Below are 125,335 nucleotides of genomic sequence, written 5' to 3'. Positions count from 1 at the left end.
TTTGTGTAGAGTTTGGTCCAGATCCATCATTGTTTGAGTCCACAGTGCTCTCTGGGTGTGGGTGAACTACAATTCCCAAACTCAAGGTCAATGTCCACCAAACCCTTCCAGTTTTTTCTGTTGGTCATGGGAGCCCTGTGTGCTAAGTTTGGCCCAATTCCATCATTGGTGGATTTCAGAATGCTCTTTGATTGTAGGTAAACTATAAATCTCAGCAACAACAATTCCCAAATGACAAAATCGGTTTTTTTTTAGTGGAGGACATACATTGGACTGTTAGGTGTCTTGTGTCCAAATTTGGTGTCAATTCGTCCAGTGGTTTTTGAGTTCTGATGGTAGCACAAACTAACATTACATTTTTATTTATATAGATAGATAGCTGTACCCGCCATGTGTTGCTGTGGCCAACCTTCCTTCACTCTTTCTCTCCTTCTTTCTTTCTTTCTTTCTTTCTTTCTTTCTTTCTTTCTCTCCTTCCTTCCTTCCTTCCTTCCCTCTCTCTTTCCTTCCTCCCTCTTTTTATTTCCCTTCTTCTTTCATCCTCCTCTACCTATTTCTTTTCTCGCTTCCTTTGCTCTTTGGTTTCATCCTTCCTTGTCTCTTTCCTTCCTTCCTTCCCTCCCTCTTTCTCTCTTTCGTTCCTTCTCTCCTTCCTTCCCTCTTTCACTTTTTTATTTCCTTCTCTCCAACATACATTTTTATTTATATAGATGGATTATTTTTAAAACTGTTGTTTGTCCTCAATCCAACCAGAACTGTAGTTTCAGCCCCTTCTTTTGAGCCCCTGGTGGTGCAATGGGTCAGTAGGACTACTGACCAACAGGTCAGCGGTTCGAATCTGGGGAGAGTAGGTTGACCCCCTTCTATCAGCTCCAGCACCCCATGTGGGGACATGAGAGAAGCCTCCCACTAGGATGGTAAAACATCAAACGTCTGAGCATCCCCCGGGCAACGTCCTTGCAGACAGCACATTCTCTCACACCAGAAGCGACTTGCAGTTTTCAAGTTGCACCTGACACGGGGAAAAAAGCCTCTTCTTTATGTGTGTTTGGATATATTGACACCTCCATTCTACCTATTCTCTTGTAGTGGGTCTGGGAACCTATTTCCTTCTACTTCAATCCCAGGTATACGAAGTAGCAAAGATGCACATACACACATATGGTACACTGACACTGTAGAATGAATGCAATTTGATACTGCTTTAACTACTATTGCTCAATACTATATAATTGTGAGAGTTGTGGTTTTACAAGATCATTAACGTTCTCTGCCAAAGAGTTCTGATGCCTCTCCAATATACAGCTCCCAGGATTTCATAGCACTGAGCCATAGCAGTTCAAACAGTGTCAAACTGCATTCATTCTACAGTGTCGCTGTACCATATGTGTGTATGTGCATCTTTGCTACTTCGTATATCTGGGATTGAAGTAGAAGGAAATAGGTTCCCAGACCCACTACAAGAGAATAGGTAGAATGGAGGTGCCTTATAAGAGATGTATGTTCCAAAACACATGAGGTTTTCATTTACGCAGCTTTTCTGTGCCAGGGAGATGACCCTCTTTGCAATTATTAAAGACACTTACCTGTTCCCAAACATTAGTCATAGAATCATAGAATCCTAGAGTTGGAAGAGACCTGGTGGACCATCTAGTCCAACCCCCTGCCAAGAAGCAGGAAAATTGCATTCAAAGCACCCCTGACAGATGACCATCCAGTCTGTTTAAAAGCCTCCAAAGAAGGAGCCTCCACCGCTCTCCGGGGCAGAGAGTTCCACTGCTGAACGGCTCTCACAGTCAGGAAGTTCTTCCTAATGTTCAGATGGAATCTTCTTTTTTGGAGTGTGAAGTCATTTTTCCATTGCGTCCTAGTCTCCAGGGCTTGCTCCCTCCTCTCTATGACTTCCTCTCACATATTTATACATGGCTATCATCATGTCTCCTCCCAGCCTTCTCTTCTGCAGGCTAAATATGCCCAACTCTTTAAGCAACTCCTCATAGGGCTTGTTCTCCAGACCCTTGATCATTTTAGTCGTCCTCCTCTGGACACATGCTTTGAATTTCACTTCCCAGGAGCCACAAACAACTTGGTTAAGTGTCAGGAATTTCAGGAGCTGAAGATCAAAACATTTTTGGGAACCACCATGTTAGAGTAATACGTACCATTAAAAAGGTGCCATGCAAGGATTTTGAGATTTAGCTTGAGTCAACACTTTGAATCTCCACTCAGCTATGGCAATCTACTGGGTGATGTGGGGCAAGTCACACTCAGAGGAAGGCAAAGGGCACTTTCTCCTGAGCAAAACTTGCCTGGAAAACCTCCTGAACCGTTTGCCTTTGAGCTGCCATAACTTGGGAAAGACTTGGAGGCACAGAACAACAACATTCATTATCTTGTTGATGCTGATCAATGCTTTAATGCACTTTTAAGTGGACAATAACTGTTTTTGCGATTAGGCTGTTATCTTTCCACAGCAGTTAATGATGCCTGTATTTAAAACCAACTTGGCATCCCGGGAAGCTGCTTTGCAGTGTCAATTCACTTCCAAGAGACACGCCAACTGCCCTTCATTCTTAAGTACTGGGGAAAAGGAAATAGGGGAGTAAGGAAGAGACGTGTCTACATCAGCATGGTTGTTGTGAGGTCTCACAACCTCTGAGGATGCCTGCCATAGATACAGGCGAAATGTCAGAAGAGAATGCTTCTGGGACATGGCCATACAGCCTGGAAAACTCACAACAACCCAGTGATTCTGGCCATGAAAACTTTCGACAATGCATCTACACAACCATTTCTCAACCTAGAGGTCAGGGCCTGGGGAGGGGGTCACTTGGGGTTTTTTCAGAGGGGTCATAAAATCATAGAGTTGGAAGAGACCTCTTGGGCCATCCAGTCCAACCCCCTGCCAAGAAGCAGGAAAATCGCATTCAAAGCATCCCCGAAAGATGGCCATCTACATATTTCTGATGGTCTTAGGAACCCTTTTGGCAGAGAAGGCTGAAGATCTTTCCTCTTATTCTTCTCTTCCTTTTTGGTGTTGGTGAACTATGACTCACAAAATTCAAAAACAGCCCCCCCCCACCCCCCACCCCACAACCTCACCAGCATTCAATGTTGGTCATTGGTAGTGTGCCAAATTTGGTTCAATTCCATCATTAGGGGAGTTCAGAATGCTCTTTGATTGTAAGTAAACAATAAATCCCAGCAACTACAACTCCCAACATCAAGGCCTATTTCTCCCAAAGTCCACCAGTGTTCCACATTTGGGCATATTGAATATTCATGCCAAGTTTGGTCCAGATCCATCATAGTTTGAGTCTACAGTGTTCTCTGGATGTAGGTGAACTACAACTCCAAAACTCAAGGTCAATGTCCACCAGACCCTTCCAGTATTTTCTGTTGGTCATGGGAGTTCTGTGTGCCAAGTTTGGTTCAATTCCATTGTTGGTGGAGTTATTTATTTATTTATTTATTTCGGGTGTTTCTACCCCGTCTCTTCTCTACCGCCGAAGGGGGACTTACATTAGGCAACAATTCAATGCCACTTCATATAAACAATTACAATAATTACAACACAATTAAAATACATAAAACATTAATTAAAACAGTACATAAACATTAATCAAAATAATATGCAATATCATCAGCTCAGAATGCTCTTTGATTGTAGGTGAACTATAAATCCCAGCAACTACAAAATTAACCCCCCTCCAACCTCACCACTATCCAAATTTAGGTGTATCGGGTATTTGTGCCAAATGTTGTCCAGTGAATGAAAATACATCCTGCATGTCAGATATTGACATGACGATTGATAACAGTTGCAAAATTACAGTTATGAAGTAGCAATGAAAATAATGTGATGGTTGGGGGTCACCACAACATGAGGAACCGTATTAAGGGGTCGCGGCATTTAAGAAGGTTGAGAAACACTGATCAACATTGAGGAATTAATGCGGTTTGACATTGCCATGGTTCAATACTATGGAGTCCTGGGAGTTTTAGTTTTACAAGGTTTTTAGCTTTCTCTGCTGAAGAATGCTGGTGCCTCACTACATCTCCAATGATAGCGTAGAGCTATGGTACTTAAAGTGGTACTTATTTATCATGTCATCCGCAACCAGAACATTGTATTACATTTCTAACAGAACAAAACAAACAAACAGATAAAAAAAACACACAATTTTTGCAAACTTGGTAGCTGATTAAATGTCCTTTGACCAGTATCTGGCCACTTGGAGTGCCTCTGGTGTTGCCGCAAGAAGGTCCTCCATCGTGCATGTGGCTGGGCTTAGGTTGCATTGCTGCAGTTGGTCAGTGGTTTGCTCTTCTCCACACTCACATGCCATGGATTCCACTTTGTGTCCCCATTTCTGAAGGTTGGCTCTGCATCTCATGGTGCCAGAGCTCAGTCTGTTCAGCGCCTTACAAGTCACCCAGTCCTCTGTGTGCCGGGGAGGGAGTCTCTCATCTGGTATCACCCACGGATTGAGGTGCTGGGTTTGAGCCTGCCATTTTTGGACTCTCACTTGCTGAGGTGTTCCAGTGAGTATCTTTGTAGATCTAAGAAAACTATTTCTTGATTTAAGTCATTGACGTGCTGGCTGATACCCAAACAAGGGATGAGCTGGAGATGTCTTTGCCTTGGCCTTTCACTATTGGCTGCTACTTCCCGGCGGATGTCAGGTGGTGCAATACCGGCTAAGCAGTGTAATTTCTCCAGTGGTGTAGGGCGCAGACACCCCGTGATAATGTGGCATGTCTCATTAAGAGCCACATTCACTGTTTTAGCTTGGTGCGATGTGTTCCACACCAGGCATGCGTACTCAGCAGCAGAGTAGCATAGCGCAAGGGCAGATGTCTTCACTTAAAGTGGTGTCAAACTGCATTAGTTTTACAGTGTCAATCAGCCATGGGCAAACTTGGGCCCTCCAGGTGTGTTGGACTTCAACTCCCACCATTCCTAACAGCCTCAGGCCCTTAAGCTTCAGTATGAGTAGGCCTCAGTGTTAGTTTGCCTCAGTGTGAGAGAAGCATCAGTCTGAGAGAACCCTCAGTGTGAGAAGGCCTCAGTGTGAGTAAGCGTGGTGTGAGAAGCTTAAGTAGCTGAGGGGGAAAAGGAAGGGGCCTGAGGCGATTAGGAATGGTGGGAGTTGAAGTCCAACAAACTTGGAGGGCCCAAGTTTGCCCATGCCTGGTGTAAATGCATCACAAAATGTGTACACACAGTGGTGCGTTGTCTTCTTTCTTTGTGCATTTCTGCATCTTTCCAGATGGAAATGTCTCCAGAATTCAGGCCTTCTTCAGAAAGTCAGAGGAACCTACTCAAGAGTTGCCCCCTTCTGCTTGCGTTTTGATTGACCTATCAATAGCCTTCTTCTAAGCCTTGCAAGTCCCTTTTAATCGTGCCAACCTATTTTAATCAGTTTAATCAAGAGATCCGGTGTAAGCCAGACTAATCTATACATCTGCGTGCTTTCATCTCCTCTAATCTTCTTGCAGATTGGACTTAATGCTCGTGATCCCTTTTAGGCACCTACCAGCCCGGCTTAATCTCATTTGCACATATGCATATTTTAATCTGCCTTTTGTTCATCAGCCGGCAACGCATCACTATCTCCCATTTCCGTTTGCATCAGCGAATTCCTCGGGGAACGATTCTGCTTGGTGTGAAACAGGATGGAGACTAATTCCCAGGCGGCAAAACCGTCTCTTGGATCTCCAGCTTCCAAAGGTGATGTTCCGGCTTCGATGCCAGTTTGCGTGCCAGTCCAAAGAAAGACTGGAACGAGATCCATGCATTCAATGAAGTCGAGCTTATGCTGCCAACTTCTTTCTCTTCGTCCTCAAAGTGCTTGGTGTTGTGAATTGCCTTCAAGTCAACTTTGACTTATGGCAGTCCCATGAATGGGAGCCCTGCAAGTCATCCTGTCCTCAGATGACCTATTCAGGTTTTGCAAACTCAGGGCAGACATAGCTTCCTCGGTTGAGTTGATATAACTGTATTGTTGTCTTGCTCTTTTCCTGCTGCCTTCTACCTTCCCAAGAATTAAGGACTCCTCTGCAGGTACAGCTGTACCAGGAGCTCCAATTTTGTTTGCTTTGCATTTAATGTTTGTTATAGTCCTAAGTTTCAGGGACTCTGCAGATAGGTGGCTTCTTTTGGTTGCAATCATAGGGCAAGCCACCTGTCAATTATAGTTAGGTTCCCTGGTCCCGCCCCCTTTGGGTTTTTGGAGGGAATAGGAGCCTTTTTGAGTTCAGTCCACACAGAGAAGCTTTCCATGCAGGACATAATACCAAGAGTTCCTGTAGAAAGTTTCATCTTCTACGGCTTGGCCAGGGAGATATACAACCTACAGCCTGACCGGGGTTGTACAGCCTTACAGCTCCTTTGCTGAAGGACTTCATTCAGCCATCACGGAAACCTGAGTTCTTTTCCCCTGGAAGTCTACAAAGCTCTGCTTGGTAAGGGTCTCTCGCGGAAGCCAGAAGCAGTTGGTACCGGGTGTAGGGGCTCCACGCCAACAGAGGCAAAGACAGACTGCCCAGATTAGAAGTTAAGGATTTCCCCATTAGTTACAGTTAAGAAGATAGTGCCTGTTCCCTGTGGACAAGATTGAAAGAGCCAATAGACTGTTAAGAAAGCCTTAAAGTACCTGTTTGTTTTCATTAATAAAGAACTTTGTTGAACCTTTAAGCAATCTAAAGACTCTGTTTTAAGGAAATCCAAGGGCCTTTAATCTGAGGCAGCCCCGGCGCCCTGTTGGGCACACGGAATTTATGTCCTGTCTACAGCCTTATGCACAGGCCCAGCATGCGACAGCACAAGTCCTGTCTTCTCATGACATATCCAAAGTCTGACAGACTCATTTTAGTCCTCTTGGCATCATATAGCGCAGTGTTTCTCAACTTGGGGATCAGGACCCCTGGGAGGATTGTTCTGTCTTGTACTTGTTAGTGAATTATCTGGAAGTGTCATTATATTTTATTTTTCTGATGCTGTGAGTTGCTTTGAGCATCATTTACCACGGAGAAAATGGCCTTATATGCAACGAGGAAGGTATTTAAGCAATGACTAGGGACAAAATAGATCTTTTGTTTCAACAATGGCTTTATGCATTTGTTGCGTTGTTGGAATATGAACGTGGATTGATAGGGAATTTTGAAAACATGTTGTTGTTGTTCATTCATTCAGTCGTCTCCGACTCGTCGTGACCTCATGGACCAGCCCATGCCAGAGCTCCCTGTCGGCCGTCACCACCCCCAGATCCTTCAAGGTCAGTCCAGTCCCTTCAAGGATGCCATCCATCCATCTTGCCCCTGGTCGGCCCCTCTTCCTTTTGCCTTCCACTTTCCCCAGCATCATTGTCTTCTCTAGGCTTTGCTGTCTCCTCATGATGTGGCCAAAGTACTTCAACTTTGTCTCTAGTCTCCTTCCCTCCAGTGAGCAGCTGGGCTTTATTTCCTGGAGGATGGACTGGTTGGATCTTCTCGCAGTCCAAGGCACTCTCAGAACTTTCCTCCAACACCACAGCTCAAAAGCATCGATCTTCCTTTGCTCAGCCTTCCCTAAGATCCAGCTCTCACATCCGTAGGTGACTACAGGGAAGACCATGGCTTTGACTAGGCGGATCTTTGTTGCCAGTCTGATGTCTCTACTCTTTACTATTTTATCGAGACTGGACATTGCTCTCCTCCCAAGAAGTAAGCGTCTTCTGATTTCCTGGCTACAGTCTGCATCTGCAGTCATCTTTGCACCTAGAAATACAAAGTCTGTCACGGCCTCCACATTTTCTCCCTTTATTTTCCAGTTGTCAATCATTCTTGTTGCCATAATCTTGGTTTTTTTGACGTTTAGCTGCAATCCGGCTTTTGCACTTTCTTCTTTCACCTTGATTAAAAGGCTCCTCAGCTCCTCCTCGCTTTCGGCCATCAGGGTGGTGTCATCTGCATATCTGAGGTTGTTAATGTTTCTTCCAGCAATTTGAAAACATATGTATACTTTTTGCCAAAAAAATATATACTTGAAAACCCATATACTTTTTGCCAAAAAATTGAATGTAGAGAAAATATAGAGCAGCGTTTCTCAACCTGGCGGTCGGGACCCCTGAAGGTGTTGTAAGGGGGTGTCAAAGGGGTCACCAAGGACAATCAGAAAACCCAATATTTTCTGTTAGTCAAGGGAAGTCTGTGTGGGAGATTTGGCCCAATTCTATCATTGGTAGAGTTCAGAATGCTGTTTGATTGTAGGTGAACTATAAATTCCAAGAACTACAACTCCCAAATATCAAGGTTTATTTTCCCCAAACTCCACCAGCATTCACATTTTGGCATATTGAGTATCTGTGCCAAGTTTGGTCCAGATCCATCATTGTTTGAGTCACCTACATTCAGAGAACACTGTAGACTCAAACAATGATGGATCTGGACCACATTTGGTAGAGAAGGCTAACGATCTCTCCACCTTTCCTTCCCTTTCTTTTTTGTGTTGGTGAACTATAACTCCCAGAATTCAAAAACAAACACCAGTATTCGGTGTTGGTGAACTACAACTCCCAGAATTCAAAAACAGCCCCCCCAACCCCACCAACATTCAATGTTGACCATGTAGGTAGTGTGCCAAGTTTGGTTCAACTCCATTGTTGGTAAGGTTCAGAATGCTCTTTGAATGTAAGTGAACTATAAATCCCAGCAACTACAACTGCCAAATATCAAGCTCTATTTTCCCCAAACTTCTCCAGTTTTCCACATTTGGGCATATTGAGTATTTGTGCCAAGTTTGGTCCAGATCCATCATTGTTTGAGTCAACAGTACTCTTTGGACATAGGTGAACTACAACTCCAAAACTCAAGGTCAATGCCCACCAAATCCTGCCAGTTATTTTCTGGGAGTTCTGTGTGCTAAGTTTGGTTCAATTCCATCTTTGGTGGAGTTCAGAATGCTCTTTGATTTTAGGTGAACTATAAATCCCAGCAACTACCATTCCCAAATGAGAAAATAAATCTCCCAATAACCCCACCAATATTCAAATTTGAGCATATTGAGTATTAGTGACAAATTTGGTCCAGTGAAGGAAAATACATCCTGCATATCAGATATTTACATTACGATTCATAACAGTAGCAAAGTAACTATTGTGAAGTAGCAACGAAAATAAATTTATGGATGGGAGTCACCACAACCTGAGGAAGTGTATTAAGGGTTTGAGGCATTAGGAAGACTGAGATGACTGATATAGGGAGACTTCAAGTGTCATTTATTCTAAGAGGTATTTATTTGTCTTTTTCATAGTCCATAATATACACAGAACTCTCCTCCAGAACCACATCTCTAAAGAGTTAATTATCTCCATTATCAGCTTTTTTATTAACTATACATAGAAATTGGAAATACAATGGCAATCCTAACTTCAGTATTACATTATTAATCTCTATGCTTCGGGATCTTGTCTAGTCCTCTTACAGATGTCCTTCCCAGTCCTAGTTTTCTTCTGTTTCTTGACTGGGTTTCTCCACTGTGATGAAATTATAAAGTCAAGGTATAGGAAACCTTGAGCAATATCAGTATCTGTTGTATGTCAGTCTGTTCAGCTTGTGATTGTGTCTGATGTTCATGCTGATTCTCATGATAGGAATGATGTTCATGTTGATGTTCATGATGGGAATGTTCCTGATGGGATTGGGGATGAGAGGTTGCTTGGGCCTGAGCTAAGATCAGAAGAGACGCCTGAATTGTTTCAGGAAGATTCACAAGGCCACATTCCTGAGAGAGGCCTCTCCCCGCTTTTCTCAGAGCAACTGTCTGAAAATGATGCTGAGGTTGAGGTTTGCCAGGTGCAGGAGTTAATGGGTGAAACCTTGGACAGAAAGAAAAGTTTTAGTAAACAGACAGAGTTTTCAAAGACTGAAGCGATCAGTCCAGCTACAACAAAAGAGAGATAACAAACCATTGTCTGGTGGGAAGGTCAAGAAAAATGCTTTCCTTTCAGTTTTGGATTCTGGAAAAGGTTTATAATGATTCATGGGAGACAGTTGCCTCAGTCGAATCAACGTTATTTTATCATGGTCTTGTTTTCAAGTGCTCTGAGTTCCATGTACCAAGTTTTTGTCAAGCTCAAGTTTTGCCTGTGGGATTTTCCTGCTGTTTTGTTTCATGGTTTCAAGTGCATTGTTTCATGGATTTCTGAGTACTTACAGATCTTGCTTTCCTTTGAAGCTTATTTTATTTATTTATTTATTTACAGCTTTTATGTTCCGCCCTTCTCACCCCGCAGGGGACTCAGGGCGGATTACAGTGTACACATATATGGCAAACATTCAATGCCAATTTTGGAATATGACATAGACAGAGGCTATTTAACTTTTTCTGGCTGCCAGGGGAGCTGTCGCTTTCATCGTCCATCTGCGACACTGATGAAGTACTTCTGCATTCCCTGCATGCTTTTGTTGGAGTCTTTTTTTATGGCCTCATAAATTAGTTAATTTAGCCTCCCCATACTTTAAGGTCATACCTTATTTTCCTACTTGACAGATGCAACTGTCTCGGGTTGCAAAGGTCGACAACAAGCTCAACAATTGGTTGGAAGCCCACTCCAACCCGGGCTGGTTTCGAACTCATGGCCTTTTGGTCAGAGTGATCTTAATGCAGCTGACACTCAGCCAGCTGCACCACAATCCCGGTGCTATGGACTGTCTTGGATTTTGGACCTTTACTGTTTTGCTATTTTTTACTGCTTTGCCTAAATGTATTCTACAATAAACTGCTTGCTGATTTTAACAAGCTGGGGTGGTGTTTACGGTCAGAAGTGTTCCTGCTCTGGTGTATGACAGTGTCCATTGACAACTTTAAAGTTTTGTACATCGTCTGTGGGTGGATTATGGTATTTCCACTTCAAATAATCAGATAGCAAGTATTGTTTTGGCTTCTACCTGAAACCCCAAATAGTCGATATGAAACAAGGATTTGGCTCCTTGTGAGACCTCACAACCTCTGAGGATGCCTGCCATAGATGTTGCCGAAATGTCAGGAGGGAATGCTCCTGGAACATGGCCATACAGCCCGGAAAACTCACAGCAACCCAAATCCCAGGATGCTGTTGTATGCAGTGTTATGATTGTGTACTATAAAAATGAGCCATTACCATTCTGGTGTTCCTAACTTTAGGGGTGCTTCTTTTTTGCACACAAAGAGAGATTTATCTTCTGAAAGACACAAGGTGGCAGCATTCATTCACTAAGGAACTGTATTTCCAGCAGAAGTAAGACCCCTAAATGCCAACTCTGCAACTTTTAGGACAAAATGAACACCTTTTTTTTGGTCTTAATTTAATGCTCAGATGAGGGTGGAAATGTTCTTTCATAGAGCCAGGAAGCAAGTTGTTAATGGAATGTATTGTCGAAGGCTTTCATGGCCGGAATCACTCAGTTCTTGTGGGTTTTTTCGGGCTATATGGCCATGTTCTAGAGGCATTTCTCCTGACGTTTCGCCTGCATCTATGGCAAGCTTCCTCAGAGGTGAGGTCTGTTGGAACTGGGAAAAAAGGGGTTTATATATCTGTGGAATGACCAGGGTGAGACAAAGGACTTTTGTAAGTTGGGCTAGGTGTGAATCTTTCAACTGACCACCTTGATTAGCATACAATGGGCTGACTGTGCCTGGAGCAAACTCTTCTTGAAGGGTGATTAGATGTCCCTGCCTGTTTTTCTCCCTGCTGTTTTTGCTGTTGCAATTTTAGAATTTTTTAATACTGGTAGCCAGATTTTGTTCATTTTCATGGTTTCTTCCTTTCTGTTGGTTCCTGGGACCCTTTCCTTTCTTCCCTTCAAGAGAACCTGGGTTTCAGCAATGGGATTAAGGAAGCAGACACAGCTTGTGTAAGACACGTCACGGCATTCTTCTACTCCAATTAGCCCAACAGGCAGGGTTCACAGGGAAACCTCATGCGAGGAGGAGCATGCGGTAGCCTCTCCGTGAATCGTGTGCTCCCGAAATGCTGTGATCGGCTGCCATGTTGTCCTGTTACGTATGGGAAACTGTGATGGCTGTGCCCTTGACGTTATGGCCATCCAACCAAGCCAAAAAAAGCCTGATTGGCTGAAGGGAAATGGCTAAAACTGATCCACGTACAAGCTTACCTTGTACCAATAAAGAAGAAGGCCAAGGTCAAATGTTAGTATGGTCAAACTATGGAAACACTAACTTTGAGGCTATAGATCAAGCATGGGTAAACTTAGTCCCTCCAGGTGTTTTGGACTTCAACTCCCACAATTCCTAACAGCCAGTAGGCTGTTAAGAATTATAGGAGTTGAAGTCTATAACACCTGGAGGACCCAAGTTTTCCCATGCCTGCTATAGATGACCATATTGGTTGGGAGATTCTGGAAACTGTAGTCCAAAAATGAGCCTTTTTGTTGTAGCTCAGCCAGCCGAGGATGAGAATGAGCCCGTAGCCAGGATTTTGTTTCCGGGGGGGGGGGGGGGAGCTAAAAAATTTTCAGGGGGGTTTTTGGGAGGGGGCTGAGTTTCAGGGGGGCTGAGTCTGAGTGAAAGAGGGTCTAGCCTAGCAAACCTTTTGTATCATTACCCCAATACCCCCATGCATATGGGATATATTGAGTATGGTGATCAGATCATGATATGAATAAACATAACAGTTTAAATAATGCACCAGTAAGGCCTTTTCGCGAACCACCATGAGAATTTCGGGGGGGGGGGGGGCTGAAGCCCCCAAGCCCCCCCCCCCCCCCCGGCTACATGCCTGTGTTGAGGGGTTTGGAAGTGCAGGGCCTGCAAGGCCTGATGCTTCTGGAGATTCTCAGAGGAGATGTTAAAACAGGATGGTGATTCCCCGGTTGGGATAACGAAGGGGGATGTGGGCAATTCTCTGTGTGAAAACCAAATTGTTTTGCAAGCTGATAGGCAGAGAAGGGAGGAAGGGAGGCTAGATAGAGAATCAAGGCTGCTTCTACAGGGGAAGGATTCCAGGTGCAAGCCTGGCTCTGGGAAAGTGAGACCAAGAGAGACTACAGAAGGAATGTTTTCATGCGTTGTTGTCCTTAATTAGGGAAAGTATAGCTTCCGGTTTTTAGATCAAGCAACATAGCCGAAGGAGCAAGAAACTCCGGACAAGGTTCTCTCTTTAAGTCATGACCTGGTCAAGTTTTGCTTTAAGTCTTTGGGATTTTACCATGAAAAGGAGCCTTTTTCTTGTAGCTCAGCCAGCTGAGGATGAGGATGAGGGGTTTGGGGGTTCAGGGTCTACAAGGCCTGATGCTTCTGGAAATGCACAGACAGAGGAGATGTTAGAACAGGATGGTGATTCCCCTGTTGGGAGAACGGAGGGGGATGTGGGCGATTCTCTGTGTGAAAACAAAACTGTTTTGCAAGCTGACAGGCAGAGAAGGGAGGAAGGGAGGCTAGATAGAGAATCAAGGCTGCTTCTGCAGGGGAAGGATTCCAGGTGCAAGCCTGGCTCTGTGTTGTGGCTGAGATGTTCCCTGATGATGAGGATGATGGGATTCAGATTCCTGGCTCTTTTTCTGTGCCTCAGATCTCTGGACCTGCTTCTAGGTCTTTTTCTGAGGCTCCCACAGACAGTGGAGAGTCAACAACACAGCGGTTCTCAGAAGAAAAGAATTTTAACGAAGGAGATAGTGAACAGGTGGGGAGGCTTTTGCCTCCTTCCCACGCTGATACTGAAACTGCAGAAAGCCTTGATAGTGACCTGACCCAGCAGTCTCGTCTTGATTTGTGGGTCAGGCGAAGTTCTCGCCTGGCCGGCAAACAAGAAGCCAGCTCGGGCCAAGGTCATCGCAATGCTTTCATGTTGGTGAGAGCATAATGTTTTCATGTTAGAAAGGTATTTAGGCTTCTTGCAAACCAAGGGAAAGCGTCAGTTCAACGTCGCTTATTAGCCTGAAAGCTTCATGGATTACCTTAGCTGGAAAGCAGCACGCTTGGGATTTCTTGCATTGTGATTCTTGGGGCAATTGTCTTTGCTTGTACCTTGGACTCTGTTTTGAACTTTGCCTATAGGATTGTGCCTCTTGTTTTTACCTGAAGATCTTTGGAACTGTATTCTGCATTTTACCTGAATCTTTGGAACTTTGTGGTGCTTGTTCTTTATTTTGACTTGTATTTTTTCCTCAATAAACGATAAAACTACAGCTCTTGTGTGGTGGTGTTTGGAAGCAAGGTGAAGCTTACTCTGAGTTGCAACACTCTGGGAAAGTGAGACCGAGAGAGACTACCGAAGGAATGCTTTCATGCATTGTTGTCCTTAATTAGGGAAAGGATAGCTTTCTGTTTTTAGATCAAGCAACATAGCCGAAGGAGCAAGAAACTCCGGCCTAGGTTCTCTCTTCAAGTCATGTCCTGGTCAAGTTTTGCTTTAAGTCTTTGGGATTTTACCATGAACTCAAGCTCATGTATTGTTCTATGATTCTTGGATTACTCAAGTTGGTGTTTTATTCTTTGTCTTTTTGATTAATGAAGCTCATGATTATACCTTGCTCCTTGGATTTATGTTCATGTTTTAACCTTTGCATTGGAGATTTATCTCTGGCTTTTGGGACTCCTTTTATCTTACCTATTTGGATTTTTTACTCTTTTACTCTGTGTGCTTTTTCAATGAACTATTTATTACTACGTTTGGCTTCCTGGTGAGTGCTTGACCAAGGTGAACCCTAGCTGAGGTGCAACACTTTTCTAAGCTCTAATCTCGTGTCATGGCTTGAATCGGAAAGAAACCAACACTTTCTCTCTAGGTTTCAATTCATCTGCAGAGACGCAAACACACACTGATTAGATAGCTATCTTTATTCTGCTTTTCAGGTGCGGTGCTGATATACAGAGCGTGGGAAGTGGGAAAAGGTTTCTCCAATGCCTTTTAGGTATGGAGCTGGGGAGGTATCTAAGTCAGGGACAGGTGTTGGATCTTCAAAGAAGTTACTCCTCATTCAGACCTTTCTGTAAGGGAATAGAAAGAGAAAAAGCAAGGAATCAGTGGAGAAACGCATAGACAGCAGAAGAAATTTAAATCACAGGAAGTGTGTGTGCTAAAAGTGTAGATTCTCACCTTTGCTCCAATATCGCGGCTTTTGACCCTCAGTTTGTTGACTTGGGACTCAGCAATGTCCGCTCTTTCTTCCGCTTCGTCCAACTCATGCTGGACTTTGCGGAATTTGGCCAGGTTGCTGTTGGCTTGTTCCTCCTGAAAAAAGGAAAGGAAGGATGGAAGTGTGAAAGCTGCAAGAGAGTGGCTTTGGGCTTGGAGTACAGGCTTTGGAGATGTACAGCTGTGATACGTCACAAACAAACCCAAGCTATGAATAGAAGAAGCAGTGCCAGTTTGGGCTTCCGCTTCAGTGCCTCTCCTGCTTGAGCATAAAAGTATTGGAAATGTTGGATGGAAGGCCAACATTACATAAAATGGTTATACTGCAACTGTATTGTGTCAGTCGCACAATTTTATGGCATGCTGTATAACTGTTGGGTCATTTGGAAATTGATCCCCATCCTTCAGGAAACAGTTCAGTAATGGATCTCCTTTCCTGCTATAATTTCAAGCCCACTTTGGGAGCCTCCGGTGGCGCAGTGGGTTAAACCACTGAGCTGCTGAACTTGCTGACTGAAAGGTTGGCAGTTCAAATCCATGAAGCAAGGTGAGCTCCCACTGTTAGCTCCAGCTTCTGCCAACTTCACTGTTCGAAAACATGCAAATGTGAGTAGCTGTTCGAAAACATGCAAATGTAAGTACTACTCCAGTTGGAAGGTAACAGCGCTCCATGCAGTCATGCTGGCCACATGACCTTGGAGGTGTCTACGGACAACGCCGGCTCATCAACTTAGAAATGGAGATGAGCACCACCCCTCAGACATGACTAGACTTAACGCCAAAGGGAAACCTTTACCTTGGGTGCAAATATATCATTCCCCTTTATGGCAATATTATGAGCCAAGGAGTTGTGATTTGGGTATGGTTTCATTGCATCTCTCATAGGAATTCCCTTGTGGAATATTAGGTAAGGACCTGAGTAAATCTAAGGGCATTCATCAGCTAGTAATTAGGAACATACGAATTGTAGGTAAGCATTGAACAAGCAAAAAATGATAGTTTAACAGGATGTGCTTATGGGTTTTGCCTACTATCCTGGACATTCTTGCTAGCATCTCAGTGTTTGAAGTATTGTCATCTCTCACATTCACTACAGTTGGGGCATAGAACACATACAGAAGTGGGGAAAATGCATATAAAAACCACTATTCCAATACAGTCATTCCAAAGAACCTATGAATGCCTAGAAAGGTGTTCTTTCTAAGAATCTATAGCTTCTCAAGCTGGGAAGCTCTGGCCCTTGAACATTCTAACTGGAGGTCAGTTGTGACCAGCAGTGCTGCAGAATTTGGAGAGGCATGAATGGAGGGCGAAAGGGAGAAATGTGCCAAGAGGAAGGCACATCAAGCCAACCCTGACTAGGTCCACCTTCCACTTGGAAACCATGCCCTCACCGTGGAAGAACATGCGAGTCAAGAATAGGGCTCCACAGTCACATACGGACCTACCGCCAAGACACTACACTTGGAAGGCCAACATACGTGGACAATGAGGGATCACCTAAGTAAGTAAGCTTCTCAACTCTATAGTTTATATGTGTTGAAAGTTGATTGGAGGGCCTAGGGATAATATATCAAACAAATCCCCAAATAATCAAATCCACAAAAATAAAATCTGCAAATATGGCATGTGGGAATAATGATAGAATGCTGACAGATATAGAGCAAATGACTACTGATTGAATACTTCTGTAGGTTTCCTATCTAAGGACCAAGCCAGGGGAATTCCTCAAAGGTGACAAAGAAGAGGATGTAATAACGACTCACCGCTTCCTCAGCTTGTCTCTTGTACGCCTTCACCTTCAGCTGGAGTTTATCCACCAAATCTTGGAGGCGGACAAGGTTCTTCCGATCTTCTTCGGTCTGTATCATAAAAGAAGGGGAAAGAGAGAACTCAACATCTAGTTGGTAGAACAGGCATGGGCAAAATTTGCCCCTCCAGTGTTTTGGACTTCAACTCCCACAATTCCTAACAGTCCAAAACACCTGGAGGAACAAAGTTTGCCCATTCCTATGGTAGAGCCTAGCATCCAGGACCTCCAATGGAAGTGGACCAAATAAATGTTCTGGAGAACACTTCTATAGGTATTGCTAGGATCTCCAGAGTCATTCTATGCTATTCATACCTCTTGTTTATTTGTTCAGTCGCTTCCGACTCTTTGTGACCTCCTGGACCATCCCACGCCAGAGCTCCCTGTCAGCCATGGCCACCCCCAGCTCCTTCATGGTCAAGCCAATCACTTCAAGGATAACATCCATCCATCTTGCCCTTGGTCAACCCCTCTTCCTTTCCCTTCCATTTTCCCCAGCATCATTATCTTCTCCAAACTTTCCTGTCTTCTCATTATGTGGCCAAAGTAAAGCTCTTAGAGTTTCAATGAAAATGCATTCAACAAGCTTGCGTAATTAGTGGGCCTCCTATAACAGCACCAGACAAGATGCCAGAATGTCAGTTGAAATGAGCGTTGGACCTAAAGGCCTGAGCCCAGAACCATCAATCATTCCCAACAGAATCAGGTTCTTTGGGCCACCTCACCTGATAGGTGAGCTCCTTGATGCGCCTCTCGCACTTGCGCATCCCTTTGACGTTCTCTGCGTTGCGCTTCTGCTCCGACTCCAGTTCGTTCTCCAGTTCCCGCACTCGGGCCTCCAGTTTCTGGAGCTGCTTCTTGCCTCCCTTCAGGGCCAGCTGCTCAGCCTCGTCTAAACGCATCTGGAGGTCCTTGATGGTCTGCTCCATGTTCTTCTTCATCCTCTCCAGATGTGCGCTGGTGTCCTGCTCTTTCTTCAGCTCCTCCGCCATCATGGCCGCCTGACCCATTCAGGAGACAACACAGAAATGAAGATCTTATTTCAGACAGAAGGCAGAGTCTTTTTCAAGCACAACATGCCTTTGACCAGTGGAGGAAAGATGGTTACAGAACGAACCCTGTATCAACAGGAGACACATTCCTGAACTTACTGTGGATACAGAAAACTCTGGATAATAGCAAATAGGAGTCTAGTGTCCAGATCCAGGGAAGTCGTGCTCCCCATGCTCTACTCCGCCTTGGTCAGACCACACCTGGAATCACACGGTGTCCCATTCTGGGCACCACAATTGAAGGGAAATGTTGACTCTAAGCTGGAATGTGTCCAGAGGAGGGCAACTAAAAAAGATCAAGATCTGGAGAACAAACCCTATGAGGTGCGGCTTAATGAGCTGGGAACGTTTACCCTCAGAAGAGAAGGCTGAGAGGAGACATGATGGTCATGCATAAATATGTGAGGGGAAATCATATGGAGCAGGCTTGTTTTCTGCTGCCCTGGAGACTAGGATGCAATGGAACAATGGCTTCAAACCACAAGAAAGAGAGTCCACAAAGAAAGGAGACTCCACCATGCTCCAGGGCAGAGAGTTCCACTGCTGAACGGCTCTCACAGTCAGGAGAGATTCCATCTGAACATGAGGAAGTACTCCTGAGAGCCGTTCAGCAGTGGAACTCTCTGCCCCGGAGTGTGGTGGAGGCTCCTTCTTTGGAAGCTTTTAAACAGAGGCTGGATGGCCATCTGTCAGGGGTGATTTCAATGCAATATTCCTGCTTCTTGGCAGAGGGTTGGACTGGATGGCCCATGAGATCTCTTCCAACTCTTTGATTCTATGATTCTATGATTCTAACTTCCTAACTGTGAGAGCTGTTCAGCAGGGGAACTCTCTGCCCCAGAGTGTGGTGGAATCTCCTTCTTTGGAGACTTTTAAACAGAGGCTGGATGGCCATCTGTCAGGGGTGCTTTGAATGCAATTTTCCTGTTTCTTGGCAGGATAGGGTTGGACTGGATGGCCCACAAAGTCTCTTCTAACTCAGTTCTATGATTTCTTCTGGAAGTTGCCATATAGAAGCCCTGGAAAACCTTGAAAATTCCTTGAGAGGAATTTGCTAGAGGTCCCAATAAAACCCTATAGTAAGTTCTGACTAAAACAACCATAAAATTACCTGGAGAATGTTGCTAATTCCTATAGAGGACATAGATTTCTGGATATGGATAGGTACCAGTCCTGTAGGTATTGTATTTCCTGTCCATTCACCAAAAGATATTGCAATCCTCTTGGTAAAGGGAAATTATATTATAGTGGCCAGTTAAGGCATCTGTTCTGAAGTAAATCAAACATATATCCTTTGTGCTGCTAGTCTTCCTCTATCTGAATACTGCCAGAGCTCAAAACCAACCTTAAAAACTCTGGTATAGACACTGAGAACTGGGAAGCCCTGGTCCTTGAGCACTCCAGCTGGAGGTCAGCTGTGACCAGCAATGCTGTAGAATTTGAAGAGGCATAAATGGAGGGCAAAAGAGAGAAATGTGCCAAGAGGAAGGCACATCAAGCCAACCTCGACCGGGACCGCCTTCCACCTGGAAACCTATGCCCTCACTGTGGGAGAAGATACGGATCAAGAATAGGGCTCCACAGTCACCTATGGACCCACCACCAGGACACTATACTTGGAGGACCATCATCCTTGGACTGCTCAAGCAGGGAGCTTTGAGATGGTAGAACAGAAGCTCTCCGAAGCTCTAGGTGCCCTTACTGCCTATTACAGGGAAAACCAGCTGATCCCTAACCCATCTAAAACACAGACATGTGCTTTTCATCTCAAGAACAGACAAGCGTCCTGAGCTCTGAGGATCACCTGGGAAGGAATCCCACTGGAGCATTGCAGCGCACCCAAATACCTGGGAGTCACTCTGGACCATGCTCTGACCTACAAGAAGCACTGCCTGAACATCAAACAAAAAGTGGTGCTAGAAACAATATCATACGAAAGCTGACTGGCATAACCTGGGGATCACAACCAAACGCAGTGAAGACATCTGCCCTTGCGCTGTGCTACTCTGCTGCTGAGTACGCATGCCCAGTGTGGAACACATCTCACCACGCTAAAACAGTAGATGTGGCTTTTAATGAGACATGCTGTATTATCATGGGGTGTCTGCGCCCTACACCACTGCAGAAACTACACTGTCTAGCCGGTATTGCACCACCTGACATCCGCCAGGAAGTAGCAGCCAATAAGGAAAGGACCAAGGCAGTGATGTCTCCTGCCCATCCCCTGTTTGGGTATCAGCCAGCACGTCAACGACTTAAATCAAGATATAGTTTTCTTAGATCTACAGAGACACTCGCTGGAACACCTCAGCAAGCGAGAGTCCAAAAGTGGCAGGCTCAAACCCAGAACCTCAACCAATGGCTGATACCAAATGAGAGACTCCCCGCTGGGCACACAGAAGACTGGGCAACTTGGAAGGCGCTGAACAGACTGCGCTCTGGCACCACGAGATGCAGAGCCAACCTCAAGAAATGGGGCTACAAAGTGGAATCCACGACATGCTAGTGTGAAGAAGAACAAAGTACAGACCACCTGCTGCAATGCACCCTGAGCCCTGCCACATGCACAATGGAGGACCTTCTTACAGCAACCCCAGAAGCACTCCAAGTGGCCAGATACTGGTCAAAGGACATTTAATCAACTACCAAACTTGCAAATTTTGTGTTTTGTCTGTCTGTTTGTTTTGTTCTGTTAGAAATGTAATACAATTGACTGGTTGCCCTGACACGACAAATAAATAAATCCTCGGACTACAAGGGATCGCCTAAGGAAGTAAGTGCTGCCAGAGCTGAACCTTTCAATGTTGGGATGGCTACTTCCTTAGGAAAGACTGTATTTCCGATTTTACTCACGTCCGTGATGGCTTTCTTGGCCTTCTCCTCCGCATTCCTGCATTCTTGCACGGCTTCCTCCACCTCCGTCTGTAGCTGGGACAGGTCGGACTCCATCTTCTTTTTCTGGTTGATGAGGCTGGTGTTCTGTAGAGCGGGGAATGGAAAATATATATGCCATGGGTTCTTATTTTAGATTTAGATTTCTCAAGATCAAGGGATGTTGTTTTATTGTCAAATTCTGGTTCAATTAACTGAAAATTGTTTGAGGATCTAGCATTGCACCCATTGACCTCAGAAAACAGCAAAGTGGGAGCCATTCCTTCTGTTTTCCTCATCCTTTCAGCTTGATATAATCCTTCTCTTCCTTGACCAGTCATCCTACTGACTTAAAAACCATATCTCAAGTTGTCTAACTGTCCTAACAAATCATGTAATTCCATGGTCTGGGACCTTTCAGAATCTTCTAGTAACTGGAAGTCTATCTTCTCCATTAGATGAAATGTTTTGTTTACAAGAAGTCCTTTGCAAGTTTCTGAGTTCCTTATACCTGGCTTCTCCATATTCCAAATGTTCCTTTGTCAGCTCCTGATAATGTTAGAGTTAGGTAAGTAAAAAAAAGAATACTCTAACTCCAATATGTGGTTGATAATCCTCATCTCCACGAGTGTTTCTGTATTAATTAATCAATATAAGTAAAAATGTAATGTTCATTTGTGGGATTAACATAACTCAAAAACCACTGGATGAACTGACATGAAATTTGGATGCAATATCAGGCCAATAAGTGACCATTACTCATAAAAACACTGAAAAACACAGTGGAAGAGTCTTAAAAAGCCAAAAAATAAAAATTACATTACAACGCATGCGCAAAACCACATATATATGCGCAAACACACATATATACTCATATACACAAATATATACACACACATATACACACAGAAAACACATATACAGACTGGGCCACAGCAACGCATGGCAGGGGACGGCTAGTTTATAATATAGATCTGTTGTCGAAGGCTTTCATGGCTGGAATCACTGGGTTGTTGAGTATTTTCCGGGCTGTATGGCCATGTTCCAGAAGCATTCTCTCCTGACATTTCGCCTACATCTATGGCAGGCATCCTTAAAAGTTGTAAGGTCTGTTGGAAACTAGGAAAATGGGGTTTGTATATCTGTGGAATGTCCATGATGGGAGAAAGAACTCTTGTCTGTTGGAGGTAGGTGTGAATGTTTCAATTGGCCACCTTGATTAGCATTTAATGGCCTAGCAGTTTCAAGATGTGGCTTCTTACTGACTGGGGGAATCCTTTGTTGAGAGGTGATTAGCTGTCCCTGATTGCTTCTTCTCTGGAGTTCCCCTGTTTTGCATGTTGTTTTTTATTTACTATTATGATTTTAGAGATTTTTAATACTGGTGGCCAGATTTTGTTCATTTTCATGGTTTCCTCCTTTCTGTTGAAATTGTCCACGTGCTTGTGGATCATTTGTAGGTAGGAAGACATGTGTGGGATGTATCTATACTTTCCAGAATAATCCTACATACTATGTTCTCATCCTGCCTCAATGCAGCATGGGAGCATCCCTGAAGACCTATTGATCTCTAGACGGACAGACAAATGGAGAGGTTATTGGGACTGGTGCCACTGTTTCATTGGACAAAGGAAGCTCCTTGGTTGGTGGCATCGCTTATTTTAAGGTCACATCCATGTCAACAGTAACGTCATTAGCAAGGTTATTAAAAGGAGCCACTTTTGGCCAGCAATACAGAGGTTGGGTCTGTTGGATATGTGGACACTCAATGGGCCAATATCGACACCTCAAAAACACCGGGATCATTGCATCCCTGGTGGCACAATGAGTTAAAACCTTGTACCAGCTGGACTGCTGACCGAAAGGTCGGCGGTTTGAATCCAGGGAGTGGGGTGAGCTTCCATCTGTCACCTCCAGCTTCCCATGTGGGAACATGAGAGAAGCCTCCAACAGGATGGTAAAACATCCGGGCATTTATTTATTTACATCATTTTTATCCTGCCCATATCAGCCCTAAGGCGACTCAGGGCAGCATCCTCTGGGCAATATCCTTGCAGACAGTCATTTCTCTCACACCAGAAGCTACTTGCAGTTTCTCATAGCTGGGGGCCAAAATTAACTGGGGAAATGTCTAATCAAAAGCACAGTGAAACATCCATGTTTTAAGATCCTTATGGAAGGTGGACAGGGTAGGTGCTAGCATAATCTCCCTGGGGAGAGAGTTCCAGAGCTGGGAGGCCACCACCGAGAAGGCCCTCTCTCTCATCCCTAACAACCACGCTTGTGACAGGAGTGGGAGCGAGACGAGAGCCTCCTCAGGAGATCTTACAGATCACGCAGATTTGTAGGGGAAGATGCGGTCACAAAGATAGGCAGGTCCCAAACCATTTAGGGCTTTATAGGTGATAACCTGCACCTTGAATTGAGAATTGAGTTGAGCTTTATCTGGATTTTGCTTCTCGGGAAATTCGCGAGATAAACATTGAAGTGTTTTTAGAATGTTCTAGGAAGTTGTTACAAGAGAATTGCAAAACGATAGAGAAACTTGCACCAAAGAATTTCTGAAGGCAACAAGTTCAGTTTCCAGGTTCCACGAAACCTACAACTCTTAAGAATGTAAGTTGTTTCTGAGGATCCTCTTACTTGTGTATGGAGAAGCTGGACTCGCTCACTGGCTTCTATCAGTTCCTGTTCAGCCAGTTTGCGGGCCCGTTCAGTCTGCTCCACCACGGCACGCAATTCCTCCAGCTCAGCCTGCAACAAATTGTTCCTCCGTTCTACTATGGCAATGTTTTCTTTGAGGTCTTCATTGGCTCGGACAGCATCATCCAGTTGTATCTGAGTGTCCTGGAGATAAAAGAAAAAGTTAGGATGAGGTCAATGGAAGGTGAGCTTTCAATCTTGTGCCCAAACCAAACTTTCTGGACTTACCTTGAGATATCCCTGGAGTGTTTTGACTTGCTTCTGAGCCTCAGCTGCTATGCGGTTGGCATGGCTAAGCTGGATTTCCATCTCGTTGAGGTCACCTTCCATCTTCTTCTTCACCCGCATTGCCTCATTGCGACTGCGAGTCTCTGCATCAAGGGATGCCTGAAGTGAATCCACCATCCTCAAGTGGTTTCTCTTGGCCTGCTCCATCTCCTCGTCCTTCTCGGCTAACTTGCGCTCAATGTCAGCCTTGATTTGGTTGAACTCCAGCTGAGCCCGCAGGATCTTGCCTTCTTCATGTTCCAGAGAGGCCTGGAAGAAAGCAAAAATGGTGGAGGAAATGGAGTTGACTGGAGACTATGTTCATCAAATCTGCTAAGGTTAAAACCACAAATATTGAGTGCATAATGTAAATGAAAGGGAGCCTTAAGGAGATTTTGTTCTGTGGGAACATGGCTCATAACCCTCCCTACCTCTGCCTCCTCAAGAGCTGCCTGCAACTCCATCTTCTCTGCTTCCAGTTGCTTCCGCACTTTCTCAAGTTCGTGGATGCTCTTGTTGCTGGCTCCGAGCTGCTCTGTCAGATCAGAAATCTCCTCTGACAGAAGGAAGAAAGGAAAGAGAGTCAGCCTGGGTTTGCAGCTTGGGAGTGATCCTGGACTCATCGCTGAGCTTGGAACACCAGGTCTCGGCGGTGACCAGGGGAGCATTTGCACAGTTAAAACTTGTGTGCCAGCTGCGCCTGTACCTTGGGAAGTCTGACTTGGCCACAGTAGTCCATGCTCTGGTTGCATCCCATATAGACTACTACAATGCACTCTACGTAGGGTTGCCTTTGAAGACTGCCCAGAAGCTTCAAATGGGTCAACAGACGGCAGCCAGGTTACTAACAGGAGCGGTGCTCAGGGAGCATACAACTCCTCAGTTGCACCAGCTCCACTGGCTGCCAGTTTGCTACTGGGCACAATTCAAAGTGCTGGCTTTAGCCTATAAAGCCCTAAATGGTTCTGGCCCAACTTACCTGACCGAATGCATCTCCCCTTATGAACCAGCTAGGACTTTAAGATCGTCTGGGGAGGTCCTGCTCTTGTTCCCGCCGGCGTCACAAATACGTTTGGCAGGGACGAGAGACAGGGCCTTCTCAGTGGTGGCCCCTCGGCTATGAAACGCCCTTTCTAGGGGCATTAGATTGCGCCCCCTGCCCTTTAACATTCCAGAGAAAAGTTAAGACTTGGCTGTTTGAGTAAGTGTTGGACAATGCAGTGTAACAGACATAGGAATGTGGAACGACTGGATGATGAGTTTGGACAACATTTTAAATTAAGAGATGCATACGATTTATATTCTATTGATTTTGTTATGGTTTTTTTTATTATATGTCAATTTTTAAAATGTTTTATGCTGTTGTTGGGCACTGAATTATTGTGTCTGAGTCGCCTGTGGGCTGAGAGGAGTGGTATATAACTGTAGTAAGCAAAGAGATAGATAGATAGATAGATAGATAGATAGATAGATAGATAGATAGATAAATCTCCCTCAGTAACAAGAAGGTCTGTTTAGGATCTGGTAGCTCATTAAGGGAGAAGGGCTGAGGAAGGCTCTGTGGTTGACGAGGAAAGGCTTACCTTGCAAGTTCTTGTTCTCTCTCTTGAAGGTCTCCAGATGTTCCAATGACTCCTCATAAGCATTTTTCAGCTTAAAGAGCTCTGTGCTGAGTGAACGGGCCTCTTTCTGAGATGACTCCAGCTCAGTTTGAGACTCTTCAAACTTCTGCTTCCACTCGGATAGGAGCTGGGATCGTCAAAGAACAGGCAGAGAGAATAAGAGTTGGTTGTGAGAATACTTATTTATTTATTTATTATTATTAACTTTATTTATACCCTACAAAATCTCTCGGAGGACTCGATGTGGCTTACAAAGGCCAAGGCCACCGACAATCAACAACATACAATACACAATAAACTCATAAGCAAATAATAAACATCAAGCAAAACAATAGGACAACAGGACAATAACACCATGACGTAATTAAAACCTAAAGGCCGGGCCAATGTAATGGACAAAATTTAAAAATGCTGAACTTGACAGGTAATATGTAGAGGTAAATGGAGGTAGGTGCAATGTGCAGATAATCCTGAATCTCTAGCAAAGTGCATTTGGGACTAAAGCCAGGAGTTTCCTATTCTGGAAAGGCACACTGGAACAGCCAGGTCTTCAGGCAAAGACAGCCAATGTTGGGGCTTGTCTGATGTCCTTGGGGAGAGAGTTCCAGAGTTGGGGGGCCACCACAGAGAAGGCCCTGTCCCTCGTCCCCACCAAACGTGCCTGCGACGGAGGTGGGATCATGAGCAGGGCCTCTCCAGATGATCGAAGGGAGCGTGCGGGTTCGTAAACGGAAATGCGATCACGCAGGTAGGCAGGTCCCTGCCACATGTTGCAGTGGCCAACCTTTTCTCTCTCTTTCTCTCCTCCTTTCTTTCTCTCCTTCCTTCCTTCCTTTTTTTCTTTCATTCACTCCTTCCTTCCTTCTCTTCCTCTTCCCTTGTGCAAAAGCTCCCCTGGCTACCACCAAAACCTGGGGTTCCAGGCTCAATGATGAATCCAGATGGCCACATCATGAGGAGACCGCAAAGCCTTGAGAAGACAATTATGCTGGGGAAAGTGGAAGGCAAAAGGAAGAGGGGCCGACCAAGGACAAGATGGATGGATGGCATCCTTGAAGTGACTGGACTGACCTTGAAGGAGCTGGGGGTGGTGACGGCTGACAGGGAGCTCTGGCGTGGACTGGTCCATGAGGTCACGAAGAGTCGGAGACGACTGAATGAATGAACAACAACAATGTTTTCAAAGTAAACCTGAAGAAGATGGAATCCTTTCTAGGATTCCAACATCTTTCTAGGAGAGAAGACCAGGAGATGGGACCAACCACCTATTTCCATAGTGGAGTTGGAATGGGGACAGTGTGATGTTACTATACCTAATACAACTTGCATAAGATATGCAAGTCCTATTAGGTATAGAACCACCATACCTTCATGATTTAATCTGATTTTGGAAACTAAGCAGATTTGCAGCTGATTAATTCTTAGATGAAAGACCACCAGGGAATGCCAAGAATCTCCATGTAGGGATAGGGATAAATCCTACCTAAAACCCTGAAAAGCTGGTGTCAGTTAGAGTGGATAATAACAGGATTTAGAGGAACCAACAGCCTCACTCATTATAAGACAGGTTTCTGTAGCCCTATGGAGTAGACCAAATCTCATTAGGATCTTAATGAGTTCTTCACGTATTTGCCATGTGGTCCTTCAGCTGAAAAGGGGGGTTTAAGTTAACACCTGCCATTGAACATGTGTGTCTACTTTCTTCTCTCCTACTAGGCTGTTCTGCCTATGTTTCTCCAGGGATGTCCAATTCTCTTGTGTTGACTTAAACAAGCCCACTCTGCCCATGTTTCAGAAAGCGTGTGTGTGCCATAATATTTCAACTAGGTAGAGATGCCCATCATTCCCTCTGTCTCCCCTCTGCACATACTTTGTCAAAATTCCTTTGCTTCTTGTCTAGAGCGGCCGCAGCTGCATTCGAGCGCTCCACGTCCACCATGAGGTCTTCGATCTCATTCTGCAGGCGGTGTTTGGTCTTCTCCAATGAGGAGCACTTGGCATTCACAGCCTCCACTGCCTCCTCAGCATCTTGTAGCCGCTGTGCCAACTTCTTCCTAACACACAAGACGCGGTGAGAGTCAGACAGGCAAACAAGAGCTGAGGAAATGCCACTTTCAACATGGGGTGGGTGGGTCTAGCCCTACCATTAGATGAGAGGAGTCAACGAGGTAGAAATGGATGGAGGAAAGAAAGATACAGTGTTCCCTCACTTATTGCGGTTCGCTTTTCATGGACTTGCTGTCTCGTGGGTTTCCAGGGCCACCCACGAAAAGTAAAAATCCGCAAAGTAGGGACGCGATATATGTATATTGCATTTTGTATATTGCATTTGTATATTGCAACCATTCATAAACTGGGAGACAAAAATCCATGAAACAGCAAGTCTGCGAAAAGCGAACTGCAAAGTAGCGAGGGAACACTGTACAAGCTTCACTCATCTTTTCACCTTGTTTTCCAATGATTTGGTCTTTTGACAGATCTAAATTATAGCCACGTAATGCATTTTCAACCCTTGGTGGAGCTCCTAGTGATGCAGTGGGTTAAACCTTGTGCTGGCAGGACTGCTGACCGATAGGTCAGCAGTTAGAATTCAGGGAGAGCTGGCTGAGCTCCCTCTGTCAGCTTCAGCTCCCCATCCAGGGATATGAGGAAAGCCTCCCACAAGGATGGTAAAACATCTGGGTGTCCCCTAGGCAACGTTCTTGCAGATGGCCAATTCTCTCACACCAGAAGTGACTTGCAGTTTCTCAAGTTGCTTTTGACACACAAAAAAACCTTGTTGGGTGCTTCCAACAACATGCTTCTTCTTCTTTTCTCCAAATCAGCCTTTGGCATTTGGTTTTTGGGATTTCAACTCCCAGAAACTCCAGCCAGCTTGGTCAAGTGTCAAAAATTTTGGGAGCTGAAGTTCAAAAACTTAGAGAATCCAAGGTTGGGAACCATTGCTCTATGTCAGTGTTTCTCAGCCTGGGGGTCAGGACCCCTGTGGGGGTTGTGAGGGGGTGTCAGAGGGGTCGCCAAAGACCATCAGAAAACATAGTATTTTATGTTGGTCATGGGGGTTCTGTGTGGGAAGTTTGGTCCAATTCTATCGTTGGTGAGGTTCAGAATGCTATTTCATTGTGGGTGAACTATAAATCCCAGCAAATACAATTCCCAAATGCTGAGGTCTATTTTCCCCAAACTCCACCAGTGTTCACATTTGGGGATATTGAGTATTTGTGCCAAGTTTAGTCTAGATCCATCATTGTTTGAATCCACAGTGCTCTCTGGATGTAGGTGAACTACAACTCCAAAAATTCAAGGTCAATGTCCACCAGACCCTTCCAGTATTTCCTGTTGGTTGTGGGCGTTCTGTGTGCCAATTCCATTGTTGGTGAACTTCAGAATACTCTTTGATTGTAGGTGAACTATAAATCCCAGCAACTACAACTCCCAAATGACAAAATCAAGACCCCTCCCAACCCCACCAGTATTCAAATTTGAGTGTATCGGGTATTTGGGCCAAATTTGGTCCAGTGAATGAAAATCCATCCTGCATATCAGATATTTACATTACGATTCATAAAAGTAGCAAAATTACAGTTATGAAGTAGCAACGAAAGTAATGTTATGGTTGGGGGTCACCACAACAGGAGGAACTGTACTAAGGGGTCGTGGCATTAGGAAGGTTGAGAACCACTACTCTATGTCTACTCAGTATGCTGATTTTCCCTCTCTTCTCTCAGTCAACATGGAGAAATGGATAGAGAAAGAAAGGTGTTTGGTTTTAGTGTGAAGTACGATGTAGACGCTCCATGCAGTCATGCCGGCCACATGACCTTGGAGGTGTCTACGGACAACGCTGGCTCTTCGGCTTAGAAATGGAGATGAGCACCACACCCCAGAGTCAGACATGACTGGACTTAATGTCAAGGGACTACCTTTACCTTTACCTTATGATGTAGACAGCTTGGGGACACTTACTTGGCCTCCTCCAATTCCTCTGTCCTCTGGATGGCATCAGTCTCATACTTGGTTCTCCACTGAGCCACCTCGGAGTTGGCCTTGGAGAGCAAGCGCTGAAGCTCGGCTTTGGCCTCGGTCTCCTCCTCATACTGTTCCCTCAGCAAGTCACAGTCATGGCGGGCCGACTGGAGCGCATGTGCCAGAGCATTCTTGGCCTGAGGGGAGAGGGACAGGCATAACATGCTCAGAGGCCATCAGTCCCTACCCAGGCATTTTCCTAATCTTCTCTCTGAACTCGGTTTCTCTCTTACCTTAGCTTCTTCCTCCAGTTGCCTCTTCAGATCTTCCAGCTGTTGGGTGTAAGTCAATTTCCCCCTTGTGAGTTGGGTTATCAAAGCTTCCTTCTCATCCAACTGGCGAGACAGCTCACCTAGGAAGAGGAAGAGGCAGTCATGTCAAGGTAAGAGAATGGGAAGGAAGAGTTTTGATCTGACTTAGCAGCCGGATGAACAAGTCAAAAAGGCATCCAAGTGGAACTGAATATGCCTTTCTTCTGTTGTTTCGAATGTCCCCTCTCCCTCACCATTCTCCGTCTGGAGTTTGGCTCTCTGCGTGGTGAGGTCGTGGGCCATCCGCTGGGTTTCTTCAGACTTAGTTCGGTGCTCATTCATTTGGTCTTCCAAGGTTCGGCACATTTTTTCCAGGTTGGCCTGCAGGGAAAAAAATGGTGGGAGGAAAATGAAGAGGAATTAGTTTTATTTGAAAGAAGAAATTATCAATGAAAAGTTTGGCCTCAGAAAAAGACAAAGGGAAAGAAGCTGAATGATAAAAATGAGGAAGTAAATGAAGGAGACAGAATTATTGAGAACTAACTGTACCTGCCATGCATTGCTGTGGCCAACCTTCCCTCCCCCCTCCCTCCCTCTTTCTTTCTTTCTTTCTTTCTTTCTTTCTTTCTTTCTTTCTTTCTTTCTTTCCTTCTCTCTCTCTCTCTCTCCCCCCCCCCTCTCTCTCTCTCTTTCCCTCCCTCTTTCCTTCCTTCCCCCATTTCTTTCCCTCCCTCTTTCTCTCCTTTCTTCCTTCTCTACCTCTGTCTTTCCTTCCTTCCTTTGCTCTTTGGTCCCATTCTTCCTTCTCTCTTTCCTTCCTTCCCTCCCTTTCTTCTTCCTTCCCCTTTTTTCTCCCCCCCCCCCCTTCTCTCCTTTCTTCCTTCTCTACCTCTGTCTTTCCTTCCTTCCTTTGCTCTTTGGTTCCATCCTTCCTTCTCTCTTTCCTTCTTTCTGTCCTTCCTTCCTTCCTTCCTTCTTTCCTTCCTTCTCTTTCTCTCCTTCTTTCCTTCTCTCCTTCTTTCCCTCCTTTTTTTCCCTTGCTTCTCTCTCTACCTTTCTTTCCTTCCTTCCTTCACTCCTTCCTTCCTTCCCTCCTTTCTTCGCTCCTTCCCCCTTTCCCTCCTTCATTCCTTCCCTCTACACATAAGCCAGAAAAGAGTTGGGCTCGATGGCACCACTTGAGTGAAAACATGGCTCTTTGAGCAAGTGTTTGAAATTTCAACATGACCAGATAAACTCAAATTGAATATGAACAAGGAATGGCTAAGATGATGTAAATGGATGAGGAATGGAACAGGAAGATGTAGTTTTATAATAGTTTTATAATTTTTATTGTTGTTATTGCTTTTATGGTTTTTACATGTACTATGATGTGATTTATTTGCTTTTAACCGATGTATGAATTCATATATGGCATCTAATTGTTGCCGATTTGTATGCCGCCTTGAATCACCTTTGGGCTGAAATGGGCGGAATAAAAGTAAAGTAAATACATATTTGTGGTTTTAGGTTTTGTGGATTTCTCTAGGAATCTCTAGGCTTCCAGTACAAGAAAATGGCCATAATGTCATGCGGTAGGACCTAGGTCCCCTGGTGATGCAGCGGGTTAAATCGCTGAGCCGCTAACTTGCTGACTGAAAGGTTGGTGTTTCAAATCCAGGGAGCAGGGTGAGCTCCCACTGTTAGTCCCAGCTTCTGCCAACCTAGCAGTTTGAAAACATGCGAATGTGAGTAGTTCAATAGGTATCGCCTTAGTGGGAAGGTAATAACGCTCCATGAAGCCATGTTGGCTACATGACCTTGGAGGTGTCTATGGACAACACCAGCTCTTTGGCTTAGAAATGGAGATGAGACCCACCCCCCAGAGTTGGACACAACTAGACTTAATGTCCGAGGAAATTTTTACCTTTACTAGGACCTAGAGATTCCAAGGAAATTTGTGCTAGAGGACCTAGAGATCTCTAGAAAAGTGTTTCTCTCCAGTTAAGAAAATAGTTGTTTTGAATTCACAGTTTTTCCACTTTAATGGAGGTCATGTGTCCCTAATCCCAGTGAATGTGGAGAACCTCTACCCAATTCTGTCCCCTGTTCCAAAATAACTCCCGCTCTCTTCTCCAAATTTTGTTCCAAACCAACTTCAGCTCCAACCTCCAATTAGGACTTCATCACTTTCCTAGCTTTGCCCCCAATGTATGTAGCCCTGCCTCCCCTTCCTTGACACAGAACCTTGGCTTTCATCAGCTGCTCCATGTTGGAGGTGACGTCATCCAGTTCTAGCTTCAGCTCACTCTTCTCCTTCTCCAGCTTCTGCTTCACACGTTGAAGATTATCGATTTGCTCGCCCAACTCCGCCACTGAGTCGGCGTGCTTCTTGCGCAGAGCTGCGGCCGTGGCCTCGTGTTGCAAGGTGGCCTCCTCCAGGTCCCGGCGCATCTTCTGGAATTCGGTCTCCCGCTTCTTGTTCAGCTCGATCTGGACGGAGGTGGCTCCACCAGCTTCCTCCAGACGTTCACTGATCTCCTCCAGCTCTCGCGAAAGATCGGAGCGCTGCTTCTCTACCTTGGCCCGGGCGGTGCGTTCAGCTTCCAGCTCTTCTTCTAGCTCTTCTATTCGTGCCTACACCAGAAGCAAGGAAACCCATTATGGAGTAGGCCAAGTGTGACCTTCAGAAAACCCTCTGAATTTTCTAATAACTCCTCCAACTGATGGGAAGAACCAGTGTGATATAGTCATTTTTAATACTGGACTATGATGCGGGATGTCAGGTTTCAAATCTCTATCCGACTTGGATGGCCTTGGGCAAGTCATGTTCTCTCAGTCTGAGAGGAAGACATTGGCAAACCACTTCTGAACAAACCTTGCCAAGAAAGTGTCATGATAGCATCGCTGTTAGGTGCACCATTAGATAGAAATGTGTTGAAGGAACTCAACACAATAACAATTTTTGCACTTAGAAAGATCTCCTATACTTTCTGAAGGGCTCAAGGCACCATTTTGTCACGTTTTATCCCCCCCCCCCCCCAAGTGTTTTTTAAAGCTTTTCCAAAACCAAAAATGACTAAACAGTTCACAGGTGAACAAATGACGAAACATAGCAGAGTTTTCCCCAGTATCCCTTGAAGGGTGCCATAGGCTATAGCACATCTGAGTTGGGCTGTAGCACAGTTTGTTAATCACCAGCTGCAATTGATCACTGCTGACCAGTTCGAATCCGGGGAGAGGCGGATGAGCTCCCTCTATCAGCTCCAGCTCCTCATGCGGGGACATGAGAGAAGCCTCCCACAAGGATGATAAAAACATCAAAAAATCATTCAGGCGTCCCCTGGGCAACGTCCTTGCAGACGGCCAATTCTCTCACTCCAGAAGCGACTTGCAGTTTCTCAAGTCGCTCCTGACACGACAAAAAAAAACGGAAGGTGACAGGTTTGAAGCCCGAGTGGGATTGAGCACCCGACTATTAAGCCTAGCTTACTGTCCACATAAGCAGTTCGAAAACAGCTGAGCTATGAGTGGAGAAATTAGGGACCGCTTAAAGCGGGGAGGCATTTTCCGATACCATAAAAATGTCAAAGAGCAAGGAGGAAATACAATCAAAATGACTTGGAGTCTTAGTGAATGAAGCAACAGCTCCCCACTGTGGCCGGAATCGAGCATAACCTCCAAGCACCAAAGTGGAAATGTCAAAAATACCTCTATCTGTCTGTCTAGAAAACGGCATTGAATGTTTGCGGTGTATGTGTGCATTGTGATCCGCCTTGAGTCCCCTTTGGGGTGAGAAGAGTGGAATATAAATACTGTAAATAAATAAATAAAACACTGAGTTGTATTAGAGTGGGACAAGAATTAAATACAGTGTTCCCTCGCTACTTCGCTGCTCGCTTTTCGCGGACTCACTGTTTCGAGGTTTTCCGAGTGAGCAAATGAGGGAGGGCGGGTGAGTGAGCGGGCGAGGGTGGCAAGGGCAGCATCGGCAGCAGAATCAGGAGCCCGGTCACCTCTTCCAGGCTCCTGCTTCTGCTGCTGCTTCCGCCTTCTGCGGTCCTCCCGTGCTCACTCATCCGCCCTTCCTCACTCACGCACTACTTACTGGGCCGAGTCCTGGGCAAACGATGGAGGGAAGGCTGCAAAGGTGCAAGCAGCAGCAGAAGAAGGAGCTTCTGCCGCTGCCGCTGTCCTTGACGTCCTTGCTCGCTTGCTCGCTCACTCAGTCATCCTCCCTCACTTGGTCACTCACCGGGCCGGGTCCCAGCAGCTGAACCAGGACTCGGCCTGGCGAGTAGCGAGTGAGGGAGGGAGGATGGGTGACTGAGTGAGTGAAGGTGGCAAGGGCAGCATGAGGGCGGCAAGGGAACATAACACACGCGATAAGTGAAGGAACGCTGTACAATGCTGAGGAGTAGTGTGTGTGGAGTTACTCATTCCTGCTTTACTAACATTTAGAAATTGGAAATTAAGCTGAGATCTTAATGTCAAAGGACCAGATCTAGACCCAGATGTTAAAAAGCTTCCATGAATATATGCAGGACCCACTCCTCTGGTGGCGCAGTGGGTTAAACCGCTGAGTTGCTAAACTTGCTGACCAAAGGGTCGCAGGTACAAATCTGGGGAGCAGGGTGAGCTTCTGCTGTCAGCTCCAGCTTCTGCCAACCTAGCAGTTCGAAAACATGCAAATGTGAGTAGATCAATAGGTACCGCTCCGGCGGGAATGGCGCTCCATGCAGTCATGCTGGCCATATGACCTTGGAGATGTCTATGGACAATGCCGGCTCTTTAGCTTAGAAATGGAGATGAGCACCATACCCCAGTCCGACACGACTGGATTTCATGTCAGGGGAAAACTTTTACCTTTACCTTTACCTACTCCTAGAGACTGACATTTTAGATACAGTAGGAAAAAGGCAATGTTCATTCCAAAAGAGCAGTACATATTAAAACCAGATTAGGTTCTGTCCAGAAATACTGCATTCTAGACTTCCCTTTGAAACAAGAGCATTTTGTCCACCTTTTACCTGTAGCTCTTTGAGCTTCTTCTGCAGCTGGATGCCTATGGATTGTTCATCTTCTATTCTAGCAGTCAAGGCATTGAGCTCAAAATCTTTCCTGGAGAAGACAAGACTCAGTTTGGGTACAGTAATAGCATGGCTAAGAACAGCACGCAAACAATAAGGCATTGAAGGGATATTCATACAGTAATCATCCTTACTTTTTCAGCTTTTCATCCAGCTGCTGCTTGTCATTCTCCAAATCCATAATGCTCTCTTGGGTCAACTTCAAGTCTCCTTCCAGCTTCCTCTTAGCTCTCTCCAAGTCCATGCGGATCTTCTTCTCTTGCTCCAGAGAACCCTCTAACTGTGAAGCAAAGGCAGGACATGTCGCCAAGAAGCTCAACAAGATGGTCCTATTCCCAAGACTTAACAAGATGGCCCTATTCCCAAGAAGCTCAACATGATGGTCCTATTCCCAAGACTTAACAGGATGGCCCTATTCCCAAGAAGCTCCACAAGATGGTCCTATTCCCAAGAAACTCAACAAGATGGCCCTATTCCCAAGACTTAACAAGATGGCCCTATTCCCAAGAAGCTCCACAAGATGGTCCTATTCCCAAGAAGCTCAACAAGATGGTCCTATTCCCAAGAAGCTCAACAAGATGGCCCTATTCCCAAGAAGCTCAACAAGATGGCCCTATTCCCAAGAAGCTCCACAAGATGGTCCTATTCCCAAGAAGCTCAACAAGATGGCCCTATTCCCAAGACTTAACAAGATGGCCCTATTCCCAAGAAGCTCCACAAGATGGCCCTATTCCCAAGAAGCTCCACAAGATGGTCCTATTCCCAAGAAGCTCAACAAGATGGTCCTGTTCCTACTGCCAATAACCTTCCACTTCTTTAATGAAACCACAGTTGGCCTTCAACAGTGGATTTAACAGTTGTAGATTGATTATTCATGGATTTGTTCAATATGATCTTTCTAGGCATCTCTAGGTCTTTCAGCACAACTATGTGGGCAACCTCCAGTGAAAGTTGACCATAGTCATACTGGAGGATCTAGAGGTTCCTAGAGAGGTGTTCACCTAGGTTAAAAAGTAGTATTTTTACTTGCTGTTTTTACACTTTTGGGCAGATAGGGCCTTGCACCACTAACTTCAGTGAATAAGGATGGCCAACTGTATACATATACAATCAGTTTGGCATTTGACCTCCAAGCTCCGTTTACTTACATCATCCACTTGTTGCTCCAGCTTCACCTTGGCCTTGGTAAGGGTGTTGACCTTGTCTTCCTCGGCCTGGAGGTCATCCAGGGCTTGCTGGTGTGCTTCCTGGAGAGCCTTCTTTTCCTTGGTTAGCTTGACAATGATTTCATCCAGGCCAGCCATCTCTTCTGTGAGGTTCTTAACCTATGGCCATTTTGCAATATTTTAGAACATTATCTCACTGGTGTAAACATGATTTAGGAAGTGAGTATTCAGTCATCCTAGTGAGAAACAACACTCAAGGATTCCACATCTTTGGTTAGTTCTGTTGGAGCATGTAAGAAATCAGTTAGTGTGTGTGTGTCAACTGTAAAATAAGATGTATGAAGCTGATTGGTCGGGCTACACCCAGGGAGATAGCTGAGCCTGGGGCTTTTGAATACTGTTACATTTTTCAGGCTTGAGCTGTGCAGGTACTTGCAAAAAAGCAGAGAGAGACACAGAATTCAAAGTGTGCTCTTGCTTCATGAGCTGCTGAAGGAGTTTATCCACATGGACAAAGAAAGACCATTTTAAATCACTCATAACATTATGTGAGTTAATGTGACTGACCACATGATTGTAAATATATCGTTCTGAATTTCGAAGAGTAAACTACTTGTTCTTTATTGTTTATCTGTGTGGCATATTTTTTTCTCTGGCAAGGCAGTGTGTGGGCTGATCGAACATGAACTACGCATGATTTTCATTTCATCACAAGTTCTTCTTTCTGTCAAGGTTGATGGCTCAATGCTACAGCAATACATGTTACATGTTAAGTTACGGGTTACATCTCTGAAATAGTGGATTACGTGAGTTCAAAACCTAGGAATACATCTACATAGAGATTGGTTTAGAAGATCAGCCACTCTAGTTGATTTCCTCATTCTAGATCAATATTCTCCATTCTTTGATCCTCCAAGTGTTTTGGACTTCAGTTCCCAGAATTCATGACAGTTGGCCAAACTGGCTAGGGCAGTGGTTCTCAACCTGGGGTCCCCAGATGTTTCTGGCCTACAACTCCCAGAAATCCCAGCCAGTTTACCAGCTGTTAGGATTTCTGGGAGTTGGCCAAAAACATCTGGGGACCCCAGGTTGAGAACCACTGGGCTAGGGCTTTTTGGAGGTCCCAAACACCTGGAGAACCAAATGTTGAGATCCATCTCTTCTCAAGACAGCAAGACCAATTCTGACCCAGTGACTCTAGAACAGTTATTCTCAACCTATAGGTTCCCAGATATTTTGGCCTTCAACTCCCAGAAATCTTAATAGCTGATAAACTGGTTAGGATTTCTGGGAGTTGTAGGCCAAAACACCTGAGGATCCACAGGTTGAGAACCATTGCTCTAGAAAAAGCTCATTTGTGAAGTCATTCTCAATCTACCCAAATCCAATGAACAAAAAGGTCAAGGTGTCCAATTCCATATTTGCATGTCCTTCAAGTGGAGTATCCTTGAAAAAATGATGAAGGTAACTGAGAACTGAGAAGTTCTTGCCTGTACTGTGCAATTAGGCTGAGACTCTGAACAGACCAGCAAAATACCTATAAGAGGCTAGGTCAGCCTAACTGACCTTGAATATTTAACTCATTGGCCATGAAGGCTCTCAAGTTCAAATGGAGACATTTTAGGTGTGTGTCCATATGCTTCTTGCTGGTCTTTGAGGATGCTATTTATAACTGGAGCTAAAACCTTTTAACTAAAAGCAATGAAGAACAGAGGTTTCCAAAATATACTTTGGGTCTTCTCTGTTCTATTTCAAGAACAATTGACCCAACTAGTCTTCCTCTATTCCAGGTGAAGCCGAGAAAGCTCTTGGACTCCTTCTTCAAGACACCACACCTTCCTTCCTGTGTTCCTACCTTATTCTCTGTTGCATGCTTTTCTTTCTCCACTTTGGCCAGAGTCAGCTCCAGGTCATCGATATCTTTCTTCAGCTCAGAGCATTCATCCTCCAGCTTCCGCTTCTTGGCTGTGAGCTCAGCATTCATCTCCTCTTCATCTTCCAGGCGCTCTGTCTGTTCCTTAACTTTGGCTTCAAGCTGGATCTTGTTCTTGATCAACTGGTCGCAACGTTCTTCTGCATCTGCAAGATTATCTTGCTCCTGAGAAGGAAATAAGAAAAGAGAAAGAGTAAGTCACCCAAGAATCTAAATGCTCAACTAAGTTCCAATTTGGAGATGTGTCATATCATCCTGTGAACCAGACAGACATCTCAATTTTTGGACATCCAAGCACTTACTGCCTGAACTTGCAGCTGGAGGTCATTCTTCTCTTGGAGTAGGGAGACCATCTTCTCCTCCAGCTCTTTCCGACGAGCTTCAGATTTCTCCAACGCCTCCTTCAGCTTGCCAAATTCCTCCTTCATGGCTAACATCTCTTTCTCGGTTTCTGCACTCTTTAAAAGCGGCTTGATCTTGAAGAAGAGCCTCATCCAAGGCCAGTTCTTCACCCCCATGAAAGCCCGGATGTTGTACTGGATCACAAGCAACGATTCCCTGCATGAACACATTTGAAACGTAAACATCTCTTCCGATGTGCCTTTGGAGAGTGACCGTTCTCCCCATTTCTATTTGTTCCACCTACAGTGTTGCACTTTCTCCCGTCCTAAACTGAAAGCCTAACCCAACTGTTCATCCTTTTGGGCTCCTCTCAAATGTACTTTTTCTACTCCTACCTTATCCAGGGTTTTATCATTTTACCTTGTCCATGTGGCCTGCCCATTGTGTCTGATTTTATATTTTGCTTTGTTTATTCTGCTACTGTATGTGTTTATTGTGATGTAATCTTTGTTGTTTTTTTGTTGTTGCATTTTGTATTTTATTTTGCTGTATTGTATCTTTGGGCCTGGCCTCATTTTATTTATTGTTTATTTATTAATTCAGAACTTTTATATCCCGTCTTCTTAACCTCCGCAGAGGGACTCAGGCCGGCTAACAACAAAAAATGCATACACAAGTAAACTAATAACATCATAACATCATAATACATTAAAATACAAACAGAATAAATACATAAAGTCAAATCGTCAAGATAAAATCACATTCATCACAGTCCGCCAGTGTGGTCAGTAGTTATTAGGTTGTTGTTGACTCGCCAATCATTCTGAGAATGCTTCGTCCCAGAGCCAGGATTTCATTAGCTTTCTGAAAGTCAGGAGGGAAGGAGCAGACCTAATCTCCATCGGGAGAGAGTTCCACAGCCGAGGGGCCACCACCGAGAAGGCCCTGTCTCTCGTCCCCACCAGACGCGATTGCGAAGGTGGTGGGACCGAGAGCAGGGCCCCTATAGAAGATCTTAACAACCTTGATGGTTCATAGGGGAGAATCCGTTTGGCCAGGTAAACTGGGCCGGAGCTGTTTAGAGATTTATAGGTCAACACCAGCACTTTGAATTGTGCTCGGAAGCTAATTGGCAGCCAGTGGAGCTGACACAACAGAGGAGTAGTGTGCTCCCTGTACCCCACTCCTGTTAGTAATCTGGCTGCCCCTAGTTGGACTAGTTGCAGCTTCCGGGCAGTCTTCAGAGGCAACCCCATGTAGAGAGCATTGCAGTAGTCTATACGGGATGTAACCAGAGCGTGGACCACCGTGGCCAAGTCAGACTTCCCAAGGTAGGGGTACGGGCGCAGCTGGCGCACAAGTTTTAATGTTAGCTGCCCCAACCTCCACTCAGGGAGATGGTGGCAGGGTATAAATAAAGATGATGATGATGATGATGATGATTATTATTATTATTATTATTTGAAACACAACAAGATGAGTCCACAGCAGACAAGATCACTCTACTGGCTGTTGTATTGGATCCCAGTCAGACACTTCCCAAGTGTCTAGGACTGTGTGATGTATCGGCAAATAATGCATGTAGATTCCAGTAAGGTGGCCTTCTGCAGCTGGCAGATGGTAATTTTGTCAGTGCCGATTGTGTTTAAGTGCAGGCCAAGGTCTTTAGGCACTGCACCCAGTGTGCCGATCACCACTGGGACCACCTTGAGTGGCTTGTGCCAGAGTCTTTGCAGTTCAATCTTTAAATCCTCATATCATGTCTATTATTATTATTATTATTAGTAGTAGTAGTAGTAGTATGTAGGCAGAAAATGTAATTCAACACCACTGTACCTGCCATGGCACAATAATATGGGTTCCTGGGATTTATGGTCTGGTGAGGCACCAATACTCTTTGACAGAGAAGGCTAAAGACCTTGTAAAGTCACAGCTGCCATGACTCTATAGCAGGCCCAGGCCAACTTGGACCCTCCAGGTGTTTTGGACTTCAACTCCCACAATTCCTAACAGCCGGTAGGCTGTTAGGAATTGTGGGAGTTGAAGTCCAAAACACCTGGAGGGTCCAAGTTGGCCCTTGCTGCTCTATAGGATTGGCCCACATCTGCCTGGCTGCTTATTTCTGCATATGCTGTACCACCAATTGAATTGTTTGTCTTTTTAAGTAGTTTTTTTTCTCTGTTAGGCCTTAGTAAGAATTATTTGTGGTGTTTTTTTTAATCTTGGTGTGCATTTATTTATTAATACAAGAGGTTTTGACTAGCAGACTAATATTTGTACAAGTATTTAAATTTTGTTCTGTCTTGTAGTTGTTAGCGAATTATCTGGAAATGTCATTATGTTTTATTTTTCTGATGCTGTGAGCTGCTTTGAGCATAATTTACCACGGGGGAAAATGGCATTATATGCAACGAGGAAGGTATTTAAACAAGGACAAGGGACAAAATAGATCTTTTGTTTCAACAACGGCTTTATGCATTTTCTAATATTTGTTGCGTTGTTGGAATACGAACCTGGATTGATAGGGAATTTTGAAAACATATGTTTATGAATTCAGATCTGGATTTACCCACCTACATACTTTTTGCCAAAAAATGGAACATAGAGAAAAATATAAAGCAGCGTTTCTCAACATGGGGGTCGGGACCCTTGGAGGGGGTGTCAAAGGGGTTGCCGAAGACCATCAGAAAACAGTATTTTCTGTTGGTCATGGGGGTTCTGTGTCGGAAGTTTGACCCAATTCTATCGTTGCTGGGTTTCAGAATGCAGATGTAGATAAACTATAAATCCCGCAACTACAACTCCCAAATGTCAAGGTCTATTTTCCCCAAACTCCACCAGTGTTCACATTTGGGCTTATTGAGTATTCATACCAAATTTGGTCCAGATCCACCATTGTTTGAGTCCACAGTGCTCTCTGGATGTAGGTGAACTACAACACCAAAACTCAAGGTCAATGCCCATCAAACCCTTCCAGTATTTTCTGTTGGACTTTGGAGTTCTTTGTGCCAAGTTTGGTTCAATTCCATCATTATTGGAGTTCATAATGCTCTTTGATTGTAGGTGAACTATAAATCCCAGCAATTACAACTCCCAAATGTCAAGGTCTATTTTCCCCAAACTCCATCTGTGTTCACATTTGGGCATATTGAATATTTGTGCTAGGTTTGGTCCAGATCCATTATTGTTTGAGTAGGTGAACTACAACTCCAAAACAGAAGGTCAATGCCACCAAATCCTTCCAGTATTTTCTGTTGGTCCTTGGAGTTTTCTGTGCCAAGTTTGGTTCAATTCCATTGTTGGTGGAGTTCCGAATGCTCTTTGTTTGTAGGTGAACTATAAATCCCAGCAACTAAAACTTCCAAATGACAAAATTTGGAACCCCACCCCTAACTCCACCAGTATTCCAATTTAGCACAAATTTGGTCCAGTGAATGAAAATACATCCTGCATATCAGATATTTACCTTACAATTCATAACAGTAGCAAAATTACCGTTATGGAAGTAGAGACAAAAATAATGTTATGGTTGGGGGTCACCACAACATGAGGAACTGTATTAAGGGGTCGTGGCATTAGGAAAGTTGAGAAACACTGATATAGAATATTTTTCAGGTGTCTCTGTGTTCCCAAAATTATGGTGGGGATGTGTTATGGCCCCAAAGTCTCCCCTCCCCATTTTATTTATTATTTCATTAATATTTCAGAATACTGAATATTGTGGATCTCCAATATCTAAAACCAATTAAATCTAATTTATGGTGCTATAGCAGTGTTCTGAAATACGTTCACCAAGATGTTGGAGACCACAGATCTTTTCCAACAAAGGCACAACAGAATGACATTATGATGTCTTTTTGGAAGGATGAACACCACTCACAACAGCTTTCTAGAACCACCACACAAAAGACCTTGCTTTTTTGAGGGACATCAATATGGCGCATTGAGTAAGGACCTACTTCCGTTCCATGATCTTCCTGAATTCTATTCTGGCAAGAACACCACGGGACTGAGCCTGGATTCGAGTGATGATGCGAGAGAGGCGTTCATCCCTCATCTCCTCCAACAACCCCAGAAGACCTGCCTTGAAGAAGACCTGAGTGGAGAAAGATACTTGGTTGGAAAAAGTACTGCACTCCAGCCCACCCCATTATTGTGCAATCTGAGAAGTTCTAGCTAAGGCAGTGGTTCTCAACCTGTGGGTCCCCAAGTGTTTTGACCTACAACTCCCAGAAATCTCAGCCAGTTTACCAGTTGTTAGGATTTCTGGGAGTTGAAGGCCAAAACATCTGGGGACCCACAGGTTGAGAACCTCTGAGCTAAGGAAACACTACCATTTTCCTTGGGAGAGCAGCTCACTGTGGCTCCAACCACCGCTCACCTTTGTGTGGCCAAATTTGTATTGGTTGTGGTCAATGTCCAAAGAGCCCAAGAGCTTTTCTGCTCCCTTCCTGCTGTCTATGAACTGGCCCTCAGGGATGGCAGATGGGTTCAGGATGCGGTACCTGGGAAGAAGAAGGAAAATATTAAATACTTCTGTATCTTCCTTGTAACATAGACAAGTAGCCACATCCAAACCCACAGCAGATATTATAATTCATTACTGCACTTTTGGCATAGGGTAGTGAGATTTTGGGTATTCTCTTCTGCTCTTTCTCTGCCTTTTCTGAAAAATCAAGTTTGTAATCTTTGTGACAGTGAAGATAAGATATCAAAGATTTAGTCCATCATGAGCCACATTCCGTAAGATGGGTAGGAATGTCCAGTTTAGTTATTTGTTTACATCATTTTTTATTCTGCCCATTTCAGCCTGAAGGTGACTCAGGGTGGCGTACAAAACCGGCACAATTAGATGTCATATATATATATATATATATATATATATATATATATATATACATACATATACACACTAGCCATCCCCTGCCACGCGTTGCTGTGGCCCACATGGGGGTTCTGTTTGGCCCAATTATATCGTTGGTGGAATTCAGAATGCTCTGTGATTGTAGGTGAACTATAAATCCCAGCAACTACAATTCCCAAATGTCAAGGTCTATTTCCCCCAAACTCCATCTGGATTCATATTTGGGCGTATTGAGTGCTTGTGCCAAGTTTGGTCCAGATTCATCATTGCTTGAGTCCACAGTGTTCTCTGGATGTAGGTGAACTACAACTCCCAAATTCAAGGTCAATGCCCACCAAACCCTTCCAGTATTTTCTCTCGGTCAAGGGAGTTGTGTGCCAAGTTTGGTTTAATTCCATCGTTGATGGAGTTCAGAATGTTCTTTGATTGTAGGTGAACTATAAATCCCAGCAACTACAACTCCCAAATGACAAAATCATAATTTTTTGAGTGATGGTCACTCCTTGTGTTGTGAGACGTTTCGTTGCCAAATTTGGTGTGATTTCATTCATTGGTTCTTTTGTTTTTAAGGTACTCATTATGCACAGAGCATATATATATATATATATATATATATACACACACACACACACACACACACACACACACATATACATACACACACACACACACACATACATACACACACACACACATACATATCTCATTTAAAAACAATTAAATTAACCATAGAAGCAATAAAAACTATATAAATCTCTAAAACCAATGTCTTCTGGTTCAATTCCTCATCCTTTTACATCGTCTTAGCCGTTCCATGTTCATACCTATTTGAGTTTATCTGGTCACACAAAGGTTCCAAACACTTGCTCAAAAAGCCAGGTCTACAATCTTTTCTGAAAAGTCGGGAGGGAGGGGGGCCGATCTACTATCCTTGGGCAGGGAGTTCCATAGCCGAGGGGCCACCACTGAGAAGGCCCTGTCTCTCGTTCCCACCAAATGTGCCATGTCCAGATGACCTGAGTCCTATTGTTAGTCCCAACTAGAGTAAACCCACTGCATCAGTGACATTTACCTATGTGTTAACTCACCATACAACAATTCTCATTGGGACCAACCAATAGGATACATGACTTCTTGTTCCTTGGCCTGCACACTGAAAGAATACTCAATTGTTCCTCATAATAAAAGGCAATTACCTGCACGTAAGGCAGGATTTAATTTATTTTTGAGCAGAGGAAATCCAATTGGCAACTAACTGCCAAGTTTATGACTTCTCTGAATGACTGTCCCATTACTTGGGAAGAGCTCTCCCCATAACTGTTTCCCTTCCCTCATAGTATACTGTGCTTTTCCAAGGTATCCTTCCCATCCCAGTCAATTGAGGGACAAACCCACCTTTGCCTGAAGTCTCCGTACAAGATCCGGTTGGGGAACCCCTTCCGGCAAATTCGGATTCCTTCCAGTACTCCATTACAGCGTAGCTGGTGCATAACCAAGGGGTTGTCCATCACACCTGAGGGAGAAGTGAAGAACAGAACAAGAAAATATGCAGATAAGAGATAAAAAAGGAAGCAATTGGTCATGTCCATATGGATAGCCAGGGACTTCTCTGTTCATTCTTTTTACCAGAGATATTACAGATGACATGGGAATTTCCGGCTACATCCTCCCATGGTGAAATGGAGCAATGGGTGCCGCCATGACACACGAGAAGGAAGAAGAGGACCTAAGATCTCACCTGGAGACTTTGTCTCATTGGGAATGATGCAACGCACAAAATGTGGGTGAGTAGAGCGCAGGTTGGTCATCAATTTGTTGAGGTTCTCCTAGAGATAAAAGAAGAATGGAGGCATTGAGATGGATGGGAATGGGGAGTGATAGGATGGCTGAGTTAGCCAGGATACTAAGATCCCTGCAGCTTAGGGAGTGGGACATATTTCAAATGGGGAGTGGGGGCTTGAAAGGTGACATGATAGCCATGTTTAAATGTTTGAAGAGATGTCGTTGAAGATGGAGCCAGCTTGTTTGCTGCTGCTCTAGAGGACATGAATCAATGGATTCAAAATACAAGGGGGTGGGGAATCTAAGTGTTAAGAAGAATGTCTTTGCATGAAACACAACAACAATGGGACAGAGCCTGATGGACTCTTTTCGTTTGGGTGTCTTTAAACACAAGTCTTTCAGAAGTGTTTTAGCTGTATACTTCTACATGGTAGGCTCTTATGATCCCTTCCAATGCTATGATTCTGGCTACAAATTAGATTTAGAACTTGGATTTAGATTGTATGTGTGTGCATATTCCTTTCTGTAAAAGGGCTTAAGTTCTAATTTGGGGCAATGGTAGGATACAAATTACTTTGCTAATAATGACCGCCATGACAATGATGACCATAGTGTGGGTGCTGTTGTTTCCCATTTTCAAATAACCTAGGGATTCTCCTTACCCTGTGCAAAGCAGATACAGTTTGGAAGGAAGACCCTTTCTTCTTATGAGCGGTCTTTCCCTTACTGGTCTCAGCAGCTAATAGGAAGAGAAAGGTTAAGGAAGGACAAAGAGAGAGGAAACACATTAGGGTCCACTGGGTTAGAGCGGCTCTCCTCAATGTAGTCTCCCTGGGGTGTGCTGGACTACAATTCCCATGATGCCCAACCAGCTTTACTATTGGACATGCTAACCCGGGCATTGCAACTGTTGTCCATCATACTTGGATAGCATCATGTTAGAGAGGACAGTATTAAAATATATACATAAACATTTTGACCAGAGAGACATAGGAATTGTCTTATAATGGATCAGAGAAATTGTCCCCTTGATCTAGTTTCATCTGCTTGGACTGGCATCAATCCTCAAGGGTCTCGGGTAGAAGTCGTTCCCATCTGCTATCTATCCTTCTAACTCAGTGGTTCTCAACCTGTGGGTCCCCAGGTGTTTTGGCCTACAACTCCCAGAAATCCGAGCCAGTTTACCAGCTGTTAGGACTTCTGGGAGTTGAAGGCCAAAAACATCTGGGGACCTCAGGTTGAGAACCACTGTTCTAACTGGAAATGAGAGGATTAAGCTTGTGACCTTCTATATGCAATGAAGATGCCGTATCACTGTGCTATGGCCTCTCCTCATTCATTCTTAAGTCACACCAGGTACACTACACTATAACATTTTGGTTGAGGACCCACAATTGGTGGTTTTCTGTTCTGGTTCCCATATTCATGACCTAGACTGGAATCGATAGGATTAGTATGGGAACACTAAGACTCCAGTCGGCTTCCACATTTCATGTTTTCTCTTACGTGCATCAGCTCCAGCGTAATTGGCAAAAAGATTTGCCAGGAGCTTGAGGGCCGATTTCTGGTAGAGCCCCACCACCGTCTCGTTGAGGGGGTCTTTGTTCTTCTGCAGCCAGCCGATGATGTTGTAGTCAACGGTGCCAGCATAATGGACGAGGGCAAAGTGAGCCTCTGGTTTGCCCTTGATGTTTCGGGGCTTCCCAAAGTTGGCTGACTTGCCCAGATGGTTGTCGAAGAGCTTGGCCTTGAAGGTCATATCGCTGGCCTTGGGAAACATGCATTCCTCTTCCAGGATTGACATGATTCCCATTGGCTGTAGAAGATGACAAAATATCAGTAGGTAGCTCCACCACTCTAAGAGTCACAATGGCAGGTCTAGGAAGAGGTTTTGTGATGATACCTGCTCAACATGGAGGTATTAATTCATAAATGGACACCTCCATATGATTCCAGGTGGGCCACAAGCTATTGACCACACCAAAACCATCAAAGAATAGACATTGCACTTTTTTTAACAAAGGAAGGGATCTCAAAGAGACTGTACCTTCTCAATGAGGTCAATGCAGGCCTGCAGGTCCATGCCAAAGTCAATGAAGACCCATTCGATGCCTTCCTTCTTGTACTCTTCTTGCTCCAGGACAAACATGTGGTGGTTGAAGAACTGCTGCAGCTTCTCGTTGGTGAAGTTAATGCAGAGCTGTTCAAAGCTGTTGAACTGGATTTGGTGGAGGAGAATGAAATCAAAAATCAGGAAACTGTGAGCACTTTGGTGGAAAACGTCTCCACAAGATGGAAGGAACAGAGATTGTTAGTCTTCACAGTGGACACTCCTGGTTTGCTTTGGACAGGTATATGTAAAACTGGAGGAGTCAGGTAGAGCAGTGGTGTCCAACCTTTGGTCCACCACGTGTTTGGGAATTCAACTCCCAGAAGCCCTGGCCAACTTATCCAATAGTCAGGAATTCTGGGATCTGAAATCCAAAACACCTAGAAGACCAAAGGTTGGACACCACTGTGTCAGTGCATGGACTACAGTCCCCATAATCCTCAAGCTGCAGGATTCTGGAAAATGTAGCCCAACAAAATAACTTCCAAGTTGTGGCTGGAATGCACAAATCCATGGACAAATTGGACATGATGGTGTTTGGAGCCCAAAATTCTGTATTATTCCTGATGCTAAAAGACCAACCCATTGCTACGCTATATAAATAAAAATGTAATGTTCGTTTGTGGGATTAACATAACTCAAAAACCACTGGACAAATCGACACCAAATTTGGACACTACACCTCTAATAGACCAACAAGTGACCATCACTCATGAACCCCTCCCAAAAAACAGCAGAAAGGACTTTAAAAACCCAAAAAACTAAATGGTGATACAGTGCATGCATGGAAGTGACAGCTCCCAGCATCCCCTTTAGGGGAGGAGGAATGCTCCAAATGCACTGCTTCCAAGCTGCAAGCTTGCTTCTCCTTGGATTTCTTTGAGAGCATCCCAATCCATACATATTTCCTATCCCTGGACTGCAACTCCCAGCAATCCTCCAGATAGATAAGATATAAAGATCAGATAGAGACAGATAGTAGGGAGATAGATCAATCAATCAGGAGGACTGCTAGGAGTTACAGTCCAAGAACAGATAGAGAAGGAAGAAAGGAGAGAAAGAAATGGGGAGGGGAAGGAAGGAAAGAAGCAGAGAAGGAAGGAAGGAAGGGATGAAGGAAGGAGAAAAGGAAAGAAAAAAGGGAAGGAAGGAAAGAGGTAGAGAAGGAAGGAAGGAAAGAAGGAGAGAAGGAAAGAAAAAAGGGAAGGAAGGAAGGAAGGAAGGAAGGAAGGAAGGAAGGAAGGAGGGAGGGAGGGAGGAAGGAAGGAAGGAAGGAAGGAAGGAAGGAAGGAAGGAAGGAAGGAAGGGAAGGACAAAAGGAAAGAAAAAAGGGAAGGAAGGAAAGAGGTAGAGAAGGAAGGAGGGAGAGAAGGAGAGAAGGGAAGAAAAAAGGGAAGGAAGGAAGGAAGGAAGGAAGGAAGGAAGGAAGGAGGGAGGGAGGGAGGGAGGGAGGGAGGGAGGGAGGGAGGGAGGGAGGGAGGGAGGGAGGGAAGGAAGGAAGGAAGGAAGGAAGGAAGGAAGGAAGGAAGGAAGGAAGGAAGGAAGGAAGGAAGGGGAGGGAGCGAAGGGATGAAGGAAGGAGAAAAGGAAAGAAAAAAGGGAAGGAAGGAAAGAGGGAGGGAGGGAAGGATGGTGAGAAAGAAAGAAGGAGAGAAAGAGGGAGGGAAAGTTGGCCACAGCAACCCGTGGTGGGTACAGCTAGTAATCACTACAAAACAAAATCTCTGAGAAGGAGACACTCACATCAAAAATCTCGAAACCAGCAATATCTAGCACACCAATGAAATATTGTCGAGGTAGCTTAGTTTCTAGTGTGGCATTGATTCTCGTGACCATCCAGCTGAACATCTTCTCATAGACCGACTTGGCCAGGGCCCCAGTAGAATAGCACACCTGTGTGGAAAGAAAACAAAGGTCAAGGTTAGTCGATAAAGACACACCTATTTCCCTAACAGAGTTGATTGGTGACTATGAGGCAAGTGAGAAAGTGGAAACCTTGATAGGACTCCAGATCGCCTTGCCCACAATTTCACATTCCATTATTAAAATGGTACTGAATTTCGAAACCAGCTCTGATCTCCAGAACTTGGGGAAAATGAGATCTGTTGTCTGAACGACAATAGACTTCTCACCTGCTGGACCGTTTGTCCTTTGGTGACGTACTCATTTCCTACTTTGACCCTCGGGTGGCACAGGCCCTTGAGCAAGTCGGCGGAGTTCAGCCCCATTAGGTAGGCTGACTTGTCCGCTTCTGTAAAGGCAGAAAACAACATTGGCTTGGTTTGGGAACGAGAGTGGACAACTGAGATGTATTTGGAGTATAGTTACAATACTGAAGGCAAGTGTTATGGGAAGAAGGTGGAGAAATTGATATTTAACATTTATATGCAACAACTTGCTCAGCTGGTTCGAGGTTTTGGGCTTGAGTGTTACCAGTATGGTGATGACACTCAGCTGGTGCTGAAGATGGAAGGCCGACCGGACTCTGTACCCGATTATTTTCATCAGTGCCTCGAGGCCGTTACTGGATGGCTGTGTGCCAGCAGGTTGAGGGTGAATCCAGCAAAGATGGAGATCCTATGGCTGGGTCAACCGGGCAGTGGGGATATCCAGCTGCCTACCCTGGATGGCGAGGCGTTACACCTGTCATCATTGGTAAAGAGTCTGGGAGTCCTTTTGGACCCTCTGCTGATGATGGAGGCCCAGGTCTCCGCCGTGAGCAGAACCGCCTTCTTTCATCTGCGGCAGGCTAGACGGCTGGCCCCCTCCCTGTCCAGGGACAACCTAGCTACGGTGATCCAGGCCACGGTCATCTCAAGACTGGACTACTGTAACGCCCTCTACATTGGCCTTCCTCTGTCGGTGATCCGGAAGCTCAAGTTGGTACAAAATGCAGCTGCTCGGCTTCTTGCGTTCATTCAATGAGATGCCACATAACCCCAATCTTACTACAGCTGCATTGGTTACCAATTGAGCACCGGATCACTTTCAAAGTGATGGTACTCACCTTTAAGGCCTTGCATGGTCTGGGGCCGATATACCTGAGGGACCGCCTCACCCCCTACCAACCCCAGAGATCCCTCCGTTCTGAGGACCAAGATTTATTGGAAATTCCCAGTCTCAAGACCTTGCGTCTAACAGCAACCAGACGCAGAGCCTTTACAGCAGTGGCACCATCGCTCTGGAATACTCTGCCACCTGAAGTCCGTGCCTTGCGGGACTTATCAGCTTTCTGCAGGGCATGTAAGACATATCTGTTTTGACAGGCCTTTGATCTTTGATATTGTTGTTTTTAAATTGTGTTAGATTTTAGCCTGTTCTTGGAAGCCGCTCCGAGACCCAGGGGAGTGGTGGCATATAAGTTTGAATAATAAATAAATAAATAAATAAATAAATGTCTCTTTCTATCTAGGTATCTTTCTTGATGTATTGTGGATGGCATCATCTTCACCAACATCTTGACTGTCATGTAATATTATGTTTCTAGTCCTTAAGACTATAAGATATCAGACCAGATGCGGTAAGTAATGCATGTTAAACTCCTGGAGGTGGAAGAGTTTCACATGAGCACTCTTTGGCAGAGAAGACAACTCCTCTTATGATTCCATAGCAATGAGCCATGGAAGTTAAAGTTGTTGGAGCAGGCAAGGAATCGGTGAGTGTGTGTGTGTCTGTGTGTCTGTGTGTCAACTGTAAAATAAGATGCATGAAGCTGATTGGCTGTAGAGCAGACTGAGCCTGGGACTTTCAGATGCTGTTACGTTTTTGTTCAGGCTTGAGCTATTCAAGTGCAGAGAGAGAGAGTTTGAAGAGAGAAGCAGAGAGAGAGAGACAGAGTTTGGAGTGTACTCTCGCTTCATAAACTGCTGAAGGAGCATATCCACAGGGACTGAAGAAAGACTATTTTAAATCTCTCATAAAAGGACATCATATGAGTTGATGCAACTGATCACATTGTACATATGTTGTTCCAAACTAAGAAGAGTAAGCTACTTGTTCTTTACTGTTCACCTGCATAGCATATTTTCTTCTCTGGCAAAGCAGTGTGTGGGCTGATCAAACGTGAACTACACGTGGTTTACTTTACATTATGCTACAAAAGTGGTGTCAAAATGCATTGGGTTGTTGTAGGTTTTTTCGGGCTATCTGGCCATGGTCTAGAGGCATTCTCTCCTGACGTTTCGCCTGCATCTATGGCAGGCATCCTCAGAGGTAGAGAGGTTTGTTGGAACTAGGAAAAAGGGTTTATATATCTGTGGAATGACCAGGGTGGGACAAAGGACTCTTGTCTGCTGGAGCTAGGTGTGAATATTTCAACTGACCACCTTAATTAGCATATAATGGCCTGACAGTGCCTAGAGCAAACTTTTGTTGAGAGGTGATTAGATGTCCTTGTTTGTTTCCTCTCTGTTGATGTGATGTTGCAATTTTGCATTAATTCAACAGTGTTGATGCACCCTTCCATCATACTTAGTGGACCAAGTGAAATCAATGAAATGTTACTTCATCATAACAGCTTAATAGCCACTAGTTTCAATTATTGTGGCTGGATCAAACTCATCACATCAATTGACCAGTTTCCGAATTTAATTCCCTTTGAATCCAACCCTGTGTGCTGTCTGCATATATGGGGGCTGAAATGCTCCATTGGAAACCTTTCTAATGTCTAGGTTCTTGTAGGTTTTTTCGGGCTATCGGGCCATGTTCTAGAGGCATTTCTCCTGACGTTTCGCCTGCATCTATGGCAAGCATCCTCAGAGGCAGTGAGGTGATGTCTAATGTCTTTCTAATGTCTGCCTCAAATTATTGATGATAACAATAACATCGGGGGGGGGGGGGATAAACTTTCCCACCTTCAGTGCCATCTGGCTCTGCTTGCTCTTCACGTTGCTTCTGCTTGAATTTCATGTTTCCGTAGTGCATGATCGCACCCGTCAACTTGTAGATGGAGTTTTTCTCTTCTTGGGTGAAACCTAAGATGTCAAAGGCACTCTGTATATGGGGAAAGAAAAAAGGAGAAGCTTTGTACAGCTCAAACAGCAACAAACAGCGGCTCATGAGTCATTTAGCTTAAAATAATCATTCTGTCACTCTGTTGCTGGTACTCACGTCAGTTGCTAACAGTTCCTCTGCATCGTCGATAGATGGGACCGTCGTCTCTCCTTGGGAGATGAAGGAATAGTCGTACGGGTTGTTGGTGACCAGCATCATGTCTAGAAAAGAAGTTGGACTCATTTAGCAAGGCAGGAACAAAGGCAAAAGAAGAGTGAGCCCCCCTCCAAATATTTCTTCAATTGCCTAAGAACAACAATTGTGGTATCAGGTTTGACTAACTCCATCAAAAGGAATTTAGGAAGACCCCATAAAGCAGCATTTCTCAACATGGGGGTCGGGACCCCGGGGGGGGGGTCGTGAGGGGTGTCAGAGGGGTCGCCAAAGACCATCAGAAAACACAGTATTGTTTGTTGGTCATGGGGGTTCTGTGTGGGAAGTTTGGCCCAATTCTATTGTTGGTTTTTTGGTCGTGTCAGGAGCGACTTGAAAAACTGCAAGTTGCTTCTGGTGTGAGAGAATTGGCCGTCTGCAAGGACGTTGCCCAGGGGACGCCCGGATGATTTGATGTTTTTATCATCCTTGTGGGAGGCTTCTCTCATGTCCTCTAATGAGGAGCTGGAGCTGATAGAGGGAGCTCATCCGCCTCTCCCCGGATTCGAACCTGTGACCTGTCGGTCTTCAGACCTGCCAGCACAGGGGTTTAACCCACTGCGCCACCGGGGGCTCCTTTTTGTTGGTGGGACACAGACTATTCTTTGATTGTAGGTGAACTATAAATCCCAGCAACTACAACTCCCAAATGTCAAGGACTATTTCCCCCACATTCCACCAGTGTTCATATTTGGGAGTATTGAGTGCTTGTGCCAAGTTTGGTCCAGATCCATCGTTGTTTGAGTCCACAGTGTTCTCTGGGTGTAGGTGAACTACAACTCCCAAACCCTTCCAGTATTTTCTGTTGATCATGGGAAAATATATCCTGCATATCAGATCTTTACATTACAATCCATAACAGTAGCAAAATTACAGTTATGAAGTAGCAATGAAAATAATGTTATGGTTGGGGGTCACCACAACATGAGGAACTGTATTAAGGGGTCGCGGCATTAGGAGGGTTGAGAAACACTGCCATTAAGGCAAGTCATAATCCACCTAATTATTGTTTTTTTGTTGAATTCCAGGGCCAGAGAAGCAGATAGCGAAAGCAGAAGAACTGCCTGCCTCAGGGGAGCGTGCTTGCTCCATCAATGTTTAACATCAACACAAATGATCAGCTACTGTCAGAAGGAGCAGAGAGTTTCATCTATGCTGATGATCATGCCATCACAGCTCAAGCAAAGAGCTTTGAAATGGTTGAACAGAAGTTCTCCAAAACTTTAGATGCTCTTACTATCTGTTACAGGGAAAACCAGTTGACTCTTAATCCATCTAAAACACAGATGTGTGCTTTCCATCTTAAGAACAGACAAATATCTCAAGCTCTGAGGATTACCTGGGAAGGAATCCTACTGGAGCATTGCAGCACACCAAAATACCTGGAAGTTACCCTGGACCGTGCTCTGACCTACAAGAAGCACTGCTTGAATACCAAACAAAAAGTGGGTGATAGAAACAATATTATATGAAAGCTGACTGGCACAACCTGGTGATCACAACCAGATTCAGTGAAGACATATCCCCTTGCACTTTGCTACTCTGCTACTGAGTATGCATGCCCAGTATGGAATACATCTCACCCCGTTAAAACAGTGGATGTGGCTCTTAATGAGACATGCCACATTATCACAGGATATCTATGCCCTATGCTAATGGAGAAATTAACCAGTATTGCACTGTTTAACCAGTATTGCACCATCTGACATCCACTGGGAAGCAGCAGCCAGTAATGGAAGTACCAACGCAGTGACACCTCTGGCCCATCCTCTGTTCAGATATCAGCCAGCAAGCTAATGCCTTAAATCAAGAAATAGTTTTCTAAGATCTACACAGATACTTGCAGGAATACCTCAGCAAGCGAGAGTCCAAAAGTGGCAACAAGCTTAGCAGCTCAGTGGTTTAACCCACCGCGCCACTGGGACCTCCCAGTTTTATATTAATTTATTTATGCAATGGCTGATACTGAATGAGAGACTCCTCCCTGGGCACACAGAAGACTAGGTGACTTGGAAGGTGCTGAACAGACATCACAAGATGCAGAGCCAACCTTAAGAAATGGGGCCACCAAGTAGAGTCCACGACATGTGAGTGCGGAGAAGAGCAAACCACAGACCACCTATTGCAATGCAACCGGAGCCCTGCCTCATGCACAATCGAGGACTTTCTTGTAGCAACACCAGAGGCACTCCAAGTCAAAAAACATGTAATACAATGCCAAGTTTTAAAACTTTGTGTTTTTTAAATACAGTACAACTGTACCCTCAGTTCACTTCTGATATGACAAAAAAATCCATCTCTTTTTTGTTCATCCCTAACAGACCTGGAAACAACCAATGATAGCAAAATATTGAAATGAGACTCAGTTATAATTATACCAAATTTAGAAGACCCCTAGGGGTCTTCTAAATGCAGATTAATCTGTCCTGTGTAGAAGCACCCACATCTATGTGTGTATTAGACTACATTAGAGCAGTGTTTCTCAACCTGGAGGTCGGGACCCCTGGGGGGGGGTCACGAGGGGGTGTCAGAGGGGTCGCCAAAGACCATCAGAAAACACAATATTTTCTGTTGGTCATGGGATTTATGAGTGGGAAGTTTGGCCCAATTTTATCGTTAGTGGGGTTTAGAGTGCTCTTTTATTGTAGGTGAACTATAAATCTCAGTGTCTACAACTCCCAAATGGCAAGGTCTGTTTTCCCCAAATGCCACCAGTATTCAGGTTTGGGCATATTGAGTATTTGTGCCAAGATTGGTCCAGAGCTATCATTCTTCAGATCCACAGTGCTCTCTGGATGTAGGTGAACTACAACTCCAAAACTCAAGGTCAATGCCCACCAAACCCATGGAGTTCTGTGTGCCAAGTTTGGTTCAAGTCCATCGTTGGTGGAGTTCAGAATGCTCTTTGATTGTAGGTGGACTATAAATCCCAGCAACTACAACTCCAAAATGACAAAATCAATCCCCCCAACCCCATCAGTATTCAAATTTGGGCGTATTGGATATTTTGGCCAAATTTGGTCCAGTGACTGAAAATCCATCCTGCATGTCAGATATTTACATGACGATTCATAACAGTAGCAAAATTATAGTTATGAAGTAGCAATGAAAATAATGTTATGGTTGGGGGTCACCACAACATGAGGAACTGTATTAAGGGGTCGCGGCATTAGGAAGGTTGAGAAACACTGACACTAGGGCTTCAAAAATTGAAGGAACTCCAGGGAGAGACGGATTGACACCTGTAATTGCTATAATTAAATCCAACTTGAGTCTTCATTCAGAGGAGCAAACCCTTTCATCTGATGTCCTCTTGCTCTGGATGATACTTTGCCAATTAGACCTAATAAGGAGACTCTTATACCGAATCCAGTGTGTCAAGGTGGGACATTTTCAGTTAAATGAGGACAAGCTCATGTTTATTCAAAGGCTCGTTTGTTAAAAGCCAGCTCAGCAAAACCATTGCCCAGATGAGAGGGATTCATCAAGACATACCCAAGAGCTCTGGCTTCTTGTTGGACAAGATCTGGTAGAAGATGTGGTAGTTCCTCTCAGCTTTTAGCTGGAAGATGACCCGAGACTTTTCCAGGAGATCTAAGAAGTGGAAGAAGATTTGGAGTAGTTAAAGGAGACGAATGTGGGAGTATATGCGTGCAAAAGAAACGTTTCCTTTGAGGAAAATGAGAAAGTTAAATAGGAAAATGGGCACTCACAGGTCTCTATGTCCGCTGACGCCAGTTTCCCTGTTGCCCCAAAATGGATGCGGATGAACTTACCCTGAAAGGTAAGCAAAGAAAAATGGTAAACAAAAGGTAGTAAACCAGAGATCCCACTGATGTGTTCAAATCTGTGTCCCTTCCTCCTCTTGTCTCAAATCCTCCAATGTGTGATAACTCACAAATCGGGACGAGTTGTCGTTCCGCAGGGTCTTGGCGTTCCCAAAGGCTTCCAAGGCAGGGTTGGCTTGGATGATTTGATCTTCCAGCGTCCCCTGTGCGATCGCATAAAAAGTGAGAAACGTTTTCCGTCACAGTTCAGAAATCAATGGGGGAAATCAGGATAAAGTGAGTTTATTTATTTATTTCGTGTCAAAACCATTGCATACATTTATTTTTTGTATCAGAAGCGAACCAAGGGTACAGTTGTAATCTATATAAATAAAAATGTAATGTTTGTTTTTGGGATTAACAAAACTCCCATATATACTGAGCTGTTGAACTTGATAACTGAAAGGCCGCAGGTTCAAATCTGTGTGCGCGGTGAGCTCCTCCTGTTAGCCCCAGCTTCTGCCAGCCTAGCAGTTCGAAAACATGCAAATGTGAGTAGATCAATAGGTAACACTCTGGTGTGAAGATCCACCAACCACCACCATGTTGGTGGACAGGAAAAGATATTTAAAGATGGTCTCAAAGCCAACCTTAAAAACTCTGGCATAGACACTGTGAACTGGGAAGCCCTGGCCCTTGAGCGCTCCAGCTGGAGGTCAGCTGTGACCAGCAGTGCTGCAGAATTTGAGAAGGCATGAGTGGAGGGTGAAAGAGAGAAACGTGCCAGGAGGAAGGCGCATCAAGCCAACCCCGACCGGGACTGCCTTCCACCTGGAAACCAATGCCTTCACTGTGGGAGAAGATGCGGGTCAAGAATAGGGCTCCACAGCCACCTACAAACCCACAAAAATAGTCATCAAGGAAGACCATCTTACTCGTCCAACGGATCGTCTAAGTGAAGTGGTGTGAAGATAGTGGCGTTCCATGCAGTCACCTCCACATGGCCTTGGAGGTGTCTACGGACAATGCCAGTTCCTCGGCTTAGAAATGGAGATGAGCATCAACCCCCAAAGTTGGACACAACTGGACTTCATATCAGGGGGGAAAATTTACCTTTACTAAGATATTTAGGATGGGAACAGTGCTCAAGCTCTTGGCCTTCTCAGGTAACTTTCTATTTCCTGTTGGCCTCTTGTTCACGTAGGTGGAAAGCACACATTTTTTTCTTGACAGAGTTAGGCTTTGCGTGGTTATCTTTCTAATAGCTGGAGAGATCTTTCAGGGTGTTAATACGTTGGTAAGGTGGGTGGAAGGAGAAAAGTTAAAGGATTCCATAATGCGTAATAATTCTGATATGCAGAAGCATGGGCATAGGCATCATATAGTAGAATCATAGAATCAAAGAGTTGGAAGAGACCTCATGGGCCATCCAGTCCAACCCCATTCTGCCAAGAAGCAGGGATATTGCATTCAAATCACCCCTGACAGATGGCCATCCAGCCTCTGTTTAAAAGCTTCCAAAGGAGCCTCCACCACGCTCCGGGGTAGAGAGTTCCACCGCTCTCACAGTCAGGAAGTTCTTCCTCATGTTCAGATGGAATCTCCTTTCTTGTAGTTTGAAGCCATTGTTTCGCGTCCTAGTCTCCAGGGAAGCAGAAAACAAGCTTGCCCCCTCTTCCCTGTGGCTTCCTCTCACATATTTATACATGGCTATCATATCTCCTCTCAGCCTTCTCTTCTTTAGGCTAAACATGCCCAGCTCCTTAAGCCACTCCTCATAGGGCTTGTTCTCCAGACCCAAGATTTTTGAAAATAATTGACCCCGAATTATTTTTGCCACATTTTTGGGGTCCTCTGGGTCATTTTAGGTTACGTAATGCCCTTTTTCCAAAAGGAAGTGATAGAGAAGTTGATAAACAATGGAGGGAGAAAGAGGGATAGTGATAACTCATCTTCCATTGTCTTTTATGCTGTAAAACTTTCCAGGCTGGTTGCCCATCAATGGAAAACCTTCAAATGCTTGACCAGAAGGAAAAAGGCTTTCCCCCACACAGGCCCACCTAATGGATGGTCTCATAGTAAATGGATATGCTCACCTTCCCGGTGCCTGCTGCCTGGTCTTTTTTGCCGCGATCGCCGATGGCAGCAATCACAGCAAAGTACTGGATAACCCGCTTGGTGTTCACAGTCTTTCCTGCCCCGGATTCTCCGCTGTGGATACAAAGGTAAGGTTTTCCTATCAAACTTATTGAGAGTAGAAGGAAGGTAGGTTTCATTCTTTTGAATCAGGTGATTGCAACCATTCCGCCTTACTGTGGACAGTGGATTATACATGGTCAGTGGACAGTCCATGAATAATCCAAAACAATTATGAATATAGAAAGCATTCATATTCTGTTTTTCTCCTGTACCATAACCATTATTCCAGTGTTTCTCAACCTTCCTAATGCCGCAACCCCTTAATACAGTTCCTTATGCTGTGGTGACCCCCAACCATAAAATTATTTTTGTTTCTACTTCATAACTGTCATTTTGCTACTGTTATGAATCGCAATGTAAATATCTGATATGTAGGATGGATTTTCATTCACTGGACCAAATTTGGTACAAATACCTGATATGCCCAAATTTGGATACTGGTGGGGCTGGGACGGGGGTTGATTTTGTCATTTAGGAGTTGTAATTGCTGGGGTTTGTAGTTCACCTACAATCAAAGAGCATTCTGAACTCCACCAATAATGGAATTGAACCAAACTTGGCACACAGAACTCCCATGGCTATCAGAAAACACTGGAAGGGTTTGGTGGGCATTGACCTTGAGTTTGGGAGTTGTAGTTCACCTACATCCAGAGAGCACTGTGGACTCAAACAATGATGGATCTGGACTAAACTTGGCACAAATACTCAATATACCCAAATGTTAACACTGGTGGAGTTTGGGGAAAATAAACCTTGACATTTGAGAGTTGTAGTTGCGGGGATTTACAGTTCACCTATAATCAAAGAGCATTCTGAACCCCACCAACAATAGTATTGGGCCAAACTTCCCACACAGAACTCTTACGACCACCAGAAAATACCGTGTTTTCTGGTGGTGTTTGGCGACCCCCAGGTTGAGAAACACTGCATTATACTAAGTGCAGGGTACACTTGTTGCCACAGCAGCAATGACAACCCTCTCTGTTCCAAATCACTTATGTTTATTTATTGTATCTTTGCAAAAAAATGAAAAAGTCGGTATCGTGCCATCCTTTTTATTATGATATTACTTGTTTGTGGCCTAAGAAAAACCAACTATAAAATAAAAGGCCTTCATCCAATTGCTTCCACCAGTTACACTGAATCGACTGTTGAATGGGAAATCAACATTCAATACAAGTCCTATTGATTCAGTGGACCATTTTTGGTTGGATGGAGGCTAAGGCTTCCCTGCCAATTGAATTATCTGAAAGCAATTTTGTATTTTGCCAATGGACCTCAATGTTACCACCAATCTAAAAAAGGCCTGGGCAAACTTGGGCCCTCCAGGTGTTTTGGACTTCAACTCCCACAATTCCTAACAGCCGCCCAGGCCTGATCTACACTGTAGAATGAATACATTTTGACACTAATTTAACTGTCATGGCTCAAGGTTATGGAATCCTGGGAATTGTAGTTTGGTGATGCACCATCACTCTTTAGCAGAGAAGATTAAAAATCTTGCAAAACTACAACTCCCAGGATCCAGAGCACCAAGCCATGGCAGTGAACATTGTGTTAAACTGCATTAATATCTACAGTGTGTATTCTCTGATTCCATCGGTCAGTAGGTAAGCTTAGTTCATACAACGGATATTCATAGGGTTTGAAGAAGAAGAAGAAGAAGAAGAAGAAGAAGAAGAAGAGGAGGAGGAAGAGGAAGAGGAGGAGGAAGAGAAGGAGAAGAGGAAGGAGAAGAAGAGGAGGAGGAGAAAGAAGAAGAGGAGGAAGGAGAAGAGGAGGAAGGAGAAGAAGAAGAAGACGAGGAGGAGGAGGAAGAAGAGGACGAAGAAGAAGAGGAAGGAGGAGGAGGAGAAGAGGAAGGAGAAGAAGAAGAGGAGGAGGAGGAGGAGGAGGAGGAAGAAGAAGAGGAAGGAGAAGAAGAAGATGAGGAGGAGGAAGAGGAAGAAGAGGAGGAAGAAGAGGAAGAAGAAGAGGAGGAGGAGGAGGAGGAAGAGGAAGGAGAAGAAGAAGATGAGGAGGAAGAAGAGGAAGAAGAGGAGGAAGAAGAAGAGGAAGAAGAAGAGGAGGAGGAGGAAGAAGAGGAAGGAGACGGAGGAGAAGAAGAGGGAGGAGAAGGAGAAGAAGAGGGAGGAGAAGGAGAAGAGGAGGAGGAGGAGGAGGAAGAAGACGAGGAAGGAGAAGAAGAAGAAGAGGAAGGAGGAGGAGCAACTTACGTGATCAGAATCGACTGGTTCTCCCGATCTACATGGTTTGAAGAAGGATTCAAAGAGGAAAATGAAGAACGTGTAAGCAAGTAAGGAAATAAAGAGAGAACACAAGCCACGAAACAACAGGTGAAACCATAAGTACAGGAGGAGAAAACATAGGAGAACTAGCAAGTGCACAAAGGAAGAAGTGGTGAACATTGTACAATATTTTGTTTGTTCTCAAGCTCTCCTCATCCTTTCTCCCTTCCCACTATATCTGCTGGTAGCTTCTATGTTAGTGATATGAATCCGCTTTGTAATGTAGTCTGAACTTTAAAGAGCTCTCTGAGTTTCTAAACTTTCAAATTTTCATTATTTCATTTGCCCTCTAGTTTTGTAAGTACTTTAAAACCATTTAGAACCATGGATTGCCCATGCCTATAGTTAGTTACCCCATGGCTTGGAGGCAACAAGCCATCTGATAGACCCATTGCCCCAGATCACACTTTACCTGTCAGCATGTTCTGGTAGGCATTGTCTGAGATGGAGAAGATGTGCGGAGGGGCTTCACTTCGTTTCTTGCCCCGATAGGCAGCCACTACTTCTGCGTTGTAGACCGGTAACCACTTGTAGGGGTTTACAGTCACGCAGAAGAGCCCAGAATAGGTCTAGAAAGGAAAAAGGAGTGACAAGAATAGGTAGGAACAATACCTATGGAGGATGTTCCAAACTGTATGTCCCAGGAAAGTTTCCGGGCCAAGACTTGAGATTTAGGAATAGGCTGAGCTGGACCCTGTTTAATATTTTGTGGCCCATGAGATTAATAACCCTAAGGACTAAATCAGGCATGGGCAAACTTTGGTCCTCCAGGTGTTTTGGACTTCAACTCTGACAATTCCTAACAGCCAGTAGGATGTTAGGAATTGTGGGAGTTGAAGTCCAAAACATCTGGAGGGCCAAGTTTGCCCATGCCTGGACTAAATGATGGTTGTGGATGCTATCCCCAGACTTACGTAGATCATCCAGGCTGCATAGCGTTCCTTCAGGTTGTAGAGGACCGCAGGTTCATGCAGGAAGGTGAGCATGGCCATGTCCTCGATCTTGTCGAACTTGGGCGGGTTCTGCTGCATGATCTGGTCTTCTTTCACCGTCACGGTCTGCCAAGAACCAAGAATAACGTTTCCAAGTGGGACAAGCTCCATTGGCAAGTTGAGTGTCCTCTACTCGTGACCCATTTAACCTTGCTCTAGGAATTGATGAATGAAGGCCATGACAGAGAGTGGAGAAGTCAACTCATTTGAAGAATGTCCTACTGAAAGGTAATGAAGTCATCATAGTTTATCCTCATTCATGCCAGGTTGGGAGGTAGGCGAATTAAGGAAGACTATCATTTGAACTTGATGTGAGGCTGAAGCTGGGAGATGCTTCAAAATACTGAATGTGTGAATTGGTTTTGAGGGAAGAACCCAAGAATGTGTTAGCAGCTAGAAGGTTGCCTTGGATTGATAGAGAGAGGTTCTCTCACTTGGTTTATATATATATATATATATATATATATATATATATATATATATATATATATATAGGTTATTAAGATCTTCTGGAGGAGCCCTGCTCTCGGACCCACCTCCTTTGCAATCGCGATAGGTGGGAACGAGGGACAGGGCCTTCTTGGTGGTGGCCCCTCGGCTCTGGAACTCCCTCCCAATGGAGATTAGATCTGCCCTTTCCCTCCTGACTTTTAGAAAGCTGGGAAAGACATGGCTTTGGAATACTGCATTCGCAGAATGATGACTGAGTCAATAACTGCTGACCACACGGGCGGATGGTGATGAACTTATGATTTATTCTGACGAACTGACCTTTTGTAAGTTGTATAATTGTATTTTAATGTATTTTTGTACTATTGTATTATGATGTTTACTGTGGTTTATCTTATTGCATTTTAACCCTCTGTTGTTAGCCGGCCTGAGTCCCTCTTCGGAGGTCGAGAAGACCGGGTTACAAAAGCTCGAAATAAATAAATAAAATAATAAATATATATATATGGGACTTCAAGTTGACTTATGAAGACCCCCAACTAGGGTTTTCTTGGCAAGAGGAGAGTTTTTATTCCCTTTTGGGATGAGAAAGTGTGACTTGTCCATGGTGGACTTTCCATGGCTAACACTGGAAAGTCCACCATGGACTTTCCAAACCCTGGTCTCCTATGATCCTAATTCAACATCCAAACTAGTATTTACCATGGAAGTTCTCCATGTGATCATATCACTACTTAAATATATAGGCAAAGGAAGATGTTGGGAAATACTCAACTATGTTGTGGACGGCCAGCCTAGTAAAGAACAATTACTGTGCTGGTACGTCTGTACCAGGAGCACCAAATTTATTTTCTTTCTGTTATCTGTTTGCAGTCATAGGGCAGGCCTCCTGCCCATCATAATTAAGCTTTGGTTACGCCCCTTGTTCAGGGCACTGGGAGGGAAAGGAGCCATTTTTTGGGCAGTCTCACATAAGGAAGCTAAACTATAGGATGTAGAACAGCTCGTCCCGTAGAAAAGCTTCTTTTCTCAAGAACATCCGGGGAAACAGAAACAGAAATTCCAGGGAAAAGGTCCCAAGGCTCTGGCTGAGAGCTCACAGCCTCTCAGCCTCACAGCAATCAGAGGGAAAACAAACCTGAGGTTTTCAAAGAATTCTCTGAGGGAGGACAGCACTACAGATCCACGGAACTCCATCTGAAATATCTACAAGCCTCGGCTGGTAGGTCTACTCGATACCCAGACGCATTTGGAATCGGTAGTGGGACCCACACCGATGAGGCATAGATAGTAAACAGCCTGGGAGAGGTTAAATAGGGGTTTTTTCCTACAGAGAAAGTACAGTTAATTAAAGTCAGGCACCAGTCCATTGAGGACTAGACTAAGAAAGCCTTGAAGTGTTGTTTGAACCATTGAAGATTTGTTGTCTGTTCCATAATAAAGACTTTGTTGTATCATTAAAGACTCTAAAGACTACCACTTCAGAAAAATCCCTGAGAACCTCTCTTTGAGGCGCCCTGGCTTCCCGCTGGGCTTAAAGTATACGTCCTATAGAAAAGACATCTGTTACAGGCTCAGCGCGCGACAGAACAATTACCTTGCCCCTTTCTGTTTCTGCGGTGACTTTGCCACCTTCTTTGGAAACAATCTTAGCCTTGACGAACTCTTCCTTGTCGTCCGGCACAAATACGTCCTTCTTCATGTCAAAAGGCCGGTTTTGCGATTCAATCCGGGCCTTTTCGGGCATGCGCAGGTAAGGGGCAGCAGGGCCAAACTCGGCCATATCAGCACTGGAAGTCATGCCTGGAGCTGGAATGAAATATTTCCAAAAACAAAATTCATACAATGACTTTCTTGCATCCACCCAAGAACCCCAAGTTGAGAATTTGAATTGGTGGTTAGGACAAAGCTTGCTGTTCATCAACCAGCCACCAAGGGCAGCATCACCCAAGTATCTCCATAGAGTAGGACCCATTAGAAATAGGCCTTCACCAGCAGGAGGTGCTCAACTCTTTGCACCAAAAAAGGAAATGGTGACACTGCTTCCCCCAAGTGGCCAACAGGAAGACTGCAAGTTTAACACTATTGCTTCCTATGTACATTAATCTGCCCCCTAGTGGTCATTAGAGAAATTGCAACCAGTAGATATCATTTCTGCACTTTACTGGTAAAGTAATATAGGTAAAGGTAAAGGTTGTCCCCTGACATTAAGTCCAGTCATGTCTGACTCTGGGGTGTGGTGCTCATCTCCATTTCTAAGCTGAAGAGCCAGCATTGTCCGTAGACACCTCCAAGGTCATGTGGCCGGCATGACTGCATGGAGCGCCGTTAAGTAATATAGGTAAAGTAATATAGGTAAAGGTAAAGGTTGTCCCCTGACATTAAGTCCAGTCGTGGAGCCCCCGGTGGCGCAGTGGGTTAAACCCCTGTGCCAGCAGGACTGAAGATTGATAGGTCGCGGGTTCAAATTCGGGGAGAGGCGGATGAGCTCCCTCTATCAGCTCCAGCTCCTCATGCAGGGACATGAGAGAAGCCTCCCACAAGGATGATAAAAACATCAAATCATCCGGGCGTCCCCTGGGCAACGTCCTTGCAGACGGCCAATTCTCTCATACCAGGAGCGACTTGCAGTCGCTCCTGACACGACAAAAAAAAAAAAGTCCAGTTGTGTCTGACTGTGGGGTGTGGTCCTCATCTCCATTTCTAAGCCAAAGAGCCAGTGTTGTCCATAGACACCTCCAAGGTCATGTGGCCGGCATGACTGCATGGAGTGCCGTTACCTTCCCGCCAGAGCGGTACCTATCGATCTACTCACATTTTCATGTTTTCGAACTGCTAGGCTGGCAGAAGCTGGAGCTGACAGCAGAAGCTAACGCCGCTCCCTGGATTCGAACCTGTGAACTTTCGGTCAACAAGCTTAGCAGCTCAGTGGTTTAACCCTCTGTGCCACTGGTCATTTTATACCCTGGTGGTGCAATGGGTTAAACCCTTGTGCCGGCAGGACTAAAGACCAACAGGTTGTAGGTTCAGATCTGGGGAGAGCATGGATCTGGGTGTTCCCTGGGCAACGTCCTTGCAGACAGCCAATTCTCTCACACCAGAAGCGACTTGCAATTTCTCTCCGGATTCAAACCTGCAACCTTTCAGTCAACAAGCTTAGAAGCTCAGTGGTTTAACCCACTGCGCCACCGGTCATTTTATATAACCCGGTGGTGCAATGGGTTAAAACCTTGTGCCGGCAGGACTAAAGACCAACAGGTTGTTGGTTCAAATCTGGGGAGAGCACAGATCCGGGTGTTCCCTGGGCAACGTCCTTGCAGACAGCCAATTCTCTCACACCAGAAGCGACTTGCAATTTCTCAAGACGCTCCTGACATTAAAAAAATCCTATATACCATATACCATCACAAATATTCCCCACCATTAATTACCTTCTTTTTTCCCCTAGGATATGGCACGGGATCTGCAGCTGGATGATATTTTGAGCTAGACTCCTGTTGTAGAAGGGCACAGAATCAGTACAAGATCTCTCAAATGCAAATCCTATTAGTTCTTTCTGATACATTCTAATGAGAGAAGACATAGGATGGGTAAGGAAAACATACAATGCTATGGAGATGCTGCTTTTAATATACATCATGCTGTCAACCTGGGTCCAGGTGTCTTGTCTTGAAGAGCTTCTAATAGGCATAGGAAGGCTGAATTCCATCATCAAAAAGGGACTTATGTCAAAGCCATTATAAAAGATAAGTAATATCAAGCAGGTGTTTGGGGGAGTCAGCTCGTGCATAGTTATGAACCGAGCTGGGAAAAGTTACATTTTTAAATGACCTAGGATTGTGAATGTTGTAGTCCAAACTATTTGCTCTTTCCCAAGTTCTGCTTGTGAATGTTGTAAGATGTCATTTACCAAAGCAGTCCTTTTGTCCATCTTATTTGGAGTAGGGAATCATTCAGCTCTCCAGAGCTGATGGACTGCAACTCTCAGCACTGTGTACTATTGGGTATGCTGCTTAAAGCTCATGGGATTTGCAGTGCAATGTGATCTGCCAGGTCACATGATTCCCATCCCAGACCAAACTCAAAGCTTTTGGTCTTCAGACAAAGATCAGGTAGACGATGCAACCATTTATAATTTCTGGTAACAAAAAGACCAACCACCACATTTCATAAATATTAGATAACTAGCTTGGGGACCCGGCGATGCCCAGGTTACTTGAGAAAGATCTCACAGACTCTGAGGATGCTTGCCATAGATTCAGGTGAAACGTCAGGAGAGAATGCCTCTAGAACAGTGGTTCTCAACCTTCCTAATGCCACAACCCCTTAGTACAGGTTCCCACGTTGTGGTGACCCCCAACCATAACGTTATTTTCATTGCTACTTCTTTAATTTTGCTACTGTTGTGAATCGTAATATAAATATCTGATATGCAGACCAAATTTGGCACAAATACCCGAAACGCCCAAATTTGAATTCTGGTGGGGTTGGAGGGGATTGATTTTGTCATTTGGGAATGTTGGAATTGCTGGGATTTATAGTTCACCTAAAATCAAAGAGCCTTTGGAACTCCATCAATGATGGAGTTGAATCAAATTTGGCACACAGAATTCCCATGGCCAAGAGAAATACTGGGGGAGTCTGGTGGACACTGACCTTGAGTTTTTGGAGTTGTAGTTCACCTATATCCATAGACTCAAACAGTGATGGATCTGGATCAAACTTGGCACAGATAATCAATATGCCCAAATGTGAAGACTGGTAGAGTTTGGAGAAAATAGACCTTGCCATTTGAGAGTTGGAGTTGCTGGGATTCATAGTTCACCCACAATGAAATAGCATTCTGAACCCCACCAATGATAGAATTGGACCAAACTTCCCATGCAGAACACCCATGACAAAGAGAAAATACTATGTTTTCTGATGGTCTTTGGTGACCCCTCTGACACCCCGTCGCGACCCCCACAGGGGTCCCGACCCCCAGGTTGAGAACCACTTCTCTAGAACATGGCCATACAGCCTGAAAAAAACCTACAACAACCCAGTGATTCCAGACATGAAAGCCTTTGACAATACATTGAGAAAGGCATTGTTTGTTTTGGGAAGTCTGGTAATATCTCTGGATGCAGGGTGAACAGCAATTCCCACACGGGTGGGTCATTGCCTCCCAAACCCCTCCAGTATGTTATGTTGGCACAGGTTATTTGAAAAAGGCACTGTTTGTTTTGGGGTGTTAGGTAATATCAGTTTTAGGTCCCAAACACCTGAAGAGCTCAAGTCTGCCCATCCCTGATCTATACTGTAGAATTAATCCAGTTTGATACCACTTTAACTGTCATGGTGCAATGCTATGGAAGCTTTGGAATTGTAGTTTTACAAGGCCTTTAGCCTTCTCTGTCAGAGTACTGGAGTTCTCATGGTGGTACTGAGGAAGGAATAGTACTGGAGCCTCACTGAACTCCAAGAATTGCCTTGCATTCCAGCCATGGCAACTAAAGTGCTATGTCCTCCTATTCCTATGAGAACTCATGGGAAACAGCCATCTCGTAAGGTGGTTAATGTTGACGATTACATTGTTTTTAAAAAGTCAGTTTGCCACCATGAAAAAGTTTATGGAAATGTTTCAGAATGGTCCTTCGCTTTGGTTCAACTGTTACCATACTTTTGAACTGGAAAAATAAATCAACCATGAGTAACAAATAAAAAGCCAAAGTTAATACTGTTGCCACTGTAGAATCCAAAACAATGAATTCCCAACTTGTGGATAAGTTTACCATCTCACAGGCAACAAATACATTTCCAGCAGTGATTCGTTCCTATGTATTTTTGCATGCAAGAAAGAATTGCAGTGGCATATTGTCAAAACCCCATCATATCCAATGTGGCTAGAATAAACCATATTTGAAAGATTATGGCATAATATCACCATGCAGAGCTCTCGGTGGGGCAATGGGTTAAACCCTTGTGCCGGCAGGACTGCTGACCGACAGGCCGTCGGTTCGAATCTGGGGAGCGGGGTGAGCTCCTATCTGTCAGCTCTAGCTTCTCTTGCGGGGACATGAGAGAAGCTTCCCACAGGATGGTAAAACATCCAGGCGTTATCTGGGCAACGTCCTTGCAGACACCCAATTCTCTCATGCCAGAAGCGACTTGCAGTTTCTCAAGTTGCTTCTGGCATGATGATGATGATGATGATGATGATGATGATGATGATGATTATAATAATAATATTGCAATTATTTCATCTGCATACCTTTTAAACTCCAGTGGTATCCAACTGCATGACTTTGATCATGTAGATCAGGCATGGGCAAACTTCAGCCCTCCAGGTGTTTTGGACTTCAACTCTCACTGGCTGTTAGGAATTGTGGGAGCTGAAGTCCAAAACACTGTTGACTTGCTCTCCAAACCTTCTGCCTTGTGTGCCACATAATGCACCAGCCTTTCTACCATTTAAGACGCTCTTGAACCTCATTCCAGGTTTAAATACAGCCAGATGTTTATATTTGGAGATCATAGAATCACAGAGTTGAAAGAGACCCCAAGGGCCATACTGTCTAACCCCATTCAAGCCCTCCTGACAGATGGCCATCCAGTCTCTGTTTAAAACTCCTGAGGAGACTCCACTATTCTCCTATTCCGCTGTTGAACAGTTCTTATCACTAAGACATTCTTCACAATGTTTAGGTGGACTCCCATTTCCTGCAATTTGAACTCATTGCTCTAAGGGTCCTTCCACACAGCCCTATATCCCAGAACATCAAGGCAGAAAATCCCACAATATCTGCTTTGAACTGAGTCCACATAGCCATATATTCCACTTCAAAGCAGATAATGTGGAATTTTATTCAGCTGTGTGGAAGGGGCCCTAGTCTCCAGAGCAGCAGAAAGCAAATTTGCTTCATTCTCATTGTGACATCCCTTCAAATATGTAAACATGGGTCTTATGCCCCTTCTCATCCTTTTCTTCTCCAAGCTAAACATACCCAGCTCCCTAAGCTGCTTCTCTTAGAGCTTCATGGTTTCCATCAGACCTTTGACTCGTTTGGGCACGTTCTAGCTTGTCCATAACCTTCTTGAATTGTGCCCAGAACGGGACATAGTATTCCATGAAATATGGATTACAGGATGAACATCCCTACCACCCACTACCCACACCATCTTGCAATCTCAGCATTTGGAGACACTTGTGACACAGCCATCCATACCCAGCTCACTAAGCCACTTCTCATACAGCTTCGTGGTTTCCACCAGACCTTTGACTGCTTTGGGCACTTTCTGGCTTGTCCATAACCTTCTTGAATTGTGCCCAGAACTGGACATAGTATTCCATGAAATATGAATTGCATGATGAACATCCCTACCACCCCTACCCACACCAGATCTTGCAATTTCAGCAACTGGAGACACCTGCGACACAGCCATCCATACCCAGCTCCCTAAGCTGCTTCTCATAGAGCTTTGTGGTTTCCACCAGACCTTTGACTGGTCTAGGTATGTTCCATAACTTTGAATTGTGCCCAGAACTGGACATAGCATTCCATGAAATATGGATTATAGGATGAACATCCCTACCACCCACTACCCACACCAGATATTGCATTTTCAGCAATTGGAGACATTTGTGACACAGCCATCCATACCCAGCCCCCTAAGCCACTTCTCATAGAGCTTCATGGTTTCCACCAGACCTTTGATTGGTTTGGGCATGTTCTAACTTGTACATAACTTTGAATTGTGCCCAGAATTGTACCTAGCATTCCATGAAATATGGATTACAGGATGAACATCCCTACCACCCACTACTCACACTAGATCTTGCATTTTCGGCAACTGGAGACACCCAAGACACCATCATCCACATCCAACTAGTTAAGTCACTTATCATAGAGCTTTGTGGTTTCCACCAGACCTTTGACTGGTTTGGGCATGTTCTAGCTTGTCCATAACTTTGAATTGTGCCCAGAACTGGATGTTGCATTCCATGAAATATGGATTACAGGATGAACATCCCCACCACCCACTACCCACACCAGATCTTGCATTTTCAGCAACTGGAGACACCTGCGACACTGCCATCCAAAACCGCATCCCTTTCCCCAGTCCCTTCCTTCGTACATCATTGTGCCAAGGTGCAAGCGGATTCAGAGAGCTGGCACTGAGTCTTACCTGAGCACAGACGGGAGGGGGGTTTCTAAGCCCAGCGCTTGGCCCAAACCCTGGTTATAAACCCCCCTTGCCCCCTGCCCCCTCCCACTGGGCAGCCTCATATGGACACATAAAACCATTCCTCCCCCCTTCCATGCACAGGCTTCGTGCTTGCCCCCTGGAACAATTGGAACCCGGCGTCATTGTTGTGGCATGAAGACTAAGAACAGGTTCAGGGAGAGGCGGGTGGAGAAGGGGGACATCAAAATATCTTGGAACAACAGGGTAGGGATTCCAGTGGAGGGGGGATTGGAGAGGGTCCCGAGGGAGGTAAGGGAGATACGCACATTTTATGCAACCCAAGAATCGCCAAGTGCGCCATTCCCTCGTCTAGTTCCTCTGATGTTCCTTCTCCTGGTTTCTTCCTCTTCTACCCAATTCAGTGGGGAAAAATACAGAATGTTCTATAAACTTGTGGATTTCACTAGGATTTGCCTTCTGACATTTATCTGCATGCTTAAAAGGTGCTTAAAGTATAATTGGGATGTGCCAAGAACCTCACATTGCACAGGGACTTAGGTGGATCTGCACTGTAGAACAAGCATGGGCAAACCCGGGCCTTCCAGGTGTTTTGGACTTCAACTCCCACAATTCCTAACAGCCTCAGGCCCCTTCCTTTTTCCCCTCAGCTTTCTCTAACCACTAGACATGGATGTGATCTCATCTCCTGAAGAAAGCAGCATTTATACCAGGTATGGGCAAACCTGGGCCCTCCAGGTGTTTTGGACTTCAGCTCCCACAATTCCTAACAGCCTCCACCGCGGCGGAGGGGAAAAAGGAAGGGGCCTGAAGCTGTTAGGAATGGTGGAAGCTGAAGTCCAAAACACCTGGAGGGCCCAGGTTTGCCCATGCCTGCTGTATAATGAATGCAGTATGATCCCACTTTAACTGCTATGGCTCATTGCTATGGAATCTTGGGAGTTGTAGTTCGCAAGGTCTTCAGCCTTCTCCAGTGCAGAATTCCATACCATTGAGCCAAGGTGTGGTCAAATAGCATTCATCCACCAGTATAGATGGACCCTCATAGAATCCTAGAGTTGGAAGAGACCTCGTGGGCCATCCAGTCCAACCCCATTCTGCCAAGAAACAGGAAAATCGCATTCCAAATACCCCTGATAGATGTTTCAAAGCCTCCAAAGAAGGAGCCTCCACCACACTCCAGGGAACACAATTCCACTTCTGAATAGCTTTCTCTCACAGGAAGTTGTTCAGGTGGTATCTCCTTTCTTTCCTGTAGTTTGAAACCATTGCTCCACATCCTAGTCTCCAGGATAGCAGAATCATAGAATCATAGAATCAAAGAGTTGGAAGAGACCTCATGGGCCATCCAGTCCAACCCCATTCTGCCAAGAAGCAGGAATATTGCATTCAAATCACCCCTGACAGATGGCCATCCAGCCTCTGTTTAAAAGCTTCCAAAGAAGGAGCCTCCACCACACTCCGGGGCAGAGAGTTCCACTGCTGAACGGCTCTCACAGTCACGAAGTTCTTCATGTTCAGATGGAATCTCCTCTCTTGTAGTTTGAAGCCATTGTTCCGCGTCCTAGTCTCCAGGGAAGCAGAAAACAAAAAACAAGCTTGCTCCCCCTTTCCCTGTGACTGTTACTCACATCTTCATCCATGGCCCTCATCTTACCTTCTCGCAACCTTCTCTTCTGCAGGCTAAATATGCCCGGCTCTTTCAGCCACTCCTCATAGGGCTTGTTCTCCACACTCTTGGTCCTTTTAGTCGCCCTCCTCTGGACACATTCCAGCTTGTCAACATCTGCCTTCAATTGCGTTGCACAGAACTGGTCACAGTGTGATTCCAAGTGTGGTCTGACCAAGGCAGAACAGAGGAGAAGCATGACATCCCTGGATCTAGGCACTAGACTCCTATTGATGCAGGCCAAAATCCCATTGGCTTTTTTAGCTGTCGCATCACATTATTGGCTCATGTTTAACTTGTTCAGTTTCACTTTAGTTGTAAATTGCCTTGATTCTTCTCCAAATGAAGATGTGTCCAAGTTTACATTTATAACAATTTGATGCCACTGTAACCACAGAATGGTGGGATTTGTAGTATGGTATGGGCCTTGACATCCTCTGCTACAGAGATAATAGGCTGCATTTAAGACTTTATCTCTGTAGTAAATAATTCCAAGTTCCAAACCTAGGATCCCATAGAATGGAACAGAGGTGGATACAGTGGTATCGGACCGTTAGACTTGTGCCTTATGAATAGATAACCAACCAGGAAAATCAGAAAATGGGATGTAAATAAGGGACAGTGATATCATTAAAGTAACTATATAAAATTGGCATTCTTCCTGCAGCTTAGTTTCTGAGACACACACAAACAAAGGCAAAGATTGGAAAGTGTTGGAATCTATGGTAGTTCAGACGTTTCTGATTGGAGTTTGGGAAGGACACGCTTTTGGAGGTTTCCGGGGACACTTTTACTCAATACAATCATGTACCACTTTCATGCCCATTGCTGCATCCTGTGAAATCCTGGATTTTATTGTCTAGTGTGGCATTTGAGTCCGCTGGCTAAATAATCCTTGTTGAGTGCCTTCCAGTTATTTCTGATTTATGGTGACCTTAAGGCAAACTTACTACAGGATTTTCTTGGCAGGGTTCGTTCCAAGGAAAAATGTGTCTTCGTGACTCATCCAAGGCCACCCAATAGGTTTTCGTGGCCGAGCACGGATTTGAACCCTGGTCTCCAGAACTGTAATCCAACACTCTAAGCACTACACCAGTGGTGTCAAACTTATAGTCCTCCCAGTTTTTCAACTTCAGCTCCCAGAATTCCTGGCTATTGGACAAGCTAACTAGGGATTCTGTAAGCTGGAGGCCCAAACATCTGGAGGGCCACAAGTTTGACACCTCTGCACTATACCACACTGACAATTTATCTGTTGGGAATGCTTTAATAGTGTCTTCCTGCAGAACAAAAGGGGTTTGGCCTGAATGATCCTTAGGGTGAACTAATGGAGTGAACTAAGATTCTATGGTTCAGTGCTACACATTTGGAAAATGTCGTGGAAAGAGGCAGATTTGTGACATCTTCCATTGGTTCCTAAGCTGCAGTCTGTGGACCACCAGTGGTCCACAAAAACTAAAATCTGCAGCCTCACCATTACTACACTGTTGTAACAAGAGTGACTAGTCTCATGAAACCCTCTTATAGTGTGAGGCTTATTAAATATGCTTTTCTGTGGGCAAGCAGATGGCAACTACAGGATGGCATATGCTCTGTATCAGAGCTGATGTGGTCTATCCAATGCAATTGTCCGAATCAGCACCCCAAATCAAATCTAAAGTTTACTAAAAACTGATTCATAACCCTTTTGGTACCAATGTTGGATAGTGGTCCCTGGTCAAAGTGGTCCCTGGTCAAAGTGGTCCTTGGTCAAAGTGGTCCCTGGCCAAGTCATCCCTGGTTAAAGTGGTCCCAGCTCAAAGTGGTCCCTAGTCAAGTGGTCTTTGGTCAAAGTGGTCCCTGGTCACGTAGTCCCTGGTTGATCAAAGTAGTCCCTGGTCAAATGGTCCTTGGTCAAAGTAGTCCCAGGTCAAAGTGGTCTCTGGTCAAAGTGTTCCATGGTCAAGTGGTCCCTGGTCAAGTGGTCCCTGGTTAAAGTGGTCCCTGGTCAAAGTGGTCTTTGTTCAAAGTGGTCCTTAATCAAAGTGGTCCTTGGTGAAGTAGTTCCAGGTCAAAGTGTTCCTTGATCAAGTGATCCCTGGTTAAAGTGGTCCCTGGTCAAAGCGGTCCCCGGTCAAAATGGTCCCTGGTCAAATGGTCCCTGGTCATGTGGTCCCTATTCAAAATAATCCCAGGTCATGTGGTCCCAGCTCAAAGTGGTCCCTGGTCAAATGGTCCCTGGTCAAAGTGATCCCTGGTCAAGTGGTCCCTGGTCATGTGGTCCCTGTTCAAAATGATCCCAGGTCATGTGGTCCCAGCTCAAAGTGATCCCTGGTCAAATTAGTCTCTGGCCAAAGTGATCCCTGTTCAAAGTGGTCCCAGATCATGTGATCCCAGCTCAAAAAAGTCCCTGGTCAAAGTAATCCCAGGTCAAAGTTGTCCCTGGTCAAAAAAAGGTTGGGAACTACTGCATTGGCACCTCTTGCAGCTAACACCTGTGATGTCCATCCAACCTCTGCTTGAAAAACCTCTAGAGAAGACTTCACCATACTTCAAGACGACATTGGCCATTGCAGAACGGTTCTTGCCATCAGAGTTCTTCCTAATGTTAAGGTATTTGTGACACCTTCCAATGTTGGAAGGTATCATGAAGGCAAGCTTCACCAATCTTTGCAACACCTTCGCGAGCTCACCTTTCGCTCCAAATCTCAGTTTTTTGCAGAACCTGGGCATTGTGTTTCAGCTTGTAAATGGGGACACCATGAACCCAGAGTACCCTGGTTCTTTTCTGCCAGGGCATGCTGGGTTAAGAGCAAAGCATGCCGGGCAGCAGGACTCCTGGCTTCTATTCCCGTCTCTTAGGGAGGACTCAACCGTCTGCGTGGCTATAATAAGGCGTCTTTGTGGAGCATCGCAGTTGCTATATAAGGCCCGGAGTCGGCCGTGAAGGTCAGGCCGGCCACCGCCGCAATGCCATTCTTTGCCTTTTGTTCTGAGCCAAGGGCTATTGTTTACGTCACTGCAAGATCGAGTGACAGAGTGATATGGGGGGGAGGCTAAGAGCTGACATTTGGGGTTGGGAATGCCATGGGGGGAACAAATTGTGTCATGGGAGGAAGAAGAAAAGGAAGGGGGGATTGCCGAAAGGAGGGAGGGAGACAAAGAAAGAACACGCCGTGTGCCGAGCGAGAGACAAAGGGCATCGCTGGCCTGGATGGAGTTAAGGGCCAGGAAGGTGGCAGACCCTGGCGTGGTGCCCGGCTTGTCTTGGCACTCTGCCCTGCCCTGGATTACGGTTTGGCTCTGGCCTCCCCTTGCACCTGCTTCTTGATGCCGCTTTGTCTCTTGCCTGGGGAGACGTCCCCCACTCCTTTGGTTGCCCTTTGCTCCCGAGGGGCCATTGTCTGTCCAAAATGCATGGGGCAAATAGAGCTGTTTGTGCCCCAATCAAAGTGCCCCCCGCTTTCTCCACTCCATGCTCATCTGGCTTGACTCCCTCACCCATTCTCAACCAGTCTACTTCTTAGTGAGCTTGGAAAAAAGAAGGCTGAGAGGGAACAATACTCATATTAAAACAGTTGAAAGGAGGTCACACTGCAGAGGGGACACATGTATATTGTCGAAGGCTTTCATGACGAATCACTGGGTTGCTTTGAGTTTTCCGGGCTGTAAGGCCAAGATCCAGAAGCATTCTCTCCTGATGTTTTGCCCGCATCTATGGCAGGCATCCTCAGAGGTTGTGAGGTCTGTTGGAAACTAGGCAATTGAGGTTTATATATCTGTGAAATGCCCTGGGTGGGAGAAAGAACTCTTGTCTGTTTGAGGCAAGTGTGGATGTTGCAATTGGCCACTTGATTAGCATTTAGTGGTCTTGCCGCTTCAAAGCCTGGCTGCTTCCTGCCTGGGGGAATGCTTTGTTAGGAGATGTTAGCTGGCCCTAATTGTTTCCTAATTGTCCAGAAAATAAATGAATGTTGTCAAAAGCTTTCATGCATGAATCATTGGGTTGTTGTGAGTTTTCTGGGCTGTCTGGCCATGTTCCAGAAACATTCTCTCCTGATGTTTCATCCACATCTATGGCAGGCACCCTCATAGGTTGAGAGGTCTGTTGGAAACTAGGCAAGTGAGGTTTATATATCTGTGGAATGATGTCCAGGGTGGGAGAAAGAATTCTTGTCTATTTGAGGCAGGTGTGAATGTTGCAATTGGCCACCTTGATTAGCATTGAATAGTCTTGCAGCTTCAAAGCCTGGCTGCTTCCTGCCAGGGGGAATCCTTTGTTAGGATGTAGGTGAAACATCAGGAGAGAACACTTCTGGAATATGGCCATAGAGCCATATTCTAGAAGTGAAAACACAGAGAAAACACAGCAACTTGTGAACAAGTTTGTTTTCTGCTGCTCCAGAGACTAGGACATGATGGATTCAAATGGCAAGAAAAAAGAGTCAAAACTTTATGTTGGGAAGAGCTGTTTAACAGTGGAATATGCCACCTTGGAGCATTGCACAGTTTCCTTCTTTGGAGGTTTGAGAGCTGGTTGGTCATCTGTCAGGAAGGCTTTCATTGTGTCTTCCTGCATGGCAGAATGAGGCTGAAATGGATGATCCTTTGAGCCCCTTCATAGAATCATAGTGTTGGAAGAGACCTTGTGGGCCATCCAGTCCAACCCCATTCTGCCAAGAAGAAGAAAATCTTATTCAAAGTATCCGCAACAGATGGGCATCCAGCCTCTGTTTAAAAGCCTCCAAAGAAGGAGCCTCCATCACAATCTGGGGCAGAAAGTTCCACTGTTGAACAGCTCTCACAGTCAGGAAGTTCTTCCTCATGTTCAGGTGGAATCTCCTTTCCTGTGGTTTCAAGCCATTGTTCCAACATTTCGCAGAGGAGAACTGGGAGATATTCTGTCCAGCAACATCCAAGTGTGGAGAAGTCAGAATCGTAGACTTGGAAAAGACCCCAACGGCCATCCGGTTCAACTCCCTGCCATGTAGGAACTCACAAGCAAAGAGTGTGGGAACCTCATCAAACTGCATCTTCCATGAGTCTGAGCCATAACATCAAACTGTATTGATTATATGGTGTTAACCAGGTATTGGCAAACTTGGAACATCCAGGTGTTTTGGACTCCAACTCCCACCATTCCTAACAGCCTCAGGCCCTTTCCTCCTCCCCCCCTCCCAAGCTGCTTAAGTGGCAGAGGGGGGAAAGGAAGAGGCCTGAGGCTGTTAGGAATGGTGGGAGTTGGAGTCCAAAACACTTGGAGGGCCAAAATTAGCCCATACTTGCTATAGAGCCTGAAATACTGTCACTTCCTTGGATTGATTCTAGTTTGCCTCAGTGTGAGAGAGGCATCGGTCTGAGAGAACCCTCAGTGTGAGAAGGCCTCAGCAGGTAAAAGGCTGTTAGTAAGCCTCAGTGTAAGTAAGCCTGGTGTGAGAAGCTTAAGTGGCTGAGGGGGAAAAGTAAAGGGCTGAGGCTGTTAGGAATGGTGGGAGTTGGAGTCCAAAACACTCGGAGGGCCAAAATTGCCCCATACTTGCTATAGAGCCTGAAATACTGTCACTTCATTGGACTGATTCTAGTTCGCCTCAGTGTGAGAGAGGCATCAGTCTGAGAGAACCCTCAGTGCGAGAAGGCCTCAGTGGGTAAAAGGCCTCAGTGTTAGTAGGCCTCAGTGTGAATAAGTCTGGTGTGAGAAGCTTAAGCAATTGAGGGGGGAAAGTAAAGGGCCTGAGGCTGTTAGGAATGGTGGGAGTTGAAGTCCAAAACACCTGAAGGGTCCAAGTTTGCCCATACCTGGTGTAAACACACTCCAGATTTAGCTTGGCCAAAAGATGCTTGGTTCTTGACCCACTCCTAGAATCCTTCCCCTTCTCTTTACTCCAACCCCTTTGGTCTGTTGTGCCACATCCTTAACCCGCTTTACCCCACCAACCACTAGTGATCGCTTTCTCTTTAAGTCCCAGACATCTGTCATCCTCCCTTTCCCCAACATACCAATTATCTGGCGCTCCCAAACCAGCCCTTTCCTCCCAGCCTGGTGGGCACTTGATGGCTTTTCGGTGCCAAAATTCCAGCTGTGAGGATAATAGGATGGTAGTTCAGGAAGCCCAGCTGGGAATGTGATTGGCACCGAATCTATAAGAGAGAGAGAGAGAGAGAGAGAGAGAGAGCTTAGGGGAGTCCCCTGTTTAAGGGAGGGGAAGGGGAGCCTTGGCTTTCTGCCCCCATTCCTTCAAAACAATAGCCAGGTGAAGCCTCGGTCCCAGAAACGGAAACTGGAAGCTGGGCGTGAATGAGACAATGGGATTCCAGGCAGTCCTTGGCTTGACCCATAACTATGTGCCTGGCTATTGTTTTAGAGTCAAGGCAGCACACGCAGAAAGGGATGGCGTGCAATCACAGTGCTGTCTCACCCATTACGTGTCTGTGAATGCCCATGGGCACCATTCAAGAAAAAGCCCTGGCCAAATTGAGCCACCCCTAATTGTAACTTTAGTTCCGCCCTGTGCCCTGTAGCTCTGGCATTTGATGCCAAATGACACAACCCTTCCAGCCCTAACTTTGATCAGATTTTGCACTCTCCCTTAGCCCTTGTTGTTGTTCATTCGTTCAGTCGTCTCCGACTCTTCGTGACTTCATGGACTAGCCCACGCCAGAGCTCCCTGTCGGCCGTCACCACCCCCAGCTCCTTCAAGGCCAGTCCAGTCACTTCAAGGATGCCATCCATCCATCTTGCCCTTGGTCGGCCCCTCTTCCTTTTGCCTTCCACTTTCCCCAGCATCATTGTCTTCTCTAGGCTTTGCTGTCTCCTCATGATGTGGCCAAAGGACTTAAACGTTGTCTCTAGTATCCTTCCCTCCAGTGAGCAGTCGGGCTTTATTTCCTGGAGGATGGACTGGTTGGATCTTCTTGCAGTCCACTCTCAGCACTTTCCTCCAACACCACAGTTCAAAAGCATCTCTCTTCCTTCGCTCAGCCTTCCTTAAGGTCCAGCTCTCACATCCGTAGGTTACTACAGGGAATACCATGGTATTCCCTTAGCCCTATCCAGATACTATTGCACAAACTCTTAGCCCTCTTATTTATTTATTTGTCGGGTCAGGGGCAACCAGTCAATTGTATTACATTTCTAACAGAACAAAACAAACAAACAAACAGACAAAACACAAAATTTGCAAGTTTGGTAGTTGATTAAATATCCTTTGACCAGTACCTGACCACTTGGAGTGCCTCTGGTGTTGCTGCAAGAAGGTCCTCCATTGTGCATGTGGCGGGGCTAAGGTTGCATTGCAGCAGGTGGTCTGTAGTTTGCTCTTCTCCGCACTCGCATGTCGTGGATTCCACTTTGTGGCCCCATTTCTTGAGGTTGGCTCTGCATCTCGTGGTGCCAGAGTGCAGTCTGTTCAGCGCCTTCCAAGTCACCCAGTTTTCTGTGTGCCCAGGGGGGAGTCTCTCATTTGGTATCAGCCATTAATTGAGGTTCTGGGTTTGAGCCTGCCACTTTTGGACTCTTGCTTGCTGAGGTGTTCCAACGGGTGTCCATATAGATCTTAGAAAACTATTTCTAGATTTAAGTCGTTGACGTGCTGGCTGATACCCAAACAGGGGATGAGCTGGAGATGTCTCTGCCTTGGTCTTTTCACTATTGGCTGCTACTTCCCGGTGGATGTCAGGTGGTGCAATACTGGCTATGCTGTCGCACGCTGGGCCTGTGCATAAGACAGTAGAAAGGACATAAATTCTGTGTACCCAACAGGACGCCGGGGCTGCCTTGGATTTCCTTAAACAGAGTCTTTAGATTGCTTAAAGGTTCAACAAAGTTCTTTATTAATGAAAACAAACAGGTACTTTAAGGCTTCCTTAACAGTCTATTGGCTTTCAATCTTGTCCACAGGGAACAGGCACTATCTTCTTAACTGTAACTAATGGGGAAATCCTTAACTTCTAATCTGGGCAATCTGTACTTGCCTCTATTGTTGTGGAGCCCCTGCACCCGGTACCAACTGCTTCTGGCTTCCGCGAGTGACCCTTACCAAGCAGAGCTTTGTAGACTTCCAGGGGAAAAGGGAGTTCAGGTTTCGGTGATGGCTGGCTGAAGTCCCTCAGCAAAGGAACTGTAAGGCTGTATAATCCTCGGCCAAGCTGTGGGACCTTTCTCCCCGGCCAAGCTGTGGGGCTGTATCTGGCCAAGCCATAGAAGACGAAGCTTTCTACAGGAACTCTTGGTATTATGTCCTGCATGGAAAGCTTCTCTGTGTGGACTGAACTCAAAAAGGCTCCTATTCCCTCCAAAAACCCAAAAGGGGGCGGGACCAGGGAACCTAACTATACTTGACAGGTGGCTTGCCCTATGATTGCAGCCAAAAGAAGCCACCTAACTGCAGAGTCCTTGAAACTTGGGACTACAACAAACATTCAATGCAAAGCAAACAAAATTGGAACTCCTGGTACAGCTGTACCTGCACACTGGCTAAGCAGTGTGATTTCTCCAGTGGTGTAGGGCGCAGACACCCCGTGATAATGCGGCATGTCTCATTAAGAGCCACATCTACTGTTTTAGTGTGCTGAGATGTGCTCCACACTGGGCATGCGTACTCAGCAGCAGAGTAGCATAGCGCAAGGGCAGATGTCTTCACTGTATCTGGTTGTGATCCTCAGGTTGTGCTAGTCAGCTTTCGTATGATATTGTTTCTAGCACCCACTTTTTTCTTGATGTTCAGGCAGTGCTTCCTTTAGGAAAGAGCACGGTCCAGAGTGACTCCCAGGTATGTGGGTGTGCTGCAATGCTCCAGTGGGATTCCTTCCCAGGTGATCCTCAGAGCTTGGGATGCTTGTCTGTTCTTGAGATGAAAAGCACATGTCTGTGTTTTAGATGGATTAGGGATCAGCTGGTTTTCCCTGTAATAGGCAGTAAGGGCACTTAGAGCTTTGGAGAGCTTCTGTTCAACTATTTCAAAGCTCCCTGCTTGAGCAGTGATGGCACGATCATCAGCATAGATGAAACACTCTGTCCCTTCTGGCAGTGGCTAAGCCCTCTGAGATTAGTATTTTTACTCTTTGGCCTAGGGATTGCTTTTATGATGCTGTGATGTGCTTTGTTTTATTTCTGATATTTTGATACTGTTTTTGATTTTAACTTACTGCATTGTGTTTCAATTTGTGTTTGTTCGGACTTGCGATGCCTCACAAAATATACAGCCCTCAGGATTCCAAAGCATGGAGCTATGGCAATTAAAGTGGTGTCAAACTGGATTAATTCTACAGTGTAGATGCACCCTTGTAATTTAACCTATGATTTTGAATGTCAATGTGCAGATTTAGGGACTGCACGGAGATGCCATATGGAGAGGCTTTTCCAACTTAGTGCCTGCTCATGTAGTGTACTACAACTCCCATCATCCTCAGCACATTCCCATGCTGACACAAGGCAACTGGGGTTATAATCCAGTATATAGGATGGTGAGGAATAGTGTTAGGGCAGTGTTTCTCAACCTTCCTAATTCTGCGACCCCTCATGTTGTGGTGACCCCCAACCATAACATTATTTTCATTGCTACTTCATAACTGTCATTTTGCTACTGTTATGAATCGTAATATAAATATCTGCTATTCAGGATGTATTTTCCTTCACTGGACGAAATTTGGTACAAATACCCAATACACCCAGATTTCAATACTGGTGGGGCTGAGGAGGGATTGATTTTGTCATTTTGGGAATTGTAGTTGCTGGGATTTATAGTTCACCTACAATCAAAGAGCATTCTGAACTCAACCAGCGATGGAATTGAGCCAAACTTGGCACACAGAACTCCCATGACCAACAGAAAATCCTGGAAGAGTCTGGTGGGCATTGACCTTGTGTTTGGGAGCTGTAGTTCACCTACATCCAGAGAACAATGTGGACTCAAACATGGATGGATCTGGACCAAACTTGGCACGAATATGCCCAAATGTGAATACTGGTAGAGTTTGGGGAAAATACAGACTTTGACATTTGGGAGTTGTATTTGCTGGGATTTGTAGTTCACCTACAATCAAAGTGCATTCTCTACCCACCAATGATAGAATTGGTAGAATTGGGCCAAACTTTCCACACAGAACCCCCACGATCAACAGAAAATGCGCCCGTACCTTGGGAAGTCTGACTTGGCCACGGTAGTCCACGCTCTAGTTACATCCCGTATAGACTACTGCAACGCTCTCTACATGGGGTTGCCTTTGAAGACAGTCCGGAAGCTTCAACTAGTCCAACAAACGGCAGCCAGATTGTTAACAGGAGCGGCGCTCAGGGAGCATATAACCCCCATGTTGCGCCAGCTCGCTACCGCGCCCAATTCAAAGTGCTGGCTTTGGCCTATAAAGCCCTAAACAGTTCTGGCCCAACTTATCTGTCTGAACGTATCTCCCCTTACGAACCACTGAGGACTTTAAGATCATCTGGGGAGGCCCTGCTCTCGGTCCCGCTTTCGTCACAAGCACATTTGGCGGGGACGAGAGACAGGGCCTTCTCAGTGGTGGCCCCTCGGCTATGGATTGCCTTTCCTAGGGAAATCAGATCTGCTCCCTCCCTCTTGACGTTTCGGAGGCAAGTTAAAATGTGTCTATTCGAGCAAGCGTTTACAAAGACAGAGTAGCTAATATAGGAAATCAAATGACCTGACAATGGAATTGGACAATGCTTGAGAATAATGAGACAATAATGATGTTGCTTTTATTGTTTTTGTGATGTTCTTTTATTTTATCTATTATGTTTTATGTATACTGATTTGTTGGAAACTGCTTTGAGTCGCCAATTGGCTGAGAAAGGCGGTATACAAATACAGTAAATAAATAAATATATATAAATAAAATACTGTATTTTCTGATGGACTTTAACAACCCCTCTGAAACCCCCTTGCGACCCCCCCCCCCAGGGGTCCTGACCCCCAGGTTGAGAAACACTGGATTAGGGGAAAGTGCTGCCAGAGCATGGCACAATACCAGAGCACCTTCAGAATTGGCTAAACAAACAGCAAGTGGGATTAGGAAAATGCAGAGAACAAAATCAACCTCTGTACAAAGTCAACATCGACACCGAAATACAACACCACCTGAGCTCTGCGAGTGCAGCATTTTCCCGAATGAAGCAGAGAGTGTTTGAGGACCGAGACATCCATAGGGATACCAAGGTGCTTGTCTACAAAGCTATTGTCCTCCCAACCCTGCTATATGCCTGCGAAACGTGGACTGTCTACAGACGTCACATGCAACTCCTGGAATGATTCCATCAGCGCTGCCTTCGGAAGATCCTGCAAATCTCCTGGGAAGACAAGCGGACAAACGTCAGTGTGCTGGAAGAAGCAAAGACCACCAGCATTGAAGCGATGGTCCTCTGCCATCAACTCTGCTGGGCCGGCCATGTTGTCCGGATGCCTGACCACCGCCTCCCAAAGCAGTTGCTCTACTCCGAACTTAAGAACGGAAAATGGAACGTTGGTGGACAGGAAAAGCGATTTAAAGATGGCCTCAAAGCCAACCTTAAAATCTCTGGCATAGACACTGAGAACTGGGAAGCCCTGACCCTTGAGCGCTCCAGCTGGAGGTCAGCTGTGACCAGCAGTGCTACAGAATTCAAGGAGGCACGAGTGGAGGGCAAAAGAGAGAAACGTGCCAGGAGGAAGGTGCATCAAGCCAACCCTGACCGGGACCGCCTTCCACCTGGAAACCAATGCCCTGACTGTGGGAGAAGATGCGGGTCAAGAATTGGGCTCCACAGCCACCTACGAACCCACAAGGAAACGCATAATGGAAGACCATCTTACTCGTCCAACGAGGAATTGCTTAAGTAAGTAAGGGATTAGGATGATAATAATCTAAAATGAACCATGGACGGCTCTTCAGTGTGGAAAATACCCCTTCAAAATGGTGACCAGAGTGAGATATGGGGAAGGGTTGTGTTAAGGGGCATTGACACAAAGCACTGGGCTGGAAAGACAGCTGGCCGATGAGAACCGGGTGCAATTCTGGGCAGCCAAAGAATGTTTGGAACAATAGCGGTGTCCAGATTCTTGCAAAGGGGGAGGTAAGGAGAAGGCATGCTTGGAATCCCATTGTCTCTCTCTCTCTCTCAATCTGTATGTGCCTTTTTTACAAGTTTCCATTCCAGGGAGTGATATCACTGGCCCATTGTTCCAAAAGAGCCTTTGCCAAAGTCTGGGTGGTCTCCCCAAACTTGGTCCAAAAAGAGTAATACCAAACACACTCTCCATGGGGTTTCTCATTCTACCTGCTCATTGTCTTCTCTCCAGCAAGCATTGGCGACGAGTTGATCTACAATGAAGAATTAACACTGTTCAACACCGCTTTAAGCTATAGACCAATCTATATATATATAAATGCTCTGTGCATAATGAGTACCTTAAAAACAAAAGAACCAATGAACGAAATCACACCAAATTTGGCAACAAAACATCTCACAATACAAGGAGTAACCATCACTCAAAAAATTATGATTTTGTCATTTGGGAGTTATAGTTGCTGGGATTTATTTTTCACCTACAATCAAAGAGCATTCTGAATTCCATCAACGATGGAATTGAACCAAACATGGCACACAGAACTCCCATGACCAACAGAAAATATTTGAAGGGTTTGGTGGGCATTGACTGTGAGTTTGGGAGTTGTAGTTCACCTACATCCAGAGAGCACTGTGGACTCAAACAATGATGGATCTGGACCAAACTTGGCACAAGCACTCAATACGCCCAAATAGCAACACAAATGGAGTTTGGGGGAAATAGACCTTGACATTTGGGAGTTGTAGTCACTGGGATTCACAGTTCACCTACAATCAAAGAACATTCTGAACCCCACGAAGGAGAGAATGCCTCTAGAACATGGCCATATAGCCCAAAAAAACCTACAACAACCCAGGGATTCTGGCCATGAAAGTCTTCGACAATACATTGTCTTCATAGACTTGTCTGCAGCATATGATTCTGTAAATTATTGCCTTCTCCTGAGAAAAATGTGTAATATCATAAAGAATTATCACCTCACCCACTTCATAGGAAATCTTCTACAGGAGACTTCGTGATAGGTTCAGCAGCAGTCAGCGAAGGCCTGAAGGCACACACAGCAACTATTATGTTATAACTCGACCTCGGCCATCTCTCTTTGTAATCGCCGCAGTTACAAAACAATCAAAGTAGGGTTTAGGGAAACCCCAAACAGTGGCGCCTTCATAGCTAGGCTGCAGACCAGAGAAAAATCTTAATGACAACTATTCCCATAGGAAGATGAACACAAAACAGGAGGGAGAGATTGTGCCGCTTTGCATATGAAAAGAAGCGTCGTTGGATTAAATTCTCTGCAAGTGATTATCCCCAAAGCTCCTGCCACAATCATTGCGGCCTCTGTTTTCGTTTTAATGCCAAAAGACTCTTTTGTTGTTTTGCATGCGCACAGCCTCGCTCCTGCCTCCCCTGGGATTCTTTCTCCCGCTGTAAGCAAAATAACATTAAAAAAAAAGAAATCATATTTTAAAAACTGGTCAGATAATCTGCACATTTTGGATAATCCTCTATATGACCTCCATTGGCAGAGAGAGAGAGATTGATTGAGTCACTGTTTATTGTCAAAGGCTTTCATGGCCCGAATCACTGGGTTGTTCTAGTTTTTTCGGGCTATATGGCCAGGTTCAAGGAGCATTCTCTCCTGACATTTTGCCTGCATCTATAACAGGCATCCTCACAACCTCTGAGGATGCCTGCCATAGATGCAGGTGAAACATCAGGAGAGAATGCTTCTAGAACAGTGGTTCTCAACCAGCATAACGGTCTGTGGAATGACCAGGGTGAGGCAAAGGACTCTTGTCTGCTGGAGCTAGGTGTGAATGTTTCAACTGACCACCTTGATTAGCATATAATGGCCTGACTGTGCCTGGAGCAAACTTTTGTTGACATCTAATTACCTCTCAACAAAAGTTTGCTCCAGGCACAGTCAGGCCATTGTATGCTAATCAAGGTGGTCAGTTGAAACATTCACACCTAGCTCCAGCAGACAAGAGTCCTTTGTCTCACCCTGGTCATTCCACAGATATATAAATCCCTTTTTCCTAGTTCCAACAGACCTCACTACCTCTGAGGATGCTTGCCATAGATGCAGGCGAAACATCAGGAGAGAATGCCTCTAGACCATGGCCATACAGCCTGAAAAAACCTACAACAACCCAGAACTCAGGGTAGATCTACACTGGAGAATTAATGTAGTGTGACACTACATTAACTGCCATAGCTCAATGTAATGGAATTATGGGATTTATAGTTTTGTTCATCTCAATTATTAATGCAGTGTGGGTTGCAGTTTAACAAGGTCTTATTTAGCCTACTCCAACAAAGAGTACTGGTGCCTCATGAAACTACAACTCCCAAAATTCCATAGCATGTAAGTCATGACAATTAAAGTGGTATCAAACTGGGTTAAATCTACATTGTAGCTGCACCCTGTCAGAAAGCTCTGGTACAACAACCAACTACAAACTCCAGTTTTCCAAAAGATAGAATTATGGCACTTAAAGTGGGATCAAACTGCTATAATTCTGCAGTGTGGATGGTCTCTTTGAGGCTACACTTATGGATCTATGTGTGCATCTGCATTGCAAAACTGAAGCAGGATTCCATAGCATGGAGTCATGGCAATTAAAGTGGTATCAAACTGGTTTAATTCTACAGTGTAGCTGCCCCCCTGTCAGGAAGCTTTGGTGCCACAACTAACTACAAATCCCAGTATCCCAAAGGATAGAACTAAGGGACCTAAAATGGGATCAAAGTGCTATAATTTAGCAGTACGGATAGTCTCTTGAAGGCCACACTTATGGATCCATGGGTGCAGCTGCATTGCAAAACTGAAGCAGTATTCCATAGCATAGAGTCATAGCAATTAAAGTGGCATCAAACTGGATTAATTCTACAGTGTAGCTGCACCACCAAGGAGCTCTGGTGCAACAGCCAGGCATGTAGCCGGGGGGGGGGGGGGGGGCTTGAGGGGCTTCAGCCCCCCCCCCCCCCCCCGAAATTCTCATGGTGGTTCGCGAAAAGGCCTTACTGGTGCATTATTTAAACTGTTATGTTTATTCATATCATGATCTGATCACCATACTCAATATATCCCATATGCATGGGGGTATTGGGGTAACAATACAAAAGGTTTGCTAGGGTAGACCCTCTTTCACTGAGACTCAGCCCCCCCCCCGAAACTCAACCCCCCCGAAACCGCCCCTGAAAAAAAATCAGCCCCCCCCCCCCCCGAAACGAAATCCTGGCTACGGGCCTGGCAACAGTCAACTACAAATCCCAGTATACCAAAGGATAGAACTATGGCACATAAAGTGGGATCAAACTGCTATAATTCTACAGTGTGGATGCTCTCTTGGAGGCCACATTTATGGATCGATGGGTGCATCTGCATTGCAAAACTGAAGCACTTTGACACCGCTTCAACTGCCATGGCTCAATACTATTGAATGATGGGAGTTGTAGTTTGGTGGGGCACCAGCACTCTTTGGCAAAAAACTGTGGTTAAAAACTTAGCAAAACTGCAACTCCCAAGATTCCATATCATTAGGGTTTATTTTATTTTATTTTACTTTTTATTTTATATTTAGTTTATTTTACTATTGATTTTATTTTGTTATTTTATGTATTTTGTTGTGATGTAATTTTTCTGTTGTTTTGTGTAATTATGCTGTATTATTTTGGGGCTTGGCCACATGTTAGCTGCTCAGAGTCCCCTTGGGGGGGGATAGTGGCAGGTTATAAATAATGATGATGATGATGATGATGATGATGATTATTATTATTTGAAACACAACAAGATGAGTCCACAGCAGACACTCTGCTGGCTGTTGAATTGGATCACACATCAGACCCACTTCCCAAGTGTCTAGGACTGTGTGATGTTTCAGCAAATGATGCGTGCAGATCCAAGTCAGGAAACAAGTCGTCCAGGAAGACCTGGCTGCTCTAAATGAGTTCAAGTCCTCAGGGCCAGATCCAAGAGTATTGAAGGAACTAGCGGAAGTCATTTCGGAACCATTGGCAACCATCTTTGAGAGTTCTTGGAGAACGGGAGAAGTTCCAGCAGATTGGAGGAGGGCCAATGTGGTCCCAATCTTCAAGAAGGGAAAAAAGGATGACCTAGGGAAGTAATGCTACCCCTCTATTCTGCTCTGGTTAGACCACACCTGGAATATTGTGTCCAATTCTGGGCACCACAATTCAAGAGAGATATTGACAAGCTGGAATGTGTCCAGAGGAGGGCGACTAAAATGATCAAGGGTCTGGAGAACAAGCCCTATGAGGAGCGGCTTAAGGAGCTGGGCATGTTTAGCCTGAAGAAGAGAAGGCTGAGAGGAGATATGATAGCCATGTATAAATATGTGAGAGGAAGCCACAGGGAGGAGGGAGCAAGCTTGTTTTCTGCTTCCTTGGCGACTAGGATGCGGAACAATGGCTTCAAACTACAAGAGAGAAGATTCCATCTGAACATGAGGAAGTACTTCCTGACTGTGAGAGCTGTTCAGCAGTGGAACTCTCTGCCCCGGAGTGTGGTGGAGGCTCCTTCTTTGGAAGCTTTTAAACAGGGGCTGGATGGCCATCTGTCAGGGGTGATTTGAGTGCAATATTCCTGCTTCTTGGCAGGGGGTTGGACTGGATGGCCCATGAGGTCTCTTCCAACTCTTTGATTCTATGATCCCAGTAAGGCAGCCTTCTGCAGCTGGCAGATGGTAATCTTGTCAGCGCCAATTGTATTTAAGTACAGGCCAAGGTCTTTAGGCACTGCATCCAGTATGCCGATCACCACTGGGACCACCTTGAATGGCTTGTGCCAGAGTCTTTGCAGTTCGATCTTTAAATCCTCATATCATGTCAGCTTTTCCAGTTGTTTCTCTGCAATCCTGCTGTCGCCTGGGATTGCAACACTAACAATCCATACTTTGTTTTTTAATATGATTGTGAGGTCAGGAGTGTTGTGGTCCAAAACTCTGTCTGTCTGAATTTGGAAGTCCCAGAGTAGCTTGAAGTGTTCATTCTCTGTAACTTTTTCCGCCTTGTGATCCCACCAGTTCTTTGTGGCAGACAGATGGTATTTGTGGCACAAGTTCCAATGAATCCTCTGAGCAAGGGTGTTGTGCTTCTGCTTGCAGTCTGTCTGCGCAATCTTCTTGCAGCAGCTTGTTTCATCTGCTTCCTTGCAGAGTCTACATTTGGGATCTGTTATTGACTTTTCAATTCTGGCTTTGATGGCATTTGTTCTAATGGCTTCTTCTTGGGCTGCCAGAGTCAGAATTAGGTAGTTTTGCTTCTAAAGCACCATGCACATTCGTGGCAGTATATAAATAAATCATCATCATTCATTATTATTATCATCATCATCCTTATTTACAAAATTAGCAGCCTCTGGACTCAGATATCTTCCAACCACGTGATTCTGAATACTTTTATCAATGCAAGATGCTGGAAAAGGGTAGAGAGGCTGCTGATTGGTTAAAATGTTCCCTGTCTGGCCAATTGACAGCTCTGATTGGTTCCTCAGATGCAGGCTAAGGCAATGCTAAGTAAAGTAAAGGTTGTCCCCTGACATTAAGTCCAGTCATGTCTGACTCTGGGGTGTGGTGCTCATCTCCATTTCTAAGCCGAAGAGCCAGCGTTGTCCGTAGACACCTCCAAGGTCATGTGGCCGGCATGACTGCATGGAGCGCCGTTACCTTCCCGCCGGAGCGGTACCTATTGATCTACTCACATTTGCATGTTTTCGAACTGCTAGGTTGGCAGAAGCTAGGGCTGACAGCGGAAGCTCACGCCGCTCCCCGGAATCGAACCTGCGACCTTTCAATCAACAAGCTCAGCAGCTCAGTGCTTTAACCCACTGCGCCACCAGGGGCTCGCAACCTCTTTAATACTATATCACTTTTCCTGCTTCTGATTGGTCGCTAAATATGACAGGCAACCCTAACGCGTGATCTCATTGGTCAAAGCCTCGCTCCAGGAGGCGGGAGCTTAGATGCTATTGGTTCTCAGCCAAAGGACTGGCACGCCGCCACAAAAAGGGGCGGAAGCAGACCAGGAACCTTTCCACCGCAGGCTGCCCGTGATTGGCTGAAGCGGCTTCGGCGAGGAGCAAGGCTTTCAACGATTGGTCTGGACTTGCCGCTGCTGAGACGCGATTGGTCCAAATGTCAAGAAAAGGCGGGCCTTGCTTTTCAGCCGGTGGAGGCTCTCTCCACGTGAGGGCATTCATGGAGGCCATGGCAGGGAGTGAGACTACATTGGCTGGAACTCTGGATTTGAGGGTGAGGGTGCTCCTGAGCATGTGTAGAGTGCATTCCCTTCTTTACTGCAAGTGGCTCAGAACTGGGATTATTGGGGATTATACAATATGATTATTATTATATGATTATTATATGATTATTATATATTATATTATATATATTATTATATGATTATTAATTATGGGTGTTATTGTTGTCATGTTTGTTTATGTCTATGTCCTTCTTTTCCCCACAATTGGGACTCAAAGTGCTGAAAATTTTAAATGATACAAAGGGGTATTGTAGTTCTCAAAGGTCTTTAGGCTTCTCAACCAAAAAGTGTTGGTTCCTCACCAAACTATGACTCCCAGGATTGCATAGCATTGAGCCAAAGCAGTTAAAGTGGGACCAAACTGCATTAATTCTACAGTGTGGATGCATCTTGGATCTATTCAGTGTCTTAGAGGCTTGGGTGAGCAGATCTGAACATAAAAATATAAATAAAAGTATTGGACATTGGAACACCTTTGTGAGCGCTCATTTTCGGGGTTCCCCTGCCTCTCCTGTTGCTTCAGACCACTTTTTCCATCAGCCCACTTTGGTTGGGATGTTTACTTTTAAGCTCTTTTTTGTATTTATATTTGAATTATTGTATGTTTATATTTAAGCTTTTTTATTGTATTTCTATTTGAATTACTTCTAAGCTTCTTATTGTATTTTTATTCGACTTATTATCTCATGTTTTATTATTGTATGTTTAAATTAATATGTAAATTGTTTAAAGTCATATGTTATGTTTATTATTATGTCTGTAATGCGGCATTGTATGCCATGGATTGTAAGCCACCTTGAGTCCCCCACTGGGGTGAGAAGGGTGGGGTATAAATGTAGTATATTAATAATAATAATAAAAACATTTCCTATCTCTGTTTTCTTCCATGCTACAGGAAAGAGTGGAAGCAGACCTGCCTGCAGCACTGGGCTTATTGAAGTCTCTCCAAGAGCAGGTAAGAAACAATAATAATAATAATAATAATAATTTATTACCCGCTTCTCCTGATGGTCGGGTACAACAAAGTCAAATTACATTGATAAAATAAATTACGTTGATATGTTAAGCCGTTTTGAATCTGGTTTGCTGTGAGTTTTCCGGGCTGTCTGGCCATGTTCCAGAAGCATTCTCTCCTGACGTTTCTCCCACATCTATAGCAGGCATCCCCAGAGGTTGCGAGGTCTTTTGGAAACTAGGCAAGTGGGGTTTATATATCTGTGGAATAATGTCCAGGGTGGGAGAAAGAACTCTTGTCTGCTTGAGGCAGGTGTGAATGTTGCAATTGGCCACTGTGATTAGCATTGAAAAGCCTTGCAGCTTAAAAGCCTGGCTGCTTCCTGCACTGGGGAGTCCTTTGTTAGCTGGCCCTCATAGTTCCTTGTCTGAAATTCCCCTGGTTTCTAAGTATTGTTCTTTATTTACTGTCCTGATTTTAGAGTTTTAAAAAATATTATAACGTAATACAATATAATAATGATAATTTATTTATTTATGACAGTTATATGCCACCCTTCTCACCCCAAAAGGGAACTCAGAGCGGCTTAAAAGGTATATATACATACCATATTATATTATTAGCATAGTACAATATCAGCATTAAACATTGCTATATTGCACCATACCACTATATCGTAATATTATTAGTAATATTACATGAAATATAAATATATAATTATAATATTATTAGCATTATATTGCATTACAATATAATATTATAAATATTATATGCATATACAATATATTATATTATAATATTATATTATAATATTATATTTTATATTACATTTAATATTACTACTAATATCACAATATAATGGTATAGTACAATATTGTTGTTGTTCGTTCGTTCAGTCGTCTCCGACTCTTCGTGACCTCGTGGACCAGCCCACGCCAGAGCTCCCTGTCGGCCGTCACCACCCCCAGCTCCTTCAAGGTCAGTCCAGTCACTTCAAGGATGCCATCCATCCATCTTGCCCTAGGTCGGCCCCTCTTCCTTTTGCCTTCCACTTTCCCCAGCATAATTGTTTTCTCTAGGCTTTGCTGTCTCCTCATGATGTGGCCAAAGTACTTCAACTTTGTCTCTAGTATCCTTCCTTCCAGTGAGCAGACGGGTTTTATTTCCTGGAGGATGGACTGGTTGGATCTTCTCGCAGTCCAAGGCACTCTCAGCACTTTCCTCCAGCACCACAGCTCAAAAGCATCGATCTTCCTTCGCTCAGCCTTCCCTATGGTCCAGCTCTCACATCCGTAGGTTACTACAGGGAATACCATGGCTTTGACTAGGCGGATCTTTGTTGCCAGTCTGATGTCTCTACTCTTTACTATTTTATCGAGACTGGACATTGCTCTCCTCCCAAGAAGTAAGCGTCTTCTGATTTCCTGGCCACAGTCTGCATCTGCAGTAATCTTCGCACCTAGAAATACAAAGTCTGTCACGGCCTCCACATTTTCTCCCTCTATTTTCCAGTTGTCAATCATTCTTGTTGCCATAATCTTGGTTTTTTTGACGTTCAGCTGCAACCCGGCTTTTGCGCTTTCTTCTTTCACCTTGATTAGAAGGCTCCTCAGCTCCTCCTCGCTTTCGGCCATCAGAGTGGTGTCATCTGCATATCTGAGGTTGTTAATGTTTCTTCCAGCAATTTTCACCCCAGCTTTGCATTCATCAAGCCCCGCACATCGCATGATGTGTTCTGCATACAAGTTAAAAAGGTTGGGTGAGAGGATGCAGCCTTGCCGTACGCCTTTCCCAATCTTGAACCAGTCTGTTGTTCCGTGGTCAGTTCTTACTGTTGCGACTTGGTCCTTGTACAGATTCCTCAGGAGAGAGACAAGGTGGCTTGGTATGCCCATCCCACCAAGAACTTGCCACAATTTATTATGATCCACACAGTCAAAGGCTTTAGAATAGTCAATGAAGCAGAAGTAGATGTTTTTCTGAAACTCCCTGCCTTTCTCCATTATCCAGCGGATATTGGCAATCTGGTCTCTCGTTCCTCTGCCTTTTCTAAACCCAGCTTGAACATCTGGCAACTCTCGCTCCATGTATTGCTGGAGTCTTCCTTGCAGGATCTTGAGCATTACCGTACTGGCATGAGAAATAAGGGCCACTGTACGGAAGTTGGAGCAGTCTTTCGCATTTCCCTTTTTTGGTATGGGGATGTAAGTTGATTTTTTCCAGTCTGATGGCCATTCTTGTGTTTTCCATATTTGCTGGCATATGGCATGCATCACCTTGACAGCATCATCTTTTAAGATTTTAAACAGTTCAGCTGGGATCCCGTCGTCTCCTGCTGCCTTGTTGTTAGCAATGCTTCTTAAGGCCCATTCAACCTCACTCCTCAGGATGTCTGGTATAGTACAATATAGTAATGTATAATACTGATATTGTGCTATGCTAATAATATAATATATATATTGTGTGTGTGTGTGTGTGTGTGTGTGTGTATATATATATATATATATATATATATATATATATGTCTTGTAAGCCGCTCTGAGTCACCTTTGTGGTAAGAAGGGTGGAATATAAATGCCATAAATAAATAAATAAAATAATACTGGTAGCCAGGTTTTGTTCATTTTAATGGTTTCCTCCTTTTTGTTGAAATTATCTCCTTCGGGAGAGATAATACAATATAATACTAGTAATAATTATTCAATATTATAATTATAATTATATATTTACATTACATGTAATATTACTAATAATATTACAATATAATGGTATAGTGCAATATAGTAATATATACTGACTATGCCAATAATTTAATATATTGTATGAAAATATATATTGTAAGCCGCTCTGAGTCCTTTTGGGGTGAGAAGGGCGGCATATAAATGCCGCAAGCAAATAAATAAATAAATAAAGCAGGGAATAATAATAGCAACACAAATATATAAATATCGCTGAACCCATTGTCCATTTTGTAATTGGTTGAAGGACTGAAGTAGTTTGAGTGTTGGGCTACAACTCTTGAGACCCGGGTTCGAATCCCTGCTTGACTGTGAAACCCACAAAGTCACATTCTCTCAGCCTCAGAAGCCTATTCTGAACAAAGCTTGCCAAGGAACCCCCACCATAGGGTCGGCATAGGTCAGAAATGACTTGAAGGCACACAATAGCCACAGAGTTCCTGTCCATTCCTCTTCTAAGAGCTTCTTTCTTCCCCTCACTTTAATATAGGTTATTGCGGTGACCCGTCATGTCCAGGGTCTGGCACAGAAAGTACGGGCAGGGAACTACCCCACCGAGAAGGTAAGTTGTTCAAGAAGATATGGATGAAGCTGAATTAGAATCCGTTTTGTTTACAGTGCAGTTAAAGCATTTTGATGTTACCTTAACTGCCATAGCTTCAGTCTAGGGAAACCTGAGAATTGTAATGTGCTTCAAGGAAATGAATTAGTAGTTTTGTTTCAGAGATTTCTAAGTACCTGACTGGGATAGAACTCCTCTCTTAGGGCCCTTCCAGATGGGTCCTATATCCTAGGATCTGATTAGATCCTGTATCCCAGGATCTGATCCCAGGTTTTCTGCTTTAAACTGGATTATATGAGTCCACACTACCAAATAATCTGGGATAAACAAAATTTGGGATCAGATCCTGGGATACAGGGCCTGTCTGGAAGGGCCCTTTGTTGGACCCATAGTTTTGATTCCTGGGCTCTTGTTTCTTACTTTTCCCCAAAGGTCACTCCTTGGATCACATACCTGGCCTTAAGGTAGCTTTGGACATGTGGATGCACCGGTTAGTGGGTTCATTGTGGTCAAGCGTGGGTCACTTAATCTTGTACATGATTCAGTTAAAATATGGGCACCACAATTGATATTGAGAAGCTGGAATGTGTCTAGAGGAGGGTGACTAAGATGATCAAGGGTCTGGAGAACAAGCCCTATGAGGAGCGGCTTAAGGAGCTGCGCATGTTTAGCCTGAAGAAGAGAAGGCTGAGAGGAGATATGATAGCCATGTATAAATATGTGAGAGGAAGCCACAGGGAGGAGGGAGCAAGCTTGTTTTCTGCTTCCTTGGAGACTAGGACGCGGAACAATGACCTTAAGGTAGCCCTGGACATATGGATGCACTGGTCAGTGGGTTCATTGTGGTCAAGCATGGGTCACTTGTCCTTGTACATGATTCAGTTAAAATATGGGCACCACAATTGATATTGAGAAGCTAGAATGTGTCCAGAGGAGGGTGACTAAAATGATCAAGGGTCTGGAGAACAAGCCCTATGAGGAGCGGCTTAAGGAGCTGGACATGTTTAGCCTGAAGAAGAGAAGGCTGAGAGGAGATATGATAGCCATGTATAAATATGTGAGAGGAAGCCACAGGGAGGAAGGAGCAAGCTTGTTTTCTGCTTCCTTGGAGACTAGGACGCGGAACAATGGCTTCAAACTACAAGAGAGGAGATTCCATCTGAACATGAGGAAGAACTTCCTGACTGTGAGAGCTGTTCAGCAGTGGAACTCTCTGCCCTGGAGTGTGGTGGAGGCTCCTTCTTTGGAAGCTTTTAAACAGAGGCTGGATGGCCATCTGTCGGGGGTGATTTGAATGCAATATTCCTGCTTTTTGGCAGAATGGGGTTGGACTGGATGGCCCATGAGGTTTCTTCCAACTCTATGATTCTATATGCAAACAGGAAAGTAGATAATATAAATCAGGCATGGGCAAACTTCGGCCCTCCAGGTGTTTTGGACTTCGACTCCCATAATTCAGGAATTGTGGGAGTTGAAGTTCAAAACACCTGGAGGGCCCAAGTTTGCCCGTGCCTGATATACATTATTAAAACATACTTATGGTACAATACTACTGTCTGTGGGGCTTGGCACCCATGGTTTTAGTTATCTACACCTGAAAAAAGACTATACGTATTCCTTCTATTCTAAGCAACCATCAATAGGATGCGGATCAATGGCTTCAAACTACAAGAAAGGAGATTCCATCTGAACATGAGGAAGAACTTCCTGACTGTGAGAGCTGTTCAGCAGTGGAACTCTCTGCCCTGGAGTGTGGTGGAGGCTCCTTCTTTGGAAGCTTTGAAACAGAGGCTGGATGGCCATCTGTCAGGGGTGCTTTGAATGCAATATTCCTGCTTCTTGGCAGAATGGGGTTGGACTGGATGGCCCAGGAGGTCTCTTCCAACTCTTTGATTCTAATTGTAAGACGCACATTAGTTCCAGTACCACCGACCGACAAAAAAAGCTTATGTGTAAAGAAAGCACCTGTGATAATGAGACACAGCCATGTTTAGAGATGTCTTATGGTTTTGTGGGTTCTGCCATTACTATATTTCCTCTCAAATTGATAGGCTTCACTTTTCCCAACCCTCAGGGTCTCAGTTTCTTGGAGGTGAAGGACCAGCTGCTGCTTCTCTACCTCCAAGATCTGTCTCATCTCATCCTGGAGAAAACATCTGGACGCTCCGTGGCTGAACATCCTGCATTGCTACGTTTGGTGGAAACCCGAACAGTGAGTAGTTTAGCTGGGGAGGGGGTTCAGGTTGGGATTTTGTTATCATTTTTACAGTGGGGTAGAATGGAGGTTCTACACAGACACAGACCAGTTAGATATGATCTCACTAACATTCCTAGCGAATATACAGTGGAAGTGAAGAACAGATTTGAAGGACTAGATTTAGTAAACAGAGTCCCAGAAGAACTATGGACAGAAGTCCGCAACATTGTTCAGGAGGCGGCAACAAAGTACGTTCCAAAGAAAAAGAAAACCAAGAAGGCAAAATGGTTGTCTGCTGAGACACTGGAAGTAGCCCAAGAAAGGAGGAAAGCAAAAGGAAACAGTGAAAAGGGGAGATATGCCCAGTTAAATGCGCAATTCCAGAGGTTAGCCAGAAGAGATAAGGAACTATTTTTAAATAAGCAATGCATGGAAGTGGAAGAAGACAACAGAATAGGAAGGACAAGAGACCTCTTCCAGAAAATTAGAAACATTGGAGGTAAATTTCAGGCAAAAATTGGTATGATAAGAAACAAAGATGGCAGGGACCTAACAGAAGCTGAAGAGATCAAGAGAAGGTGGCGAGACTATACAGAAGATCTGTATAGGAAGGATAACAATATCGAGGATAGCTTTGACGGTGTGGTGAATGAATTAGAACCAGACATCCTGAGGAGTGAGGTTGAATGGGCCTTAAGAAGCATTGCTAACAACAAGGCAGCAGGAGATGATGGGATCCCAGCTGAACTGTTTAAAATCTTAAAAGATGATGCTGTCAAGGTGATGCATGCCATTTGCCAGCAAATATGGAAAACACAAGAATGGCCATCAGACTGGAAAAAATCAACTTATATCCCCATACCAAAAAAGGGAAATGCGAAGGACTGCTCCAACTTCCGTACAGTGGCCCTTATTTCTCATGCCAGTAAGGTAATGCTCAAGATCCTGCAAGGAAGACTCCAGCAATACATGGAGCGAGAGTTGCCAGATGTTCAAGCTGGGTTTAGAAAAGGCAGAGGAACCAGAGACCAGATTGCCAATATCCGCTGGATAATGGAGAAAGGCAGGGAGTTTCAGAAAAACATCTACTTCTGCTTCATTGACTATTCTAAAGCCTTTGACTGTGTGGATCATAATAAATTGTGGCAAGTTCTTAGTGGGATGGGCATACCAAGCCACCTTGTCTCTCTCCTGAGGAATCTGTACAAGGACCAAGTAGCAACAGTCAGAACTGACCACGGAACAACAGACTGGTTCAAGATTGGGAAAGGCGTACGGCAAGGCTGCATACTCTCACCCAACCTTTTTAACTTGTATGCAGAACACATCATGCGATGCGCGCGGCTGGATGAATGCAAAGCTGGGGTGAAAATTGCTGGAAGAAACATTAACAACCTCAGATATGCAGATGACACCACTCTGATGGCCGAAAGCGAGGAGGAGCTGAGGAGCCTTCTAATCAAGGTGAAAGAAGAAAGCGCAAAAGCCGGGTTGCAGCTAAACGTCAAAAAAACCAAGATTATGGCAACAAGAATGATTGACAACTGGAAAATAGAGGGAGAAACCGTGGAGGCCGTGACAGACTTTGTATTTCTAGGTGCAAAGATTACTGCAGATGCAGACTGTAGCCAGGAAATCAGAAGACGCTTACTTCTTGGGAGGAGAGCAATGTTCAGTCTCGATAAAATAGTGAAGAGTAGAGACATCAGACTGGCAACAAAGATCCGCCTAGTCAAAGCCATGGTATTCCCTGTAGTAACCTACGGATGTGAGAGCTGGACCTTAGGGAAGGCTGAGCGAAGGAAGATCGATGCTTTTGAGCTGTGGTGTTGGAGGAAAGTGCTGAGAGTCCCTTGGACTGCGAGAAGATCCAACCAGTCCATCCTCCAGGAAATAAAGCCCGACTGCTCACTGGAGGGAAAGATACTAGAGACAAAGTTGAAGTACTTTGGCCACATCATGAGGAGACAGGAAAGCCTAGAGAAGACAATGATGCTGGGGAAAGTGGAAGGCAAAAGGAAGAGGGGCCGACCAAGGGCAAGATGGATGGATGGCATCCTTGAAGTGACTGGACTGACCTTGAGGGAGCTGGGGGTGGTAACGGCCGACAGGGAGATCTGGCGTAGGCTGGTCCATGAGGTCACGAAGAGTCGGAGACGACTGAACGAATGAACAACAACAAAGAATGGAGGTAGGAGGACCATCACAAATGACCATGGCTGGATCTGCAGGGACTGTAGGTCAGTGACAGTGCATGTGTTGCACAATTTATAAGTCCTATATTTTATCGCGGGCATATTCAAATAAAAACACAGCTGGCCCAAAGAAAGCAGATCTGAAATTTTGTCTTCTTTTCTATCTTTTGACAGGTCTTGGAGAAGATGCGGCCCATTGACCAGAAGTTGAAGTACCAAGTGGACAAACTGGTGAAGGCAGCTGTGACAGGAGCTTTGAGTGAGTTGTGTGGATGGTCTCAAATGGTGTAAAGGCTCCAATTTGGGGCATTAAGAAGGTGTAATTCAATCTCCCCCTCTGGGGTAATGTTCTCGTTCCAGGCGAAAACGACCCATTGAGGTTCAAGCCTAATCCAAGCAACCTGATGAGCAAGGTATGGACCAAAATGGGGGTGATTCTGGTACAAGAGCAAGAGCTTCTGATGTCCTTGAGCCTGGATTAGTATCTTTGCAAGGGAATGTTCCAATGTCAATTTCTCTGAATTAGGAGTCCGGATGATGGGAAATGCAGTCTAAACTGTGGGTCCCAACCCCAAATGAGGTCCCCTTAGCTCATTGTTGGGAGTAAAAAAAACTGTAGTAGTAAAAGGCATCCCAATATCACTTGTTTACATACATTTTTTTAGCAACAACATGCAGAAAATGTTTGAGCATTATTCCACAAAAAAATAAAATCTGCCTATTTAGCAAGCCTTGCAAATGACGATTTATTATCAGTAAATATTTGATTTGTGTGTCTGTTTTAGGTACCTAAATACCTGGGGTCACATCAGAATTTCTCAGGTGGAATGGGCTTGTGAGTGGAAAAAGTTTAAGAAGCTCTAGTCTGAGATTCTTATGTATTTATATCAACTATTTATACCCTTCTTGCACAGTGAGTTAAAGCTCTGAGCTGCTGAACTTGCTGACCGAAAGGTTGCAGGTTCGAATCCGAGGAGCAGCATGAGCTCTCACTGTTAGGCCCAGCTTCTACCAACCTAGCAGTTCAAAAACATGCAAATATGAGTAGATCAATAGGTCCCGCTCCGGCAGGAAGGTAACAGTGCTCCATGCAGTCGTGCTGCCCACATGACCTTGGAGGTGTCTACGGACAATGCCGGCTGTTCGGTTTAGAAATTGAGATTAGCATCAACCCCCTGAGTCAGGCTTAATCTTAGGGGAAAACCTTTACCTTGATATCTTAAGTTCTCAGGGCATGTTCAATAAACCAAAGCTGACTGGTGTAGGAGTGACTTGAAAAACTGCAAGTCACTTTTTGTGTGAGAGAATTGGGTGTCTGCAAGGACGTTGTCCAGGGGATACACAGATGTTTTACCATCCTGTGGGAGGCTTCTCCCTTGCCCTCGCATGGGGAGCTGGAGCTGACAGACAGGAGCTCACCCCGCTCCCCGGATTCGAACCACCGACCTTTCGGTCAGCAATCCTGCTGGCACAAGGGTTTAACTCGTTGCATCACCAAGAGCTCCTAGAAGGGTGTATTAAAAATAAGCTTAAAATGCTATGAAACAATTTATTAGGTTAAAAAGAGAGAGATTGAAACATGATTGAGATTGTTATCATATAGCGTACATCTATACTGTAGAAACTAAAGCAGTTTGAAACCCGTGCCATGGCTCAATGCTGTAGCGTCATGGAAGTTGTAGTTTTATCAGGCCTTGCCATACTATACTTCCCACGATCTCATAGTATTGAGCCATGGCAGTTCAAATGGTGTTAAACTGCATTAATTCTACAATGTAGGTATATCCCTAGCCTTCCCTGGTTTACTATTTGAAGTGATACTTGGAAATTATAGCACTATTCTTGACTTACTCACAGCTCAGCGATTCAGAGGAGGAAGATGGAGAAGCTGCTGATGGTGCAAAGAGTTCGGCAAAAGGGACATCAAAAGGAGGGAGCAGGAAATATGTCCCACCTCGCCTGGTGCCTGTACATTACAGTATGTAAAGTACTTGAATTCTGAGTTGACCAGTATTAATAATGGGAAGTGGTAGTTCAAGTTGAGCATCCCTTATTGGAAAATCAGAAATGTCCCAAAATTGTCCATGGAATAGCTAAGAAAGTGACACGTTTGCTTTCTGACTCTTCACAATACACACACGGGTTTGTGCACAGCAATATTACAAATGTTGTGTTTAAAATTATCTTCAGGCTTGGTATTGAAGATGTCTATTTATTTATTTCCTGTATTTACATCCCACCCTTCTCACTCCGAAAGGGGACTCAGGGCGGCCTAACAAAAGCATCATACGATTCTAGCATCAGAAAAACAACCACAGTACAATCAAAATATTAAAAATTTAAACAATTAATTAAGACACATCTGTTAAAATCAAAATCCAAAAACCAGTCTGGGTCAATTCATTGCCATAAGTTGTGTGATCTTCTTCCACTTGCTGCTCACTGATCAAACGCTTGGTCCCATCACCAGGTCTTGATTTTCCTTTTAAAAGACGAGAGGGAGGTGGCCAATCTGATATCATTAGGGAGGGCATTCCATAGGCGGGGGGCCACTGCTGAGAAGGCCCTGTCCCCCCTCCCCATCAACCGTGGTGGGATTGAAAGCAGGGCCTCTCCTGAAGATCTTAAACTTCGTGATGGTTCATGGCAGGAGATACGTTCGGACAGGTAGTCTGGGTCAGAACCATTTAGGGCAGTGGTTCTCAACCTGGGGTCCCCAGATGTTTTTGGCCTTCAACTCCCAGAAATCCTAACAGTTGGTAAATTGGCTGGGATTTCTGGGAGTTGTAGGCCAAAAACATCTGGGACCCCAGGTTGAGAACCACTGGTTTAGGGCTTTAAAGGTTAAAACCAGCACTTTGAATTGTGCTCGGAAGCTGATCGGTAGCCAGTGGAGTCGGCGTAACAAAGGAGTTGTATGTTCCCTGTACGTCGCTCCGGTGAACAACCTGGCTGCCGATCGTTGGATTAGTTGAAGCTTCCAGGCAGTCTTCAAAGGCAGCCCCATGTAGAGTGCTTTGCAGTAGTCTATTCGGGATGTAACAAGAGCATGGACCACCGTGGCCAAGTCAGACTTCTCAAGGAACGGGCGTAGCTGGCGCACAAGTTTTAAATGTGCAAAAACTCTCCTGGTTACTACCGAGACCTGGGGTTCCAGGCTCAGCGATGAAACGTAAATGAATTTAAAATTCAGACCTGGGTCCCAGCTCCACGAAATCTCATTGATGTACATATATGCCAATACAGATTTTCCAAAAATACAACCCAAAGACTTCTGATCCTAAGCACTTCACATAAAGGAGGTATTCTTAGGCTGTGTGTATAAGATGTCTATTAAACACAAATGAATTTCATATGCAAACTTGGGTTCCAACTCCAAGATATATCTCATTTATGTACGTATCTTTCAAAAAAGCTATTCCAACATCCATAAAAGTTCTGGTTGAGATCTTTTGGATTTCAACTCCCACAATTCCTAACATCCTACCAGCTGTTAGGAATTGTGGGACTTGAAGTCCAAAACACCTGGAAGGCCAAAATTTGCCTATGCCTGGTGTAGATGCAGGGGAAGGTTTATTTGTCCTGCTGATAACAATGCTCTGTTGCTGTTTCTCTGTGCCAGATGAAACAGAGGTGGAGCGAGAAAAGAAGATGCTGGAGCAGGCAAAGAAAAAAGCTCTCAGCAGCTCTATCATCCGGGAGTTGAAAGAGCAATACTCTGACGCCCCCGAGGAGATCCGAGAAGGACGCTTTGCTCACTCCTCCAAGCAGAGTCGAGAGGATGAACACCGGTTAGTAGGTTTATGAGTGTGTCTATGTAGTCCTAGATATAAGAAGGAAAGGGGATTGAGAGCCTCATCATAAGCAGAGGAATGCTGGGAACTGGACAAAGAGCAAGCCTGGGAAAGCCTTCACACGACACAATTTATTTATTACTAGCTGTACCCGCCACGCGTTGCTGTGGCCAACCTTCCCTCCCTCTTTCATAGAATCATAGAATCAAAGAGTTGGGAAGAAACCTCCTGGGCCATCCAGTCCAACCCCCTGCCAAGAAGCAGGAATATTGCATTCAAATCACCCCTGACAGATGGTCATCCATCCTCTGCTTAAAAGCTTCCAATGAAGGAGCCTCCACCACACTCCGGGGCAGAGAGTTCCACTGCTGAACGGCTCTCACAGTCAGGAAGTTCTTCCTAATGTTCAGATGGAATCTCCTCTCTTGTAGTTTGAAGCCATTGTTCCGCATCCTAGTCTCCAAGGAAGCAGAAAACAAGCTTGCTCCCTCCTCCCTGTGGCTTCCTCTCACATATTTATACACGGCTATCATATCTCCTCTCAGCCTTCTCTTCTTCAGGCTAAACATGCCCAGTTCCCTAAGCCGCTCCTCATAGGGCTTGTTCTCCAGACCCTTGATCATTTTAGTCGCCCTCCTCTGGACACATTCCAGCTTGTCAATATCTCTCTTGAATTGTGGTGCCCAGAATTGGACACAATATTCCAGGTGTGGTCTAACCAAAGCAGAATAGAGGGGTAGCATTACTTCCTTAGATCTAGACACTATGCTCCTATTGATGCAGGCCAAAATCCCATTGGCTTTCTCTCCTTTCTTTCTCTCCATCTTTCCTTCCTTCCCTCTTTTCCTTTCCCTTCTTCTTTCTTCCTTCTCTACCTGTTTCTTTTCTCGCTTCCTTTGCTCTTTGGTTCCATCCTTCCTTGTCTCTTTCCTTCCCTCCCTCTCTCTTTCTCTCTTTCGTTCCTTCTCTTCTTCCTTCCCTCTTTTTTATTTCCTTCTCTCCTTCCTCCCTTCTTTCCCTTTTTCTCTCCCTCCTTCTCTCCTTCCTTCCTTCTGTGTATGTGTCTTGTGTGTGTATATGCGCTTGTGTTGTAATGTATTTTTTGGGTTTTTTAAGTCCCTTCTGCTGTGTTTTTCAGTGTTTTTATGAGTGATGGTCACTTGTTGGCCTGATAGGTGCCTTGTGTACAAATTTGGTGTCTATTTCTCCAGTGGTTTTTGAGTTATGTTAATCCCACAAACGAACATTGCATTTTTATTTATATAGATTATTTATTTACGACATTTATATGTCGCCCTTCTCACCCCGAAGAGGACTCAGAGCGGCTTACAAGATATATAACAATGACTGTTAGTTGTCAACATTTTCTGTAGTTTTATTTTGTTTACTTTCTTTGGACGTAGATTAGATGAACCTAAAGATTCCTAGATATAATACCACTGTTGGGCAAGTGGGGTTATTAACAGTAGACCCTCCTCATAAATGTACAGCAGAGTAACTTATTAGCAGCATTGTGTCCCAGCACCAGTAGTCCAAAGTGATAAAAAGAACGAAAACACACAGGAATGTTATCTCTTTTTTAGGAGGCTTTTCATTATAGCAAAATAATACGGTTGCACTATTTACAAAAACAAGGTTTCCATAACATGAACAAAGTTATTGATGCTTCCACGCTGGACTTCTTTCTCATGCAGATAAATATCTTCACTCTCACAGAGTCTCTTCTCACACCGAACTTACACAGGAGCTTCACACAATAGCTTTTACACACAGCAGCCTTCACACACTGGAGCTTCACATGAGGCTTTCAACCTGAGGCTTCCTCACTGAAGGTTCTCACACCAGGCCTTCTCAAACTGAGGCCTGCCTCACACTGAGGGATCTCTCAGACTGATGCCTCATACGCTGAGGTGAACTAACACTGAGGCCTTCTCATACTGAGGCCTGCCTCACACTGAGAACTCTCTCAGACTGATGCCTCAAACAGAGGTGAACTAACACTAAGGCCTGGCTCACACTGAGGGTTCTCTCAGACTGATTCCTCATACACTGAAGTGAACTAATACTGAGGCCTTCTCATACTGAGGCCTGCCTCACACTGAGGGCTCTCTCAGACTGATGCCTCTTACACGGAGGTGAACTAACACTGAGGCCTTCTCAAACTGAGGCCTGCCTCACACTGAGGGCTCTCTCAGACTGATGCCTCACACTGAGGGCTCTCAGATTGATGCCTCATACACTGAGGTGAACTAACACTGAGGCCTTCTCATACTGAGGCCTGCCTCACACTGAGAACTCTCTCAGACTGATGCCTCATTCACTGAGGTGAACTAATACTGAAGCCTTCTCATACTGAGGCCTGCCTCACACTGAGAACTTTCTCAGACTGATGCCTCATACACTGAGGTGAATTAACACTGAGGCGTTCTCATACTGAGGCCTGCCTCACACTGAGGGCTCTCTCAGACTGATGCCTCATACACTGAGGTGAACTAACACTGAGGCCTTCTCATACTGAGGCCTACTAACACAGAGAAGCCCTTTTATCACAGAGACCTTTTACAGACTGAGGGCTACCAAGCTACAGGCACACCTGCTAATAGAGAACTACAGCTTTTGCTGAGTCATTGCATCCATTTAACCCTTTCAGTGCTTGACTCATATTTCTGCATTAAAATACCTAGTTAATTTTTAATATTTGATGGTAACCTTAGACGTGTCTAAGGGTGTGAGTAATGGTTCTCTTCCCATCCTCCCCTGGCTTCTTTGTTTAGAACCAACTATGAAGAGAGCATGATGATACGTCTGAATATGACCCGGAAGGAGAAGGCTCATCGGAGGCGACAGGGTGCCTTGAGTTCCCAGCTGAGCTCTCTTACCTACTTTGGAGACATCAGTGCATTGACTGGAGCCACAGCCCCATTGGGAGAGGTAAGTCTTCTCAGGACAATGGGCTTCAGTTAGTGGCAATAACATTTTGTCAGCGGGCTAGATGGTGAGGCTGTCCATAGATCTGATTGCATACAAGTGTTCTTCCAACGAAAAGAAGCAGGAAGTGAGAATGCAAACCATGGGGTAGCAACTTGTCATTGTGTGCTTTCAAGTAATTTGCCTTGGCAGTCCTAAGGGGAACCTTTCATAGTTTTTTCTTACAAAATCTGTTCAGAAGATTGTTATTGTCTTCCTCTGGGCTGAGCGAGTGTGACTTACTCAACGTCACCCACTGAATTTCATGCACAAGAAGGTATTTGAACCCTGGTCTCGAGAATCGTAGTCCAATGCTCAAACCAATGCACTATGGAGTCATGCAAACTATCAACAATGCTCCCAATTCCAGAAGTGACCAGAAGTCCCATTTCTAGTTTTAAAAACAGTTTTAAAAAATTATAAACAATGCAGAATTGCTACTCCTGGAGACGTCTTAGTAGTGAAAAAAAGTGTAAGGGAGCAGGTTTGCCAGTAAGAATTGATACTGAAGCTATTGAACTTGTTCCTGGATTGTTTCGTGGCAACATTGTGCCCCAAGTGGTTTCTTGATCTGTGTTGTTGAAGGCTTTCATGGCCGGAATCACTGGGTTGCTGTGAGTTTTTCAAGCTGTATGGCCATGTTCCAGAAGCATTATTTCCTGACGTCTCTCTGAGGATGCCTGCCATAGATGTGGGTGAAACGTCAGGAGAGAATGCTTCTGGAACATGGTCATACAGCCCAGAACACTCACAACAGCCTGGATTCTTGATCTACTCGTGGTCTTCTGGGAAGGTACCAAATATTTGGTTTCATTAAAGGAAATGCTGGAAACAGGTATGGTGTTCCTTGCCCCCCATACCTGAGGATGCTCAGGCCCTGGCATCTGCCCCAAGGTACAAGGGGTGTTCATTAAAGATTTCCCCTGACCCACTTCCTGAGGACTGAGAGCAGTGAAACTTAGCACAGTTATGAATCCTCTCTCATTAGTGCGACCTAAGGACAGTCACTTTTCTCATCTTTTTAAGCAACTGTAAACACCTCACTTGTAGAAGTTGACAAGTTGCTCCAAAAGCCACATTGTGACTTTGGAAATCAGAGTCTCATCATCTGAAAAATGCTTGCTCTTCAAAAATTATTTCATTGTTGGAAAGAGGTGGAAGTCCGATGGTGCGAGATCAGGTGAATAAGGGGAATGTGGTCAAATTTCAAAGCTATAGGAGCATGCTTTTTCCATTTGGGCAACAGGTGAGTTGTGAACTGGTGCATTGTCTTGCAGAAGGTGGACAATGTGAGCATGCCACATTGTCTCTTGATTTTGATAGCCTCTGGCAATTTCCATCGCAGTGAAGCATAGTGTGTCCCAGTGATCGGGGTACCCTTGGCTACGATCAATACTACTCTGTGCTGGTCCCAAAATACTCTGAGCATGACCTTGCCTGCTGAGAGTTGGGCATGTCTCTTCTTTGGAGGCGGTGAGTCTTGATGCTTCCATTGCATTGACTGGACTTTAGTCTCAGGATCATAGTAATTGACCCAGCTTTCATCCTGTGTAATCAGTCTGTTGAGAATGTCCTCCTGGTTTCCATGGCACGTCATTGTCAATAGAGCCTGAGAGCATTCAACTCCTTCCTGCTTCTGGAAAGGTGTGAGCAGCCAGGAGACCCAGCGAGCTTATGCATGTGAAGATGGTCTTGGATGATTTTTTTCACGGATCCCACACTAATCTTGACATTTTGGGCTAGGTGGAGAATGGTTACCCAGTGATTTTCCAAAATGGTGATCTCCACTTGCTGGATGGTGGGTTCATCAATAGCAGAGTGGGGTCACCCCTAGAATTGGAGCTGTTTCCACCAAAGTCCCACCACATTTGAATGTGATGCTCTGAATGTGATTTTCCTGCTTCTTGGCAGGAGGTTGGACTGGATGGCCCACGAAGTCTCTTCCAACTCTATGATTCTATGAAGACACCAGTTCTTGACTATGCCATATGATGGGGAATCCTCACCATAAACCTCTTTCATCTCATCAAAGGTCTCCTTTGGTGTGTGGCCTTTCAAGTAAAGCAACTTGAGGACTGCTTTGTATTCCACTGGGTCCATTCTCAAACCTCACTCCACTTCAGCACCTGTAAAATCAAGACCGTTATCAGTTCAGAGTTGTAAATTGGCACGTAACCTATAGAGACTTATATGATTACACATGTGCAGTTTCAGTGTCCTGTGATAAATAGAAGTGGGTCAGGAAATCTTTAATGTACACCCTTCATACCACACACTGGTGCTGGATCTGCTTCTTTTGTTGACTTCTGCTGCTGCCAAGTCTCCCCAGATGTTGGAAGTGAGAGTTGGATGCATTCCAGAAGATCTCGTAAGCTCGTGCAGAATGCTGAGGAGGTCTTTTTATGACTCCTTGTTAACTCAACATTTTCGCTGCTTCTCCACAAAATCATTGACTCAAGACAAGCTGGTTTTACGTGAAAGGTGAACGCCCTCTGTTAAACTTACCGGTTTGCCCCATTGGTCCCTCAAAACATATTTTGAATGCTGCTGGTCTTCCAGAAATGGTTCCGAACGCTCTTGTTTGATTTTGCGATGATCAAAAATGACCCCTTTCTCTTACTATCAGAAAACTGGGTCGTAAATGTTACTTTCAATTTTCAAACAAAACCATATGAGATGAGATTTTGTGGGGGATAAAAGGCCTTGGTTTTAGCTAGACCCAGGCATCTTCCAGCACATACTGAAGTAGTTTTATTTGTCTTGTCAGGGCAACCAGTCAATTATATTACATTTCTAACAGAACAAAGCAAACAAACAGACAAAATACAAAATTTGTGAGTTTCGTAGTTGATTAAATGTCCTTTGAGCAGTATCTGGCCACTTGGAGTGCCTCTGGTGTTGCCGCAAGGAGGTCCTCCATGGTGCATGTGGCAGGGCTCAGGTTGCATTGCAGCAGGTGGTCTGTAATTTGCTCCACTCCACATTCGCATGTCGAGGATTCCACTTTGTAGCCCCATTTCTTGAGGTTGGCTCTGCATCTCGTGGTGCAGTCTGTCCAGCGCCTTCCAAGTCGCCCAGTCCTCTGTGTGCCCAGGGGGGAGCCTCTCATTTGGTATCAGCCATTGATTGAGGTTCTGGGTTTGGGTCTGCCACTTTTGGACTCTCACTTGCTGAGGTGTTCCAGCGAGTGTCTCCGTAGATCTTAGAAAACTATTTCTAGATTTAAGTCATTGACGTGCTGGCTGATACCCAAACAGGGGATGGGTTGGAGATGTCTCTGCCTCGGTCTTTTCACTATTGGCTGCTACTTCCCGGCTGATGTCAGGTGGTGCAATACCGGCTAAGCAGTGTAATTTCTCCAGTGATGTAGGGCGCAGACACCCCGTGATAATGCGGCATGTCTCATTAAGAGCCACATCCACTGTTTGAATGTGGTGAGATGTGTTCCACACTGGGCATGCATACTCAGCAGCAGAGTAGCATAGCGCAAGGGCAGATGTCTTCTACTGAAGTAGTTGTAATGTAGAGGTCATTGGTTTCCATCAATAATGAGAGTAGATAACATGGCATCACAAGCCAGCCAGCAAGCAGGAGTCTGTGTACAGACTTCTCTCTACGTTTGCTGCAAAAGTTTAAAAAACCCCACAAAAACTGGATTTCTGTGTGTTTTCCGGGCTGTACGGCCATGTTCCAGAAGCATTTTCTCCTGACATTCATCTGCATTTATGGCAGGCATCCTCAGAGGTTGTGAGCTGTGTTGAAACTATGCAAGAGGGGTTTGTATAGCTGTGGAAAGTCCAGGGTGGAAGAAAGCAGGTGTGAATGTTTCAATTGGCCACCTTAATTAGCATTGATTAGCCTTTCAGTTTCAAGGTATACAAAGATACATATACCCCATTTGCCTTGTTTTCAACATACCTCACAACCTCTGAGGAGGACTGCCACAGATGGAGGTGAAATGTCAGGAGAAAATCCTTATGGAACATGGCCATACAGCCTGGAAAACTCACAGCAACCCAGTGATTCTGGCCATGAAAGCCTTTGACAACACACCTGGGAAAATGCTTCTGTAGGACCCTCTACATCTTTCAGTGTTATGCTATGATAATCTTCCACTAACCGTTGACTGTAGAACAAGCCTGGGCAGCTGGTAGGTTGTTGGGAATTATGGGAGTTTTAAGTCCAAAACACTTGGAAGAAGGCCAAAGTTTGCTCGTGTATGCTGTAGAATCGAGCTGAAGGACCTAGAGGTGTTCTCTCTAGGAATCTCAAAGCCTTTCTATAGTCAACTTCCAAGAGTCACCATGGAAAACCTAGAGATTCCTAGAGAAAACATAATAATCATATCTGCAAAATTAAAACCTCAAATGTAGAGGGCTAACTGTGTATGTATCCTGGTTAGTCAGATATGTAACTGCAGTTAGTAAATGTAGTAAGTCAGCTTTGTTGGGGGGGGGGGGGGGGAAGCAAAAATACACACTGGATAACATTTTAAAAGCCATTTTCCCTAAATACATAGCTCTGTGCAGCTTGTGTCTCACTTCCCTTTTAAAAATTTATTTCCTTTCCTGTCCTTTTCTTGCTTTTTTAGGATTCAGGCCCTTTAAAGAAGAGGAAGAAGGCTGGTACAAAACAGGGGAAGAAGAAAAAAGGTAAGTCCTGGTGGAAAGGTGTTGTCGGTCATCTCTCTTTCTTGTTTTCTGCTGGCCTCGAAACTATGATGCAGAACAATGGCTTCAAACTACAGGAAAGAAAGGAGATTCCACCTGAACATGAGGAAGAACTTCCTGACTGGGAGAGAGAGCTGTTCAGCAGTGGAACTCTTTGCCCCAGAGTGTGGTGGAGGCTCCTTCTTTGGAGACTTTTAAGCAGATGCTTAATGGCCATCTGTCAGGAGTGCTTTGAATTCAACTTTCTTGCTTCTTGGCAAAATGGGGTTGGACTGAATGGCCCACAAGGCCTCTTCCAGTTCTATGATTTTATGATTCACAAAGCTCAATCCATCCTAGTCCATACAGAGAGATAAAATGAAGACTGTAGTCGGGAGTCTTATAAACCCACCACACATTCAAAACCAGTGCGCATAGAAGAAGACTACAATTCTATTCCCAAGACATAAAATATATGATCTTTCCAAGACATCATTATTTTCCACATACATGAATATTTTTTTAGTAGTAGAATGGTGTCACGTTGCCAGAGCTCTACCTTATGTAGGTAGAGATTAACCAAACTCCCAGTTTTATCAAACAGTGTAATTAAAACAGCACTTACTTGCTGGCTGTTTTTATAGTCCAAAATATAAAACACAAAGATAGTACGCAGCTACAGAATAAACAAAAACTGATAGCAAAAATAACTTTGTAGTCAAAAGGGTCCTGTCCAATGGTCAAATGCCGAGAGTTCAATAAACAAAGTCCAGGGATCAAGAGTTTATATCATAGTCAAAAGCCAGTCCAAAGGTTCAAGGTTCCAGGATTCCAAAATTACTGGAGACAGGTCAGGATACCGAAAAATCCAACAGACCTGGGGGAAAAACCAGCAGCATCCACCACCAAAATGCAACAAATACTTTGTATTGTTGAAGGCTTTCATGGCCAGAATCAGTGGGTTGTTGGCTATATGGCCATGTTCTAGAGGCATATTTTCTCCTGACGTTTCGCCTGCATCTATGGCAAGCATCCTCAGAGGTAGTGAAACCTCACTACCTCTGAGGATGCTTGCCATAGATGCAGGTGATTACCAAACGCTCTAGAACTAATACTCACGTTAACCCTTCCATCACCAACCATCAACTGCAGAACATATGGCAAGTGGTTAATTTTGTAAGAAGCCCAGTCCAAAAACAGGGCTGTTGTCTCATGCACTCCTCACATCCACATCCTCTTGACTCCAATGACCCACTTGCCCCATTTGAAAAATCCTCATCGATTGCTGATCTGTAGTGTGTTGAGATCTTGACTTTGCGAACGCCAGTTTTTCAGAGGCATCCGGCATCATGAGAATTGCACATACTCTTCCTGATTCTGACCTCTCTTCTCCATTTGCTCATGTTCTTTCCTTTCTCAAACCTTCTCCCTTTCTCCTTCCAGGTTTCCACAAGCGGCGGTAACCTCCCTGCACCTCGGGACTGACCTCTGCCAATCCCCCAGATCCTTGGATATACACTCGACATATGAGATAGCGGGGGCAAAAGATCTGATAACAATAAATCTATGGTGGCACCTTTTCCTCTCAAAATTTGTTGAGTTTCCTTTCTCCTTCTCCTTGCTACTGGTCAGTTTCTGTCACGTTGCCAGGGCTCTGCCTTATTTAGCTAGAGATGAACCAAACTCCCAGTTTTATCAAACAGTTTAATTAAAACAGCACTTACTTGCTGGCTGTTTTAATAGACCAAAATATAAAACAAAGATAGCACTCAGCCACGGAATAAACAAAAACTGATAGGAAAAGCTACACCGTAGTCAAAGGGTCCAGTCCATTGGTCAAACGCCGAGAGTTCAATAAACATAGTCCAAGGATCAAGAGTCTATACCAGGGGTCCTCAAACTAAGGCCCGCGGGCCAGATGCGGCCCTCTAAGGTCATTTACCCGGCCCTTACTCAGGGTCAACCTAAATCTGTAACGACTTGAAAGCACACAACAACAACAACAATCTTATCTCATCAGCCAAAAGCAGGCCCACACTTCCCATTGAAATGCTAATAAGTTTAAATTTGTTTAAATTGTTTTTCATTTTAATTATTGTATTTTGAAAGTGTTTTTGCAGTACAAATAAGATATGTGCAGTGTGCACTGGAATTCATTCATTTTTTTTTCAAATTATAATCCGGCCCTCCAACAGTTTGAGGGACTGTGACCTGGCCCTCTGTTTAAAAAGTTTGAGGACCCCTGGTCTATACCATATCCAAAAGCCAGTCCAAAGGTTCAAGGTTCCAGAGTTCCTAGAGTTAGGTCAGGATACCGAAAATCCAACAGGCATGGGGGGAAAACCAGCAGCATCCACCACCAAAATATGACAATACTTTTCTCCCAAAGATCAGTCCCAAGGTTAGCTCCTTAAATCCAGTAACACCCAGCTGAAACCTAACCCCTGCATACCTCAACCCTTAATTGCTTTTACCTGTAAACTGTTACTTACAAACTACTCAGCCCTTTAGAACCAAGACTTACATAAACCCTTCCATCACCAACTGCCAGGTCTACCATCATCAACTATGGAACATATGACAGTTTCAGTGGAAGGAGGGTGCTTAATCCTCCCTACTTTTCTTAATAATAATAATAATAATAATAATAATAATATAATTTTATTTTTATACCCTGCTACCATCTCCCCAAGGGGACTTGGGGCTGCTTACATGGGGACAAGCCCAAATCACAATAAAAACAACAGCATTAAAATCAATAAATAAAAACATTTTGTTTTTGAGCGCTGCTTCCAAAAACGGGGCCTTTCTGAATGAGTTGTTTCGTTTAGGGCTGGGCAACCACGGAAAAATTTGTTTCTAAACTCGATTCGTTTTTAGGGGGTTTTTGCGTTTCGATTTTTAAAAGAATTCCAAAATTTTTCTTTAAAAAAGTTCGAAATTTTGGAAATTACGAAACAATTACGAAACAATTACGAATCGATTCGTTAATGGCAGACGCAACCGCGCAATACGCTAAAAAGCCCTCCAAATGGGACAGGGGGAACTTCTGAAGCTTCCCTCTCCCTCTGTTGTTGACTGTTGGTGTGATAATTATATATTTTTTTTCACTGATAAAAGAAACAACAACTATAAAACTTGCACCAGACATGCGGAAATAATAACGAAACGATTTCGAAACAATTACGAAACAATTATGAAACGAATTGAAAAATTCGTTTCGATTTGTAGTTGCTCCTGAATGGTTCAATATCGCTTCGTTATAAAAAAAAATAACGAATTAATAACGATTACGAAATTAACGAACGAAACTGCCCAGCCCTAGTTTCATTCTTTCGTCCAAATGAACAAAATAGTTTGGACCATTGACCAACATGGGTGGCCTTCCCAGGCTCCTCTTCTCCTCAGTTTTAGGACTAGAGTGGTGAGTCACCATACGTGGAGGGCACATTGACCACTATTAGTCCACCAAGTTTTCTAACATTTGGGTATCCCTGATTTTTAGGGATTTTTTTTCTATCTATAAATAAAATCTCAAAAACATTATCTGTTTCCCTTCCTCTCGATCTGCAGAGGAGCCATGAGGTTAAAGGCTGGGCTTAGGATACCACTGATTCTAAGACGTTTTCTTCTGGATCTGCAGAAAAGACCTATAGCTTGGTGACATCACTGTTTTCTTGGGCTCTGATTGGCCCAAACAGCTGCTCCTCTGACGCATGCGGATGAACTCATGTAAGGAAAGCCACGCGAGCCAAAAACAAAACAAAGAAACGGAAACTGTGCAACTTTCTTTTTCGTTTTGCTTTTTGTTTCATCGGAAAATGGCTCGTTTGTTTGTTTATTTACAGCATTTTTACCCCACCCTTGAGGGGAGACTCAGAGCGGCTAACATAGGCAGCAATTTGATGCCACAATACCAATAACACCAGTATAAAACCATCTATATAAATAAAAATGTAATGTTCGTTTGTGGGATTAACAGAACTCAAAAACCACTGGATGAATTGACATCAAATTTGGACACAAGACACCTAACAACCCAATGTATGTCCTTCACTAAAAAGTTGGGCAGGATTGATTTTGTCATTTGGGAGTTGTAGTTGCTAGGATTTATAGTTCACCTACAATCAAAGAGCATTCCGAACCACACCAACGATGGAATTGGACCAAACTTGGCACACAGTTCTCCCATGACCAACAGAAAATACTGGAAGGGTTTGGTGGGCAGTGTCCTTTGGTTTTGGAGTTACAGTTCACCTACTTCCAGAGAGCACTGTGGACTCAAACAATGATGGAACTGGACCAAACTCTACATGAATACTCAATATGCCCAAATGTGAACACTGGTGGAGTTTGGGGAAAATAGAATCTTGACATTTGAGAGCTGCAGTTGCTGGGATTTATAGTTCACCTACAATCAGAGCATTCTGAACCCCACCACCAATAGAATTCGGGTCAAACCTCCCACACAGAACCCCCATGATCACCAGAGTGGGCCACAGCAAGGCGTGGCAGGGGACGGCTAGTAGTACATAAAAAGTTAAAAACAATAACAATTATATCATCACATAATCGCATATCCATTTCCAATTATCGTAACAGTCATCAGGTCCAATCCATGTTCAAAGTGCTGCTGCATCCACTAGCCAAAGGCCTGGTTCCAAAACCACGATTTTAGGGGTTTTTTTCCTGAAGGAAAGGAGGGAGGACGCTGATCTAATTTCACTGGGGAGCGAATAACACAAGTTGGGGGGTAACACCAAGAAGGCCCTGTCCCTCATCCTCACCAGATGCGTTTGCGAAGTCGGTGGGACTGAGAGCAGGGCCTTTCCAGCAGATCTTAGACTACGAGGTGGAACGTAGAGGGAGATACGTTCGGATAAGTAAGCTGGGCCAGAATAGTTAGTTTTGTGCCATCCAAATGGACGATACGAAACAAAGATCTAATCTTGCTGGGGAGCAAATTCCACAAGTGTGGGGTCACCACTGAGAAGGCCCTGTCCCTCGTCCCCACCAGACGTGTTTGCGAAGTTGGTGGGACCGAGAGCAGGGCCTTTCCAGCAGATCTTAGACTATGAGGTGGAATGTAGAGGGAGATACGTTTGGATAAGTAAGCTGGGCCGGAATCGTTAGTTTCGTGACATCCAAATGGACGGTACAAAGCGAATACCAGAATGAAACAAATGGAACAAATATTGCGCCCACCTCTACTGGATCCCCCTATGACATTTGCATTGCACCCCACTCTCCCCAAAAATCACTCCCAAACACTGCGAAAGAGTCATGCAAGTTTTTCGTTCACTTTTTTGCTTTCCCTGTCCTTTTTCTTGTATTTTTTCTTCTTCTGTAAAACAAGGAAACCTCTTTTAATGTGGGAATCCCCACGCTTCTCCGTCTCCCCACTCCCGCCTTGTCTGGTTTAGAGCTACTGGCAGAATCAATGCCATCGACCTGGTTTTGGGGGGGCTGGAGCCGGGAAGGGAATCCTCCGCTGCTTTAAACCCTGATCGGGCTAAGTGGAATCCGATAAACACGAGGAGGAAATCAATCGCCCGACACGCTCCAGGAGTGGGGAGGAAAGAAGGGAGGGAGGGCAGGCTGGTGTGCCACTCGGAGGAGTGCCGGGGAATCCCACGGCTTTGGAGAAGGAGGGCCGTTTTTTTGCTCAAAACAACAAGGAGGGATATATGGGAAGCTTTGCAACACTCTCCCATCTCTTCCCAACTTGGAGCACAGTCTTTTCTGCCTGTTTTTTCCCTCCAACATGCATGCATCCCATATTTCACAGCTCAGAAACACATGCACCAGGCCTTCGGAAAGGGCTACGGTTCCCTGAGTCAGCATTAGCTGCCATGACCTTTACCAGGGTGGACGGGAGAAATAGATTAATTCATTAGCGCATTAATGTCGAGGGGAAAGGAAGGTGGGTCGGAGCAGGGGTGAGTGGGTGCACAAAGGGAGAGCGGGTGAAAATGGGTGCCAATTCTACCGCCAGACTCATCTATAGAAAAGACCCCAGAGTTGTAGGTTTTTTCGGGCTATATGGCCATGTTCTAGAGGCATTCTCTCCTGATGTTTCGCCTGCATCTATGGCAAGCATCCTCAGGGGTAGGTAGTGAGGATGCTTGCCATAGATGCAGGTGAAACATCAGGAAAGAATGCCTCTAGAACAGTGGTTCTCAACCTTCCTAATGCCACAACCCCTTAACACAGTGAATCGCAGCGCTCTCTGGACCACCCTCCACAAAATCGGGTGCCCTAACAAATTTGTGAACATCCTGCGGCTCCTCCATGATGACATGATGGCAACAGTCTTGGACAGCAGTGGCTCCCAAAGTGACCCATTTAAAGTGGAATCCGGTGTCAAACAGGGATGTGTTCTTGCCCCAACTCTATTCTCCATCTTCATTGCTATGATACTTCACCTTGTTGATGGGAAGCTTCTCACCGGAGTGGAAATAATCTATCGGACAGATGGCAAGCTATTCAACCTCAGCAGACTGAAAGCCAAAACCAAGGTTACAACAACAGCTGTTATAGAACTCCAGTATGCTGATGACAATGTCGTCTGTGCGCATTCAGAAGAAGATCTACAAGCCACTCTAAACACCTTCGCAGAAGCATACGAGAAGCTCGACCTGTCACTGAACATTGAGAAAACCAAGGTGCTGTTCCAGCAGTCGCCAGCCAATCCCTCTCCAATGCCAGTAATACAGCTTAATGGTGTCACATTAGAAAATGTGGACCATTTCCGCTACCTTGGCAGCCACCTCTCCACCAAAGTCAACATCGACGCCGAAATACAACACCGCCTGAACTCTGCAAGTGCAGCATTTTCCAGAATGAAGCAGAGAGTGTTTGAGGACCAGGACATCCGTAGGGATACCAAGGTGCTTGTCTATAAAGCTATTGTCCTCCCAACCCTGCTCTATGCCTGTGAGACGTGGACTGTCTACAGACGTCACATGCAGCTCCGTTTCCATCAGCGCTGCCTCCGGAAAATCCTGCAAATCTCCTGGGAAGACAAGCGGACAAACGTCAGTGTGCTGGAAGAAGCAAAGACCACCAGCATTGAAGCGATGGTCCTCCAACATCAACTCCGCTGGCCCGGTCACGTTGTCCGGATGCCTGACCACCGTCTCCCAAAGCAGTTGCTCTACTCCGAACTTAAGAACGGAAAACGGAACGTTGGTGGACAGGAAAAGAGATTTAAAAATGGGCTCAAAGCCAACCTTAAAAACTCTGGCATAGACACTGAGAACTGGGAAGCCCTGGCCCTTGAGCGCTCCAGCTGGAGGACAGCTGTGACCAGCAGTGCTGCAGAATTTGAGGAGGCACGAATGGAGGGTGAAAGAGAGAAACGTGCCAGGAGTAAGGCACGTCAAGCCAACCCCGACCGGGACCGCCTTCCACCTGGAAACCAATGCCCTCACTGAGGAAGAAGATGCAGAGCAAGAATAGGGCTCCACAGCCACATAAGGACCCACAAGGAAATCCATAATGGAAGACCATCTTACTCGTCCAACGAGGGATTGCCTAAGTAAGTAAGTAAGTAATACAGTTTCTCATGTTGTGGTGACCCCCAACCATAAAATTTGTTCCATTGCTACTTCATAACTGTCATTTTGCTGCTGTTATGAATAGTAATGTAAATATCTAATATGCAGGATGTATCTTCATACACTGGTCCAATTTGGCACAAATACCCAATACACCCAGATTTGAATACTAGTGGGATTGGGGGAGGGTACTGATTTTGTCCTGTGGGAGTTGTAGTTGCTGGGATTTATAGTTCACCTACAATCAAAGAGCATTCTGAACTCCACCAACGATAGAATTGAATCAAACTCGGCACACAGAACTCCCACGACCAACAGAAATTACTGGAAGGGTTTGATGGGCATTGACCTTGAGTTTTGGGAGTTGTAGTTCACCTACATCAAGAGAGCACCGTGGACTCAAACAACGATGGATCTGACCAAACTTGGCACGAATTCTCAATATGCCCAAATGTAAACACTGGTAGAGTTTGGGGAAAATAGACCTTGACATTTGGGAGTTGCAGTTGCTGGGATTTATAGTTCACCTACAATCAAAGAGCATTCTGAACCCTACCAACGATTGAATTGGGCCAAGCTTCCCACACAGAACCCCCATGACCAACAGAAAATACTGTGTTTTCTGGTGGTCTTCGGTGACCCCTCTGACACATCCTTGCGACCCCTCCAGAGGTCCTGACCCCCAGGTTGAGAAACACTGCTCTAGAACATGGCCATAAAGCCTGGAAAAACCTACAACAACCCAGTGATTCTGGCCATGAAAGCCATCGACAACCCCAGAGTTGCTTGTACAAGGATTGAGGCTTTAATTTGAGATGCTCGTATGGGAATTCAGGAGCGAAGAAAGAGCAAGGTTTGTGGAATACATGAGGAAATCTCAAGGGACTTGGAATAGCAAATAGTGTCAGGAGTGACTTGAGAAACTGCAAGTCGCCTCTGGTGTGAGGGAATTGGCCGTCTGCAAGGACGTTGTCCAGGGGACGCCTGGATGATTTGATGTTTTTATCATCCTTGTGGGAGGCTTCTCTCATGTCCCCGTATGAGGAGCTGGAGCTGATAGAGGGAGCTCATCCGCCTCTCCCCGGATTCGAACCTGTGACCTGTTGGTCTTCAGTCCTGCTGGCACAGGGGGTTTAACCCACTGTGCCACTGGGGGCTCCGGTGACTTGAGAAACTGCAAGTTGCTTCTGGTGTGAGAGAACTGGCCGTCTGCAAGGACCTTGCCCAGGGGATGCCAGGATGATTTGACTTTTTTATCATCCTTGTGGGAGGCTTCTCTCATGTCCCCGTATGAGGAGCTGAAGCTGATAGAGGGAGCTCATCCGCCTCTACCTGAATTCGAATCTGCGACCTGTTGGTCTTCAGTCCTGCCGGCACAGGGGTTTAACCCACTGCGCCACGGGGGCTCCGGTGACTTGAGAAACTGCAAGTCACTTCTGGTGTGAGAGAATAGGCTGCCTACAAGGAAGTTGCCCAGGGGATGCCAGGATGTTTTATCATCCTTGTGGGAGGCTTCTCTCATGTTCCTGCATGAGTGTCAAATAAACCCAGAGATGGAAAATGCCTTTAGGGCTGAAAATGGGTGCCAGTTTTACTGCCAACCTCAGTTGCATTACAACCCTACAGCTTTTATTTATTTTGTACTAAAAACATTACATAAATTAGTATAAAACTGATAAAAAAAATAGAAAGAGCACAAGTGGCTAAATATCTTTTGACCAAAAACGGGCAACAGCAACTGCATTGTCTGTAGCTGCAAACAATTCTTCCTCTGTACATGAGGCAGGACATTGTGGACAAGCATACAGATGCGGAGTTGTTTGTTCTGCTCCACAGTCGCACAAGGTGGGGGATTCTTTTGGGTAGTGCCATTTTGCCAGGTTGTCTTTTGATCTGCCCACTCCACTTCTGAGTCTGTTCAGGGACTTCCAAGTTGCCCATTCTTGGTTTGTCCCTGGAAGCAGGCCCTCCTGGGGGGGTCCATCTAATTGGCCTACAACTGCTTATATATGGATTGGGATTTTGATATGCTTGAAATGCTTGCATAGGGCTTGGGGAAGAAGCAAGGTTTGTGGAATGTTATAGGCTAGCATTTCTCGACCTGGGGGTCGGGACCCCTGGGAGGGATGCAAAGGGGGTGTCAGAGGGGTCACAGTATTTTCTGTTGTTCATGGAGGTTCTGTGTGGGAAGTTTGGCCCAATTCTATCCATAGTGGGGTTCAGAATGCTCTTCGATTGTAGGTGGTCTATAAATTCCAGCAACTACAACTCCCAAATGTGAAGGTCTATTTTCCCCAAACCCCACCAGTGTTCACATTTGGCATATTGAGGATTCGTGCCAAGTTTGGTCCAGACCCACCATTGTTTGAGTCCACAGTGCTCTCTGGATGTAGGTGAACTACAACTCCAAAACTCAAGATCAATGCCCACCAAACCCTTCCAGTATTTTCTGTTGATCATGGGAGTTCTGTGCGCCAAGTTTGGTTCAGTTCCATCGTTGGTGGAGTTCGAAATGCTATTTGATTGTAGGTGAACTATAAATCCCAGCAACTACAACCCCCAAATGGCCAAATCAGTCCTATCTTCAACCCCACTAGTATTCAAATTTGGGCATATTGGGTACTTGTGCCAAATTTGATCCAGTGAATGAAAATATATCCTGCATATCAGATATTACATTACGATTCATGTTGTTGTTTATCCGTTCAGTTGCTTACAACTCATTGTGACCTCCTGGACCAGCCCACGCCAGAGCTCCCTGTCGGCCGTCACCACCCCCAGCTCCTTCAGAGTCAAACCAGTCACTTCAAGGATACCATCCATCCATTCATGTTGTTGTTTATTCGTTCAGTCACTTCCGCCTCTTCGACTCTTTTGACCTCCTGAACCAGCCCATGCCAGAGCTCCCTATCAGCTGTCACCACCCCCAGCTCCTTCAGAGTCAAGCTAGTCGCTTCAAGGATACCATCCATCCATCTTGCCCTTGGTTGGCCCCTCTTCATAATAGTAGCAAAATTACAGTAGCAACAGAAATAATTTTACGGTTGGGGGTCACCACAACATGAGGAACTATACAGGGTTAGTCAAAATGCATAGGCCAATAAGCCATTCAATTGAATGGCTTATTGGCCTATGCATTTTGACTAACCCTGTATTATGGGGTCATGGCATTAGGAAGGTTGAGAACCACTGTGCTACAGCATTTCATGGAGATGGAGTTAGAGATGGTTACAGACAGAGGGAGATGGAGTTAGAGATGGAGATAGAGACAGCAATAGAGATGGAGATGGTGTTAGAGATGGGACGATGATTGTCTTCCAAGGGTAGAGGAATCCATGAAGATGAATCTCAAGGGAAGTGGAATAGCGAAGATAGTGATAAATCAGCCCCAGAAGTGGAAAACATGTAGATCAGTGCTTCTCAACCTGGGGGTCGAGACCCCTGGGGGGGTCGTGAGAGGGTGTCAGAGGGGTCGCCAAAGACCATCAGAAAATACAGTATTTTCTGTTGCTCATGCAAGTTCTATGTGGGAAGTTTGCCCCAATTCTGTCATTTGTGGGGTTCTGAATGCTCTTTCATTGTAGGTGAACTATAAATCCCAGCAACTACAACTCCCAAATATCAAGGTCTATTTTCCCCAAACTCCACCAGTATTCACATTTGGGCATATTGGGTATTCATGTCAAGTTTGGTTCAGCTCCATCATGTATTGTCAAAGGCTTTCATGGCTGGAATCATTAGGTTCTTGTGGGTTTTTTCGGGCTATAGGGCCATGTTCTAGAGGCATTTCTCCTGACGTTTTGCCTGCATCTATGGCAAGCATCCTCAGAGGTAGTGAGGTCTGGAATTAGGACAGTGGGTTTATATATCTGTGGAATGGCTGGGGTGGGGCAAAGAGCTCTTCTCTGCTGGAGCTAGGTGTGAATGTTTCAAATGACCACCTTCATTAGCATTTGAAGGCCTGGCTGAGCCTGGAAAAATCTTATGTTGAGAGGTGTTAAGATGTGCCTGGTTGTTTCCTCTCTGCTGTTTTGCTGTTGTAATTTTAGAGTTTTTTTAATACTGGTAGCCAGATTTTGTTCAGATGCAGGCAAAACGTCAGGAGAAATGCCTCTAGAACATGGCCCTATAGCCCAAAAAACCCCCACAAGAACCTAGCTCCATCATTGTTTGAGTTCACGTTGTTCTCTGAATGTAGGTGAACTACAACTCCCAAATTCAAGGTCAATGCCCACCAAACTCTTCCAGTATTTTCTATTGGTCAAGGGATTTCTGTGTGCCAAGCTGGTTTAATTCCATCGTTGGTGGAGTTCAGAATGCTCTTTGATTGTAGGTGAACTATAAATCCCGCCCAACCCCACCAGTAATCAAATTTGGGCATATCGGGTATTGTATTGTCGAAGGCTTTCATGGCTGGAATCACTAGGTTCTTGTGGTTTTTTTCGGGCTATAGGGCCATGTTCTAGAGGCATTTCTCCTGACGTTTCGCCTGCATCTATGGCAAGCATCCTCAGAGGTAGTGGATGCTTGCCATAGATGCAGGCGAAACGTCAGGAGAAATGCCTCTAGAACATGGCCCTATAGCCCGAAAAAATATCGGGCATTTCTGCCAAATTTGGTCCAGTGAATAAAAATACATCCTGAGTATCAGATATTTACATTGCGATTCATAACAGTAGCAAAATTATAGTTATGAGTAGCAACAGAAATAATTTTACGGTTGGGGGGTCACTACAACATGAGGAACTGCATTAAGGGGTCGCGGCATTACCGATGTAGATCATGGAGACTTGATTTCAAAGACGATCCCAGATTTGTAGGGTCTGATGAATCTAGTGGCAAGAATCGAGGGCAGTGTATGGTTCCAACGACACTCTTTGTGTAAGACGCATGCACATGCTTTTGCCACCCAGTGAAATGGACCATTTATTGGGTAATCCAACCTCTGGCTGCTATTTCGATCAGACCGAGAGACGTCTTGAGCATTGCCTGCAGGTGGCGCTGATGAAGGGTCTCAACAACCCCCCCCCCCCCAACCACAACCCCTATGCTTTTCCTTCCCCCCAATCTCATTTTCATTCCATCCACGCAGCCTCCTGCTCCCGTCCTCAAATTAATTTGGTGCCGCGTATTGCTGCAGTGTCTTTTTCTCGCTGCATCCCCATCTCTTTCTGCCTTTCTGCCTGCCTTGTTTGCTACGTTTGTTCTCTCCCCCCCTCCCCTCCTACGTTCTGTCTCTTCCACACACACATACGTATATTTGTGATTGCAGCTTTTTCTTCTACGTCTCCTGTTTTGTGCATTAAATTCCCCAAGTGAGGCTGCATTTACAAAGCTGAATGTGTGTGTGTATATGTGTGTGTGGGGGGGGGGGGGGGGCGGTGTAAAGCCAGCGTGACAAAATCATTTTATAATTTATCAACAGGGCCGTGGTGAGGCGATGCGTGGTACCATTAAATGCAAACGGCATTTCCATTTAAGATACAACTGTCAACGCTATGCCTCTGAAGTCGCAGTTTTTACCCCTTCCGATGCTCCCCTATTGCTTTCCGGTTTCTATGGATTTGTCCTTCATGTTTGCACAGATTCTGTGTATTTAAGGCTGCAGTGCAAGAATTAATTTCTTACTAGGTTCTTGTGGGTTTTTTCGGGCTATAGGGCCATGTTCTAGAGGCATTCTCTCCTGACGTTTCGCCTGCACCTATGGCAAGCATCCTCACTACCTCTGAGGATGCTTGCCATAGATGCAGGCGAAACGTCAGGAGAAATGCCTCTAGAACATGGCCCTATAGCCCGAAAAAAACCACAAGAACCTAGTGATTCCAGCCATGAAAGCCTTCGACAATACAATTTCTTACTACATTGTTGTTAAGTAGAGCAGGACCTGCTTCACCATAAACCTATAGCAGTGTTTCTCAACCTGGGGGTCGGGACCCCTGGAGTGGTCGTGAGGGAGTGTCAGAGGGGTCACTGAAGACCATCAGAAAACGTAGTATTTTTTGTTAGTCATGGGGTTTCTGTGTGGGAGGTTTGGCCCAATTCTATTGTTGGTGGGGTTCAGAATGCTCTTTGATTGTAGGTGAACTATAACTCCCAAATGTCAAGGTCTATTCTCCCCAAACTCCATCAGTGTTCATATAAGGACATATGGAATATTTGTGCCAAATTTAGTCCAGATCCATCATTGTTTGAGTCCACAGTGCTCTCTGGATGTAGGTGAACTACAACTCCCAAACTCAAGGTCAATGCCCATCAATGCCCATGTTGGTCATGGGAATCCTGTGTGCCACGTTTGGTTCAATTCCGTCACTGGTGGGGTTCAGAATGCTCTTTGATTGTAGGTGAACTATAAATCCCAGCAACTACAACTCCCAAATGTCAGGATTTATTTTCCCCAAACTCCACCAATATTCACATTTGGGCATATTGAGTATTTGTGCCGAGTTTGGTCCCGATCCATCATTGTTTGAGTTCACAGTGCTCTCTGGATGTAGGTGAACTACAACTCCAAAACTCAAGGTCAATGCCCACCAAACCCTTACAGTTTTTTCTGTTGCTCATTGAAGTTCTGAGTGTCAAGTTTGGTTCAATTCCATCGTTGATGGAGTTCAGAATGTTCTTTGATTGTAGGTGAACTATAAACCCAGCAAGTACAACTCCCAAATGTCAAGATCTATTTTCCCCAAACTCCACCAATATTCACATTTGGGCATATTGAGTATTTGTGCCAAGTTTGGTCCTGATCCATCATTGTTTGAATCCACAGTGCTCTCTGGAAGTAGGTGAACTACAACTACAACTCAAGGTCAATGCCCACCAAACCCTTACAGATTTTTCTGTTCGTCATTGAAGTTCTGAGTGCTAGTATTCAAATTTGGGTGTATCAATATTTGTGCCAAATTTGGTTCAGTCAATGAAAATACACCAGATATTTACATTACAATTGATAACAGTAGCAAAACATACAGTGATGAAGTAGCAACGAAAACAATTTTATTTTTTGGGGGGGGGGGGGTCACCACAACATAATGAACTGTATTAAGAGGTCGTGGCATTAGGAAGGTTGAGAAACACTGACCTATAGGTTTGTACCATAAGCATGTTTTCCCTTCTCAATCCTGGCTTGCCACAAGAAGCTCAGGTCATCGAATGTGTCTTCACAACAACCTTGTGTGGTGGTTTAGATAAAGACTAAAAGGCTGTACAGGTTGAGTATTCCTTATCTGAAATACTTGGAACCAGAAGTGTTCAATGTTTTGAATCTTTTTGGATTTTGGAATACTTGCATATACTTTCCGAAAGCATCTCCCCTTATGAACCATCTAGGACTTTAAGATCATCCGGAGAGGCCCTGCTCTCGATCCTGCCTGCATTTGGCAGGGACGAGAGAAAGGGCCTTCTCAGTGGTGGCTCCTTGGCTATAGAATGCCCTTCCTAGGGACATTAGATCAGCCCCCTCCCTCTTAACATTCCAGAAAAAAGTCAAGAGCTGGGTGTTTGAGCAAGCGTTTGAAAATGCAATGTAAAAGACATAGGAACTTGGAAAGACTGGACAATGTGTCCAGAGGAGGGCGACTAAAATGATCAAGGGTCTGGAGAACAAGCCCTATGAGGAGCGGCTTAAGGAACTGGGCATGTTTACCTTGAAGAAG

The 125,335-nt window shown here is 44.8% G+C and overlaps 2 protein-coding genes across 2 annotated transcripts; one reads left to right on the top strand and one right to left on the bottom strand.

Annotated features, from left to right (window-relative positions):
* Window positions 1-14,806: 14,806 nt before the first annotated feature.
* LOC132779194 (myosin-7) lies at window positions 14,807-70,138 on the bottom strand. Its single transcript, XM_060782900.2, has 40 exons — window positions 70,058-70,138; window positions 65,320-65,382; window positions 63,486-63,697; window positions 61,361-61,504; window positions 60,859-61,015; window positions 60,375-60,402; window positions 58,056-58,170; window positions 56,091-56,183; window positions 55,906-55,969; window positions 55,688-55,786; window positions 52,097-52,200; window positions 51,841-51,979; window positions 49,120-49,238; window positions 48,731-48,880; window positions 46,925-47,095; window positions 46,384-46,693; window positions 45,540-45,616; window positions 44,834-44,921; window positions 44,491-44,608; window positions 42,613-42,736; window positions 42,191-42,327; window positions 38,192-38,447; window positions 37,812-38,054; window positions 35,939-36,115; window positions 34,925-35,070; window positions 34,731-34,821; window positions 31,948-32,337; window positions 29,976-30,102; window positions 29,704-29,822; window positions 29,411-29,607; window positions 27,315-27,498; window positions 25,406-25,571; window positions 24,254-24,378; window positions 23,784-24,092; window positions 23,496-23,699; window positions 20,835-20,960; window positions 17,655-17,930; window positions 16,886-16,981; window positions 15,081-15,215; window positions 14,807-14,971 (listed from the first exon to the last, which is right to left on the bottom strand). Exons 3-40 carry the CDS (start codon window positions 63,687-63,689, stop codon window positions 14,951-14,953), a joined length of 5,829 nt encoding a protein of 1,942 aa, XP_060638883.2. The 5' UTR covers window positions 63,690-63,697; window positions 65,320-65,382; window positions 70,058-70,138; the 3' UTR covers window positions 14,807-14,950.
* A 19,817-nt stretch (window positions 70,139-89,955) lies between these two features.
* NGDN (neuroguidin) lies at window positions 89,956-111,715 on the top strand. Its single transcript, XM_067469746.1, has 11 exons — window positions 89,956-90,057; window positions 90,963-91,022; window positions 94,251-94,322; window positions 96,397-96,534; window positions 98,889-98,973; window positions 99,075-99,127; window positions 100,572-100,692; window positions 102,337-102,505; window positions 105,283-105,439; window positions 110,067-110,127; window positions 111,568-111,715. Exons 1-11 carry the CDS (start codon window positions 90,004-90,006, stop codon window positions 111,585-111,587), a joined length of 990 nt encoding a protein of 329 aa, XP_067325847.1. The 5' UTR covers window positions 89,956-90,003; the 3' UTR covers window positions 111,588-111,715.
* Window positions 111,716-125,335: the final 13,620 nt, after the last annotated feature.

The sequence above is a fragment of the Anolis sagrei genome, chromosome 6 (assembly GCF_037176765.1).
Source record: "Anolis sagrei isolate rAnoSag1 chromosome 6, rAnoSag1.mat, whole genome shotgun sequence".
Lineage (NCBI taxonomy): Eukaryota > Metazoa > Chordata > Lepidosauria > Squamata > Dactyloidae > Anolis > Anolis sagrei.
The sequence above is the reverse complement of the archived record's forward strand: the minus strand, read 5'-3'. Positions and strand labels throughout refer to the sequence as shown.

Bases quoted from the DNA above. Each gene is read 5' to 3' on its own strand.
- LOC132779194 (XM_060782900.2), bottom strand. From the start codon at position 63,689: ATGACTTCCAGTGCTGATATGGCCGAGTTTGGCCCTGCTGCCCCTTAC. The intron at 45,617-46,383 runs GTAAGAGAAAAC...TCTTCCTATTAG, and splicing joins TTACGCTGGAGCTGATGCAC to CTGCTGAGACCAGTAAGGGA. The intron at 42,328-42,612 runs GTGAGCGGTGGT...TTCTCCACTCAG, and splicing joins ACAAATTTGGCCACACAAAG to GTCTTCTTCAAGGCAGGTCT.
- NGDN (XM_067469746.1), top strand. From the start codon at position 90,004: ATGGAGGCCATGGCAGGGAGTGAGACTACATTGGCTGGAACTCTGGAT. The intron at 96,535-98,888 runs GTGAGTAGTTTA...ATCTTTTGACAG, and splicing joins GTTTGGTGGAAACCCGAACA to GTCTTGGAGAAGATGCGGCC. The intron at 102,506-105,282 runs GTTAGTAGGTTT...TTCTTTGTTTAG, and splicing joins AGTCGAGAGGATGAACACCG to AACCAACTATGAAGAGAGCA.